Source organism: Arachis stenosperma, chromosome 1 (assembly GCF_014773155.1).
Source record: "Arachis stenosperma cultivar V10309 chromosome 1, arast.V10309.gnm1.PFL2, whole genome shotgun sequence".
Lineage (NCBI taxonomy): Eukaryota > Viridiplantae > Streptophyta > Magnoliopsida > Fabales > Fabaceae > Arachis > Arachis stenosperma.
Window position 1 is genome coordinate 124,462,187 of NC_080377.1, and position 124,524 is coordinate 124,586,710.

At 33.2% G+C, this 124,524-nt stretch overlaps 8 protein-coding genes, 1 long non-coding RNA gene and 1 other non-coding gene across 10 annotated transcripts; 4 read left to right on the forward strand and 6 right to left on the reverse strand.

Annotated features, from left to right (window-relative positions):
• The first annotated feature begins 59,936 nt into the window (after positions 1-59,936).
• Positions 59,937-62,928, forward strand: LOC130943299 (primary amine oxidase-like). The gene is made up of 5 exons (XM_057871115.1): positions 59,937-60,750; positions 60,837-61,218; positions 61,325-61,438; positions 61,916-62,454; positions 62,541-62,928. Exons 1-5 carry the CDS (start codon positions 59,957-59,959, stop codon positions 62,737-62,739), a joined length of 2,028 nt encoding a protein of 675 aa, XP_057727098.1. The 5' UTR covers positions 59,937-59,956; the 3' UTR covers positions 62,740-62,928.
• Positions 62,929-69,224: 6,296 nt separating this feature from the next.
• On the forward strand, positions 69,225-69,296 carry TRNAP-UGG (transfer RNA proline (anticodon UGG)). The gene has a single exon. It is a non-coding gene; the product is annotated as a tRNA-Pro (tRNA).
• Positions 69,297-69,472: 176 nt separating this feature from the next.
• On the reverse strand, positions 69,473-70,476 carry LOC130945254 (membrane protein PM19L). The gene is made up of 4 exons (XM_057873987.1): positions 70,320-70,476; positions 70,012-70,231; positions 69,881-69,926; positions 69,473-69,768 (listed from the first exon to the last, which is right to left on the reverse strand). The coding sequence occupies exons 1-4, from the start codon at positions 70,435-70,437 to the stop codon at positions 69,658-69,660; spliced, it is 495 nt and encodes a 164-aa protein (XP_057729970.1). The 5' UTR covers positions 70,438-70,476; the 3' UTR covers positions 69,473-69,657.
• Positions 70,477-71,002: 526 nt separating this feature from the next.
• Positions 71,003-73,902, reverse strand: LOC130967143 (glutamine synthetase leaf isozyme, chloroplastic-like). Its single transcript, XM_057891965.1, has 14 exons — positions 73,734-73,902; positions 73,329-73,585; positions 73,208-73,247; positions 73,017-73,120; positions 72,876-72,924; positions 72,687-72,793; positions 72,501-72,588; positions 72,261-72,389; positions 72,099-72,173; positions 71,876-71,929; positions 71,768-71,805; positions 71,529-71,688; positions 71,379-71,439; positions 71,003-71,227 (listed from the first exon to the last, which is right to left on the reverse strand). The coding sequence occupies exons 2-14, from the start codon at positions 73,580-73,582 to the stop codon at positions 71,082-71,084; spliced, it is 1,305 nt and encodes a 434-aa protein (XP_057747948.1). The 5' UTR covers positions 73,583-73,585; positions 73,734-73,902; the 3' UTR covers positions 71,003-71,081.
• Positions 73,903-76,387: 2,485 nt separating this feature from the next.
• On the forward strand, positions 76,388-82,946 carry LOC130970525 (uncharacterized). The gene is made up of 14 exons (XM_057896639.1): positions 76,388-76,706; positions 77,775-77,856; positions 78,555-78,658; positions 78,794-78,920; positions 79,017-79,111; positions 79,631-79,754; positions 79,860-79,940; positions 80,182-80,280; positions 80,874-81,032; positions 81,129-81,189; positions 81,289-81,359; positions 81,620-81,664; positions 81,932-82,105; positions 82,204-82,946. The coding sequence occupies exons 1-14, from the start codon at positions 76,669-76,671 to the stop codon at positions 82,759-82,761; spliced, it is 1,818 nt and encodes a 605-aa protein (XP_057752622.1). The 5' UTR covers positions 76,388-76,668; the 3' UTR covers positions 82,762-82,946.
• Positions 82,947-83,209: 263 nt separating this feature from the next.
• Positions 83,210-85,693, reverse strand: LOC130933823 (uncharacterized). Its single transcript, XM_057863432.1, has 2 exons — positions 83,726-85,693; positions 83,210-83,641 (listed from the first exon to the last, which is right to left on the reverse strand). The coding sequence occupies exons 1-2, from the start codon at positions 85,691-85,693 to the stop codon at positions 83,210-83,212; spliced, it is 2,400 nt and encodes a 799-aa protein (XP_057719415.1).
• Positions 85,694-87,280: 1,587 nt separating this feature from the next.
• On the reverse strand, positions 87,281-91,725 carry LOC130970533 (mitogen-activated protein kinase 15-like). The gene is made up of 10 exons (XM_057896651.1): positions 90,981-91,725; positions 90,314-90,722; positions 90,062-90,189; positions 89,912-89,971; positions 89,450-89,599; positions 89,210-89,365; positions 88,913-89,124; positions 88,547-88,648; positions 88,256-88,416; positions 87,281-88,063 (listed from the first exon to the last, which is right to left on the reverse strand). The coding sequence occupies exons 1-10, from the start codon at positions 91,002-91,004 to the stop codon at positions 87,780-87,782; spliced, it is 1,686 nt and encodes a 561-aa protein (XP_057752634.1). The 5' UTR covers positions 91,005-91,725; the 3' UTR covers positions 87,281-87,779.
• Positions 91,726-103,093: 11,368 nt separating this feature from the next.
• LOC130970949 (40S ribosomal protein S15a-1) lies at positions 103,094-104,336 on the reverse strand. Its single transcript, XM_057897078.1, has 4 exons — positions 104,258-104,336; positions 103,945-104,082; positions 103,668-103,828; positions 103,094-103,461 (listed from the first exon to the last, which is right to left on the reverse strand). Exons 2-4 carry the CDS (start codon positions 104,075-104,077, stop codon positions 103,363-103,365), a joined length of 393 nt encoding a protein of 130 aa, XP_057753061.1. The 5' UTR covers positions 104,078-104,082; positions 104,258-104,336; the 3' UTR covers positions 103,094-103,362.
• Positions 104,337-106,222: 1,886 nt separating this feature from the next.
• Positions 106,223-107,939, forward strand: LOC130954363 (uncharacterized). The gene is made up of 4 exons (XR_009076297.1): positions 106,223-106,568; positions 106,667-106,964; positions 107,091-107,337; positions 107,537-107,939. It is a non-coding gene; the product is annotated as an uncharacterized LOC130954363 (long non-coding RNA).
• Positions 107,940-108,315: 376 nt separating this feature from the next.
• On the reverse strand, positions 108,316-110,300 carry LOC130933830 (inositol transporter 4-like). Its single transcript, XM_057863442.1, has 3 exons — positions 109,761-110,300; positions 108,963-109,676; positions 108,316-108,874 (listed from the first exon to the last, which is right to left on the reverse strand). Exons 1-3 carry the CDS (start codon positions 110,298-110,300, stop codon positions 108,392-108,394), a joined length of 1,737 nt encoding a protein of 578 aa, XP_057719425.1. The 3' UTR covers positions 108,316-108,391.
• Positions 110,301-124,524: the final 14,224 nt, after the last annotated feature.

Sequence of the window (124,524 nt, forward strand, 5' to 3'; positions counted from 1 at the left end):
ATGGTTCTGTCTATACTTCTTTCTAGCAGTTCTGTTTGTATTTCTTTTTTACAGTTTCATCTCTGCTCCTTTTGACAGTTCTATCTGCGCTTTGTTCTAACAGTACTATATGCACTCGTTCTATCAGCTTCTGCAGTTTTTTCTTATTCCATTATTTTAAATAAGTTTCAAATTCAAGTTGTTAGGAAAATGTTAGAATATATTAAGATCAATTAACATTCACTAAATTATTTAGCGTATCTGAATATTTATTATAGGATATGATGTTTTTGTTATTTCATTTTTCTTAATATCTATAAATATCCTTATATATTGTATTATCTTATACAACTCGAATATATACAAATATTTTTTCTACAAGTCTTTGTTATCTTTTTTTAACAGTATCTTTCAGAAGTGTTTTTTCTCTTCCGAGCTTAGAAGTTACCTAAACAAAATTATAGAGAGTAGGTTGGAGACACGATATTGCCGTCATCCTCCTATTCCGAGTTCGTCATTCTCAATGGTGGGGGTGTTCTTGCAAAGACTCCAACGCTCAAGTTAGTATGGGTCACAAGAAAAACTAAGTTAGAGATCATACCTGAGTGCACGTATTTCGTATAGTGCATATATTATGAGGTTATGATGTTACAAGGTTCTCTTATGCGGGTTGCTCTTTTCATGAACTACTCTCATCATAAGACGCTTGATGTTTTATTGTGATTTTCCCTTCATATGATACTCTTAGGCTTATATATAGTCAATGCTGTAACATTCTCCTTTAATAGTAGAATGATGGTTACAATGTAATAGTTAACCTCGTAAAACTAAGTTATTGGGCATTAGAATGAGTTATGAAGAATTCGTATCCTCTTTGTAACATATTCTTTGGAATCCGAGAAAATCATCAAACCGGTTTCATTACAACAAACATGCTGAGTACCGTTGGATTTATCAATAGATTTAGCGTCGCGTGTTACTGTTGGATTTACAGGCGGAAATGAAAACTATTTTGTCGTGTCAAACTTTTATCGTCAGATTCGCTATTTCGATGGTAAAGTCGCTGGTAATAATTGAAGAGAAAATAGGAAACTTGGCGTGAATTAGTAACAGTCGGATTTACTGGCGGATAAATTCGACAGTAACTCAATTTAGTGTGACGCAGTGTTTTGGTCACCTGCAAAATGTTATCATCGGATTTATCGGCTAGTAAATCCGACGGTAACTAGCCCTAAAATTCAAAGCACGAACCATCTCCCCCTTAATTTCGAATCTCCCTCTCTCTCTCTACCTTCTCTTCTCCCACTCTCTCTCTCTCTCTCTCTCTCTCTCTCTCTCTCTTTAACTCTCTCCTTACCGCTTCGTCAGACCCGCCGCCGCCGGCAGCACTTTTGCAACCGCCTTTTGCCACCTCCTCTCCCCCTCACTGAGACCAACCCCTTCTTTCATTCTTTCCCCTTCAAAACCCAGCATCAGCTGCGAAACCTTCTCTCCCTCTCTATTCGTCAAAGCTTCCTCCAATGCCGTCAGAGCTTCCTATAGCACCGCCGCGGCGCTCCACCAGCAACGGCTATCGCTGGCACTACATATCCCTCCCCTGAGTTCTTCTTGCTCAATTTGAAGCTCAAGTTCCATTATCATTCTTTTTCTTTGTTTTAGTTAATTTAGAATTTAGTTATATGTTAATTTCTAGTTAGTAAGTAAAATTGGTTATCATTATTTTCTGGCGCTTAGAAGATTTAGATTCGGATTAGGATTTTTCTGATTAGAATTACTGTTAGTTTATATATAATTTTAATTTATTTGGACTGGATTGATTGATTTTCTATTGAATTTCAGCAATGTGTTGCTGATTGTTGTGTCGTTAATATTGATTTGTGTGAATTGATGTTGAAGGAATATTTGGTTGTACAATTTTTTGTTGTTTGATGATTTTTCATGCTAAGTACTCAATTATATGCTTCTATGTCTAATTTGTGTTTTAGTTGATAATTGGTATTATGGTCGAGTTAGATTTAATTTTGGGATTTAAATTGTTAAGATAGGTTATATTTAAAGTTTTAGGTTGTACACATTTACTATGTCAATGAAAGTGCATTATTTTTAGGATTATTATCATTCATATGTATAGTTATTGAAGAAATTATTTATTTTAAGGCAACAATTAACACTCATTTTGTAAATCTTGGTGAAATTTAACTTAATTCCCTATATTTTCAAATAAATGTATAATAATTAACGTTACATATAATAACAGTCTTTGAGATTTAAATATCAATATATATATTGTCCTTATAAATATATACAATAATAAAAACAAGTTCATATATTCTGTTGAAGATGTTGTGGATTTAACCAAGTTTTGACTGATGTTGTGGATTGAGATTAGTTGGATTTATGGAAGCTGTAAAGGTGGATATATGTCTAATTTTAAGGGAGGTAATGTTAAATTTTTTTTGAAATAATATAAATGTTGAAGGATTTGTGTTGTATATATACTTATTAGTGTTAATTGGTATTCTCTTTGCAGATATGACAACAGGTAGCAGAGGTGTCACGAATCAGTCTCGTGCATGGTTTTCACAGGTACCCCAGGGACTTCTTAGTCCTCGCCCTCTGCCCCGACTACTCCGTTGACCTTGTGACGTCACAGGCGGGTCCACCGAACCAACAGTTCATCATGGTCCCGAACCCCACTACGTGGTTCCTTCTGCAGTTTTGCCATCCCACCTCCAACTTCAGTGACAGAGACCGCGGTTGGTAATTTCCTCTAATGCGTCCTATCCAGATACTCCTCTACCACCGTCCGTCATACGGATGAGGATTTAGCATGATGACATGTAGGCTTGAGTACTAATTTAATATCTTTTATCCGCAATCTATTTTGAATTTGTTAAGTTTTATGTATTTTTATGTCTTTGCTAATCTTAAGTTTTTTATTGATAGGTTTGTACCAAACAATAATGCATGCACACAGGAGATCTTCAATGTGATTAAGTCCATGAATGACAACCCATGGCAGAGCTATACAAAGATCCCTGCTGAGACAAAATAGCGATGGTTTCAGAAGTGGACAGTAAGAACCCAATGTTGTTGATGAATGAACTATATTTTAACTATATTTTATTTCGACTAACTAATAATGTTGAATTACTTTGTGCAGGAGAAATTTATATGGGATAGGAAATATGATCTCTTGATCAAGAAGATCTATGACCACCAGATAGCTAGATGACTTCAACAGATGATACAGGACGTTTGTGAGGGGCGTGACCACCTCACGATTTGACTCCATTTAGATATTAAGAAAGAGCTAGACATTCATTTTAGTATTGATGAGAGGTTTAAACATTGCTGTCTGACGAACAAAACTAATAGGGCATCGTTGAGGTCATCGAAGTATACCGGTGGGTCGACGACTTTCATAAAGACGAAGAGTGGGATGGTATGTAGTTTGCTCATCTTTGTTAATTATTACTTGAATTAATTCTTTTTCGATTTATTTTATTAGTTGGTTTCAATATGTGCAGTCTAAGTCGTTGGAGCATGATGCGACATTGGCGGAGACCTTCAAGTATACTCATACATTGAAGGCTAATATGGAGAGATGAGTGGTACGTGACTCATTATGTGAGTTTTAATTAATTCTAAATTTGAAATGTATTCGGTTTAAAGTCAATTAACTGTCATCCTAATCACGTGTATTATACAGGAAGACTACAAGCAGAGATTGGAGACTGCGATCCAGCAATCTCAACCTAGTGGGGACGATCCTGGCTCTGATGTCTTAGACGTAGATCCTGCTAGAGTTTGGCACGAGACCACCTTTAAGCCCTACAAGAATCGCGTCTACGGGTGTGGTCGTTCTTTGCCAGCGGTGTAACACCCTAATATACAGATCCTTATGCTCGAGTCATAAGTCAACGATATTACAGTGGTACGACTCAAAGTAGAATATTAGTAAGTATGTGTGTGTGTGTGTGTATGTGTGTGTGTGTGTGTGTGTGTGTGTATACAGATCCTTATGCTCGAGTCATAAGTCAACGATATTATAGTGGTACGACTCAAGGTAGAATATTAGTAAGTATATATGTGTGTGTGTGTGTGTGTGTGTGTTTAAATGAAAGAATTAGTAAACAAAAGCCTGAAAAGAAATAAAATAAAATCGTGAACGCAAAACACTCCCGTATATAGATAACAGACGAAAGGTAAAACGCATTTCGGAAAAAGATAAGAATAAGATAAAGACAATGGCATTTCCTATCTCTCTCAAAGATACATTATCGCCTGTATAGGCAAATTACAAAATAAATATTTACGTACATCGTATTGAAGGTTTTTCAAAATAAACAGGAGAGATTCTAATAGTACAAAACATAGTCAAATAAACTTTACCGCCTTCCAGACGAATCTAGCTTACTGCTGAGCACCAGGACCTGCATCTAAAAAACAGAAAATATATACGGAATGAGAACCCCCGACCCATGGGTTCTCAGTATGGTAAAAGTGCCAAAATAAATACAATGTACTATAATATAAATTCACTAAGCATCTTAAACTTCTTATCTCGTCATATCCATCCTAAATTCTCACTAATCCATAAACTTGGCAACTATCATAGGGGATTCTAATTCTAACACAATTTCCTTCATACTTTCACTACCTTCCAACCGAGTAAATCAAGAACCAAACCATCCCTCAAGTAATTCAATTTTTATACAAACACAAACAATATAGACAAGTAATGCGCAAGTAAGGCAAGTAAGTCAATTAGCAAATAATCATGAAGCATGTACAATTAGGCAAACCAAAACAATTTAACAAACTCAAACAATTTAAACATATGCATATGATGTATGCCTATCCTATGACTGATAATATCATCTGTCAGTTATCAAGCCAACCCGACATGTCCAGTAGCTAACCCGGGAACAGTCTCTCTATTGCGCGTTAATACCATTAGAGGAGATTCGTACTCTGTCACCGTTAGAGGGTATCGGTGCCCTGTCATCCTTACAACCAGAGAAAAAATACAAGCATATTCACATCCAATATTTTCCATCATGATTCATTTACCACATTCATTCATTAACTCATATATGCATCTCCAGCATACTTGCCATATTTTCACACTTCCTCAATTAATCATAATTATTTAATCATCAATCATATTTCAGTAATAATTCTTCATCAACAAGGTACCTTTCTCACAGTCCTAAGTATACTTCACTACCTAAATTGTACCTACCAGGCTTTAAACAAGAGTAAAAAGGGTTTTAAAAGTTGGAGAAAAGCATTTAAAAACATAAAAATTCATATTTCATAAAAATAGGGATTGTGCGTACACACACCCCTGCCGTGTGTACGCATAGGTTTAAAAAAGGGTGGTCACGTACGCGACCCCTTATTCGCGTACACGAGTGTTCCAACCCAAATGAAATGCTCGCGTCGCGCGCAAGGCTTGCGTACGCGAGTTATGCAGAATAGGTAAAAGATGTTAAGTCCATAAATTCAGTTTTCTGCACCTAACTTCTGACGTCCATAACTTCCTTTACAAAACTTTGATTTACATAAAATGTATACCGTTTTAAAGCTTTCAAAATTATCTTGAATTTGAAATAGATTTCATTCAGTTCCAAAATTCGAGGCTCAAGTTATGAATCACCGAAGGTTATTAAAAACCAAGTTTTACCCAAAAGTTCAAAACCCCTATTTTTCAACATTTCATTCTTAAACCAAAGTTTCTCAACCTAAAACAACCCAATTTCCAACCAAAATCCTTCCATACCCTTATCACCCCTCTCTCAACATATCAATATCCAATTCGATCAATTTCAAACCAACAAATTCACAATTAACCAACATTATTCATAAATCAACAATCAATTATTATCATTATTCATAATCATTATCAAAACTTATCAATCATCAATGATTCACCACATGCTCATCATAGGCTCAACTTTCACATTCAATATCCTCATTAATCATCATCAAATCACCAATTATCAATCATCACTTACCGTCCTTACTTCTTTTCGGCCTCCAGCCCAAATTCACGGCCTCCGGCCTAATTCATCAATACAATATATCTATATATAATTCAACATATACTATCATCATCCAAATCCTCAATTTTACAATGCACCAAATATACAAAATCACACAACACATATCCAAATTATTATTCTCTATAACATGTCATCTATACACATCAATTCCAACCAAACATACACTTCAAACCTAATCATAGGGCATTTAACCTAGAAATTCTCATCACACTACACAGTACTTAAATGAAACTTAAACTGTATCTTAATGATGGAAGTTCACACCCAAATACATCATAACTAAAGCTTTCAAGGCTCTCAATCATCACCAATAAGCTTTAGCCACCAACACTTTGTTCCAAATGCTCTAAATACACCCAACACCACTTAGCCCATACAAAATAGGAATAGAATCCACTTAGAATTCATATTAGAGTATTCATAGAAATGAAGAGGACGAGGAGAGCGACGCATGGCCGTAAATGGCTCTTCAATCGGAGTTTCGAAGAGAAAGTTATGGAGATTTAAAGTTTCAAGGAGGGTTAGAGTTTCTCTCTTCTTCCCTCTCTTCTCTTCAACGTGAATCACACAAAAATGCGGATTGTGCCTACTAAATAACCTTAATAAAGCTATATATATGTTGGGTCTTGGGCCCACTTGGATTCGGTTCATTTGGTTTAGCCCGTTGGCCCAATTTTAGGCCAAAACATTTAAGATTAGCATTTTAATGTGCGCTTTAATTACTTTTACCACCACAACAATAAATATTTAACTTTCTAACCTTTCTAAGTCATAATTAATTTTCTCAACTGCAGTATCGGATAGATCTCAACCGGTACTGTCAATCAAATTTTCAGTGCGTGTTTTTACGCATAAAAATATGTTTTCCGACCTAAAAAATTCACTGAATCCAAATATCATATTTAATCATCAAATTCCGATTGGTAAATTTTCTAACCATATTCGCTCATATTTAATTTATTTAACTAATTATGGTTTAACCGAATTTTACAAGTGGCCTCTGCACCTCTACATTGGTGGCTTCATCAAGCTCACACAGGAGTTTCACCAACAAGCTCAACAATCTGAGGAGAGGTACAACGAGCTTCTTGCACGCGTGGGAGACACCGTTGCCATCAAGGCAGAGCTGACAGAAAAGCTGGAGAGATACCAAATGGCGGTGTACAACGAGCAAATACGTGCTTGAGGCAGTGGCACTAGTGGTAGGGCACTGACATCAGCACCTAGTTCGTCGCCTCAGCATGGGGGAAGATGACGACGACGATTACCGAAATTTGTAGGGTTTAGGGATTTAATTTATTTTATATCTATTTCATTGTATTTTACTTCTTTCACTTTTTATTATATTCAAACTATTGATATTTAATAAAATCATTATTTAATTTTTACTATACTTATCTCGTTTACAATGTAAACGAGATAGGACACAATGTGAAAATATGTAAATACTCACCAAAACACGTATATGCGTAATCACAATATTTATTTTATTTATTTAAAAAAATTTCACTAATTTTGTAAAAAAATATTAATTTGACTACTAATAGTGTACTAGTTGTGCCAAAAAAAATTGAATTCCGTTGAATTTATCGACGAAATAATCCAACGGTAAATGTGCGCCACAAAATATAAGAGTAATTACCCAAATTAGTCCCCAAGAATTTTAGAATCAGACATTTTAGTTCCTAAGAAAAATTAATACACAGATCAATCCCTAAGGTTTTACTCCGGCAGACAAATCAGTTCTCAGTTTATTTTTCGGCAGAGCAATTACCCAGATCAGTCTCCAAAGATTTTAAAAACGGACATTTTAGTCCCCGAAAAAAACTAATGCACAAATCAATTTCCAACGTTTCTCTCTATTAGACATAATAGTCCTCCGTCCAAAAATAAAATAAAATAAAATTATTATTATTAATTGCACAATAATATTGTACTATATTTTTTAGACAAAAATAATGATAAATTTATTTATTAAATTCTTTATATATATATATATATATATATATATATATATAGATAGATAGATAGATAGATAGATAGATAGATAAATAGTCATTCAATAATAATAATAATAATAATAATAATAATAAAATTATTAGAGATTATCTTATAAAAAATTCAAGATTAAAATTATTTGATATTTTTGTATTTAATATAATCAAAAAATGTCTTATGTAAAAAAAATATATATTTGTATTAAAAAATATATATTAAAAGAAAATATTTTAATTTGGATTTATATTAAATATATATTTTTTAATACAAACATATTTTTTAAAATAGTGCATCTTTTGATTATATTAAATATAAAAATATCAAATGATTTTAACTTTGAATTTCTTGTAAAATAATTTCTATTATTATTATTTTTACACAATAATATTGTACCATAATTTTTGGTATTTTCTAGATAAAAATAATAATAAATTTATTCATTAGATTCTTTTATATATATATATATATATATATATATATATATATAGTCACCAATAATAATAATAATAATAATAATAATAATAAATAAAATTATTAGAGATTATTTTACAAGAAATTTAAGGTTAAAATTATTTGATATTTTTGTATTTAATATAATCAAAAGATGTATTATTTTAAAAAATATGTTTGTATAAAAAAATATATATTTAATATAAATTCAAATTAAAATATTTTTTTAATACAAATATATTTTTTTTACATAGCACATCTTTTAATTATATTAAATACAAAAGTATCAAATAGTTTTAATTTTAAATTTCTTATAGAATAATCTCTAATAATTTTATTATTATTATTATTATTATTATTATTATTATTATTGAGTGACTATATATATATATAAGAATCTAATGAATAAATTTATCATTATTTTTGTCCAAAAAAATACAAAAAATATAGTACAATATTATTGTACAATTAATAATAATAATAATTATTATTATTATTATTATTTTATTTTATTTTATTTTATTTTTGGACAGAGGATTGTTATGTCTAACAAAGAAAAACGTTGGGAATTGATTTGTACATTAATTTTTTTTGGGACTAAAATGTCCATTTTAAAAATTTTTAGGGACTGATCTGGATAATTACTTTGCCAAAAAATAAATTGGGGTCTGATTTGTCTGCGAGAATAAAACATTGGGATTGATCTGTGTATTAATTTTTTGAAAAGACTAAAATGTCCGATTTTAAAATCCTTAGGGACTAATTTGAATAATTACTCCAAAATATAATATGGCGCTAAAATTACCATAAAAAAAATTACCGGTAATTAACTGCTTATTTTTGTCGTATTAATTGTAAAATTTGACGCAAAATTTATTGGTAAATATTTTTCGACTCTATTTATACTGTGAAATATATTCTAACGATAAATCTGATAATATTCAATATATTTTTTAATATTTTTTAAAATTTCTTATACTATTAAATCTAATTTTTAGTATTGAGTTTATAAAAATATTCTAAAACAAATATATGTTCCAATAATAATTATTATGCAAGTGGAGTGTGCTTCTCCTGAACAAATTCACGTGAACGATTCAGGTTCTCATGTCAAGATCATAGCATTGAAGAATTATTATATGAGGAAGTGAGGCCTTAGCTTTATTTTGTGCGTGAAATAATGAGCAGTTGCTCTGCAACGATAAGATTTAGTCAGTTGGTACCATTTTTTTGGAGAGTTGTCAAATTAAATATATATTTTATATTTAATAAATAAAAAATATTATATATTTGTATTAGTAGTTTTTAAAATTAGAGATATCTTTAAAAATATCTAAAGAAGTAGTTTAAAATTAATTTATGCTTAAAAAATAAAAAATTTATATATATCTTTATATATTAATAAATATTTAAATTTGTTTCATATTTATATTTATTATAATTATTTTAAAATTTAAAAATTGTTTTGTTAAATTCAATTGTTGTTATTCAGTTACTTCAGCTTGTAAGTAGTTATTTTTAACTTAATTTACTAAACGTTCATAGGCACTACTATATGTGTTTTAAAAGTTATCCTTTAAAAAATAAATTTTGATAAGCTAATTTCAAATGTGAATTTGGGGTGAAAGAAAAGTATTGGATCGGAGCTCAAATAATGTAGGGTTTTGATGTGTGAAATAATGGTCCTACTGGCCTAAATTTATATCAAGAATGCATTTTTTTAAATTGAACTTTTTAGCAGAAGCTATTTTTAATTTGCTTTTTACTTTTTGTTAGATTTAATTTTAGCTAGGATTCAACTCTTTTAAAATTATATTGTTATTTTAGAGAAAAAAGATATATTATTAATCACTTATGAATTAAAATAGTAAAATTTATAAATAATAAATATTATAAATTTAAAAATAATTAAAGTATCACTAATAGTTATATCTTTAATACTCCATAAATTTCTATTGTACATATTGTATCAATATTTTATTGACTTTTCATACTTTTTTAAATACAATAAAAATTTATAAAATATTAAAAATATAACTATTAGTATTATCTTTTTTCATCAATCGGAGTGCGGATCCATTATAGGAATATATAGGCGAATTGTAGCACATGAATCAGCAAACCATACACGTACTCAAATTTATTTGAAACATAACTTTGTTATGTTGGACAATTTAACATGTTAATAGGATCCCCATTTTCCGGGGATATATATTTGAAGAGAGTTCAGTTATTATGTATGAATAACTTAAAAAAATTTGTTGTTATTAAATCAAATACTATATTTAATTTATATTTCTAATAAAATTATCAATGCAACTAGTATTCTTAGCAAATGGCCTGCTAACTAATAATTGAAATACAGCTGTGTTTCTTATAGTTATTTTCCTATTCAATGAATTGTGTGATCCCCGAGGAGATGATTTTTTGTTATTAAAAAATATAAATCAAAGATTGTATTTTTTGTTCTTTTCTAATCATCCCAAGGATTGTCTTTGAACTCATGATTCGCCATCTCATCCAAATCTACTAAACTATTCGGTGGATTATTACAATTATTTTGTGTACATTCACTAAGTCTTTAGAATAGTCCTTTAAATTTATGAATTTTATTATTTTATTCTATTAAATTTAAAATTTATTATATTAATTTTTAAGATTTAATTTTAAATATTATATTATTTTTTAGATTTTTTTAACATTGAATCGACAAATAAAATATTAAACTAACTCTAATTTATTATTCTAAATACAAAATTAAATAACGTCATTTTATTTTGTCATTTAAATAAGATAAAAAATATATATAATATATAATTTATTTTATCTTTTTTTATTTTTTAAAATAATTTTTTTTACATTATAAATCAACAAACATCATTATTTAGTTCTGTGTCTAGAATGACAAGTTAGAACTAATTATTTGATATTTTATTTATTGATTTAACACGGGAAAAAATTAAAAATTAATATAATATTAAAACTAGATATCGAACATTAATATAATAAATGTTAAATTTAAAAATATAAAATAATAAAAACGTGAATATCAGAAATCACAATAAAAATGTAGTCCTCCATGTTATTATTAATTAATAATGTCATGCCTATATAGTCTGATTTTAGTATGGTTACGTAAATAATATTTTGCGGAAAACCGAAGTCTCCAAGGCATGTGTATCATTATATGCGTTTTAAACTTTTAATAATATGCTGTAGACTGTAGTTTGATGTCTTATTCTGTCAATTGGCCAATATTTTTTTTGTTTCACAAAATTCTATTGATATTTATTTATATTAAGCTTTTTATTAAATACCAGTTATAACCACAATTTATAGAATTTTCAAATAATAATGGTTAGTAATTAACTAATATCATGTTAGTGAAAATTAGATACCTCCTCCATTTTTTCAAAGTAATGCTAATTTGACAAAACGCATAATTATTTTAAAAAATTGAACAGTAAATAGAGAGAACAGTAGAATAATTTTAATTTCAACACTTTAATAGGCTAAGGGATATAAGTTGATATATAATTAATTTAATAACAAAATTTTGTATAGAAAAATGAGAGTTACAATATTATGAAAAAAAGGAAAATTAAGATATTTTAAAAAGGGAAAGAGTATATTTTATATTTTTAATATAAGATGTATATATTATCTTCAAATAAGGGCAGGTTAATAATTTTTATTTTAAATTATCCTTGATTTTAGGTTTTAATTTTTTATACAATGAATGCATTTAGCATATGAACAAATAATTCAAAATAGAAGAATAATATATATCACTATTACTTATATGTCAATAAATTAGCACTATTATAAAATTATTATAAAATAACTAAATAAATAAGGAAGAGGTAATAAAATAAAATATAAATAAAATACTACTATTAATATTTAACAATACTATTATACTACTGTAAAGATAATATATTAATATTATATTAGTAGTATATAAAGAGATAAAGCAAAAAATTGATTTGTAGTGTAAGAAAGAGAAAGAGAGAGTATTTGTTTATTATTATTGTGTGTAAAGTCTCGTATCATACCTCCTATTTATACATGAATGGGGTCTTTATTTTCAACATGCATTTAATATTCATTCTCTCTTGAGAATGTGAGTTCCATATAGGAATGGGCATCCACGTCCCATTCTTATCACAACACTCCCCCTTAGATGCCCATTTAGAAATATGCCTCATTAAAACTTTACTAAAGAAAATCCAGTGGAAAAAACTTTATTGAAGGAAAAAGAATACAATATCCTTTGTGACGGGGACTGCCTCATTAAAAACCTTGTCAAGAAAAATCCAATGGAAAAAAATCTGACTAAGAAAAAAAGAGTACAGTCTCCCCCTCTTGTTAACATCATTTGATGTCTTGAAATCGACGCATCCCAATCTCATGTACCAATCTTGCAAAGGAGGATTTTGGGAGTGACTTTGTGAACAAATCTGCCAGATTGTCACTTGAGCGAATCTGTTGGACATCAATTGTCCCCTGATTTTGAAGATCATGAGTGAAAAAGAATTTGGGAGAAATATGCTTTGTTCTATCACCTTTAATGTATCCGCCTTTAAGTTGAGCAATGCATGCTGTATTATCTTCAAACAGGACAGTTGGAGCTATCTTATGATCAATTAGTCCACATGATGACAGGATATATTGGATTAAACTCCTAAGCCAAAATCATTCGCGACTTGCTTCATGAATCGCTAGTATTTCAGCATGATTAGAGGAGATTGCTGCTATCGTCTGTTTCGTGGACCTCCATGATATAGTTGTACCACCATATGTGAACAGGTATCCTGTTTGAGATCTCCCTTTGTGTGGATCAGACAAGTATCCGGCATCTGTATAGCCAACTAGTTGTGACTTGGATCCGTAGGGATAAAACAATCCCATATCAACCGTTCCATGAAGATATCGAAAGATCTGTTTGATTCCACTCCAATGTCTTCTGGTTGGAGAGGAACTATATCTTGCTAGTAAATTCACAGCAAATGATATATCGGGTCGTGTATTATTAGCAAGATACATTAACGCTCCAATGGCACTAAGATATGGTACTTCAGGACCAATGATATCTTCATTTTCTTCTTTAGGACGGAATTGATCCTTCTCCATATCCAAAGATCTTACGATCATTAGGGTACTCAAGGGATGTGACTTATCCATATAAAATCTCTTCAAGATCTTTTCTGTGTATATTGTTTGATGAATAAAGATCCCATTTTTATATGCTCGATCTGCAAGTCGAGACAAAATTTAGTTCTTCCAAGATCTTTCATCTCAAACTCTTCTTTTAGAGATTTTATAATTGTTGAAATCTCTTCCGGAGTCCCAATTATATTTAAATCATCAACGTACATAGCAATTATAATGAACCCAGATGTAGTTTTCTTTATGAAAACACATGGACAGATATCATCATTCTTGAATCCATTTTTGGCCAGATACTCAGTAAGACGATTATACCACATTTGTCCAGATTGCTTTAGACCATATAAAGATCTTTGCAATTTGACTGAGTATAACCCTTGCGAATATTCATTGGATGGTTTAGATATCTTTAGTCCTTCAGGGACTTTCATATAGATATCCCGATCTAATGAGCTGTATAAATAGGCTGTTACCACATCCATTAAATGCATATGCAGTTTATGATATGCAGATAAACTGACCAAATAACGCAATGTTATCGCATCCACTACAGGGGAATAGGTTTCTTCATAATCTATACCGGGCCTTTGTGAAAAATCTTGTGCCACAAGTCGGGCTTTATAGCGCACAACTTCATTTTTCTCATTTCGTTTTCTCACAAATACCCACTTATATCTAACAGATTTTACATCTTTTGGTGTACGGACTACAGGTCCAAAGACTTTACGTTTCGTAAGTGAGTCTAATTCAACCTTCAAGGCTTCTTTTCATTTTGGCCAATCATTCCTTTGTCGATATTCTTCGACTGATCTTGGCTCAAGATCCTTATTTTCATGCATGATATTCAATGCCACATTATATGCAAATATTTCATTGACAATTGTCTTATTTCAGTCCTATTTCTCTCCTGTAAAGACAAAATTTATCGAGATCTCGTCATTTTCACAATTTTCAAGTACCTGAACGTCTTCTGGCGTTAAAATTATATCAGAATTTTGGACAACTGCAGGTGTCTCTACTATGTCTTTTTCAACAGGAATATTATTTACCTCTTTTCTCTTTCGAGGATTTTTGTCTTTGGAACCGACAGGCCTGCCACGCTTTTGGCGTGAATTTACTTCAGTGGCTACTTGTCCTACTGGGACATCAATTCGAATTGGGGTATTTTCCTCTGGTATATAAGATTTAGTTATCCTCTTTGTATCGGAAACTGCATCAGGCAATTCATTTGCTATTTTTTGTAAATGTATAATCTTTTAAACTTCCAGTTCACATTGTCCTGATCGAGGATCTAAATGCATCAACGATGATGCATTCCAGTTAAGTTCCTTTTCAGGAAGCTTATTCTCTCCCCCTAATGTTAAAAATTTTGATTCATCAAAATGACAATCCGCAAACCAGGCTTTAAATACATCTCCAGTTTGTATTTCAAGATACCTCACTATAGAGGGAGAATCATATCCAACATATATCCCCAATTTTCTTTGGGGTTCCATTTTGGTGCGATTAGGTGGTACAATGGGAACATATATTGCACACCCAAATATTCTTAAATGGGAGACATTTGGCTGCTGGTCAAAAGCTAATTGCATAGGAGAGAACTGATGGTAACTCGTTGGCCTCAAACGAATAAGTGCTGCAACATGTAAAATAGCATGCCCCCAAACCGATATTGGGAGATTTGTTCTTATAAGTAAGGGTCTAGCAATTAATTGGAGGCGTTTAATAAGTGATTCTGCTAACCCATTTTGTGTGTGAACATGAGCTACTGGATGTTCAACACTTATACCATTAGCCATACAATAAGCATCAAAAGCTTGGGAAGTAAATTCACCAGCATTATCAAGACGAATTGCTTTGATTGGATTCTCTGAAAATTGTGCTTTTAATCGAATAATTTGAGCCAGTAATCTCGCAAACGCCAGGTTGCAAGAAGATAATAAGCACACATGTGACCATCTCGAAGATGCGTCTATTAGGACCATAAAATATCTAAAAGATCCACATGGTGGATGAATAGGTCCACATATATCACCTTGAATCCTTTTTAGGAATTCAGGGGATTCAAATCTAATCTTTACTGGTGATGGCCTTAAAATTAACTTTCCCTGAGAACATGCAACACAACAAAATTCACTAATTTTAAGAATCTTCTAGTTCTTTAGTGAATGTCCATGAGAGTTTTCAATAATTCTCCTCATCATAGTTGTTCCCGAAAGACTCAATCGGTCGTGCCAAGTTATGAAATCATTTGGGCTAGTAAACTTCTGATTTACAATGGCATATGATTCAATTGCACTAATCTTGGTATAATATAACCCAGATGAAAGTGAGGGTAATTTTTCTAATATAACTTTCTTATTTGAATCATGAGTTGTGATACATAAATACTCATGATTTTTCTCATTCATAGTCTCAATATGATATCCATTTCGCCGAATATCTTTAAAACTCAACAAGTTTCTTCGAGACTTGGTAGACAATAGTGCATTATTTATTATGAATTTTGTTCCTCCAGGAAACAAAATTATAGCTCTTCTGAAGCCTTCTATCACATTGCCTGAGCCAATAATAGTATTAACACATTCTTCTTTTGGCACCAGATGGGTAAAATATATATCATTTTTGAGAATAGTGTGCGAACTTGCACTATCCGCAAGGCATACATCTTCATTACATATCATTGCCATTCTCTTCAAAGACAAATAATAATAAAATAAGTAGCATGTACAGTTGAATTGAATACTTGATTGGAATTATTTTTCTAAGAAATACTGCACATAAAAATAATGTCATATACTAAAATTTTATTTTAAAACATGACACATTTAATGATTTCAGAAGTCATAAACATTAATATTTCATTATTTATATACATCATATTCGAAACTCAAATACAAAAAAAACTTAACAATAAGTACTTTACATTATTTATTTACATGGATACTTAACAGTCTCACATATTAAATTATTCCATCATTGATCAAATGACCAATATTTCCTTCAGGATCCTCAAAGAAATCAGATACATCATAATGAGTGGTGGGATTTTCAGCATCATTTGAAACGAAAGTCGATTCTTTTCCCTTGTCGTCCTTTTTCAAGGATGCCTGGTAAAGATCGACTAGGTGCCTTGGGGTACGGCAGGTACGTGACCAATGGCCCTTTCCACCACAACGAAAACACTTATCCTCTGTTAATTTATTCTGCCCGATATTTCTTTCTTTATCCCACTTCTAGTGAGATCCTCTCTTTTAATATAATTCCTTTTCCTTCCATAATTTTTCTTGTTATTAAAACCTTGCCATTTACCTCTTTTGAGGTAATTTGCTGCATTTACTTCAGGAAATGGGGCGGCGCCAGCTGGGCGCACTTCATGATTTTTCAATAGCAACTCATTGTTGCGTTTAGCAACAAGAAGGCAAGAAATTAACTCAGAATATTTTTTAAACTCTTTCTCTCGATACTGCTGCTGTAGGAGCACATTCGAGGCATGGAAGGTTGAGAAAGTTTTCTCCAACATATCATGATAAGTTATTTTTTTCCCACACAATTTCATTCGTGAGGTGATTTGAAACATTGCAGAATTATATTCATTTATAGATTTAAAATCTTGTAAACGCAAATTCATCCATTCATATCGGGCTTGAGGAAGTATTACCGTTTTCTGACGATTATACCTTTCTTCAAGGTCTTTCCAAAGATCTGCAGGATCTTTTAATGTGAGATATTCATTTTTCAGTCCCTTGTCAAGATGACAACGAAGAAAAATCATGGCTTTGGCTTTTATCCTTTTGGGATGCATTATTTTCAGCCTTAATGGTATCTCCAAGATCCATTGAATCAAGATGGATTTCAACATCTAATATCCATGATAAATAATTGTTTCCAGATATATCAAGAGCATTGAATTCAAGATGAGAGAGTTTTGACATAATAAAAAAAATTTACCTGAGACTTCTTAAAAATTTGATCAGAGCCTCGTGTTGATAACGTGTTGTAAAATAACTAAATAAATAAGGAAGAGGTAATAAAATAAAATATAAATAAAATACTACTATCAATATTTAGCAATACTATTATACTACTATAAAGATAATATATTAATATTATATTAGTAGTATATAAAGAGATAAAGCAAAGAATTGATTTGTAGTGTAAGAAAGAGAAAGAGAGAGTATTTGTTTATTATTGTTGTGTGTAAAGTCTCGTATCATACCCCTTATTTATACATGCATGGGGTCTTTATTTTCAACATGCATTTAATATTCATTCTCTCTTGAGAATGTGAGTTTCATATAGGAATGGGCATCCACGTCCCATTCTTATCACAACAGAAATAAATGTTTTAGTTTTGTATTTTTTCCCTTTTTAATGAAAATGTTGTGTAGTGGCGAAACTTGAAACAAAATTTTGGGGGGACAGATAGTGGATAATTGTCAAAATACTTTTGATATGGACCATATTCAAGATAAATTTGTCTAAATTTATCTCCCTGGTTTGGGTGATATTGCCAAATTTAATGCCGTTTTCTAGAATCTCGTTCCAAAAAATTAAGGTCAAACTTATCAGATATAACTTTTTAAACTTTTGAAGTTTGTATTTCACTTTCTTCGTGATTCATTAAAGTAAAAAAACTATCTACAGGTGTTGATATTGTAAAAATTATATGTTCTCCTTCTTAAATATTAGTCTTCCTCTTAAAAAATGCATCAATTCTTTGATTTTTCATTATTATTTTATAGGTTAAATTACACAATTAGTCCCTACACTTTTAGTGAAATTGCAAATTAGTCCCTATAGTTTAAAGTTTGTAATTGGGTCCCGAAAAAAATTAAAATTTGTAATTGAGTCCCTACCGTTCAAACACCGTTTGATTTAACGGAATATTCCTCAGCATATTCGCTATTTTAAACATGTGAGTTGCATGTGTTTAGCAGTAAGGACTAATTTGCAATTTTAGTAGAAGTATAGGGACCAACACTATAATTTAACTATTTAAAAATGACAAAAAAATCTCTAACCCACCCCCTCCCTAGCCCTCTCACTATCACTTCTCCATTCCCAAAATGAAGCACCTCCTTCGAAAGCTTCACATCGATGACGCCACCACCGCCACTCCCACCATCACCATCCACAATGTGCCGCCGCCGCCGCCGATTATTGCTCCCTCTACTTCTTTCGCTTCCTCTTCCGCTCTCCCCTCTCCCACTCCAATCGTCATGGATTCAATTCCAAACCCTAGCAGCAGCACCACCACCAGGCCATAGCTCTGATGCATCACAAGGATCCAAATTCCACTCACCATAGAACAAAATGCACCTACAGCTACTCCGCTAAGGAAACATAATGCTCCGGTTAGATCCGAGTCTATGAGTGGCAACATTCTAGAGTTGTTGAACATTTCTCAAGTATCTCGAGACATGTGCACAAACTCTTTGTTATAGGCTCCAATATGTACAAAACTTCATTGGTTCACAAACTTTGGAAGAACGTTTACCAGCACCATAACACAGGAAAACAGGATCTCATCTTCTCCTCCAAGCAGACTCATCGAGCGTCCACAACTGCTAAAGAGAGTGATGACCGGGATAAGGATTGAGCCAGTGGCGATACATCCAACAAAATGATTGATACTGTCACAAAGCGCCGCACAAGTATCCATGTGATTTCTAAGTATTTGCAGATATGTGACCCTTGAAATGGTGAGTTGTATTACATTTTTGAGTAACTGCATGGTCCATCCCAGGCTCAGCATAATCAGCAAGATGAAAATGAAAGCTAATTTGAATTTTTCTTGAAGGGCTGTAGCTCCACCGATCTCGGATACAAGAAAACATCAATAAAGGGTTCCAGTGAAAAAGGGAGGGGAAGAGGGAAAGAGAAAGGATAATGGAAGAAAAGGAAAAAGAAGAAATAGACATTATGGTAAATGTGTATTTTTTTTTACCGTAAACGTTATTGAAAATCTAATTACAAATTTTAATTTTTTTTAGGGACTCAATTACAAACTTTAAAATTATAGGGACCAATTTACAATTTCATTAAAAGTGTAGGGACTAACTGTGTAATTTAACTTATTTTATATAAAAATTTGAATGTATATCCTGTAAAATATGTAAAGAAGAATTAGAAAGACAAATATTAAAATTTATAATATTTATTGATTTTTTTATCAATTTATATAAATACAATAATATTAATACTTATTAAATAAACAGTAAAATATAAAATAATATTAAATTAAATAAATAAAAAATATCTAATTTTTTATATTTAAACTTAAAGATAGAGAAAGTGTTACTTATTGAATTTATTGGGTACTTTAAGTCATAATAAAATATTTAAGTTAATTGAACTATTTTTTATCTTTTAAAAAAGTATTACTAATTTTTTTATAAAAAATTTGGAGGAGCCATGACCCCTTATCTAAACTAAGCTCCGCTCTTGATGTTGTGCAAGACATTTCTCATATATATATATGATCTATTTTAATTCTAAATTAGGAACTGATTAAATCAACTTGTTTATCATTTTTCAATTGCTTGATGATATATAATTTTGTTTAGTAAAAACATTTAGTCATGCTAAAAATAAAATATGATAGCTAAGTGAATTTTTTTTTCTTTTACGTTAATAATAGCATAAAAGTTTTTTATTTGAATACTATTTTAAAATCATATGAATAACTTTCGTAAACAGGAAATACTCATAATTTTTAATTATTTTTATTTTAGTGAATGTGGTTGCTTAGTTTGAATTTAATTTTTTTTTCCATTGTCAACTACTTACGATATATTTGAGTACGAAATAATATTTAGATATCTTGCTGTTATGATAATTTTTAAAAGGTTAGAGTTAACGATATTTGTATAGTTTTTTGGAATATTTAAAAATATTTTAAATAATTTTGGAACATCTTAAAATATCTTAGAAGGTCTCGAAATATCTTAAAAAATTTTAAAAAACTATAAAAAATCATAGAGGATTCTAAAAAAGTGCATATGTATATAGAAGTATAAAGAGTACTCTAGAATAATTTAGAAATATTTAAAAAATTGTGGTAGAATAAATATTTGTAGTGAAGGTTCTGGACGATAAATCTAAACCATTAATTAGATTTAATTCTAACCGTCTATTGAGAAGGTAGATGGTTATAAATAAGGGTGGGAGTTAAAGTTTGGATGTAGGAGTTATTTGTAACAAACACTTAAGTAATAAAGTATTTTTTCTTCTAAAATTTTCTTTCTCTTGTGTTCTTAACTTTCTTACTAAATATTGAAGGTTAGACTAACTTGGTCTTAGTTCAAAAGGTTTAGTAAATCCATGTGTCGACATGATAGCATTAGAGTGTGTCTAAGACCGTAACATCGTGCTTTAAATGAATAATTGAATATTGATTCCCTACGGCTTTTATATTCTCCAACGACAGAATGCCAACTCAGAATATTCACATAACAACTCTCAAATGTTATCCCCAGCAATAATATTTGTGTAATGCGAATAAATTTTCATAATGATCTTTGAGATTGATAATAAGATTACTCAATTTGATTTTAGAAATTCCAATTTTACTATAGTGGCCTCCCAAATTAAGCTTCAGATGCCATAATAGTCCTTAAGCTCATTTTCAGTAATGATGACTCAGCTGCTCAGTGCTGATGTGGTTATTCTTGACTCCGCACTTTACACCTTTATCACCCTCCTCTCATTCTCCTCTCTTTCCACTGCACTCTTCTTCATTGGGATCTTCTTGTCAACCCTCTCCACTCTCCTCTCATCCTTAACTATTTTCATCACTCTTGCGACCTACGTTTTCCTACCTCTCATACACCCTCTCATCCCTCCCCTCTCTCCTCTGCTGCCATCACACTTCATCCCCAAAGTCTCACATATAGCCTCCACCTTTTGCCAGCTCATCCACAACTATGTTTAGGATTTCGATTTTAATTTTGATTCTCCATTTTCTTTCAATTGGGTTTGGTTGAAGTAATAATCGAGCCAATTTGAATTTATCTTTGTTGTAAAGAGGCATACTACTTATTCTCCCTTACAAAACGTAGTGAAGTGCCATATTGTCACTATTTTATTCTCCTTTCAATTTATTTTGGGTAATTAGACAATATTAATTTTTGTGTGAGTAGGTTTATGAAGAATGTATCGAAGTGAATGATTTAAGGAGGAAAATCACAGAAAGCAAAAGCAGTTCTTTCTCATGAATTCAATATTTTAACATTCTTCTTTGCCATGTTCAACTACCACTATTACCACCCTTTTCAAGACCTAAAAGACCATCCATACATCTACCAAGTCCATGCTTCCATCTTGGCAACAAGGCCTCGAGTAAGATCATCTGATTTTCTCCCGCTTCATTTTTTTTCTATCACTACTAGAAATAGGACTTTTTCGGACGAAAATTTCAAACGAAATTTATTCCGTCTGAATGACTTTTTCATTTCGGACAAATTTGAGACAAATGTTGAACAACTTTTAGTGGAGACATTGGAATAATATATTCTGTCCTAAATTTATCTAAATTTTGTCCCAAATTTTGGCGCCAAAATTTTTTTGGATGGCGCCAAAATTTTCATACATATTAGCAACATATTTTAGACAAAAACTATAATTCGTCTGTATTCCATCTGAATATGCGCAATAATTTCATACGGATTTGGGACGTATTTTGAAAAATATTAATTCTATCCCAAATTTGTCTATAATTAGTCTTAAATGCTTTTACTATAGCTTACCCTTCGAAGTAGCTAAAATTTTTTCCCATAAATTTGGGATGAAAATAACATAATTTGTAAATTCTATTTGAAAGTGCATCAGTTTTCAAACGAATTTCAAATGTTTATTGAAAAATTTTAACATTTAGTATAAAAATATTCTTCATATCTTAAATTAGTCTATTATTTTTTAATTTATTATTTTAATTATTTACATTATAATAATTCAAAATTTGAGATAAAGTGTATCTAAAAGAATCACATATATAAAAACTTAAAAATAAATTATATCAAATCTCTTAAAAAAATAATAAATAAGAATAAAAAAATTATGTAAAATAAAAAAATCATACACCTTTTACATATAAGATTAAGATATATTAAAAATTAAAAAAAATACAAATGAATACATCAAAGGCTTTTCGGCACCCAACCCTTCATCTTCATCACAGCTATGAAAACCCTCGCACCCAGCCCTCTCTCCGAGCCCTTCATCTTCATCACTGTTGAGAACTTTTATTACTGTTGAGAACTCTTGCACCCAGCCCTCTCTCCGATCCCTATCTTGCAGGCCTCTGTCGCAACCCTCGCACCCTAACTGCAAGCCTCCTCCTTAGATTCGCAACCTCGCACCCTCTCTCGCATCTCTCCGTCGGCACTGCTCCGTCGGTACTGCTATGTCGTCACTGCTCCGTCGACGCACCCTGCACCGGCGTGCCCTTTCTTAATCGGTGCTGTCTGTCGTAAACCTTAAACACCAAAGACATTGTTGCTTATCCCTCAATCAGCGCTCAACCGTCACTACCTATCCCTCAATCGACGCTCAACCCATACCATGAATAGTACAAGGTAACTATTTCTTCCCTCTGTTTTTCTGTTCTTATGATAAGGGCATTTATTTTGGTTTCCTGGCTATGAATCCATAGTTGTAAGAACCGGACCGGATCGGCCGGTTCGACCAAAAAATTGGTGAACTGGTCAAGTAGCAGAGTGATCCGGTTGAAATGTCTGACTGAAGAAGGAAAAGAACCAATGATAACCGGTTTGGACCAAACGGTTTTGATAAAATTGGTCAACCGGTGGTTTTAAATAACCGTCCGGTTCGTTTTACTACTTTAGATATTAAAAAAAACTAAATCCCTAATCTCTCAAGCCTCACCATGGTTCTAAAAATCAGACCGAATTGGCCGGTTGAACCGGTCCGACTGGAAACCGATGCTATAAACGGTTCGGTTCACCATTAAAAACCGTTCATAATAGAACCGGATAAAAATTGCTGAACCGACCGAGAACCGGTCGGTTGGACCGGACCGGTAACTGGCCGATTTGCTTAATACTACGTCGTTTGAGAGGAAAAAAATAAAAAATAAAATAGAAGAAAACGCGTTGTCTCTTCTCGTTCCTTTCTTACTTTCATTCGTTCCTGCACCAAAAAAAACAAAAGGGGAAAACCTACCTAGCCTCCACCACCGCCGAACTCAGTGACCCACTACCACCGTCCGCGGCCATTCGAGGAGTCTCTCTTTCTACTGTCGGCGTTATCCAAATCGAACCCCCGTTCTCTGTCTTCTTCCTTGCTTGGTGCCCATCCTCCATCAGATTCGTCCTGCTCGCAGTCGTCCTGTTGCCGTCGTCATCGCCTCGTCACCCTTTCGAAGGTCAGTGGCTTTGGTGTGCAGTTGTTCTTCGTTTTTCATTTTATTCTCTGACTCTCTGTTCAGAAATTAACAAATCATTGAATGATTATAGGGTTTTGTGTTTTTGTTCAAATTATTTATTTGCTCTGGCTTTGGTGTGCTGATGTGGGTTCTGGGTTCTGGGTTCTGGGTGTGCTGTTGTGTGTTTTGTGGCTCTGTTGTACTGTCGTGAATTCTGAGTTCTGGGTGTGCTGTTGTGTGTTTTGTGACTCTGCTATGCTGCTGCTGCTTGGTGTTTTTGTTGAAATCATTGAATGATTATTTGTTAAATTTTTTTAGTATGTTGTTAATGTGCTTTGAACTAGCCAGTTGCTGGGCATTGGATACCCATTTCGCATTATGTTGCCATGTCACATGCTTGTAATTACTTTATATTCAGTTAGGTCTCACAGTTTTAGTTAAGCATTACTTGCTTGGTCCAATAAGTATGTTCTCTGGTTTCCTAGAGCAAACAGTTTGTGAAATCTGCAAGAGAAGCAACACTTGCAGGATCAGCAACATCAAGCTGGTGAAAGAGCACAAAATCTGAGAGATATTTGAGTTTTCCCCCTTTTTTATTCTATTGGGGCTTGAGGCATGCTTCTGATTGCTGGAGAATAAATGATTTTAGGGCTTGATGGACCTGTTGTGCAGCTATCAAAAGATCCGACGATGAGCTTCCAATTTTCAGCACCTGGTTAGTGAAGGTTCTCTTGCTGGATCTGGGTACTCCTTGGCTTATCTGCTGTTGTAGGATTGGTCTTGTATGTTGTGCATCATAACCAAAATGAAGAAGCTGACAAATATCTTTCTAGAAAAATATTACTATGCATTTTCTCTGTTTGATAATTTGTTTGTTATGTTTTGTTGATGAGTTTTTAAAATTTTTAGAGTTTGATTATGACGAGGTTTGTGGTTGGTGCTTACATTCATTGTTAACTTGGTGGGTATTGTGTTATTGTTTCTTCATTTTGCATTCTAACGTCTGATAATTGAATTCATGATATTTTGGTTCCCTGGGTGAATATGTTCCTGTGTTGCAGATGTGAAAATGAAAGTTTAAATTTTGCCATATTAAATTTAGGAATATGTTAGGATCCAATATTTTTACCGAGAAAAAAAAACTCAGAGAATTGGCTTCTTGTGAATCTGTTCCTGTGTTGCAGATTGTGTCATGTGACAGAGCCTTGAGTAAATTGGTAACAGAGCAGAATGCCTTAGGATTAAATCAGATATATATTTATATTCAAGTACTGATATTGAGGTGGAAATCTAGATTTCTTCTGATTAGTTTTGCTGGTACCATTCTTATTGCTATATTATTTTTTGTTTTATACATGGATTTTCATTGAAGTTATTGTCTGGGTCCTATTAAGCGATTATTTCATGTAATAGCCTTAACTTGCGAGAACTTTATGGTGAAGTCTAGATATTTGTATGCTTTTTTATTTAATTTAGTTTTCAGGACATATTGAAGAAAGCTCAACTTCTTTCCCCTCGTGCTATGGTTGTTGATTCAATACAAACTCTTGATCCTATTAACACTGTTAGTAGTTTTCCTTCAACTCTATTAACACTTTTCTTTTTCTATCATTTGCCAATGTCTTTGAATTTAACATTTTATTTTGATTTATGTATTTTCTAGTGGTTAGAGTAAAATGTTAAGTTGAATGATGCTGAGCACAAGTTAAAAGATCAAGGACGTCAACTAAAGGTTCAACAGAAAAGAATTGGTTCTACTAAAAAGACAATTCATGTTTTGTATAAAAAGTTGAATCTCCCACTTCCTTCAACCTTGTCTGATCTTGCAGAAGATGAGCTTGGGACAAGCTTTAGTGATGATGAGGATGATAACATAAGTGATTGATGTCAGGAGTATATGTTTTTTTATTTAGATTAAGGAATTTTTAGGTGAATTAGTTAATACATTTTATTTTATTCATGATATTTGACCTTTTTAAAGGCTTTTTTGTTTTAGTTTAAGAACTTTTTTTCTTATTTAGTTTGATTACATTTATGGACAAAAGTATTTTAATAATAATTATTTTTTTAACTCTTTTATGGTAATTACCTTTTTCATGACTTTATTATGTGTTTATAATTTCGATGATGTAATATAAAAAATGATTATGATGGTCTTAATATAGAAAGCAAATCGAATACAATTTATTTTAATAAATATTTATATATTAAATAGCAAATTATTTTATATGAAAATTGTTTGAAATATTATATTAAATTTGTAGAAAATTTGAGCGAAAATAATTTTTTGTTTTGTATGAAATTTGTTTCAAATACGTAAATTCTTTTAAATTAAATTTGTCTAAAATTTGTTCGAAAAAAATTTGTTATATTTGACTAAATTCGTTAGAAATTTGTCTGAAATAAAATATATTTTTTGTTTGAAATTTGTCTAAATTGAAACATTTTTGCGTTTGAAATTTGTCTGAAATACATTGTCTTTATGTTGGCTAATCTGTCTGAAATTCGTCTAAAATACATCATAAAAGTTAGAAATCTAGTAGATAAATGCCTATTCAAAATCTGTCACAAAATCGTCTGAAAAAAATTTCGGACGAAATTTCAGACAAAATGTAAATTAGCAACAAGGCTTTTTGGGACAAAAAAATTTTGTCCCAATTTTGTTTGAAAGAAAAATTTTGTTTGTAATTTGTTCGAAATTTATTTCAATTTCGTCTCAAAATTCGTCCGAAAAAACCCTATTTCTAGTAGTGTATCTCTTTCACCGCCACTGCTTTATATTACACCGTCGATTTCAACCGCATCTTTAGTCATTCCCTTTTCTTCTAAAACTCCCTCATCGAAGTCCACACCAAAGAAAGTTATTTTGTTGACACCCTCTCGGATTTTATTCGCATGAAGACACATGGGTCTCTTCTCGATAGGTACACTTATTACCCTTCGATGATTAAGGCCTGTTCAAGCATGTCTAAGTCCTGGAAAAGAAAATTACTTCATGACTCGGCGTTAAGGTGTGGGAGAGGAGAGGAATTAGAGGGTGTAGGAGAGGCGGCAGATGATAGAGGAAGGTAGGTTGAAGGAGAGGGAGAGTTGAGGATGAGAGGATAGTGGAGAAGGATGACAAAAAGAGTTTGAACAAGAAGAGTGCAGTAGAGAGGGAGGAGAAGGAGAGAGAAGGGTGACAAAGGTGTAAAGTGTGGGGTTAACGATAGTTACATCAATATTGAACATAGTTTAGTCATCACCGAAAATGAGTTTAGGGACTACTATGATACTCGGAATTCAATCTGAGGGACCATTATAATAAAATTGGAATTTCAAAGACCAAATTGAGTAATCCTATCGATTTCAAGAACCATTATGAGAATTTATTTGCCGAAACTAAAATCTTACCTCGCTGTTTAATAATAACTAGTATACTACTTGTATGCGTATTCGACATGTATATTAAAATATAAAATATATATTAAAAATAAATTAAATTATAAATTTTTGGTATGTATATAATATTTGTGACATATATTTATTTGAATTTAAATACTAAATATTTTTAATATAAATTTTAGATCTTTACAAAATTTTATAAAAATATTTTTATTTTTAATTTTTATTAGAGATAATTAATCTAAATATTTTATTATTTAAAATAAATTAAATTATACCTTTAAAATGATCCATAATAAATAAGATAAATATCAATTCAAAAGTTAATTTTAAATTATATGTTCTTGTTATTTTTCTATAAATTGTTTATACTTTAAAATAATTTATTATATTAGACAATATTATTCACTGCTATTTTATGATATATATCCCTTAGCTTATTTTATTTATAGATAGAATTTGAAATAATCGATTAGAATTTCAAATTTTTGTTACACGTCTTTCTAAATTTCTACCCGCTACCTCTGCTCTAGTTTTAAACTCAAACCTTTGTTCTTATCCAAAATTGCTTCTACTTATTTTTCAACCTTGGACAAGCCACGATCTTCTTGTCAAAAATAATATTAACATGCACTCTGTGTTCATTATTTTACCTAGACCTATGGTTTAACTTTTGACCAATTATTGTAGTATAGTGGTTGTCTTCTTTTTCTTAGATCTTTTTACCGTAATAAATTAGTGTTTTAGTAGTCTATACTTGATAATTTTGAGTGTCACCAGGCTTCTTTCTCTTCTCTTTTTCTTTCAAATTGATGTTTTTATCTTGACGAATTACCATTTGAATAGTTTATACTTAATAGTTGAATGATTTAGGATTATTATTGACATCTTGAGTGAGGAGTTTTATGAACAAATAAACTCTCAAATGTCATAATAAACTGAGCGACACACTATAGATAAACAAACGTTATTTCTGCAGTCATCATTAAAATATGATATCCTTTAATTAATTAGGTTATTATTACTGTTAACTAATTATGATATTAGATAGTTCAATTAACTAGACTATCTCGAGAGAAGCTACACATATAATATTTGGAAATAAACTCTCTCTCTCTCTCTCTTTTTTTATCAAAAAAGGAAAATGCTAAATCAAGTAGAGCAACAAGCTAAACAAATAAGCAATAGGTCAACAATCAGTATAGCGGCATCATTTCTACTGTTTCTTTGTTATCTCAAATAGTAATTTTTTTAGGCGGTGTTTGTTTAGGTGCATAGAATGCTCAGACAGAGACACAAATTTAAAATTATATTTGATAAATAAAATATAAATAAAAATATTATATTTAAAAATATTAAATTAATATATTTTATGTTTATTTTGATAAAAATATAAAAATACTAATAAAAAATATATTTTATATTTTATTATTTTTATTAATTTTTTTAATTATATTTTTTATTATTATATTTTTTATTAATTTTTTTAAACAAAAAAATAAAAAATTTAAATTTTTTTAATTTATTCTAATTTATTATTAAATAAAATATAAAAATATTAATTTTTATATTTTTATTATTTATATTTTATTTTTAATATCTTATTTTATTCTATTCTCAAAATCAAACATAGTCTTAAATATTTTGTAAGGTCCAAAGTTGTTTAACATTATTAGCTATTGAATTACATTATTACACTTGTTGTTGTGATAAGAACGAACAACGTGGATGTCTATTCCCATGCAAAACTCACTTTTTCAAAGAATGAATGACATTAAATGTATGTTGAAATTAAGCTCCCAATATATGTATAAATAGAGGCCTTTGCCTCCAAGAGAAACATAAGCAAGTAATAATAAAATCAATTCTCTCTTTATGTTGCAATCAAATATTCTTCTCTTTATATTTCTACTACAATTCTTTCTCTTCTTTTATTTTATTAGTATTCTAAATTCTCTTTTCTATTACTCTTTACATATAATATTAATAGCAATATTAATCATCTTTATTATATTGAGATAATAACAATAAACATATGCAATTCTCTCTCTCTTTATTTTTAATACTTCTTTCTATCTTTGTATATATATACACATTACAACATATAATATTATTATATATATATAAATTATTATTGAGCTAATTATTTTAATACTAGAGTCTTCTATTTTATCTTTTATTTCACAACACGTTATCAGCACGAGACTCTGATCAAATTTTTAGGAAGACTCAGGTAACAAATTTTCATTATGTCGAAACTCTCTCATCTTGAATTCAATGCTCTTGATATATCTGGAAACAATTATTTATCATGGATACTAGATGTTGAAATCCATCTTGATTCAATGGATCTTGGAGATACCATTAAGGCTGAAAATAATGCATCCCAGAAGGATAAAGCCAAAGCCATGATTTTTCTTCGTCGTCATCTTGACGAGGGATTGAAAAATGAATATCTCACATTAAAAGATCCTGCAGATCTTTGGAAAGACCTTGAAGAAAGGTATAATCATCAGAAAACGGTGATACTTCCTCAAGCCCGATATGAATGGACGCATTTGCGTTTACAAGATTTTAAATCTATAAATGAATATAATTCTGCAATGTTTCGAATCACCTCACGAATGAAATTGTGTGGGGAAAAAATAACTGATCATGATATGTTGGAGAAAACTTTCTCAACCTTCCATGCCTCGAATGTGCTCCTGCAGCAGCAGTATCGAGAGAAAGGGTTTAAAAAATATTCTGAGTTAATTTCTTGCCTTCTTGTTGCCGAACGCAACAATGAGTTGTTATTGAAAAATCATGAAGCGCGTCCAGCTGGCACTGCCCCATTTCCTGAAGTAAATGCGGCAAATCATTACCCTAGAAGAGGTAAATGGCAAGCTTTTAATAACAAGAAAAATTATGGAAGGAAAAAGAATTATGTTCAAAAGAGAGGATCTCACCAGAAGTGGGATAAAGAAAGGAATATCGGGTAGAATAAATCAACCGAGGAGAAGTGTTTCTGCTGTTGTGGAAAGGGCCATTGGTCACGTACCTGTCGTACCCCAAGGCACCTAGTCGATCTTTACCAGGCATCTTTGAAAAAGAACGACAAAGGAAAGGAAACAAATTTTGTTTCAAATGATGCTGAGAACTCCACCACTCATTATGATGTATCTGATTTCTTTGAGGACCCTAAAGGAAATATTGGTCATTTGATCAATGATGGAATAGTTTAATATGTGGGATTGTGAAGTATCTATGTAAATAAATAATGTAAAGAACTTATTGTTAAGTTTTATTTTCTATGTATTTAAGTTTCAAATGTGATGTACATAAATAATGAAATATTAATGTTTATGAATTTTGAAATCAATAAATATGTCATGTTTTTAAAATAAAATTTTAGTATATGACATTATTTTATGTGCAGTATTTCTTAGAAAAATAATTCTGATCAAGTATTCAATTTATCTGTGCATACTACTCATTTTATTATTATTTGTTTTTGAAGAGAATGGCAAGGATATGTAATGAAGATGTATGCCTTGCGGATAGTGCAAGTTCGCACACTATTCTCAAAAGTGATATATATTTTACCCATCTTGTGCCAAAAAAGGAATATGTTAATACTATTATTGGCTCAGGCAATGTGATAGAAGGCTCCGGAAGAGCTGTAATTTTGTTTCCTGGAGGAACAAAATTTATAATAAATAATGCACTATTATCTACCAAGTCTCTAAGGAACTTGTTGAGTTTCAAAGATATTCGCCGAAATGGATATCATGTTGAGACGATGAATGAGGGAAATCATGAGTATTTATGTATCACAACTCATGATTCAAATAAGAAAGTTATATTAGAAAAATTACCCTCACTTTCATCTGGGTTGTATTATACCAAGATTGGTGCAATTGAATCACATGCCATTGTAAACCAGAAGTTTACTAACTCAAATGAGTTCATAACTTGGCACGACCGATTGGGTCATCTGGGAACAACCATGATGAGGAGAATTATTAAAAACTCTCATGGACATTCACTAAAAAACCAGAAGATTCTTAAAACTAGTGAATTTTGTTGTGCTGCATGTTCTCAAGGGAAGTTAATTTTAAGGCCATCACCAGTAAAGATTGGATTTGAGTCCCCTGAATTCCTAGAAAAGATTCAAGGTGATATATGTGGACCTATTCATCCACCATGTGGATCTTTTAGATATTTTATGGTCCTGATAGACGCATCTTCGAGATGGTCACATGTGTGCTTATTATCTTCTCGCAACCTGGCGTTTGCGAGATTACTGGCTCAAATTATTCGATTAAAAGCACAATTTCCAGAAAATCCAATTAAAGCAATTCGTCTTGATAATGCTGGTGAATTTACTTCCCAAGCTTTTGATGCTTATTGTATGGCTAATGGAATAAGTGTTGAACATCCAGTAGTTTATGTTCACACACAAAATAGGTTAGCAGAATCACTTATTAAGCGCCTCCAATTAATTGCTAGACCCTTACTTATGAGAACAAATCTCCCAACCTCGGTTTGGGGGCATGCTATTTTACATGCCGCAGCACTTATTCGTTTGAGGCCAACGAGTTATCATCAATTCTCTCCTATGCAATTAGCTTTTGGCCAGCAGCCAAATGTTTCCCATTTAAGAATATTTGGGTGTGCGATATATGTTCCCATTACACCACCTAATCGCACCAAAATGGGACCCCAAAGAAAATTGGGGTATATGTTGGATATGATTCTCCCTCTATAGTGAGGTATCTTGAGATACAAACTGGTGATGTGTTTAAAGCCTGATTTGCGGATTGTCATTTTGATGAATCAAAATTTTCAATATTAGGGGGAGAGAATAAACTTCCTGAAAAGGAACTTAATTGGAATGCATCATCGTTGATGCATTTAGATCCTCGATCAGGGCAATGTGAACTGGAATTTCAAAAGATTATACATTTGCAAAGAATAGCAAATGAATTGCCTGATGCATTTTCCGATACAAAGAGGATTACCAAATCTTATATACCAGCGAAAAATGCCTCAATTCGAATTGATGTCCTAGTAGGACAAATAGCCACTGAAGCAAATACACGCCAGAAGCGTGGCAGGCCTGTCGGTTCCAAAGACAAAAATCCTCGAAAGAGAAAAGAGGTAAATAATATTCCTGTTGAAAAAGACATAGTAGAGACACCTGCAGTTGTCCAAAATTCTGATATAACGCCAGAAGACGTTCAGGTACCTGAAAATTGTGAAAATGACGAGATTTCGATAAATTATGTCTTTACAGGAGAGAAATGGGACCGAAATAAGACAATTGTCAATGAAATATTTGCATATAATGTGGCATTAGATATCATGCATGAAAGTAAGGATCTTGAGCCAAGATCAGTTGAAGAATGTCGACAAAGAAATAATTGGCCAAAATGGGAAGCAGCCATGAAGGCTGAATTAGACTCATTTGCAAAACGTGAAGTCTTTGGACCTGTAGTCCGTACACCTGCAGATGTAAAACCTGTTGGATACAAATGGGTATTTGTGAGAAAACGAAATGAGAAAAATGAAGTTGTGCGCTATAAAGGCCGACTTGTGGCACAAGGTTTTTCACAAAGGCCCGGTATAGATTATGAAGAAACGTATTCCCCTGTAGTGGATGCGATAACATTGCGTTATTTGATCAGTTTATCTGCATATCATAAACTGCATATGCATTTAATGGATGTGGTAACAGCCTACTTATACAGCTCATTAGATCGGGATATCTATATGAAAGTCCCTGAAGGACTAAAGATATCTAAACCATCCAATGAATATTCGCAAGGGTTATACTCAGTCAAATTGCAAAGATCTTTATATGGTCTAAAGCAATCTGGACGAATGTGGTATAATCGTCTTACTGAGTATCTGACCAAAAATGGTTTCAAGAATGATGATATATGCCCGTGTGTTTTCATAAAGAAAACTGCTTCTGGATTCATTATAATTACTGTGTACGTTGATGATTTAAATATCATTGGGACTCTTGAAGAGATTCCAACAATTATAAAAACTCTAAAAGAAGAGTTTGAGATGAAAGATCTTGGAAGAACTAAATTTTGTCTCGGCCTGCAGATCGAGCATATAAAAAGTGGGATCTTTATTCATCAAACAACATACACAGAAAAGATCTTGAAGAGATTTTATATGGATAAGTCACATCCATTAAGTACTCCAATGATTGTAAGATCTTTAGATGTGAAAAAGGATCAATTCCGTCCTAAAGAAGAGAATGAAGATATCCTTGGTCCTGAAGTACCATATCTTAGTGCCATTGGAGCGCTAATGTATCTTGCTAATAATACGCGACCTGACATATCATTTGCTATGAATTTACTAGCAAGATATAGTTCCTCTCCAACCAGAAGACATTGGAGTGGAATCAAACTAATCTTTCGATATCTTCATGGGACGGTTGATATGGGATTGTTTTATCCCTATGGATCCAAGTCACAACTAGTTGGCTATGCAGATGCCAGATACTTGTCTGATCCACATAAAGGGAGATCTCAAACAGGATACCTGTTTACATATGGTGGAACAGCTATATCATGGAGGTCCACGAAACAGACGATTGCTGCAACATCCTCTAATCATGCCGAAATACTGGCAATTCATGAAGCTAGTCGCGAGTGTTTTTGGCTGAGGACTCTGATTCAATATATTCTGTCATCATGTGGACTGATTGATCATAAGATAGCTCCAACTGTCCTGTTTGAAGATAATACAGCATGCATTGCTCAACTTAAGGGTGGATACATCAAAGGTGATAGAACAAAGCATATTTCTCCTAAATTCTTCTTCACTCATGACCTTCAAAATCAAGGGACAATTGATGTCCAACAGATCCGTTCAAGTGACAATCTGGCAGATTTATTTACAAAGTCACTCCCAAAATCCTCCTTTGAAAGATTGGTACATAAGATTGGGATGCGCCGATTTCGAGACATTAAATGATGTCGGCAAGAGGGGGAGACTGTACTCTTTTTCCCTTGGTCAAGTTTTTTCCCATTGAATTTTTCTTGACAAGATTTTTAATGAGGCAGTCCCCATCACAAAGGATATTGTACTCTTTTTCCTTCACTAAGGTTTTTCCCACAGGGTTTTCCTTTAGTAAGGTTTTAATGAGGCAATAATCCTAAATGGGCATCCAAGGAGGAGTGTTGTGATAAGAACGAACAACGTGGATGCCCATTCCCATGCAAAACTCACTTTTTCAAAGAATGAATGACATTAAATGCATGTTGAAATTAAGCTCCCAATATATGTATAAATAGAGGCCTTTGCCTCCGAGAGAAACATAAGCAAGTAATAATAAAATCAATTCTCTCTTTATGTTGCAATCAAATATTCTTCTCTTTATATTTCTACTACAATTCTTTCTCTTCTTTTATTTTATTAGTATTCTAAATTCTCTTTTCTATTACTCTTTACATATAATATTAATAGCAATATTAATCATATTTATTATATTGAGATAGTAAAAATAAACATATGCAATTCTCTCTCTCTTTACTTTTAATACTTCTTTCTATCTTTGTATATATATACACATTACAACATATAATATTATTATATATATATAAATTATTATTGAGCTAATTATTTTAATACTAGAGTCTTCTATTTATACATCTTATATATATATATATATATATATATATATATATATATATATATATATATATATATATATATCTTTTATTTCACAACACTTGTCAAATAATCACACAAGTAATAAATAACGATGGTACAATTTTAATATCTTTCATATAGATCAGAGTACACACAGTTTCATATTTTGTTTTAGGGAATAATTGTTTTCAACTAACTTTATCAATTTTTAAATTTTAAATTTTTTAAATATAAATTATAATTTTAAATCTCAAATTATTAAAAAAATAATTTAAAAAATTGATGATTAATATTATTGGTTACTTAAAAATTGACTCCCTAATCCCTATATTTCTATACGCTATATTATTAATTAAGGACAATAAAATTATGAAAAAAGTATAATAAATTAATTTTCAAAATAGCTAATATTAATCAACTTTTTATTAAAAAATTATCTTGTTTGCCCCATTGTTTCTTGAGGACTTAGGATTAAAATTTGGATTTAGAAATTAATATTTAAAAAAAATCTGATATTGAGAGAAAAAAATTAAATTGACACCTTCTTTAAAGTTATTTCCACTTAAAAATTCTGTTAAAATCCTCAAATTCTATTCATTCTATTACTGACTTTATTAATTTCATCAAACTTATCGTGATGAAATACTTTCATTTTCTCCTTTCCTTCAACAAGAAGCAGTGTGGTCAGTGACATTGGCTAAATACAATAATGTTGACAATATATCATTTGGTGCACAATGCCAATTGATAGCAGGAGCTGCTTTGTTAGTAGAGTCAATTAGATTTGGTGTCAATTAATTTTCATTTTTTTCGTTTTGTTTTCCTTCAAAATGTGATTTCGTCAACAATATAATTGATGATTGCGAATCGAAAACTACATTCGTGGTCCACTGGTCCATACTTTCATTAAATGTAGAAAATGATGAGTCGGGTAACGATAAAAGAAAATAAAATATTTCTTATATTAAGTTAAAATCTAGTTAGATAATTTAATATGTTTAATAAAATTATTAAAATAATATATGTTTATATATTTTTTATTTTTATATAAAAATTATTTTAATAATCTTTACGTGAATAGTAAATTTTTTTAATATAGTGGACAATTGTTCTAATATTAAATCAATACAATTTAATAAATTAACTTAAAATATTTTTTAAAAAATATTTTACTTTGTCGGTCGATATTAAATTTCACTTTTACACTATAAAGGAAATTAATAAGCTTTGGTTGCGGCTGTCCATTAGTATTAACAATGAGGGACCCGAAAATTGAAGTAGTGGAGGTAAAAATATATTAAAATAAATTGTTAAAAATTTGATATTTATATTTTATTTTTATATATAATAAGAATATAAAAATTATAAGAGATAAGTCTCAATGTAGTTCTTGAAGTTGCATTCGAGCTTTATAGTAGTTTCTGAACTTAAAAGTTTCTCAGAGTCATCCCTAAATTTGCACTCCGGGACTCAAAGTGATCTTTCCGGCAATTTCAGCACACGTGGCACAACCGGAAAGCTTAGCTGTCAGCGTTGGTGACACGTGGGACTCACAGAAACGACGTCGTTTTGGCTGTGGCGCCAAAATGACATGAAACGATGTCGTTTCACGCTCACTACGTCCCTCCCTCAACGTTTCAATAACGTATTGTTTCCCTCCTCTCTAAACACGACACAACACAGAGTGAGGTTTCTTCTTCTCCCTCCTTCAATCTCCAATGGCGCATGTGCGACTGCATTAACCGCACCGATTTCAGTGGAAGACTTTGGCTCTGGAGCATCGCTGTTTTCCTCGCCTTCATACACATAGTTGGGAAGCCTGGTTTCTCTGAAAGAGGTAAGCCAAAAATAAAAAAAAAATGTGGTTCTTCTGTTTTTTGATATTGTTGTTAATCTAATATTCACAAAAGTTCAGGCCGTTTTTTTCGATTGTAATTGGTGGGTATGAACGCCTCTGTTCTGTTCTCTGTGCTAGGGTTTGATCACTACTGACTTTCGTAGTGGTTTGGCCAAGAAAATTGTAGAGTAGGAGTGTTTCTTGTGTTTTGATGATATGAAAACGTGTTCTTTATGTGTTAGGGTTTACTGCTCTTAGTGGAGGAGTTTCCAAACTGTTAATGTGTTTTTAGGAGAATGACTCTGATCAATGAATTTGTTAAACAGAGTTTACATGATCACAGTAGAAGTAAAGATATTTTGGGAGTTAAAATTTTTTGTAACTTTGATAATGGATTCTGAATTTGACTGATTAGTGAGAGTGATGATGAAAATTGTAGAAGAGAAAATTCATGAATGGTTTTAAATGATGATAAGCCATTATCTGAAGTTTAGCAGAAATGTGTTTCTATGCTTTATGTGCTTCATTTAACTATTTTTCTCTTCGAATACACAATTATGATACTGGTTAGCTTTACATAGAAGACTTTTGGGAACTTTTTTTTGCCAAAAATTTCCAATGACTACACTTTTTCGAATAGAAAAAAAAGGTCCAAATGTATATTGTTACTATTCTTGAATGTTTTGAAGGCGTGAGGAAGCATTGCCTATATTCAAGAGGAGACTCTTAGGTTCCTTACTAGAGTTTTCTGCTCAAGAATTGCTGGTTCAGGTACATTGGTTTTTGTCAATTATCTTCTTTTCAAACATTTTATGTAGTCACAATTATATCCTTTTGTCTTCTGATTCTATTTTCCTCATCAATCATTTTGGTTCCAAGTGTCCATGGTTATCTAAAAATAAATAGCTTCACTCATAGTTAAGCACACCTAGTTGGCGTTAGTGTTTAAAAATGGTTTCTGGGATACAAATATAGAGATAATGAGACACTAGTGATGGATACAAAGAGAAATGTATTTGTTAATAATTTTAACATTCGGGGATAAAACAGAAAAAACAAAATGTAAAAAAATTTTCATTTCAGTGTCCTGTCTCCACTATCTCCACTTGTTGGGAGAACGGAAAGATTTTATTGTCTTTAAATTTGTGTACCAGAGACAGATTCCAAACACTACATTAGAAATAAAATCTGTACATACACGAATAATTCCTAAACTGCTCTTAGTGAGAGTGATGATGAAATTGGTAGAAGAAGATTAGGACTGAATCAATGCTATGATATGAAGAAGATAACAGATGCCATTCAATGAGCTTTCATTAACTACTATTTACCATTATTATTTCTAGATGGTTTTTCTTGTTTCATCTCCACCTTCAGTGTTGTATATTATTTTATTGTTTTTTAACCTCTCTCTAGTTAGTGATTACTTTAGCTTTAAATTTGGCAGATTTTCTTTATTTCTGTATGCCTTTTTTTGTTGGTAGTTAGTTGTAATTATATATATATATATATATATATCCCTCAGTTGCCAAAAAAAAGATCTTGGTCTTGAGTTTTGTGGGGAACTACATAGAGAATGAAGTTTGGTGTCTGTCCTTGTGATTTATTTGTCAATTTGATTTATGGCACATATTTTTTTCACGTGGGGTGGAGGGTTTGACACCATAAAGTTATGATCTTGCTTTCATTATTTTACTTGATTTGTATGATCCACATTCTGGTGGATTCCAATGAGTTTTTCCAGCTAAAATTTGTTTATGATTATATTCTTGCAAGTAGGAGAACATTCAATGATTGTTAACCCATTCTTTTCGACATTATTAACATCAAGAATGGGGTCATAATCATGAGATACAAAGCAAAATTCTCAAATAGTTACAAGACACAATAAAAATAAGGAATAATAATATAATACAATACTCATTTTCAACCACACCTGCATACCATTTGAATGCTTCAACACCTATTGCATGCACGTTGAGTATAAGGTCCACTACAGTTCCCTGCATATATTTATTCCTGCCTTTCAAACTTCTTTCACCCATGCTACTAATAGTAGCATCATAAAAGCCCCTACTACCTTCTCATGTCCACATATAACACCTTTCATACCCGTTGAATCCAGATATTTTCTTCCTTCATCGCTTTCTTCTTCACACAGCCTCTGCCTCTGCTTCATGTTATTGGCTCTATTTTATTTTCGAACAAGTTTCTTTTTTTTCTTAAATAATTGCAGACAAATAATATCTATTGGTGTTGTGTAAAAAGATCATTAATATCAGAGCTTAACTGTAGTGTTTTTATTTAAATTTTATTTTTTAAAGGATACCATTTTTTCAAAAACCTCATGAAAATAAATGGAAATCACCCAAATATTAACAAGAAAACTATATTTTTCTCCAAAATATTTATAGCTTTGCGAGTGGATTCATATATATTTCGTCGTATTAATAAACAAAAAATATATCTCATTTTTATTTCTATTCACATATAGTCAAACATTTATGTTACACCAAATTTAATTTATATGAAAAATATGTTAAATAAATTGAATTTATAATATATAAATTTTTAATTCAATAATAAATTTTTTAAAACTAAAGTAATCAAATATAGAAAAAAAAGAAGCATTTGTTAGAATTTGTTTATCATACTCACATTTTAACTTAATTTACTAACTATGTTACATTTTTGGCTGATAGGTTCTACCCTCACTTGTTAGGCCGCCAAAGCTCCCTCTAAAAAGAAACTTAACCAAGCATTGTGAAAAACTAACTTCAGGAAGTAGCAATCCACCAGTAACCACCCCACCTACTGCTACCCCACCAGGAAGTAGTCATACAGCAAGAAATCCCCCACCTAACCCTATGTAAGGTGCAACACAGGAAACTGCTATAAGGCTTACAAATTTCATGAAGTTTGTGCCCAACCCTGGATTCAAGGCACCCGGACACAAAAAATGAAGATTAGGATGATTATGTTTAGGAAAAGCAGGCTGTTTTTTTGTATCTATTTTGCTGATGTTGTTTACAATGCCTAAAACATTGTTCCAGTGTTGAAAATTTTAGTATTTGAATTTTATCAGGTCAATATGTCAACAACTTTGATATACTTGGTGTTTTGCCTCTATAATGTCTTTTTTGAATCAAACATTACCAATATAAATTATGAATTATGACTTTATTGAATTGAGTTTTCTCAGCCTTTTGTTTATATCTTATCCTCTGTTACAGACTTAAGAGTAGTTCAAATCCTGTCCATTTCTATTTCATTGAAAAGAAGTCCAGGAACAAAACTATGCATATAATCAAACACTTTAATTTCCATTTCTTTCAAACAAAATGATAGGAACAAGTACATGAACAAGGAATGCATATAACATGCATGTCATTTGTTTTTTGCTAGATATAGTTGACCCTGCTGTCTATCCGGCTTTAATACAAGAACACCAATTACAATCAGCAGCATGAACACAAACATCAAAATTTTTCCCATTTTTAGAACCCTAATTTCAGCTTCTAATTTACCAAATTTTCAAGCCATCTTCATCTTCCATTCTTCATCATCAACTGAATGTCTTGTTCTATCATCACATGGCATGGCATCTTCCAAAACTTTATCAACCCACATAAACAATCCACACCATTTCTTACCCACAGTCTGCACATCAAAGAAAATTCAATCAGCAAAATTTATATCCATAAATACAGCAATCAACAACAATAATACTTACATTGTAGTTCGGGCAACCCAGGAACGGTCTCCCTGGATTAGAATCCGTCCCTGACCACCGCAGCACTGGTCTCGATCCGCAGGCACACCATTCTGGCAAACGAGTTTCTCTGTTTCTGTTCATTCTCCTCATGATGCTTCTAAACGATCGTGGGTTGTTTGAGCTCCCAGCTGCATTGCTCGTGCTAGCCATAACCTTCGGGCTTCAGAGAGGGAGAACAGAAGAACACAGCACCGACGAGGAGACAGCAGAGTGAACAATGTGGCCTTCAAAAAAGGGATTAGGGTTTTAACTTCACCTGAGGGACCAAATTGAGTCGGAAGAGTTTACTCTACCACATCAGCTAGCCATTGTGAGTCCCACGTGTCACCAATGCTGCCAGCTAAGCTTTCCGATTGTGCCACGTGTGCTGAAATTGCCGGAAGGACCACTTTGAGTCCCGGAGTGCAAGTTTGGGGATGACTCTGAGGAACTTTTAAGTTCAGGGACTACATTGAGGCTTATCTCAAATTATAAAGAGTTGGTACATAAATATTTTTTTATTATATATGATTTATAAAACAAATTTTGTTATTTCCAAGATTTGAAATAATTAGAATTATATATTATTAGAAAAAAATTAAACCTATATATATATATATATATATATATATATATATAATAATGAATGAATAGTTAACTTGCAATGAAATTTTTTTCTTTTTAAAATAATTAAATATGTTTTATATCTTTTTAAATTTAATTTTAATATATGAATTTAGATTTTCTAAAACAAAAAAAAATTGATAAAGTGATGATAATGTGAGAATTTAATTACTATTAATTTTATAATTTTAATAAAATATGTGTCTCTATTATTTTAATTTAAAAATAATTAATTTCTCATTTTATTATTTTACAAATTTTTTAATTTTAGAACGGATCTTAATCCTTGATATATTTTAAGTTTAAATATTTATATGCATTTATTTAATTATATACTGTTATGTAAATAAAATTTATTTGTTACATTTATTATTGTTGAGTTAAAAAATTAACTAAATTGATGAAGACAAATATTGATCTAATGGATTAAACACCCAATTAGCTTTTGATTGTTTTGAGTAATGTTGCGGCCAAACTTACAACAATAGTAGCCCAATGAGATAGAGTAATTGAAACAAAGATTGTTAGTGAATTCTCTAGCTAACAAAACCCAAAAATAATAAAGCAAAGAATTAAGTTGAGACAGATGAAACATATATCCAACTTAAGTCCAAGAAGCTTCTGCCAAGTTGAAGCTTCTCAAAGTTAACGTTCACATAATTTGAGAGAGAGAGAGAGAGTCGTTCTCTTTGTCATTTCACCAGAGAAGAAAGAAAGAGAAAGGTAAAACTCAAAAAGTAGTGTCTAATCACCCAAATCAAAGCAAGCTAAGCTAAGTCAGAGGATAAAGGTGATTTATTTTCATTTGCATGCAATTTACTTTCTTTAATCATTCTTCAAATCTCTGCAACTCCAATTTGGAATAAATGGAGAAAGTGTTATCTAATAATCACTATTGTGAATCAAAGGCTAAAATTATTTTTTGGGGACAAAGCACTTGCTCAAAGGTTCAGATTTGGGATTACCATTCAAACATTTTTCTTTGTTGATTTGAGGTCTTCGTTCAAGCAAAATGACCAGCTTTAAAATTCCTAATTTGGGGGTTAATTGAAGAAAGTGAAATGACACATTTGGGAAGCACACAGCTCGAAGAGTTGACTTAAAAGAGATCAATACAGCAACTAGGAAAGAGGTACAAAAGAAAAAAAATCTTCATTTTTCTGAAGGCAAGGAGAGAGAACTAAAATTTGAGTGTGTTTGAAGAGCTTCTCTGTGAAGATTTCATCAATTTTGGACAGTGTTTTCTAAGTTAAAGAAGCATTTCGCTAAGATGAAGAACTTAATCAAAGTCAGCTGAATCCGGTTCAACTTATAGTAATAGAGGCTGTTAATGCATCAATCTCCTTCATGTTTTACGGTTTATTTTTTATTTTCAATGTATATCTTTCTGTAATTTCTTGAGAGGTAAAAGGCTGAAACAGAGAATTCAGAAAAAGCCAATGAGTGACAAAAGATTGAGTGAAACACTTGAGAGAAAAGCCTAGAGTGATTTCAGATTTCTTTAGGTTGTTTCATATGTCTTGTGTCTTGTACCTGTGAAGGGCCCTTTTTAAGTTGGGTTAGCACTTAGAGTGAAGAGTTAGGTATTTAGATAACCAAGTCAAGTTAGATAAGAACTTGAGAAAGAAAGGATTGAGTTAATCCTAAGAAATTGGTGTATATAATACTTTAACTATAGTGAAAATTCCACCATTGTTGTGATGGAGATTGGATGTAGGTTGCATTGCACAAGGCAACTGAACCAGGATACATGCCTGGGTCATTTTTCTTCTCTTTCTTTAACTTCTGTTTTCTGATATTTATGAGACAACATGAAATTATCTCATAAAACTTCTGCTGCACAGTTCAAATAGTTTTTATCTGTAGCTTTGATATTAAAGGCTTAATTCATTAAAGTAAAAGAATGCCATAGATTCAACCCCCTTCTCTAAGTCTTCTACAACCTTCAATTGGTATCAGGAGCCAATCTCAAGAATCAAGCTTCACCGCTTGGAGCAAAGGTCCAATAGCGAACAACTTGGGCACAACCACAGTTGCCTATACTTTAACAAAAGGTCGTAAAAAATGAGGCATTCCTTCTTCAACGGGAAGAACTATGCCTACTAGAAAGAAAATATGCGAATCTTCATCCAATCCATTGACTACAACATATGGAAGATTTTTGTGAGCAGCCCCAAGATTCCAACAAAGACAATATTGATGGAGTACTCCAAAAGAGAAAACTAAATGGAATGATGATGACAAAAAGAAAGTAGAGTTGAATGCTAAATCCATTAACCTTCTACACTATGCTATCAACTTTGAGGATTGATATGTTACGAAAAGAGTATGAGATGTTCAACATGAAGGATAGAGAAAGTATTGATGAAATGTTTGAGAGATTCTCAATCATAATAAACAGCCTTAATGCTATGAGTTTATCACACACAGAATAAACACTAGTGAGAAAAGCCCTTAGAAGCCTCATCACAAAAGAATGGAAAACAAAGACCAATGTCCTAGCCAAAAGTAACAACCTAAGTCCCATAACATATGATGAGCTGAGAGGGAAATTTTTTACCTATGAAACCACACACACAGACCAAGACTAAAAAAAGGGGAATAGCCCTTAAGTCATAAGTCGAATCAAAAGAGAGTGAGTCTAGTGACAGTTTTTCAGATGATGAACTTGTATTTTTTCCTAAGAGACTTAGAAGGCTAATGAGAAACAAAGGCAAGTACAAGGGCTCAAGCTCAAAAGAGTACAAGAAGGATATCAGCAAAGTGATTTACCACAACTGCAAGGAGGCTGGACATCTCAAATACAACTGTTCGAAAACTCAAGAAGGAAGACAAAGGAAATAAAGAAAAGAAAAGAGTGCTCATGGCATCTTGGGAGGATCTTGAAAATGATTCAGATGAGAAAGAAGACTCTGAATGTGAAGCTCAAATATGCTTCATGGCTGGTGAAGATCAACTTGATGAGGTAAATTACTATGACCTATCCATAGATGACTTACATGTTATCATAGATGATCTCACCCTCAATTCTGAAAAATTGCTAAACAAATACAATAAATGCAAATCTAAAAAAGAAATGTTGAAAGCTGAAAATGATTTTTTGAAAGAAAAGGTGAAGCAAACCGAATGTGCTTTGGATATTATTGAAGAAAATAGATTGCTAAAATCTGAACTTGAGAAACTAAAAGGAAAGCACATTATGGATCCTTTTTAAGAGCTTATTGCTGAAAATGAATTATTAAAAGATTGAATAATGATTTAGCAAAATTTGCTCAAAGTTTTAGCAACTTGGACAAATTACTTGCAAACTAAAGACCATTGTTTGAAAAATCTGGTTTAGGATATGTGACAAAAGATAATGCAATTTTTGATAGTTCTTCTACAAAGTTCATGGCCTCTTCCTCGAAAACAAAGTCTATCATCAACAAATCTGATTTGGGACATGTTCCCACCTATGAAGACGAATTTGAAAAACCCTATCCTGATGAAACTGCATCATCTTCAAGAACCAAAGCTATATCAAACAAGTCAAGTCTGGGCTATGTCTCAAATAATGAGGTTGCTTGCAAAATTTCACAGTTTCTTAAAAGAACCTCTTATTCAAGAAGTCCATATGGTTTCAAAAATTCTGATTTGAATGGTTTTGTAAAAAGAAACAAAAATAACGAAAATGAGTTTGTCAAGAGAAATGGTCATTCCTCAAAAATCAGAAAACCTCAACCTTTTAATCATTTCTAGCTTCAAATTTTAAATTGACTTCAGTAACATGCTTTAGGAAATCGTTTTCTTAATTGTAAGAAAGCTGGTCACTCTTACTTACAATGCTTCATTGAAAAAAGAAAAGTAGGAAACCAAACTTACAATGTTGTTTGTGACTTTAATGCACTTGAGCAATCAAGATGGATTAACTTCAAAGGATCCAAATTAATTTGGATACCTAAGATTACTTGGGATTTTATGCAGATTTGCCTAGCATCCAAGAAGAAAAAAGATATGTGGTACTTGGATAGTGGATACTCTAGGCACATGATTGGAAGGTCAACTTTCTTCATCAAACTCAACAAGTATGATGGAGGTTTTATGACCTTTGGAGATGATGAAAAAGGTAAAATTGTTGCTGTTGGAAAAGTAGGTAACAATCATTCTACTTTCATTGATAATATCTTTTTGGTTAATGGTTTGAGGCATAATCTTTTGAGCATAAGTCAATTGTGTGATTTGGGTTATTTGGTGATATTCAAAAGATTGGAATGCTGTGTTGTGAGTAAAAAGACCAATGATGTATTGTTTGTTGCTAAGCATTGTGATAATGTGTATGGACTTACTCTTGATGAACTAAAGGATCAACATGTAGCTTGTTTTCATTCTAAAGAATTTGAAAAGTGGCTATGGCACAAAAGATTGTACCATGCTAGCATGTTTCAAATTAACAAGCTTGTCAAGAAAGTATTAGTAAGAGGTCTTTTTTTGAGAAAATTTGACAAAGGCATCACTTGTGATGCTTGTCAAATCGAAAAACAAACAAAGAGTTCATTTAAATCAAAGAAAGACATCTCTACTAAAAGACCACTTGAATTGCTACATATTGATTTATTTGGTCCAACAAGAACTCAAAGCTTAGGTGATAAACATTATGGTTTGGTAATTGTGGATGACTACACTAGGTTTGGTTGGGTTTTATTTCTTGCACACAAAAATGAAGCTTTTTCGGTTTTTGAGATTTTTAGCAAGAAAATTCAAAATAAAAAGGATTTAAAGATTGCCTCAATAAGAAGTGATCATGGAACTGAATTTGAAAATAATTTATTTGAATCCTTTTGTGAAAAATTTGGAATATCACACAATTTCTCTTGTCCAAGAACACCGCAACAAAACGGTGTTGTTGAAAGAAGAAACAGAAGCATTCAAGAAATGACAAAAGCTATGCTTTGTGAAAGCAATGTTCCAAAACTCCTTTGGGCTGAAGCTGTTAACACGGCTTGCCACATTTTGAATAGAACAATCATAAGAAAATTCTTGAAGAAAATTCCCTATGAACTTTGGAAGGGTCACCCACCAAACTTGAATTACTTACATATCTTTGGATGCAAATGTTTTGTCTTAAATAACAAAGAAAATCTAGAAAAATTTGATCCAAAGGCATATAAATGTTTATTTGTAGGATATTTCACAACTAGCAAAGCCAATAGAGTTTATCATCAAGATGCTAGAATTATAGAGGAGTCCATACATGTTATCTTTTGTGACACTAACTTGGTTCAAAGTATCTTGGAAGATTGTGATGCAGAAAATCAAGTTCAGGGCAAAGAAGGAGAATCCAAAAATCAAGAGAAAGAAATTTCTGGGCCATCTGAATCTGATAAAGCTGCTGCAGGAGATTCTGCAGGAGACAATTCTATTTTGTCTCATGAATCTGGCAAATTTCCTGACAATACAACTTTTTTGGATCCTACAGTGACCGAAACTACTCCTAAGTCTACAAGACCCCGTGAGTGGAGATTCTTAAAGAATTATCCACAGGAATTTGTCATTAGGAATGTTTCTCAAGGTGTCAAGACACGTTCCTCCACAAGAAAAGTAAATGAAGAAAAAAATTTGGCTTTTCTCTCTCAAATTGAGCCTTAAAACATACATGAAGCTCTTAATGGCCCTTCGTGGGTAAAGGTTATGGAGGAAGAGCTTGGTGAATTTGAAAAGAACCAAGTTTGGACACTTGTTCCAAAGTCAATTGGAAAGAAAGTGACTGGCACCAAGTGGATATTTAGGAACAAATTAGGAGAAGATGGTAGCATTGCTAGAAACAAAGCAAGACTAGTGGTGCAAGGATATGATCAAGAGGAAGGGATAGACTTTGATGAATCCTTTGCCCCTGTTGCCCGAATGGAAGCCATAAGACTTCTTCTAGCCTATGCTGCTCATTGTGGTTTCAAATTGTATCAAATAGATGTGAAATGTGCATTTCTAAATGGCGTAATTGATAGAGAAGTGTGTGTGATACAGCCACCTGGTTTTGAAGATAAGAAATTTCCTAATCATGTCTTCAAACTCTCAAAAACCCTTTATGGGTTGAGACAAGCTCCTAGGGCTTGGTATGAAAGACTTAGCTCGTTTCTTTTGAAAAGTGGATTTCAAAGAGGCACAACTAACACTACTCTATTTATTAAAAATTATAATGATTCTTTCATTTTAGTCCAAATTTATGTTGATGATATTATTTTTAGATTAGCAATAAGACCATTTATACTGAATTTAGAAAACTCATGACAAGTGAATTTGACATGAGTATGATGGGTGAACTTAATTTTTTTCTCGGGCTTCAAATTAAGCAAACTAAAAATGACATTTTTATTCATCAAAAGAAGTGTGCCAAAGAACTAGTTAAGAAATTTGGTATGAAAAATGCCAAACCCATGGGAACTCCCATACACCCTAACTCAAAGTTAGAAAATGGTGAAACTGAGAAAGATGTTGATGAGACTAGGTATAGAGAAATGATTGGATCTCTTATGTACCTAACTTCCTCTAGACTCGACATTGTACAAAGTATTGGAATGTGTTCAAGATTCCAATCAAAACTAAAAGAATCACATCTTTCAGCAGTTAAAAAAATTATTAGATATGTTCATGGCACATCCAATTTTGGTTTTATGGTATCCTAAGATTGATGAATTTTTTGCAATTGGTAATTGTGATGCAGACTTTGCTGGAGATAGAGTGGATAGAAAGAGTACATCAGGCATATGCTGCTTTCTTGAGAAGTCTCTAAATGTCTGGTCAAGTAAGAAGCAGTCCACAGTAGCATTGTCCACTACAAAGGCTGAGTATATCGGTGCTTCTTCATGTTGCTCTCAGCTTATTTGGTTGAAAACCCAACTTGCTGATTATAAATTAAATGCTAAAAATATTCCCTTGCTATGTGACAATATGAGTGCCATAAATATTTCCAAAAATCCAGTCTTGCACTCTAGAACTAAACATATTGAGGTGAGATTTCACTCAATAAGAGAATATGTTCAAAAAGAGAATATTAGCATTCAATTTGTTAAATCAGAAGATCAATTAGTAGATATTTTTACCAAACCTCTAGCTGAAGACAGATTTTGCAAGCTTACGACTAATCTAGGGATTTTAAGTCATGATTCATTATTTGCGTATTGCTGATGTATTTGTTGAAGTTTTTGTCTCTCAGGTGTGGATGAGACAATTCTGGGCAAATAAAGAACCATCTCTCTGAACATCACTCTCTGGGCTCATTTGCACGATCTGAAACTTCTTGGCCAACCCTTCAGTTCAGAGTTACGTTGGTCTAATATGTATCCTTAAACACTCCCATCTCTGAGCCCAATGAGTGTTACATTATCCATGTGATATTTTGTGTTTTGTCTTTTAGTGAAAAAGTTTCTTTTAAATTTGCTTTGTTTTATTTATTTATTTTTCGTTTCTTCCCTACTACCATTAATGCTTTGTTTCATTCGAAACCAGTGTTCACACCAATGAGAAAGAAAACTATGATTCAAAAAAGTCCAAGGGCAAAAATTCTCAAACCCCAGAGAAACCTAGACCCTCTACTCGCTTCAAAGATGAGACCTTCACACCTTCTCCATCTCCTCCTACCTCTCCTCCTCGTACAGACCCAATGGCGCGAACGAAAAACCCTTCAAAGGTTCCTTCTTCCTCCAAGCCGACGGCACCTCCTACCGCTCCTTCCAAGCCAAGCATCTCGAAAGGAAAGCGCCTTGCTGCTGAGGAACCTGCGCTTGAACCAACATGACCTAAAACTAGGTCTGCTCTTTCTTGTCCTCAAAGAGTTAACCCTCGCATCTCTCTCAAATCAGTTAAAGAGCCCTCCATTGATCCTTTTTCACACAAATCACACTTTATGACCTCCCACTCAAACTACAACCCTCTCCGTTTTCACTCAGCCATGAACAGTGATTTCTATGAATTGCTCATCGTACCATATGTCCCACCTTCTTGGTTGATTTACCAAATTTGAAAAAGAAAGGCTTTGTTTATGCTGAAAAATTTTGAATTTCTGGACTGGAATGATATTTTTAAAATAAAAAACCAGTTTATCCAATCTTAGTCAAAGAATTTTATGCAAATATGACCTATCATGAGGGCAGCATCCACTCCTATGTCAAAGGTCAAGACCTTATTTTGAACAATGAAACCATCAGTGATTCTTTGAAATACACTGATGTTAGTACTTGTGCATACACCTCGGGTAAGTGAGATGAAGGAATAGGTATTTCTTATAATGATGCTCTGGCCTATGTGTGTAAACGCATCTCTTTGATTGATGGAATCACTCTAACTCACAAAGTCCTTGATTACAATCGTGCTTAGTTGTATCGCATCGTGAACCATATCATTCTTCCTCAAAGTGGCTCATATCAAACGGTGTCTTTCTGTGATACTCTGGTTTTGTATGCTATTCTAACAAAAACTAAAATTTCTTTTGCTTACTTAATGGTAAGGTATATGTTTGATTGTGTTAGAAGTGAGAAAGATAAATCTCTTCCTTATGGTATGTTCTTAACTTGTATTATTTAGCATTTTGGTGTTGATTTGTCAAATGAGAATATGAAAATAGACATTCGTATTTAAAAGGAGGTGGTTCAGTGAAACAGCAGAAAAAGGGACCAACTCGAATTGAAAGGGTGGTTCTTGATTATGATGATGATGACTATGAACCAGAAGAATCCTCTCCTCCATCTACCTCTGGGACTTATACTTTCACTGGACACAAATCACTCTTATATGGAGTAGTGAAAGATGTAGTTCAAGAATTTGTCTCTTAATCCAACTATCTAATTGCAATGAGCAAAGAACAGAGAAAACTTGCTGCGAAGCATGAAACTTCTTCAGAAAGTCCAGAGATAGAGTGGCAGTTTTTATGAAGTTCATTGACAATCTCCAAGAGGATTGAACCATGGCTACTGACCTTGAAGATCCTGTTGATTCTGATGAGGAGGATGGTTCGGATGCCTAAGGATGCCTCCTCCATTGCTACTATCTATGTTGTTTTATTTTGATAATTGTCTCATAGAACTATTGAATTTTGTGTTTAAACTTTCTATTAGTCTCGGATGACAGTAAACAGATTAACAACTGTTAGTTTTGCTTTTACTTTTCTAATTATCTGTACTATTTCTTAACTGTTTGCTGCAGGTTTGAAAGTTGGTTGCATTTCCTCTCTTGACATGTTTGATGTTTGTTGTTGCTCATTTTCGTTCTTGCTGTTTTTGGTACATTTTTTTTGGCTCTGTTTCATGAGCAGTTGCAATTGTTTGAAAATCTTGCTGAATGCTTCATCCATGGACAACAAATTGTATATAGTATATTGTTGTGTTTCCTATATGAATATGTAAACAGCAAAGAAAAGAAGAGCACAAATTCAAGGGGAGCAACTCTTGAAAAGGAAAGGGAGAGCAATTCAAAAGCAAGTGACATCACCTAAAGGGAAGTACTTTAATCTTATTGAATTAAATCTCTTTGATCAATTTCATAACTATATTTGTCATCAAAGGGGAGATTGTTAAGTTAAGAAATTAACTAACTCAATTGATGATGACAAACATTGATTTAATAGGTTAAATACCCAATTAGCTTTTAATTGTTTTGAGTAATATTGCAGGCCAAACTTACAAGAACAGCAGCCCAATGAATAGAGTAATTGAAACAAAGATTGTTAGTGAGTTCTCTAGCTAACAAAGTCCAAAAATAATAAAGCAAAAAATTCAGCTGGGCTAGATGGAACATATATCCAACCCAAGTCCAAGAAGCCTCCACCAAGTTGAAGCTTTCCAAAAGCCAACGTTCACATAATTTGCTTCAGTCAAAATCAAAAAGAAGAGAGAGAGAGAGGTAAAACTCAAAAGGTAGTGTTTAATCACGCAAATCAAAGCAAGCTAAGCTAAATCAGAGGATAAAGGTGATTTATTTTCATTTGCATGCAATTTACTTTCTTTACTCCTTCTCTAAATATCTGCAAATCCAATTTGGGATAAATAGAGAAAATATTCTTTGATAATCACTGCTGTGAATCAAAGGCTAAAATTGTTTCTTGGGGACAAAGCACTTGCTCAAGGGTTCATATTTGGATTACCATTGAAGCATTTTTCTTTGTTGATCTGAGGTCTTCGGTCAAGCAAAATGACTAGCTTTGAAATTCCTAATTTGGGGGTTAATTGAAGAAAATGAAATGACAAACCTGGGAAGCACACAACTCGAAGAGTTGACTCAGAAGAGATTAATACAGCAACTTGGAAAGATGTGCAAAAGAAAAAAATCTTCATTTTTCTTAAGGCAATGAGAGAGAACCAGAACTTGAGTGTGTTTGAAGAGCTTCTCTATGAAGAGTTCATCAATTTTGGACAGTGTTTTCTAAGTTAAAGAAGCATTCCGCCAAGATGAAGAACTTAATCAAAGTCAGCTGAATTCGGTTTAACTTATAGCAACAGAGGCTATTAATGCATCAATCTTCTTCATGTTTTACAGTTTGTATTTCACTTTCAATGTATATCTTTTCTGTAATTTCTTGAGAGGTAAAAAGCTGAAGAGAGAATTCAGAAAAAGCCAATGAGTGACACAAGGTTGAGTGAAACACTTGAGAAAAAAGCCTAGAGTGATTTCAGATTTCTTTAGGTTGTTTCGTATGTCTTGTGTCTTGTTCCTGTGAGGTGCCCTTTCTAAGTTGGGTTAGCACTTAGAGTGAAGAGTTAGATATTAACATAACCAAGTCAAGTTAGATAAGAACTTGAGAGAGAAAGGATTGAGTGAATCCTAAGAAATTGGTGTATGTAATACTTTAATTATAGTGAAAATTCCACCACTGTTGTGGTGGAGACTGGATGTATGTTGCATTGCATAAGGCAACCAAACCAGGATACATGCCTGTGTCATTTTTCTTCTCTTTCTCTAAGTTCTATTTTTTTTATATTTATGAGACAAAATAAAATTGTGTCATAAAATTTTTGCTGCACAGTTCAAACAGTTTTTATCTGTAATTTTGATATTAAAGGCTTAATTCATTAAAGCAAAAGAAGGCCATAGATTCAACCCACCTTCTCTAAACTTTCTATAACCTTTAATCATCATACAAATGATCATAAAAAAAATCGAATGTGATTCATAATATATATAAAAAAAATTTAAATTTATATTATTAATATATCGAAATTTAATACTATATATGTTTTTAAACAATTATTCTACTATTAACTACTTCCAACTAAATTCATTTGTTATAATATTTATGGGATAAATTTTTTTTAACCAAAACAGTTGTTACAAATAAAATTATTTAGGAGTTAAAATAAAAAATATTATATAATTCTAAAATAAAGACATTTTTTATCTCAATTATTTTTTTAAGACAAAAAATACTAATAATTTTATTTATGATTAAAAAACTAAGCCTTACTTTGGTAATTAATTAATCAGTTAGCTTCAAAAAAATATCACTACTTATTACTTTTTTATTGAGTCGATTTACGTATTTAATTTTAGTTTTATTATTAAAATTAAATTTAAAAGATAAATAGTATTACATGTTAAATTTAATAATATTTTTTAACATAAACCTCAAAAAGATATTTTGTAATTTATAACAAAAATACTATTTATCCTTTAACAATATTATCCATTCATCTGGCCTTTGATTTTAATTTATTAATTATAATAGTTTTTAATAGATTTATATTTTAAATTTATAAGAAAATAGAATATATTATGTAATATTTTTTTCACCAACTGATATTGTTATATTTTTTTTCTCTCTTCATTCAAAAAATAATTACTTTTATTCCTTTCATTTGTTCATTTTTTTTAACTACTAGTATTTTTTGCCATCTTCATCATAAAAAATAAGATAATGAGACACTAAAATCATTTAAAACGTGTTTTAAAACATGATTTTGTTTTTGATGTATTTATAATTAATTTTGTATACAATTATATTATTTATATCTGTTGTAGATATTTAATATAGTATTTTAAATATGTTCTCAAGACCATCTAAAATAATAAAAAAATAAGTATAATATTTTTTAAATACTATCATTTGTTCACACAAATCTTGCATAAAAATGTCCAGAAATACAAACACATTTACAATTAAATAAATAATATAAACACATCTAAAATTAGTATTGACACATCCAAATTATATTAATATTATAAATTTTAGATTAAACAGAGTAGTGAAAAAAAAATATCAACACAAATACATTTTAAAAAAAAATACCACAAAAATATCTAACATTATACATAAATTAAAAAGAGTGAATCTTTTATTAAATAGAAAAAAAGAGATGGGATCAGAGATTAAGAACTCTAATAACACAAAATTTGAAGGAGGTAACAAATTTCAAATCAAATAGAGTAGTAAAAAAGAAATTTACCAATACAAACAAATAAAAAAAACTCGAAACACATTTAAAGTTATGCATATATTAGTAAGATATAATCTTTTACAAAATCAGAAAAGCGAAGGAATAGGAGATAAAGAACTCTACTAATCTAAAAATGTATAGAATGTAATGTTTTACGAGATGAAAAGTCATAGCGAAGAGAAGCAGAGAAGGTGAAAAGGAAGAAAAGTGCATTGTTGAAATGCATTTTTGGCACAAAGAAAATGGTGAAAAGAAAGTCTGTACTAATAAGAAGTTGATGAATGATGCAGTAAAGATGACAAGCGCGCTAACAGAAGAGCACAGCGCGGAGAATCGGAAAAACGTGATACGAACAAGGAGTGCAACGATAGAAACTCATTTCAAGTGATGCAACTGCTAGATTTTATGAGATTTTATAGATATTTAAAGATTTATTTTAGGATGTTTTAGTATTTAGGAGGATTAAAACGAATTTGAAGGTTTTAAAATTGGATTTTAGGATTTTAATTTTACTTAAACCTTTTTTGAATTTAATTTATATTTTAAATTAAAAAAATCTATTTGATTGTATGTGTAAAAATTAATATAATAAAAGAAAGGCACTAAATAATAGTTTAAAAAATATCTAATTGAATTGATTTATTACCAGCAACAAAAATATTATGACAATAAAAACAAATGTATATCTACTTCTTTTATTATTTTATTTTATTTGTTTCAAAATCTTGTGGGGGCAAATGCCCCCTTCCCCAATACATGGTCCGTGCCTGACTATTAGCAAAGTCTATTTTTCCTTTCTTTTGGCAGTTGGCTGAACAAGATAGGGATACATATTTAATTATTAAATTATATATATTGTTAAAAAATTATAAGAAATGAAATTTTAGTTAATTAATATTAATTAATTTTTAATTAAAAAATTATTTTTTAAAAAATTTAAAATATAAAATTTATAATTTAAAAATAAAATTAATAATTTAAAATTTAAGAAGATAAAAAATATAAAAAATAAACTTTCATTTTATTAGTATTTAACAACTTTTTTTTTAATTTTAAAAATTTTTATTTTTTTTAATTTAAGATTTATAATTTATAATTTAGAGTTTAGGATTAAAATAGTATGATTTAGGATGTGAGAGATATATATTATTTATGTATGTATCTCTTTTATTTTATCAGCTGAATAAATTTTTAAAAGAAATAATTTTATGATATATTATCAAAGTTTATATGACCAAAAATTTAAATTTTGATTTTTATTGAATTTAAAAGAAAGAATTTAAATATAAGACATAAAAAAATTATGTAAAAGAATTCAAACACATCAACTTAAGAATAGTCTCTTATTTGAAAGAATATGTTAGAGATATAAGAACATTGTATGTATATTTTTTATTAGTTTAAATTAAAAAAAAGTAATATTATGACATAAGATATAAAATTTAAGATAAATAAAATAATTTTAAAAAATTAACTAATGTTGACTGGAAAAATAAACTCTTTTCTAATATTATTCTTTGAGACAAAACTATTTTGAAATATGATTTCATTTTAGATGTGTTCATAATTTATTTGTGTTTAAGTATATTATTTTGTATGTATTGTAGATATTTGATGTAATATTTTAAATATATTCTCAAGACCCATTCAAAATAACAAAAAATAAATATAACGCTTTCAAAACACATTTAAAATTTATCTTTTGTTCACTCAATCTTGCATGAAAATGTTCAGAAATAACATCCACAATTAAATGAATAATATAAACACATTCAATATTAAGTATTGACACATGTAAATTATATTATTATTACAAACTCCAAATCAAACAGAATAATATAAAAACAATATCAACACAAATACATCTTAAAAAAATACTACAAAAACATCCAACATGTATAGATTAGAAAGATTAAACTTTTTACTAAACAAAAAAAAGGAATGAGAGACTAAGAACTCTAATAACACAAAATTTGAAGAAGGTAACAAATTTCAAATCAAACAGAGTAATTCAAACGAAAATTATCAATACATACACATTAAAAAAAATTGAAACACATCCAAAATTAAACATATATATTAAAAAAGATAACATCTTTTAATTTACAAAATAAAAAAAATGAAAGAATAGAAGATAAAAAGCTCTACTAACCTAAAAAACGTTAAGAATGTGACATTTTACGAGAAGGAAAATGACGTAAAGAAGGCGAACAAGAAAAATAGTGTATTATTGAGATGCATTTTCAGTGCAAAAGAAGCGAAAAGAGAAAGATCATGTTAATAAGAAGTTGACGGAGGATACAGTGAAGATGAGAAGTGCGCTGACAGAGAAGTGCGGCGCAGAGCAGGAGCACAAAGCAGGTGAGGAGCGCGATGACCGGAAGAGGAGCGCCACGACGGAGACTCGTTTTAAACGATGTAGCTGCTAGGTTTTATGGGATCGATTTTATGGATATTTAGGAGTTTGTTTTGACATTTTAGAATGTTTTAGTATTTAGAAGGATTAAAATTGATTTGGTGGTCTTAAAATTGAATTTTAAGATTTTAATTTTAGTTAAACTGTATTTTAAATTTAAAAAATATTAAATTTTTTTGAATTTGTTTATTTTATTTTTTTAAATTAATATAATAAAATACCGATTAAAAAAATAATTTTAAAAAATACTTAATTGAGTTGATTTATTACTAGTAACAAAAATATTATGACAATAAAGACAGGTGTATCTACTTTTATTATTGTTATTTTTCTTTCAAAATCTTGTGGGCGCAACTGCGCAAGTGCCCCCTTCCACAATACATGGTCCCATTGGTCCATGCCTGAGCATTAGCAAAGTCTGTTTCGATATTTTCTTTCTTTTCGCAGTTGGCTCAACATATGATAGTGATATACATTTAATTGTTAAATTATATATGCTGTTAAAAAAATTATAAGAAATGAAATTTTAATTAATTAACATTAATTAATTTTTAATTAAAAATTATTTTTTAGAAGATTTAGAATTTAAAAATAAAATTAATAATTTAGAATTTAAGATAAAAAAATATAAGGAATAAACTTTCATTTATTAATATTAGTCTATGATGCACGGATACTTACACGGACACGGGACACACACGAATTTTAAAATTTTATAAGACACAGGGACACGGCATATATATAGAATATAAAGTATTTTTTAGATAAATTACAATAAATTTTTTATATTTTATTACTGTTAAAATATAAAATAATTTTTTAACTATTTTTAATGTGTTTTTTTAACTATATAAAAGTATCCAAAATATTTTTTGTTTTAATAAATAATAATATATATCATTTCAACGATATATGTTAAGAATAAGATTGGACATGCGGGCACGTGATGGTATTTAGATGTGTCTAAATGTGTCTGGAAAAGATATTTTTATTTTTTATCAAGACACGGTTGGACACGGCCGACACGTGTATCGAACGAGTGTCGATAAGTGTCGTGTCCGAAATGTGTCCGACACGCGGACAAGCAACTCAACGAAGTGTCCGTGCTTCATAGATATTAGTCAATTTGTTTCTTTAATTCTAAATTTTTTTTTTGAGAATTTAATATTTATAAATTAGAGTTTAGGATTAACAGTGTATGATTTAAGATGTGAGATATATATTGTTTATGTATATAAGAAAAGTAATTTTATGATATATTATCAAAGTTTATATAATCAAAAAATCTAGAATTTGATTCTTATTGAATTAAAAAAAATTAAGCATAAGACAAATAAAAAAAAATTATGTAAAAGAATTCAAACACACCTAAAAATCTCTTGTTAGCGAGAGTAAATAAGAAATATAATAATAATTCATATATATTTTTTATTAATTTAAACTTTTAGAATAAGTAATATTATGATATAAGATATAAATTTAAGATAAATAAAATAATTTTAAAAAATTAACTAATGTTGATTGAAAAAATAAACTCTTTTCTAATATTATTTTTTAAGATAAATAAAATAATTTAAAAAAAGGTTGATATTGTCAAAAAATTATTGACATCCTAACGAACTCATGTTATTTTACATGGCATTTATATTGATTCAATCTTGATTAAAATAAAATACAACAAAAACAAATTCATTAGACAGAAAATGAGAGATGCTTACAGGTACAAATAATTTAATTTCTTGTTCAAAATTGATCTGATAATTCGATTATATTAGCTGTGAACTCGATGGGTAATGGAAATCCAATTAAATCCGATCTTAATTGGTTCAGATATTGATTATGGATCACAAAATTCAAACTAATTTGATTCACGTCGATTAGTTTAATATTAATTAAAAAATAAATAAAATTTAATAATATATATACAAATTTATCTCTTAATCCTAAAATCTTTTAAATTATGATAGTTATTTACTTATTTAAGTTTAAATCGATGATGTGTTATTTTTTTAGTATTATTATTACATATTTATAATATTTAGATGATTTTTTATTTTTCTTTTACATTTTTTTAAATTTTATTTTCAACCCAGTGCCCATTATCTAAATCGATTTAATACGAATTTAATCTGTTTAGATTGGCTCGAAACTAATTACTAAAAATTACAAATTCAAACCAATTAAAATTTAATCGATTTGATTCTCATTTCTCTCCAAATTTAAACCACGACCTGTGAAAAAAAAAAAAAAGTCGAAACGCGAAGGAATATGCGAATCACCATTCACCAGCATAAATTCTTACATCACAGACTCACAAGTTGTTAACCTAGGAGCACAATAATTAGTTAAAATAAAAAAACATTATAAACATTTTTTTATTTGTCAATCAATGAAAAAAAAATGAACTAAATGTTAAGGGAAAGAGATTACTGGTTCTAAAATTTTCCTTTAACATTAACGTACCACGTGATCTCGAATATAGAAACAAAATTTTATTATTGGCATTCAAAAATATTAATCTGGAATTATTTGAGAACTAAGATGCGCGAATCAAGTTGCTTGTTGCTTAAATGACCATTTAATCAAGTCAATTATAAGCAACTGTTTGCTTGAAGCCTTGAAGCGTGACCTTAAATTCCCATTGGCCGCTGGGCTGAAACTTGAGAACTTCTCTTACTCATGCGATTATTGCATGAAAATTAGAAAAAAAAAAAAGATGTTTAGGATACTAGTAATATCTTTTGTACAAATAAATTATATATTTAATCCAACCGGTTACTGTTTTATATATTTTTGTTATTACAGGACAATGCTATCTAGCTAATAAAATTTATTAATTTTAATTAATATATAAACAATAAAAATGTTTTTATATATAATATCCTAAGAATATAATATTTTCTAAATTTTAAATAATAAATTTAAAATTTTAATAATATAAAAATAAAGTATTTACTGATATTGATAAAAGGTATTATCCTAACATTTTTCATTACTATATAATAAATCATGGATCAAATTTAAGGCGAGAATTAGACTTAATAATAATAATAATAATAATAATAATAATAATAATAATAATAATAATAATAATACATCTTCCTAATTATATTATTATTAGCATTGTATTCTTCAATCTCCTTTTATTAATCATTATCACATTTTGTCAAGATGCTTCTGATCTAGATACTATTTTAGAAAAATACACATTTTGAAAAGGTATATATACAAATAGCTAGCAAGCTCCAAAAAGATAAAGTAACCTATCAATACTCAATGAAGAATTATAATATTATTTAAGGCCAGGACAAACATAAACTAACAGTCTATAAGACATAATACTATAGTATAATAATAAAAGGATATGACAGCAAGGAGAACGTGTATATAATCTTAGGGGCTCTCTTCATGAGTTTCACAATGCGAAAATAAATAATGATAATAAGAAGATCTGTGTATCTTTATTGATCGTAGAGAATATATATATAAAAGGAGAATGTTAGGGAGATAATAATTTTATTGAATAATATAAATAATTATCAATTAAATAAAAATATATTATATTTTTAAATTAATATTTTAAATTTTAATATTAAAATAACTATCTGTACATTAGTAAAATGAATATTTGATATATCTATTATTTATATTGTTTAATATTTTCGTTGTTCACCTATATTTTTTCTATATAAAAATATTATTTCTAATATAATTGGTTCAAATTATTGGCAATAAAATAATAAAAATCAAAGGCAGAAGGGGTATATAAGTGGTTTAGGGGAAGCTTTCATTCCACAAACACAGCTAGGGTTTGAGCTATTCAATCAAACATGGCTTCCAGCAAGAAGCTCATTCTCCTCTTAGTGTTGGCCTTCCTCTCCTTCGAAGCAGTGGTATCAGCAGTAGTGACACCACTGCAATTCCCACACCCACTTGACCCTCTAACCAAAGAAGAAATAACTACAGTCCAAACCATAGTCCGAACCAAGTACCCAACCTCCAAGAACAGCCTTACCTTCCACTACATTGGCCTTGATGACCCTGACAAAACTTCTGTTCTCACATGGGAACACTCGATGCCTGGAGCCATAACCATCCCTCGCAAATCCTTCGCGATTGTCATTATCAACGGTGAGACCCACGAGATCCTTATTGATCTGACGCCGAAGATCATCCTCTCCGACAAGATTCACACTGGCCATGGCTTCCCAACGCTGAGCGTTGAGGAGCAGACTGCCGCCATACTGCTTCCGCTGAGTCACGAGCCCTTCAAAGAGTCGATCAAGAAGAGAGGACTCAACCTCTCTGAGGTGGTCTGCTCTACCTTCACCGTCGGATGGTACGGCGAGGCCAACAGCAAGAGATCCCTCAGGGTCGATTGCTTCATGAAGGAAACCACCGTCAACATATATGTCCGCCCTATCAGCGAGCTCTATATACTCGTTGACCTTGACCTCATGAAGATCGTTGAGTACCATGACAGAGCCACTCGCCCTGTTCCCACCGCCGACAACACCGATTATCGCTTCTCTAACCAGCAACCACCCTTCGGTCCCAAGCAACACAGCCTTGCCTCTCATCAACCTCAAGGTCCTGGCTTCCAGATCAAGGGTCACTCTATTAGGTATTCATTTTCTCATTACATATTGCACTCTAAACCTAACTAATAGTCATCAACATATTAATGGATTCTCTAATATGAATTCTCAGCTGGGCGAACTGGAAGTTCCACATAGGATTTGATTCACGAGCGGGAGTAGTGTTGTCGCTGGCATCGATCTACGATTTGGAGAAGCACAAGTCAAGGAGAGTGATGTACAGAGGGTTCATCTCAGAGCTGTTTGTGCCCTACCAAGACCCATCGGAGGATTGGTACTTCAAGACATTCTTCGACGCCGGCGAGTTTGGGTTCGGACTGTCAACAGTGTCCATGCAGCCCAACCGTGACTGCCCTTCTCATGCTCAGTTCTTGGATGTGTTCGTGCACACAAATGACGGCAGCCCAAGCTTGTTGAAGAACGCTATCTGTGTTTTTGAACAATACGGCGACATCATGTGGCGTCACACTGAAACTGGCATCCCTAATGAAACAGTATGTAATTTAATTAAATTTTTTATGATAACCGTGCAAGCTTGGGCTGTTAATTAATATCTATAGGAAATTAATTAACTTTAAAAACATTTGTGTTTAACATCAGATCCTAGAATCCAGGAGTGAGGTGAACTTGATTGTAAGAAGCGTGGTCACTGTGGGTAACTACGACAACATCATTGATTGGCAGTTCAAAGCCAGTGGCTCCATCAAACCTGCGGTATGTGTCTCATTTCATGCTCAGATTAATTATTATCAGTTTATCACTTTCTTTATTAATGGTCATTTTTAACATGTACCACATGAGTCATATTAAAAATTTTTTTAATAAAAAGAATTTGCATGGGCATTTGCATCACGTGGTTTTCTTGCAGACCCCAAGAAAAGTTCAGTCCGCATGATAGCTGCTCATATTAGAAATACACCTTAAATAAAGGGATTAAGCCGTACAAAACTCAAAAGTAGAGATTTAAAATTGGTTTCTTTTTTCTTTTTAAATATATTACTGGTTGTTAGATCACATGATTTAATATTAGATGAAGACAAAAAAAAAAATTTTACAGCCTTTTGGCTTTTTTTTTTTTTCCATTTTTTTTGGGCAACCCTTTTTGGTATATTCAAGTTAAGAAACACCACTCACTTAACATAATATGAACTTTTTGTAAGCTCTAATTAGTTATATTGTTAATGTTTGCAGATCGCACTGTCGGGTATATTGGAAATCAAGCCAGTGGAGGCTAAGCACAAGAGCGAGATTAAGATAGACGAACACGGAACACTGGTGTCAGCAAACAGCGTGGGAATATACCACGACCACTTCTACATTTACCATCTTGACCTTGACATCGACGGCGTGGAGAACTCTTTTGAGCAGACCAGCTTGAAGACGGTTAGAGTAACAGACGGAAGCTCCAAGAGAAAGAGTTATTGGACCGTTGAGACCAAAACTGCCAACACCGAATCGGACGGCAAGATCACCATCGGTATGGCCCCTGCTGAGCTGGCAGTTGTGAACCCTAACAAGAAGACGGCAGTCGGAAATGACGTGGGGTACCGTCTGATTCCGGGAACGACAGCTCATCCCCTTCTGACGGAGGATGACTACCCACAAATCAGAGGCGCTTTCACAAACCACAATGTTTGGGTCACTCCCTACAACATATCCCAGAAGTGGGCCGGTGGACTCTACGTTGACCAGAGCCGCGGAGAGGACACCTTGGCTGTTTGGACCCAACAGTATATAAGCCTTTTCATTATCATTTTATTCTTAATTTCTCATTATGAATCGATAATCTTACTCCTACTCTGTTCTTTAATTGCAGGAATAGAAATATTAAGAACACGGACATTGTGTTGTGGCACGTAGTGGGAATTCATCACGTTCCGGCTCAAGAAGACTTCCCAATAATGCCATTGTTGAGCACTGGATTTGAGTTGAGGCCAACCAATTTCTTTGAGAGGAATCCGGTTCTTAAGACCCTCTCTCCCAACGATCTTACATGGCCTGGCTGCCCCAAGTAGATGAACAAGCACACGCCAATTGAAGACCTCAATTACCCTGCTGTATACATATATTTATTTTGTTGTAATTGAGATGTCGTTTTATTATATTGTATTCTCCCACTTGCCAGTATTGCTTATTCAATGAAAATCTGAATAATTTATTGGCTTATTCAATGAAAATCTGAATAATTTATTGGCTTATTGCAAGTTTAATTTGCAACCTCTTGTACTTGCTTATCATCATTTAATTTGCTCACATATCCTTCGTGTTTTTTCTTCCCCAGAATTAGTTAGCAACTATATCTTCGTTCTAACTTTATTATAAAAACTAACAGTGGATTTGGAAGAGGAGGAAAAGAAGAAAGGAAGAAGAAAAACCTACGCGAATTTGGAAGAAGAAGAAGAAGAAAGTCGAAGAAGAGGAGGAGAAAGGGAAGGAGAAGGGAAAAAAAGAAAGAGTGCGTAATTTGAAAAGTTGTTATATAACAACTTAGATAAATTTAGATAAATACTTTGTTTGGATACAGTTTTTTATTTATTATTTTTATCTTAAATTATATTTTTTAAATTTTAATTCTAAATCTTAATTACTATAATACTATAATAAACTTTAAATTTTCCCAAAATAAAAAATAAAAATATAATTTTATAATAAAAATTAATTAATATTAATTGATTAAAATTTTTTTAAAAAAAAAGTTGCTATTAGACCTAGAATATATCTATTGGCACCTTTATATATGCCATTGATTAAAAGTAGGTATTTACTTTGGTAGGACAAAAAATTTATAGATACCATACAATAAAAATATGAAACAATTAAAATTGGAAATGTGAATTATATTTTTCACATTAATAATTATTTTTTTTAAATACATATTATATCAATAATTTTATTAAATTATCTTTATATTTTAATAAAATTAAAAAATAAATTTTATTTAATTTTTATAAAAAGAATTAAATATTTTTTTGATATTGAATAAAAACAATTCTAATTTTTTAAATTTAATCAAAATTCAATTAACTTTAGTTTTATAATTTTAAATTTAAATTAATTTAAAAAATCAAAATCAAAATACATTTCATTATTCATAATTGATTCCACCGTCACCGTTGTGTCCCTCTGGAAGATTATTCTCCCCGGTGTCACCAAGGCAGCATTGGCAGCAGCTCTCGTGATGTTGATGGAGCCGCCATGTGTCTCTTGAATTTGGCCCACAATATTGAAGCTTTGAAGGTGTTGATGGTCACGGCGATCAAAAGATTCGATTTTTGTAACGACGTTGGAACCATCGCGATGATCGAAGGGAAGATATGACAGGAGATTGTTGAAGCTGAAAGGAGAGACGGAAAAAACGATCAAAAGCGTCCTCTAGGGTTTGAATCTCAAATTTTTCGAAAAAGTCTACAGGTCAGCATGTAATCAGTAGAAAAAAATTGAACTATTAGAAAAAATTTCATACCAATCTCACACTATTAAAATTATTATTGATGTTTAGTTGACGGCTACAAATCACAAAAATTGCTGGCTCCTAACACTTCTTTTTTCATTATTCATAATTGAACCAGAATAATAAAATATATTTTAATTTTGATTTTTAAATTGATTCAGATTTAAAATTATAAAATTAAAGTTAATTGAATTTTGATTAAATTAAAAAAATTAAAATTGTTTTTGTCCAATACTTAGAAAAGAATATTTAAGCCTTTTTATAAAAATTAAATAAAATTTATTTTTTAATTTAATTAAAATATAAGGATAATTTAGTAAAATCATTGATATGATATGTATTTAAAAAAAGAAAAAATAATTATTGATGTGGAAAATATAATTCATATGTCGTGTTTTAATTTGTCCACATTTTTATTATATCGATACGTATAAATTTAGAACAATGCTAGGGGGTCAGTAATTTTTGTGATTGTTAGTCATCAACTAGCCATTAATGATGATTTGATGGTGTGAAATTGGTGTGGGATTTCATCCAATGACTCATCTTCCTCTGCTGGTTACATGCTGGCCAAAATTCAATAAAACTACTGCCCCCTAAACTTTTCCATAAATTTATTGTCGTACCGAAACAAACACTTCTTTAAGTGGAGGTATGATTGATAGTTTCTGTCACTTCAATTAACAACAATGCTTTATGGGAATTTCTGAAAGCAAATTCTAGATTGGATCTTCCCCATCTATATTGATTCGTCTTTCGCTTATAGAAATTTTGGAAGGTAATCCAGTCCCGTGATTCCAACTTGCCATTGTCTTTATTAGAAAAGGTAAATGAAATCTGAAAGGTCGCTGTATGAGACTCCATACATATTTCTTTGAACACTAACATAAGAAGATAAGGAATTGGTAATCACCCACACTCAGTTAAAAACATAAAATTCAAGGTGAAAATTCAGCTGGCGTTTAAAACATAAAAATTCAATTTCACATGAAAAATGACTGGCATGTGAAGATTGCAAGATAGGCTCACTACATAGAAAGAAGAAGAGTGTTAAGGAAGGAACACATTTTGTTCTCTGTCTCCGCGTATATATAGAGCAGTTACCTATTCTGCATTTAAGTGCACCAAAATTACTATACACTACTACTGATACTAAATAAAGACTAGAGCATAATGAAGAAGAATAACAAGCTGTTTTTTCTTTGATCTGTTTCAAGTGTGTCTCCAAATCATGGCTCTCTCTAATCTCCACATCCAAGGGTGTATGTGGATCGGATCGGATATGGTTGAAAATTTGATCCGATATGCAAATTTCCATCGAATCGGATCGGATATGATATTCATATTTTTTTGTGCCAGATCCGATCCGATTTGCACATCGGATTGGATATCAAGTATATCCGTATGATTGAACATTCTCTTTTTAATCATATTTCTATGTAAAAGAAATTCAATAAAAATGTTTCTTTCACACTTTTAAACCTATTTATTCCTAAAATATTTTTAATTAATTTTTTTCTAAATAAAAAATAAAATAAAATAATATATGAATAATAACTACTAACTAAAACATACAAATAAGTAAATATAATACCAAATATATATATACCAAAGAAGACTAAATCAAAGAAAAGTACATTGGCCTTTAAGATTGATCTAGAGAAAGCTTATGACAGAGTTAACTGGAGGTTTTTAGCTCATACCCTTAAGAGCTTTGGTTTTCCTATTCCTACAATTAATTTGATTATAAATTGTGTCACTGCTTCCTCCTTATCTATTCTTTGGAATGAGAATCGTCTGAATGGCTTTACTCCTAGTCGAGGTCTTAGACAAGGAGACCCTATGTCACCCTATTTTTTTGTGTTGTGTATGGAGCGATTGGCATGCTTTATTACTCATCAGGTTGATTTGGGGTTATGAGAGCCGGTTGCTATTTTTAGAGGGGGACCAAGAATATCCCACTTAATATTTGCGAATGACTTGCTTCTATTCTGTAAAACTACAAAGAGACAAGTGCAAAATGTGATGTTGGTTTTCAGAGACTTTTTGCAAAGCATCTGGGATGGGGATTAATGTGGAGAAGTCTAAAGCGCTTCGCTCCAAGAATGTCTCTGCAACAAGGAAATGTTTTCACTGGGGTATCCTCTATCAGATTTGTCCAGGACTTGGGCAAGTATCTTGGAGTTACCCTTAGCCATTCTAGGGTGACCCGTTCAACTTTCAATGGTGTCTTGGATGAGATTCGAAGTAGGCTAGCAAGCTGGAAAGGAAGTTTACTCAATTGGGCTGGTAGACTTTGCTTGTTTAATTCTGTTGCAGTCGTTATTTCCACATACCAGATGCAGGTCTCTATTTTTCTCAAAGGAATCATTAGTAAATTGGAGTCTATGATGAGAAATTTTCTTTGGAAAGGACAAGTTGATGGAAGAAGATTGAATCTTGTTAGTTGGAAGGTACTAGTTACTCCAAAAAAATATAGAGGTTTGGGGATTAGAGATCCTTATTGTGTAAATATTGCTCTTCTTGAGAAGTTAGTTTGGACTTTTTTTCAAACAGCCAAACAAATTATGGGTCCAATTGTTGGATGCCAAATACCGATCATCTCTATATGACTGTTTTAGTTATCCTAAAAATAACGATCCTTCCTTTTGGAGGAGTCTTTGCAAGGCTTGGGAAGTGTTGAAGGATGGGTTTGCTTGGTGTATTGGAGATTTGAACTAGAATTTTTTGTTTTCTAGCTGGAGGAGAGAAGGACGATTATCTAATGAGATTGATTATATTCACATTTCTGATTTGAATCTCCGGATACAGGATATTTGGTCGGTTGGTAGGTGGCATTTGGATACTCTTTATTCTCCTTTATCTTAAAATCTAAAAGGTAATATTCTCAATCCAGATGAACAAGTAGGTCCAGAAGTGGGTTGGTATTGGTGTGGATCTGCTGCCAAAGTCTATGACTCACGCAATGGTTACTTGTGGTTGTGTAAGAAGCTGTTTAATTGGGAGGAGTGGGAGAGTTGGCTTTGGCTTTGGCTTTGGCGTCAGTTTGTTCCGGAAAAGCACAAGTTTTTGGCTTCGTTGTGTCTTAAGGAGGCTCTTTCTACTGCAAGTTTTCGCTTTGGAAGAGGGATGTCGTCATCGGATAGGTGTCCAAGATGTCTTTCTAGCCAGGAATCAATTTTACATTGTATTCGGGATTGTCCAAAAGCTCAGCTTGTCTGGCATAGATTGGATATTTCTTGTCATCCTTTGGATTTGAAGAACTTATTCTTATATCATAGCAGAGAGCATCCGCTCAAGTTCTTTTCGGGATTTTGGTGGATATGGCGAGTAAGGAATAATGACATCTTTAATCCTCATGAAACTTGGCCTCCGAAAAAGGTGATTTGTCTAGCATTAACTTCGGAAAAGGAGTTTAGGAATATTTTTGAATTACAACGTATGTCCATTCCCTTTACTCTAAATGGTTTTTGGAATCCCCTATCCGTTGGTACTTTTAAGATTAATTGTGATGCTAGTTATTTTGGTTCGGGTGATAGTGTTGGTTTTGCTTGTGTTATTAGAGATTGTAATGGGAGTTGGCAAAGAGGATGTTTGGGAATGATTGAGAGTAATAGTATTTTTCAAGGAAAATTATTTGCTATTTGGAGAGGATATCTCTTAGCTTGGATGTGGGTCAACGATATGTTATTTGTGAGACAAATTGTGTGGAAGCATTTAATCTTGTTACTCAAGATGATTTTGGGTTTATTGATCTATTGGTACTCAAAATAAGATATATTATGCATTGGAATTGGCATGTTGACTTTCGTTTAATTATGAGAGATGCAAACACGGTGGCATATACTATGGTAAGAATGGCGATGAAGTTACAACTTTCACATGTGGAGCTTCCTTCACTTTGGGAGTAGTTTAAAAGTAATCTTAAACGGAACTTTCCCTCTATTTAAGCAGTTTCTTTATTTTGTTTGTTTTGTTTTTTTTGTTTTGTTTATTTCAGTTACAATATATATACTTTTTTTAATTATTATTCTGTAAATCCGCGGATCCGATTCGATCCGATCAAACTGTGAATCGCATAAGATCTGTAATTTTCGGATCAAATGCAAATATTTACTGCCAATTTGTGAATACGATCCTATCCATCACCACACCCACCCAGTTTGCTATATCACATTTTGAGTTAGCAGCCGAATGCACCAACAGAATTATTTTTCTATAATCTTCTTCTAATGAATCTCTATCCATCCATAGACTTAGATGCATTGCTTCATGATCACTCTGCGTCAACAACAACAATAACGCTTACTTTTCCACTTCCCTTATCATATCCTCAAATTCCAATTATCAATTCTTGTAGAGGGTTTCTTCTACTTTGGGATCTTGGTTCAGATATCTACCTGTGGAATCCATCCACAGGTGTTCACAAGAAGCTACCTCTGTCACTTATTGCTTCAAACATAAATGGGGATGTTTGGCCATATCTCTATGGTTTTGGTTATGACTCATCAATTGATGATTAATTGGTGGTTCTAGAATCTTGTGATGTAAATACAGATGACGTGGCAGCACATGTTGAGCTTTTATCTCTTAGAGCGAATTCATGGAACAATCTTGAGGGTACTCATATATACTCACTTTCTTTATATGAATTGTTCTGATGACGCGAGAATGGGAACGGTCTTCAACGGGGCTATTAATTGGTCGGCCTTTCGCCATGACGTGAACATGAATGTGATTGTTGCCTTTGATCTAGCGGAAAGGACCATCTCGGAGGTGCCTGTGCTAATTGATTTTGAAACTGACTTCAACTTCTCTGAATTATGGGTGCATGGAGAATCTCTGTGGTAGTGCTGGATTGGTGAAATGCAATGTGAAAGAACACAAGACAGAAGGGTTCGCTTATGCAGCGGTGTATACAGAATCTCTACTTTCCTTGCTTACTGATGATATTGACAACAATAATTAGTTTGTGAAATATATTCAGCAACTTATTCGATATTTCTTAAGGTTTGTCCATATATTAAAATGAGAAGGCCATTTGCATGCGGGCATTTGGTCTAGTGGTATGATTCTCGCTTTGGGTGCGAGAGGTCCCGAGTTCGATTCTCGGAATGCCCCAATTTCTATTTTATTGTCACACTTTTAATTACTTGTAACCAAATTGAAAGAGCATCCTTATGCTTTTCCACTACGATCTACGAATGCTTTTACTTTTTCGAATTTTACATAATTACAATTTTACATGACAAGTAAAACAAGCGAATTCACAAAAACCTCGTACTTCTAATAATTAATACAAATGATGCATTTACATATGCTTGGTGAAATAAAAAAAAAAAAAAACAATATGAGTATTAACATTAAGATATTGAAATAAACAAAACAAAACAACTTCAGATAAAAGTACAAAGAGAATCACGCATTCATATATGACATAAAGAATTCATATATGGCACCAGGCCACCAGTGAATCTGAAACTCATACTCTTCCATCTCTATATGAAATGATTTCTGAGACTCCAACATGGATAACACCCGTGTTTAGCAGTTGGGTTCCACTTACAATTATGGTGATTATTTCCAAGGTACGCTGAGAAACAAAAAGAAGAAAAAAAGTGATTAACTTTATGGACACCTAAATGTTTGACACTTTTTCCCAATGATTGAAATTATTATATCAGAATCCAGAAAATAAAGGTTACCAGGTTTGAGTCTGTCCATCCAAGTTGAATCTCTTTGCATGCAAATCTGCAAGAAAAGAAAAGAAGCATTTAGTCAGCAATGTTTATGAACAATTCAATTAGAAATATGAAAGCAGAGAAGGGTGACCAACCCCATTGCTAGTAAAGTAAGTGCCCATGTTGTCATTGAGGACATGGCTGCTGCATACAAGTTTGAAGCATTCCATTTGGAAATGTTGTGCAATCCAGTGAGTGAGGTTGTGAACCCCACAACGCCGGCAATGAGAGCGAAGATTATGAAGAAACCAGTCGCCATGTTTCCCATTGGGAAGTATATCGGAAACAGGTGTGCCGGAGTGGACAGAACAGATGCTGCAAATTAAAGCAAGATCAAAACCACATGATTTTGTCTCTAGTTTGTTTTTTGCTTTCATCATCTCATAAAGTAAACCAAATTTACCTGTTTCACGTGTTCTTTGAATCGCATGATTCACTGCCCATGAAGCAATCACAAGCACAATGAAGTACAGAACAAGATTCAGTACCGAGAGGAGGAGAGCTGCTGATTTGGAAGCCATGGCGCGCCTCAAAGCTCACAAACTGAAAATCAAACTCTGTAATTGCTATGTTCTTGTCTAGCTTGGGAGGTCAACATATATACAAGGAGGTAGTCCAGTTGCATGGTTCTTCTTTGCTGTCACCAATTAAAAAGAACTTTCTTCAATGCAAAGAAATGGCTCGTATTCTTTGATCAATATATGGTTTTCCTCCCTAAGAGGAAAGGAACTTTTTCATATATTTTAACTTAATATCCCAATGAGCATAACTAATTTTGCAGCATAGAAGGGAAAAGAAACCATGTCTATACAAATCATCATTTCATCATATTGGTTTGTGCTTAGTGACAGCACAAAGCAAATGCCGCAAAATTGAACCTTTTCTTGCCAGAATTTTCTAAAGTTACATATAACATGCCGCGTGCACAATAGTTATAGATTCATAAGCTTATTTGTTAAGCCATCCTTTAAAAGTGTAAAACATCTTTTACATTATCATTCATAAGATTTTTAAGATAGTACAAACATGAGGCTAGTTTATAATTAGTAGAAGGTTTTGATACAAACAGGACTAATAAGGTTTTGATACTCCAGCTTCATGCTTGATTTATTCCTAGACAATTTTGGGTCGATGCGAAAAGGCGATGGCATCACGAAACAAAGATTTATTTTAGACCTTTAAGGCTCGTGTTCTGAGCTGCAAGAGCTTCAGCCTCAAGAGTAGGTTCCCATAATATGGAAGTTTCTGCCAGTAATGCTGTCACAACATATGGATCCATGTTTGAAGCCGGGCGCCGGTCCTCCATGTAACCTATGATGACCAAGAAAATGTAAATGGTAAATATATGACCTTGCTATTACATTGCTTCTTTTGAAAAATCTTTGGAATAAGATTAAGAATTCAAAACGTTTCCACTATTCATCATTCAGTTAGACTTATCAAACACCTGCACTAATCCTACCTTTCCCATTCTTCTCTGTGTCTCTTCCAACACGGATTGAACAACCACGGTTAGCCACCCCCTGCAAGTTCAATATTTTTAGTACAGTTCATCACAGTTTCAATCTTCAATCAGAATAGGCATTCATGATTTTGATGCATAGTTACATACCCAAGAAAAAGTATCAATGTTGGTTGTTTCATGCTTTCCTGTCAACCTTCTCTCATTTCCTTCTCCATATGCACTAATGTGTTCCTTGTGACGAAGCGATAGGTTGATGATCGCCTTCTTTATTACCTCATAACCATCATCTTCTCTCATGCTCTTGGTACTATAATGCAAAAGATAGTTCATCAACTTACTTATTCAGGATAGCTATGATGATTAATGATAAAAGCAAGTCCAAAAACCTGAAATTGGTGTGGCATCCTGCACCATTCCAGTCACCCTACAGGGGAAAAATAAAATTCCTTAGCATATCTATAAAGATGGCATAGTTATTGTAGTTGAAATGATACCTCTATTGGTTTTGGATCAAATGAGAGCACAACCCCAGCTTGTTCAGTGATTCTCTGTTATAATACAGAAGAAGTTACATAACAAGAACAACAAGTCATACACAGAATCCAAAGTCCATAAGACATGAAACAGAACCAGAAATCTGTAGTGTAAAGAATTAAGTTGTCTTAGCATATCTATAACTGATTATTTTAGAAGCCAGATATAATAAATTACAATTACCTCAAGGATGTACCTTGAGCACCAAATATGATCAGCAGCTTCAATACCTACACAAGGGCCAACTTGATACTCCCACTGCAATGTTCATGGAAATGATACTGTGAAAAACCGAGTTCTTGTATTTATAACCTCTAAACAGAATCCTAATGTTGAGATCAGAACCTGCCCAGGCATAACCTCTCCATTGGTGCCACTGATATTAATTCCAGCATACAAGCAAGCCTTGTAATGAGCATCTGCTATGTCGCGCCCAAACGACTTATCTGCCCCAGTACCACAATAATAAGGGCCCTAACATATGAAGGCATATTTAAGTATTTAGCTAGTTACTCATCATGAACCTCACAAATTCATGTGAATTGTGAATGATATCTGAACAGAAAATACCAGCATTGATATTACCTGTGGACCAGGATAGCCTCCTAGTGGCCAACCTAAAGGCCATTTTACATTCTTTTGAAGTAAGGTGTACTCTTGCTCTATTCCGAACCTTAGAACAATCAGTGTAGAATATAGCATCAGATTGTTATAGTTATATTTGTGAGTCTGCATTTTAAAAAGACATGGAGAAGGGCTTATAATAGATACCATGGAACTTCAGCTACAACCTTGGGATGACTAAAGATCTCTGCTGCTCCGTGTCGCTTGTTTGTAGGGATAGGTTCACCTTCTTGTGTGTATGAATCACAGATAACCTTCACAAACCATATCAAAACCAATCAACATGCCATTTCCATCAGATTTCTTAGATATATATAAGTCCATAAGAGATCTTACCAAGATATTATCACCACCCCGGAAAGGATCTTTGAAAATTGCTTGAGGACTAAACAAATTAAGAAACTAAAATTAACCTTTAAGCCTGTAACTCCAATAGTATATAGCAAAAGTAATGGAAATATTAGTTTGAATTCTTACTACAGGTATACTTCACTATCTACACCTGTTGTTTGTCCAGTGCTAGATCCATCATAGTTCCACTTAGGGATCTCAGAGGGATGTTCAACAGGACTAGGAATTGTCTGAGAAGATAAAGAAAAATTGGATTGCTCATGAACAACAATGGACTGCATAAATCAAATGCCAAATAATGGTTGTGAATCACATACCCTTGATTTACTCCTCATATCAATTCCTGTCCCTCCAATCCTGTTTTATATAACATAGAGGTTTGGATTACTCAGTATAGAAACAAAAACCTGGAGAAGTGAAATAGTTCATACTTCATACCAAATGTACTCAGCAATTATTTTATTGGTGTATGGAGTGATGTCCAAGTTAAGTAGATTCTCAAGCCGGTTGATGGTACTGTTTTCCGATTTGATCGCCAGCACCTGAAACTTATTAGAGCTGGTGGGTGCACCTTTCTTGTTTTGTCTCAACAATAAAGAACTCATTTTTGAGGTAGTGGGGGTTGTATAGGTAGAGTAGATTTCTGCTATTTTCATCTTCCATTGTGTAGAGGGTGCCAAAATCTGTGCCATGTTCTGTTTTGCAATAAGTAGAAAGATAAAATAAGGTTATAAGAGAGTTGAGATTCATGTAAATAATTATTAAAAAAAAAATAAAAGCCATGGATAGATGGGCATGCATGCAATTCGGACCCAACATGCATGCATGTTCCTTAATCCTTACCAGTGTGTCAAGCAAGAAGAGGAAACTGTACTACATGTACTTGCTAGATTTCTAATGCCAGCATCCAAGAAGAAACTCATCAAGAAATGTGTGTGAAAATGGATATATATTCGAAACCAAAGATCTTGAATTGGTTTTGGTTTAGAATGGCACCCTGTTTTGGGTGGTGTGTGTCAGTGTCACAGACATGAGCCAGGAGGAACTTTAAGAGTGTGACTGCATGGAAGCCTCGTGTAAAACAAGCCTCAACTTCAAATTTATTTTGGATTCTGAACATGCATGTATTGTTTTTTGTATCTTGTATTTTGGGATAGGGATGACAATAGGGCTGCTATTTTTAACACCTACATATGTCTCGAATATTAATTGTTTTTTATTTTGTTGGTATTTTATTTATTAAAAATATTATTTGTATATTAAAATTAATTATTAATGTATTTATAAATACATATATTGTTTGATTTATTTTTAATATATGTTTATATTTTAATATATATTTTTTATTAATAATTGATTTTAATATATATCTAATTTTATTATTTTTTATGATATCTTTTTTTAAATATAATTTATGATTTATAAAAATAAAATATAAAATATTAAAAAATCATGTAAGTTTTAATTATAATTAAAATTATTATGTGATAATTTAGAAATTAATCTTAAATATTTAATTGTATATATTCGAGATGAATACGTTGGTATAATTACTTTGTTGATTCTTATAGTTTCATTGAATTTTCATTTAGGTCTTTGTATTGTTTTCTTTTCGATTGAATTCTTATCCCATATAAGATTTTGTAATTAAATTTCTGTCGTGACAAAAATATTAGAATTAATGAAATATTTCATTAAACAAAATGAATATACTTAATACTTGATTGAGTATTTTGTATAATTTAACAAAATATTATGTTAATTTTTAACATTTTTGTTATAATAAAAACTTAATTATAATGTGATATGACATAAAGATCTAATAAAAAAATATAAAAAATTAATTAAAATTTTAATAAAACTATAAAAACAAGGAAAAGTATATGGAACCAACTAATAATCAGCCAATAATAGAACAACATAATTAATTTTATTAATTTATAATTTAATTTGTTTTTTAAATTCAAAATATGAGGGAAGATACGCTAGTAATAGGAGAGAATCATGGAACAGATGCTTTGATCATTAATTAATTGGGTCCATATAATTAATTATGTTTTATTAATGCGTAACACATGAAACATATAAATCATATCCAAAACCATCCAATTTATAAGAAAAAGAAACATCCATGTGCCTGTCAGTAACAACATCCGATTAAATAAGTTGGCTGATTCTTGACTTATATAGAGTTGGTTCCTAGCATTGTTGAACAAACAAATAGAATAATTAAACCTAAATACATTGCAAGTACATGATGAAACAATTACTATTCATACATGTCTCATATCCAAACAATTATTATAGGGTATTATTAGTATCCGACCAAAATTCAATCAACAATTTTGCCAACCCTGTGTAGGAAAAGAAAATAAGGGGTAGAGGTGGGAAGATACAATAACAATGTGGGGTCAGAAACGAAAAGAATGCAAAATAGGGGTGCTTTTCTAATATTGCAAAACTCAACAAGGGTCAAGGGATACTTTTTGTAATTATTAGTTTTCAAATATGAGCTGAAAAGGCTGGGAGGAGCTGCACCCAAGACATGACAATTACTGGTCGGACTGACAAACCTGTGGTCCGTATGGTGCTTTTATTATTATGCCCTCGAATGTTTATTATGTTCTATTCCTATTTACTATAAATTGGTCATGCATGTGGGACATTCGTAATTAATTACCATCACAATGATTTTACTTTCTAGAGAGCAATGTTATGCAACAGTGCGAGGATGCTGCTATTACCTAGTATAATCAATTTTGTCTCGTTGATCTCAAACCCAAAAATGCAAGTAGCTTGTGTGGTTCGTTTCTCAGGAATAGGATTCTTGAATGGTAGGTATCACTGAATAACACACCATCGTCACATCAACTTTAGTAATAACAAAGGTCTCTGGCCAAAATATTTAACTCTCAATTCTAGTTACTTATTTTATATATAAATAATTACAAATTTAACTAAATAAATTTTAAATTTTATTTTACTATACTTTATATAAATAATTATTTATTTCTTATTTTAAATTTTTTAAAACTTAGTAGAATTTAATCAATGAATTATAATTAAAATGACATAATCTCTCTATACTCATCTAAAAGTGAAGATGGGACGTGTGAGGGCGGTCCACTCCGTCGCGAACACAAGCGCCACCACCACCATTGTCCACTTGCACGTTGCAAGAGCCACCTCAGACTCAGACACTGACCACCAACCGGGTCACGACGAACCACCCCTCGTTGGCACCAACCCATTGGCGTTATCAATTATCATTTTCCCTTTCCTGTTCCTTTTATTCACCGTGTTTAGAAACAATTAATACAATCATTAGTTTAACAATCATTTTTTCCTTAAAATATATAACTATTTGAATTTAAAAAATGTATAAAATAACATAATTTGTCCTTGCGTTAATAATTTCATTTAATTATTGGGAAACTTGAAAAGATACATGTGTTAGAAAAAGATTAGAAAATATTAACGACGTGCAAGCAAGATTTTGAGGAAAGTTCAACAACAAAACACAACACACAAGAGAGACCCACGAAAACAAAAAGACGCTCTTTCTCTCTCTGTTTTTTTCTCTCTTTCTTTTACTTATTTGTCTGAAAAAAGCTTCATACCACCTTCACCGTCTCCTTGTTCCACTTCTCTCACGCTCTCTCCCGTTACCCACTTCGATTTTAACTTCCATTTATTTTTCTAATTTCCCTATCGATATGTGTTGAAGGCAAATTTGCTTATAGGACTTAAAGATATCATCTTGATCCAATTCTAATCCATGGAGCAGCTTGTCAACTTCATCATCCGGCCACCAAGGTATCAAATTTTCTATTTGCTTCTCTCACCATCTCTCTTTTCGGACACCCCTTTCAATCAAAATATTCTCTTTCTTCTAAATTCCCCAGATTCGGACACCAACGTATGTGTGCTTTATGCTTATGCTTATGCTTCGTATTGTTCTGCTGGAATAACACGGAATTCAATTTGAAGTTTTGATTTTTTTTTTTGTTTAGTCTTTCCAAATCCCCAGTTCAGCTAGGTCTAATTTAATCTTTAGTTGAATTGTGAATCCTTTAGGCTCTTCTTTTTTCAATAGGGAGGAACCAGAGCAGATTTTAGTAGATTCAAAACCTGATTTCCTCTGCATCTTCATAGAAATCATATTGTTTGTGGGTGCTATGCTATCACATCATATTTACTTTTGTTTGCTGTCTCTTTTCTTTTGGGAATTTGAGATCTATTTTTAAGCTGCCTTGGGGAACTTCTTACTTCTTAGTTTCCTGATTTTTCAGGTATTAGTTTTTCACTTTCCTTTTAAAATATATAAATAACAATAATAAAAAAGAATCTCTTACACACTATTATTTTGTGCTAGTGATCTATTCTTCTGTTGTGGATAACTAGATCATGCAATTTTATAAGTCCTGCTCCCATTTAGACAATCTTATGAGGCATGCCGTTTCTTCCTTTTGTGAATGAATATCTGAAATTTATTCACCATCTGATTTGTTTTTACCCAGTATTCAATTTCTTATTGCTTTCAATTTTATGAAAGTGAGATCTATAGTTTTATATAATGGATAATGGAATAATCTGTAAAAAGCAGATCCTAAATTTTGATAACTCTAGTCTTTAGGTATTTGTCGTTTTATCTCTAATTGGTTGAGTATTATATTGGTATAAATGGAGACATTGGGTTAAAGAAAAGGCTTTTCCAGGCCATAATGCTAAGACATGTCCTCTTGAGATGTTGGCCTTGTGACCGAATTATGCATATTATGCACTTGTCTTCTGTATAATTTTCAGAAAGCTGTATTGACTTGTATTACTTGGGTGCTTCCCTTGCTAATTTGCTCTATTTTCATTTTCATTGACGTGGTGCAGAGCTGAATATGATCCTAAGAGCGACTTATTGGATCAAGAGTTCATGCTAAGAGGGAAATGGTATCAACGGAAGGATGTAGAGGTAAACATAAAAAAGTAGATTTTATAATTTCAGTAAAGCTTTTTAATGTTAGCTATGTGAGAATGTAAATCTGTTTCTTCTTCTGTGTAATTCCCCATGAACATAAAAAGTCGTGGCAAAAGACTGAATTATTAGGCAGCCAATTGTTGGCTTAAATGAGGATCATGAACCTATAAACTTAGTCCAGAGCTAATAAATTTCAGCGTAGATTGGATATTATAACTTGTAAGACATTAGGACTTGTAGATATATGCTTGAACATGATAGTTATTGTGGAGTTATGGCTTTATGCTAAAAGATATACAGTTTTGTAACTTGCTTTTTCATCTCTTGAAATTATATTTGGATGCCACACAGTGTTCCTTACCTAGAATGTCAGCATGAAACAATTACGTAGTTATTAAGTTTTAAAAAATTAAGTTATAGTAGGATGACACAAATGCTCACATTTAAATTCCAATAGAAGATTTTTTTTTGTTGGATTTATCTTTAAAATGACTGGTGATCCATTTTGTGTACAATACTTCTAGTTAATTTTCTTATCCTTTCTACTTTTTTATTCCAGTTCAACTGAGAACTTCTCTTGTTGATTTTACTCCACTCCCCCCCCCCCCAAAAAAAAAAACAATTAAACCGTAGTCTGTTTTGTTCATATTGGCAACCTGTCATCTTGTCATGTAATATTTGATATTCTGCAGATAAAAAATAGTCGAGGTGATGTTCTTAAATGCAGTCATTATGTGCCTATAATCAGTCCAGAAGGAAAGCCTCTGCCATGTGTAATATATTGCCATGGAAACAGGTGACTCTGGGGATTTTTTTAATTCACGGCCAATTTGACATTAGAGAATGACCCATGGAACATTGTTTTCCAATTGATGTTGCTTAGTTTTTAATTATATATAATCATACTGACTGGTTGACATCTTCATGACAGTGGATGTAGGGCTGATGCAAGTGAAGCTGCTATAATTTTACTTCCTTCAAATATTACAGTTTTTGCTCTGGATTTCTCAGGGTCTGGACTTTCTGGAGGGGAGCATGTCACTCTGGGGTGGAATGAAGTAAGTGCTTGCCCAACTTCCTTCTAAAAGATATTATATCTACCTGTATCATTATTGACATAGTGTTGTTACTGTATCATTGTTGACTTTTCTCAGAAGGATGATCTGAAGGCTGTGGTCAACTATCTGCGAGAGGATGGAAATGTGTCTTTGATTGGCTTGTGGGGTCGCTCAATGGGAGCAGTAACTAGGTAGGCTTTTATCATTCACTTTCTACCTTCGACCTTTTTCTTTGGAAGGAGGGGTAGAAATGGCTTGCTAAGCAACAATGGGTTTGTAGGGGAAAAAAACTTGGGTTTGGTTCACAGTTAATGCATTGTCATAATTAGTTGCCATCGAAGAGATCTCATTAATTTGTTAAATACTTCCTCCATTAAGATTTTGTGGTTATTTGTGAGGAACTAAGGATCATATGAAACGTAAAGGAAGGGATTACAGTCCATTATATGGTGGCTGAAATGGCTTGTGAAAGAGGGTGTTTCCATCATTGTGATTCTTGAGAAGTAGATTTTTGTATATCTGTAGCACTAAGGATTTCATATTATTCATGAGCAGAAATTATTTTAGGTAATTTTATTTGTTGAATTGAAAACTCATGTATGTTTTTGTTCCAATGTGAATAATTTTTTTCTCCTTGTTAAGTGCATGTAATGGTTCAACTTATCATTTTGACCGGTATATCATGCCATTAATTATGTGACTCTCTTCAGCCTTATGTATGGAGCTGAGGATCCGTCAATTGCAGGGATGGTTTTAGATAGTCCATTCTCTGATTTGGTTGATTTGATGATGGAACTTGTAGATACATATAAAGTTCGTCTTCCAAAGTTCACTGTGAGTATATATAGTTGTTTTTATACTTATAACTAATGCTGAATCATAATTTTGTAACAGCTTTACTATTGTTAAGCTGATTTTGTTTGATTTCTAATGTTATAGGTAAAGTTTGCAATCCAGTACATGCGAAGAGCAATTCAAAAGAAGGCAAAATTTGACATAACGGACCTAAATACCATTAAGGTTATTTCTCCTTTGTTAGTACTAGTGTTTTAACGATCTATCCTTTTATTACTGATAAATTTGTGCTGAATTTCTTTTAAAGTGATGTGGTTTTTTGTACATTTATTGGGTTTTACTCTGAATTGAGATGGGAAATTTATTGGAGACATTTGGGGAAAACTAATAAAACTATATTTCTTTTGGTTTTACACATTATTTATGTTCTCCATCATATTCATTCATTATTTGTTTTGCATTACAGGTGGCAAAATCTTGTTTTGTTCCTGCTTTATTGGGGCATGCCATTGACGATGACTTTATACACCCCCATCACTCAGATAGAATATTTGAGGCTTACATGGTGAGTGTGCCACTAGATGGGTTAGGCCTTTAGGTAGCATTTGTTTTCAGAAACTGGGACTTAGACTAGGGATTGAGACTCAGTATTGTGTTTGGTGGTTAAAGACTGGAACTAAAATTTCAGTCTCAGGATTCAAAACCCCTCCAGAAAGTGGAGACACAGGGAACTGAAATTTTTTGGGACGGAAACTGAAACTTTAATAACATTTCTTCTCAAAAATTCCTTCATTTAACTTTTCAAATTCCAAATCCACTTCTCAATTTCCATATTTATCTTAAATTAAACATAATACTAAAACATAACTCTGTCCAGTATATTTTATACCAAACACAATACAAAGACTTAATTTAGTCTCAATCTCAATCTCTGTCCTCCAGTCTTAGTCTCTCAGTCTCCGTCTCCCTTCCAAACGCAATTTTAGTGTTTAGAGCATGCTTGATGCTTTTGGAGTTGTAAAATATGCCTTCTAGATATGGATTCCCTATCATGTAATAATCTTTATATAGAATTCATTTGCCTTAGTTTTATCTTACTGGATTGTTTTCTTGCCCTGCCATTTTGATCTCTATAACATGGGTGCCTATGCACTGCAGGGAGACAAAAACATAATTAAATTTGAGGGAGATCACAATTCACCACGTCCTCAGTTTTACTTTGATTCCATAAACATCTTTTTTCACAATGTTTTGCAACCTCCAGAGGATGAGGTTGGGGAATCATTTTATGACAATGTAAATGATTACTTCGGTAAGGTAAAATCAGCAATGCATCTCCTCGGTACTATTTTTTATCAAATTGCAGTGTTCTGTTGCCAAGTCTTTGAAAATTGATTGTGTGTTTACATTCAGGATGTTTGGAGATCTCTTCATGAAGTAGGCTACAGCAATGAATCATCTTCTATGAACAAAGGTACTTCTCTGTACATATTTTCTCTTAAATATTGCTCCTGTACTAATTAACTTCTTTTTGAGCAAATCTCTTAACTTTTTTTTTTTGTGCGAGTTGCAGAACCATCTTCAAGCAGTACGATAGATGCCATTAGGCAAGTCCGTTCAAGACGACCGATGAGTAGGATGGAGGTTTGTATTTATTAGCTGACTTAGTTTATTGTCTGAACAGCATTCCAACACAATGGCTGAGCAAAATATTCTTTTGCCGCAGAGTACTATGTGATGAATGTTAAACTTTGATAGGCGCATAGCGAAAACATTAAGTGTTTTTTGTGTAATTTGCTAAAATCCTTTGTATTATTATACATGTGAAAATATGGTTGTTTGTGCTATGTGGCTTTTATAGTGTTTTTTTTTAAGTGATATATTTTGTACGATTTTTTTTCCAGGTTCCCTCTGATATTATTTCAAAAGATGAACATTGTGATCATGAGGTATCTCTATTTTCTTCCTTATCCTTTCTTCTGTTGTATGCATTGTAACACGAACAGTAGGCCAAGTATTGCTGTGATACATTTGAAATGCAGGATTCAATTCTTAATAATGATAGATTGTGTTGAATATTGTAGTAACTCAATCATCTATGTGTATGTGTATGTGGAATGCCCTTCTTTATCCTTGATAATATGTAGAGTGAAGAGGGCATCAATATAGATATTAATCGAGAACCTTACATATTGTATGATATTCTTGCAAATCAGGAAGAGAAGGGTGGTGATCTCTCCCCATCATCCTCATCGATGATAAGCTTTGAACTATCTAATGGTAATTCCTATGGTCCCCAAGTTCCGGCCGCATTGGACGATGATCAGTTTGTGGAATATCCACTTGAAGACCTTGCAGGCTTTCCATCTAGTGCAGAGGAGGAAGAAAGAGTGAGTTAACTCGACGGCTTTGTCTAAACACCGATTGACATAAATGCAGAGATTAATTATTGGTTTTTATTCATTATTGACTTGTCCATACTATTCAGATGTTCATGGAAGCTGTGATCCAGTCACTGAAGGACATGGAAGTGAAAAAGCCAGAGACAGAACAAGCACCAGCAGCCAATAATGTTGGCACCGCATCTTCAGAGCCATCAGATAAAGACGACTCGCATCTTTCTTTGCAGGAGGTTTCTAGATCAAAGGAGACAGAACCCTCTCTAGACAAACCCAGCACAGATTCGAAATCTAAAATGGTCTTCACCTCATCTGAAGATTGTCTATCAATGAAAGCCGAGTCAAATCCCAGTTCAGCGAACCATTCTCAAAGTTTGGCGTCTGTAGGATCAGGTATTTCACTAGAGGTAGCACCAACGCCGCCACAACCAGCACCGGACATTCCATCAGTCAGTGAGTCCAGCAATGCAAATGCCAGTGGTTCCTCTCAAAGTGATAGTTCTACAAGTGTACAAAGTTCATCAGACACTGATGTATCACATAACACCAAAGCCACAGTAACTGTTGTTAAGAATCCAGCGGCCGGCCATGTGATGGACGGCCTAATGCGTCGATGGGATCTTTTCCGAAATAGTAACAACCGATAAGATGTTACCTTCCCTACATATGGTTGGTTATACATTGTTTTGTAACTAAGAAATCATAGTTTGTAACATGTTTGACCAAAAAGAAATAGGTTGCCCGTGTGTAAAGTTAGCATGTTTAGAATTCTCATTTATCAAATCACCTAATATTCTTTGTCGGTGGAAATTTTCATATTTTGTTCTGTTTCTCTTGCTTTTCTTTTCTTTTTTCCGCTCTGGAACTTATTGTCTTCAATTTTAGTATTTTTATATATAGTTATTTATAAAGTGTATACAAAAAAGATGTATATGGGTGTTGTAACTAGTTCATATAATCATATTCATCAACTGCAGTTAATGTGAAGAGACTACGTAACGTGTAGACCAAGCTACCATTTTGTTATTTGTTCTTTTGATTCAAGTCAATTAATTACATGTATAAAATGATTGGAGAGTAGTGTGTTTTGATCTTTTAACTAAGTTCCAGTTGTAGCAGTTTCAGTGCTGTTTCTACGAGTGATTGAACTGATAGATTGTGCCTATTGTGTCCAACAGTGCCAGAGAATACTTTGAAGCTTTCAAGCTCTGATGTAGTTTCCAGTACCCTCTCCAACACCTCCTCCATTCCCAGATCCTTGTACGTCTTTATGTTTTCTGATTTATCTTTCATCATCCAAATGGCTAGCTCTATCACGAACCTCCTCATTCTTGGCACCTTTGTTTCTGGACATTCGTATCTCTTGAGAATCTTGATCAACTTCTTTGCGAGTTCACTCTCCGTTATTCCGGCTTCCTCTGAAACGATCCTCAATTCGTCACAACTCAGGTATCTTAAAACATTTGTTGCTAGTCCAATCATTACTTCTTGAATCTTGTTTTCTTCCCACATTATCGCCTTGAGTATCTGCTCAGTGACGAAAGATTTAGTTACAAAATTTGGTAAAGATAGAAACACAAAAGTGAACTGTAATAGCAGAATAACACTTACTACTGGAGCTGCAGCTTTTATTCCCTTCAGCTGGTTGTAGCACTCTGAATCACTGTATGTGCATAAATTTCCTAGGATTCTTGCCGCGTTGACGCGAAGTAATGGATCTTCCAATGCTTCAATAAGCCTTTGAAACACTTTCAATTTCAAAATTCGATGACAGTTACTCCTGCTTTCTAGTGCCAGCATTGCTAGGGCCTCACCAGCAATGATCCTTACATGCTTATGTCTTTCTGAAATGCTGCCATTGAAAAATATGTTAAACAATTCCTTAAGCACTCCACCTGTGCCTCCAATCCTCTCAGTTGCTTCCTCTTCCAATGCCAAACTTGTTAGAATTTCTATGCTCAGTTTCTGAAGCGGGGGATGCTTCTCTCCATGCCTTAAGATATCTCTAATATTGCTGATTGTGAAAACTATCTCTGAAATCTCGAGGCGGAGATGCTTCCCGGTGGTGCCTATTGTGCTGGCTAGCATCTTCACCAGCTGCAGAGATCTCTTCACTGTTAGGATTTGTGATGGAGCAACATTTTCATTCTTCAGCAACCATTCTTGGGCGTGTGTGAAATCTATGATCTTTGGGAGAAGGCCTCTTGTGTTTCCAATCTTTCCACAGTTGTCATGATCACGTGCTAGCTTCTTCAGTATGAGTAGTCCTAAATGGTTGAATGTCCAAAACCTGTAATTCTGATGATCAAACATGAGTTTCTTTTCGCCAATCTCATCTGCCGCGGGAATATGATTCCTATTGGTTTGAAGCAGAGATGAAATTGATTCCATAGCTCCCGGTATCCCGGCTATTCGGACCGAATTCTGTTTCTTTCCTGCGAGTTTGGACAAAATCTCTGCGGCTGAGAGCCTAGTTTCTTCTTCATTGTGATCTGTCCAATTCAGCATCTCAACTAGCCTCCCCACCATAGATATGTCAGTCCCAATCTTTTGCAGTGTATCATCCGAAAAGCGCTGGCTGATCGAAAATTGCCGCAGAATTCTTGCTCCAATTAACTGTTCATCAGGTGAATGTGAAGCCAATAAATCCATAGAAAAACTAACCATGTCCATATTCAGTCCATCAAAAATGCAACCATTGACACACCTCGAGTATGCATCATAGAAGAATCTTGTAATGGAAGGCAATTCAAATTGCCCCAACTCACACTCCATGTTAACCTTTTCCAACAATTTGCAGTAACCAACTTGCCACTCCCAATAAGCTTTCTCCATTAAAAACACCAAAGCTTCTGCCAAAGCCAATGCATAGAAGATAGTGAGAGCGGATTGCCGGTTTCTCTCTTGAGAATGTACCTTCGATATTGCTACATAATCATGCTTGATGAGCTTTATCAGTGACAGAACCACACAAGCTGTTGCAGAGAGAATCTGAAGCCAGTATAGGATCCTACTGACATGCCTTGAGATGAAGAACCACTTGGTATATGGAAGAAGAGGAACATCTGAAGTGATCCACATCCTAGTTTGTGTTCTTGGTGTACCACTACTCGCACTGGTCTCATTTGTATCTTTCTTGAAACTGTTGCTTGTAGAATCAGTGATGGACCATGTAGCATGGTGCTGCCACTCAAGCTCATGACTCCTGCTGAAGATTCTAGTCCCTTCCACCAAGAGTATTATGGTAATGAACCAGAAATCTGTTTTGTCCAAGGTTATTGCAAAACCGCCGAGGAGGACAACAGTTGCCCAAATAAAACCAAGAGTTCCCAGACCTGTTGCTGCTTTCTCCAGCACTGCTAGCTGCAGAGCAAAGAGGGTGAGGCTCTTCTCCGGTGCTCGAACGGGGGCATTGCTTGTTGGGGAGACAGAGTTGGAAGTAGTGCTGCTAAGGCCGTGGCCAAGAGGCTCGAATATTGTGATGTCTAGGCTGCATGTGTGGCTTAAATTTTGGAGTTCATCACCTTTTAGATTAATGCTTCCATTTGCATCTCCTTCCATAGAATGCTTATGATCCATGGCAATAGTATATATGTAATGAATTAAGTTTGAGCTTTGAAGACAATATGTAACGATGAGGTTAAAACTGAAAGTTGGGTTATTCCTATATATAGAAGAATGAATGAGAAATGAAAGTTTAGGGGAAGAGGCACGCGTTTTATGTGGCTGTGACATACATGTTGGGAGAAGAGTAACGTCAATTTTCCTAAGAAGTTGGTTTATGCTTTTGCAGTACACATACCTACTAATACTACTAATTTGTTAATTAACTTGTTCCATCTCTTTAGGCTATGCAGAAACTAGTTTCTTGTTTGAATGAAGCTGCGTGTAGTTCCTACTAAGTAACCCTCTATTTTTCAAGTTCTTATTATTATCCCCATCCCATATAAACAAATATATAACTATGTTTGTGAACCATTCAAAACTTGGATAATGCTGCTGCCAAGACATGTGAATTGTTTAGCTTTATGGAACAAGAATGGAAATTTGGCAAGAGATGAAATATGTACATGACTGTTTATTTACGTTTCTTCTAATCCATACACCATTGACTTTGTTAAAATATAAAAGAAATTGGTATATGAGCTTACATAAATAAATGACACCTAACATAAACAAGATGTGTTGGTCTAATGGTTAGCTCACTAGTCCGCTTAAGCAAGTGTTGGGGGTTCGGATTCCACATTGTGCATGCAGCAATCAAGTGGCTAGCGGCAAATTTTTAAACGGAACTCCGATCCGTGACGGATTAGTCCTTGAACTGCCGGGTTGGGAGATACTATGGGAAACAAAAAAAAATGACACCTAACATCCTTGTATTGAACAAGGAGTGATAACTTATTGCCATTACTATGATCATATTATTGACCGGCAAAACATTACTCTAATACCTGTTTCTTTGCACCACAATCTTAAAGTAACTACTAAATAAGCATTTTACTCTTTCTTGCATTTGTAGAACTTACTTGTGTCTATTCTTTTAAAGAAAACCGATCTAATGTGCACGCCTAGCAATTTATTGACATAGTTTATGTATTAGACACAAAGAATGAGGTTGTCCTCTGGGATTGGGATGGGACCACTGTATCTTAGAAGTTCCTGTGCACGCCACATATATATACACTTTTTGGTGATTGATTTTGAGTAATACACTAATACTTGAGGATACAAGGTGGTTCAATATTTCCTCAAGTGTTCCTCTGATGCGTGGGCAGAAGAAATAGAAATGGATAAGGAGGACTTTACAATATTAATTGCAATTAATTAAAAAAAAATCAATTTTTGTCTACTTTGAACGAGTGCGTGCAACAATGCATGCCCTTACAAAGTATAAACAGCATGAGAATTTATAACTTCTTTATCTGTGAATCCCACAAACTTGATTTAAGTATGATTAAGCTTTTACTTTCTTACTTAAGAAGAATTTAGTGTGCAGCAATCTTAAGTATGATTAAACTTTCACTTTCTCACTTTAAGAGAGTTTGAATACTTCCTAAAAGTCTTAAGCTAAAGCTAACTTGGTTTTAACCAAATTGGGTAGTACTAATTCTAATAAACCGCGCAACAAGTGGTAGTGGACAATTATGGTGATTAAGCATTTCCAAGTTCGATTAGTTTTTATGACCATTCATTCAGCCTATAGAGAGAACAAATAGAAGACATGACAAGGGAGAACGATTATTCTGACCAAAAGCAGGAAAGTTAAACGGCTAAAATATATCATTGTTACGATGCCCAAAATTTCAGGGCTAATACACTTTATAATTTATATATCTATTCAATAGAGAACACCACAAATTTGTGGGCAGCAACTGCACTGCTTCCATTTCATGCTTCGTATTCTCTTTTATTAATCAAGTGTAGAGCAACAAATTCATCATATAGAAACCCCCCTTCCAAACCTCATATTGGTGAAGCATCGTGCTTTAAGATCTGAGAAAACTTCTCCCAGTGATTTTACCTCCCAGATTCAGTTCAAGGTTTTGCCAATCAAACCTTTTGTTCAATCAAGATGATTGATCTTGGTTCAGGAATGGGACAAGAACCGGGATATCAGCTCGCATGGCATAAGGCAGTGGTTGGCCACAAATTACTCGTAAAACCTCTACCAATGACCACCAGCTCCACCTTGAGCGGCTGCAACTTTTCGTGCCATGTATTGAGGCTTCGGTTGAAGTCCGTTAGAACCTTCAATACCATTGTCTTCTGGCCTTTCGGTTTTACAGCTCGGGTTTCTTCTAGGATATGAACAGCTAGAAGCAGCATATTGTGTCGATACAGGTGGATTTCTAACCATCCTCCGCTGAGCAGCCTCTGCTGTCACTGCTACCCCACAGTTGTTGTAATTCAACGCCGAACCAGCAACTCTCCCAGACCGGGCAGCTATGCCTGGAGTGAATCATGGAAGCGAATTTCAAATACTCAATAGAAGAATCCATTAATAAATTTCATATCCAAACACAAGAAATGTTAACGAAGAACAAATAATGCCTGCTGCTATGCATGTAAGAGAAGCAATAAAGAAGAAAGTGTAGGAAGATGTAGAAAAAGACAAATGAATGCTAAAAGCTGGCATCCCACCTTGAATATTTTGAGGAGCATGTAAAGGAGGCTTGGTCAACGGCATAACACCATTCCTATCTATGGCTGGCTTCTCACTTTCTCTTATGCTACACTTTGAGAGATCTTCTGCAACCTCAGATACATTCGGTTTCGACTTATCTGAATATAGTACACATGGCCTGCACTTACAGACTTTAATCACTATGGCTGATAATACAGATGCAGATAAATGGATATCTTGACAACAAAAAGGAATAGTAGTCAAAGAAGGAAGTCGATTTTCCAGAAATATAACACTGATTACAATACCTGGGTAATGATGCATGTGGCCTTTCAGGTGGAGTAACGGTTCCACCTTTTCCGTAATGCTCCTCGAGATATGCAAATTGCTTCTTGAAGTGGTCAACAGCACTAATCATAGGAAAAAGAAGGAGAAAAACAATCAAGGGCTGATCGGGAATTCTGACAGACATACAAATTTTCAAGCAAAGCATATCATGAAATTGCAGTATAAGTTGCATTGTAACAAATAAAAAACATAGTCCAAGTTTTCAAAAGGATTTATTAACAACATAAACACCAAGTATTCAAAGGAATGCTTAAGTTTTTGGAAGACATATTCAAACCATGCTAAGAAAACGAAAGTGTAACACATTAGTCAGGTTTGGAAAATACCTCGGATACATGAAACCTGTTGGCTCTGCTCCCTCTAGATGTTCCTTTAACATTTTTGGATGGTACTCCAAAGCCTCTCGGTATATGAGTTCTCGTACATCTTCCTTTGTTATCCTGCGTCTCTCAAATTCAAATTCCATCTTGGTAACTGGCTGAGCAGAAGGCTCTCTCTCAACCTTGGCCAAGCCTTTGAAATATGGATCAGCTAGAGCCTAAAAATATTATACACAGTATTGCCTATTAAAACCAACCAAGTATGATGGTGAAAAGTGAACTGTAGATGGGTGGAAATTCAACCTCATCAGCAGTAGGTCGATCCTTAGGCTCAAATGCCAGCATTCTTTCTAACAAACGAAGGGCAAGGGGGTCTGCATTAGGAAACTTCTGGGAGAAAGGAACTGGCTTCTTCCTACGCATGCTGCTCAAGTATCTCCGAGCTTTTTCGTTCCTTACCTGTTGATATACTACGGTGGTTATATTACATAATAACATAAAGAACAGAAAAGTACTAAAAGCATGATAAATCAAACAACACACCCTAGCTATGGCTTCATGAGATGGTGTCCCGAGAAAATCAGTCATGAGGTCCAATTGATGGACAACATTCTTCCCAGGGAAAAGAGGTTTTCCAGTTAATAGTTCTGCAAAAATGCAGCCAATGCTCCATATGTCTATTGCTGGTGTATACTGAAAGACAAAATTCATATTCACATACATCAATCAAATGAAGGATAATCATCATTTCACAGAGATGTGCAACCTACTATTTTAATTGAGCAGTAGAAAGTAAATATTACAAAAACAATATACATTTCTGGAAAGGGGGAAAAATGCTAGTAGAATATTTTTAAAAAAATTATTCATAATTGTAGAGAACACTGAAGACGAACATATTTCTGTCAAAATTGTTTGAGAAAAAATATTCAAGGGGAAATGTCAGAAAAAGCGATCAATTTTTAATGATCGATTGTAGATAAAAGGTGATAATAGATATTACACCTTGGAGAAAAAGGATCCGCACAACTCAGGAGCTCTATACCACCTTGTAGCAACATAATCCTGAAAGGCAAACAAATTTGCATTAGCATTATGACAAGAGAAGGAGACATGTTTTAAGGTGATTATTTCGGGAGAAAGAGAATTTCTTACAGTCCAGAATATAGCAGTTGGTGTATCGTTGAAAGCCACTCTAGCAAGACCAAAGTCACAAATCTTCAATTTGCAGTCGGCATTTGCTAAAATGTTTTTCGGCTTTAGATCTCGGTGAAAAACATTTGCTGAAAATCCATGAAGAAGTTTAAAATCAGCCAAAAATGTTCGTATAATTTAGCAACTGTTTTAAAAAATAAACCTTAATTCTGAAATGCTGCATTAGGAAATCTGTGTGTGTGCAAGTATAACCTGTGTGTATATACTTCAAGCCTCGAAGAAGCTGATAAAGAAAAAACTGGTAATGTTCTCGAGTCAAATCATCATTTGCTTTGATGACCTGATGTAAATCAGATTCCATTAGTTCAAAAACAACATATATATCCTTGAATTCCCTTCTAGAAGGAGGTAACAAAATATGCTTAATCTCCACAATATCAGGATGGCGTAAGAGTCTAAGAAGCTTGATCTCCCGAAGAATGCGAGTAGCATCAGAGACATGTTCAAATATATCATTTATCTTCTTTATTGCAACCTTTTCTCCAGTGTGTGTATCATATGCAGAGCAAACAACACCATAACTTCCTTTGCCAATTACTTCCTCTATTTTGTATCTACTCCCTTCACCATACTCTGTAAAGAAATCTACATCTACAGAGGACTGCATAAATACAAAACAATAAACTTGGTGAACAACTGAACATCCTAAACCAAAAAACAAAATCCTTATGTTTCAAATATCCAAGGCATATATTAACTCAGGAACACAGAACAAGGTTTCATACATTTTGGATTATGGTCAGGGAAGCACAGACATAGACATAAACATAATTTCCTCTGCATCAGACATGGCGAGAAGTCCACAACGAAATCAAAATAGAAACAGATTGAAACAAATGAAGACAATGAGAAACCTTACCTTTTTTCTATGATCATGCATCATCTTTGAAGCCAAGCATAAAACCAGTCAATGATTTAAGCTAAAAGATAAATTCAGATCACTGTACTCCACTTCTACTCCGAAAATCAAGGGATCAAAAGGGGCTGATCAAAGTGCCACCAACAAGAAAGAGAAATAGACAAAGGAGAGAACTTTTCAATTCAAAGTTGAAGACAGCCGAATATGAGAACAGACCCAACAAAGTTTGGCACTTTGGCGGCTAAAAAGACAAGTGCAATTGAAACAAATGAACATAAAAGTGTGGAAACAAGAACAAGATAAACCAAGACAATTTGGCGGTAGTACCAAAAATGTAGCTGAAAATGCCAATGTTACAGATCACGTGGAAGAACCATTTTTTTGTTGTAAGCAATTTAGCTGAGAATCAGCAGAGAGGAAGAAAAAAATTGAAGGATCTATCAACTGTGGCGATGATCACTAACACCGCTTAAAGGAATGAATAAAACAAAATATAATAATACAAAAGAGGCACAGAAAAAAGCGAAATGCTTGGAATTTCGGAGCAGATTAAGATTCGATTTTCTTGTGCTGCAGAAAGTGGAAAAGTTGAAGAAGAACACTACAGAGATTGAAACGAACAATTGGGACTGAAGAAAAACTAAAAAATCGAACTTTCGAATCAGAGAGAGAGAAAGAGAAAGAGAAAGAGACCGTGTACTTGAAGCTGAAGAAGGCTCTATGGTGTTTGAGTTCTGAAACAGAGAGAGAGACACATAAAGCGAATGAAAATGAAAAATATATATTAATAAATAAATAAATTACGAAAATTTAGTTCGATTTTAAAATGGCAGGTATTGTAAAATGACATTTTTACCCACCTGATAGTCAAATTTCATAAATTCTTTTTTGTTTCCCTTTATTGGGGGTAATTAAAACTGGTCTTGGATAAGGTTGTGGGTGTGAATGTGTGGTGTTATGTGGCACAGAATGGAGTCAATGCAAAGTTACTATAACAATTGGATCTTAGTACATTACTCATTTCTGTTTTGTGATTTAATTTCTACTAATAAAGGAAGCACAGGAGAAGAAGACAATCCAAAATTGTGAAAAAGCAATTGGGGAATTGAAACTGCATTACTACTTTTTGTTTTTTCAAGTGCTTTTTTATCGTGCTATTCACTATACATAAATAAAGATAGATAATCGGAAATAAAGGTATCATATTGCATCAATACTAACCTCCACCAAAATATTGATTAAATAAAGTGATTAATTTTATTGCTTAAAAGTATAAAAATTTTATATTACTATTTAATTATATTTATATATTTAGATTATTTATTTAAATAATAAATTTTAAAAATTAATTTTTTATTAATATAATAATATACGATTAAATATTTATATAAAATATTTTATATTATAATAGTGTATAAAAAGAAATCTTTAAATTAAAATGAGAAGGTTTCTTTGTCATGTGCAAATGTGCAATCTTGTTTAGAACTTTATATTTTTTTTTTTAGAAAAGTATAGAAAGATAATAAAAATACTAAACGATATGAATAATGGATATGTCATATGTTTAATTTAAAAAATATGCAGATAATTATGTTGATTCTTAATTAGATGGTTATTTTTTTTAATTCGATTTACTCATGCACAGTTAATAATGGCTGAATGTTCAATTCATTAGGTGTGCGAATGATTATCTTAATGTTAGGGTTTATGAGGTAATTTGGGGTGGAGTATTTTTTATTTTATTGGATCATTTTTAGAGTTTATGGTTCACATTATTCACAAAAGTCATTATCTATCTATCAAAATTATTTTTTTTTTGTTTATTTACTCTGTTAATTTCTATAGTTTTACGAAATTTTGAATTAGTTTCTATATTTTTTCTAATTAGATTCTTACACCAAATTTTTTTTAATTAAGTCCCTCTTTGCAATAATTGACTTAATTGTATAAGAATCCAACTAAAAAAAATTAGTGTAGGAACCTAAATAAAAAAAATATAAAAATTTAATTAAAAAATTAATTAATATAAAAATTAATTAAAACAAAAAGTATAAAAACCAATAAAATAATTAAATTTTTTTTAAGATTGCTTAGAACTTTATGTTGAGATCGTTTATATAGGTTTTCTTCCTCTTCTCTATTATAGTTTAGTTTATTTTTTATTTGATTAATTTGTAACGGGACACAAAGATGGATCAAGGTTAAGTTCCGTTTTGGCTATGGATAATTCTAATATAATTGGGGGGTCGGTGTACTGATCTGCAACAACGAAAGCAAAAACAGAGAAATGAATAACAAAGGATAGGGACAAGAATATACGGCACAAAAATAAAAGGAACAAGTTACGAGAAAATTATTTTTCTTTTACCTGTTAGGAGATGAATATTTGTATTTTATATAAAATTGATAGCCAAATATATTAAATATGTATTTAATTAATTAAATAATAATTTAGTTAAATATATTAAATTATATAATTATTTCTAATTAATATATGAAGATAATTATAGGTTAGTTTTTATAGACCAGATTTTCTGTGAGTAAACTATGCGTATACAATTAAGCCGTTGTTTAAGCTAGAAAATCCAACTGAGAAAGTTGAAGAAGTGAAACTAATAGTAATTTTTTAGTTAAAATGGCATGTGCGTCATATGGATTGGGAAAAGGCTAATTTTTTTTTATATTGTATAAATATATGTGTAATACATTGTTATGGGAATATTAGGTGTTTTTTTTTATATGGTGTTTTATTCAAATCGGACAGTCCGATTTATTTGAAGAAAAAAGTAAACTACAAATCGAAGGGTCCGATTTGTTTGATAAAAAAAAAACTACAAATCGCATGGTCCGTTTTGTATTTTTTATTTTTTTTATTTTTTAAAATAGAAATCGGACGGTCCGATTTCAACATTAAAAATTTTTTTGTTTTCGAAATCACAAATCGGACCGTCCGATTTGTGATTGTTTGGAAAAAAAATAAAAGAACTCGGTGCCTCCGATTTGTAGCTCCCATATTAAAGTTAAACACTTCTTTTCTCACATCATTGGAAAATACACCCTTCTCCCTCCCACACAAAAAAACAAAAAGTGTTGGGAAAACCGGTGTATGAAACAATCATTTATATTACAATATTGGATAATATTTTATACTTCAAAATAATTAATAAATACATAACAATTATAATAAAATCATTTAAACGCTTTTTATATTTTTATTTATTTAGCTTAAACTAATTATACTTTTTTTTATGAGTTTCCAAAACTGTCATGATACTCCACGCGCTTTCTTAATGATTTGTCATTTGAATGTGTGTTAAACACTAAACAGAAAGAAAACAGCTTAATAGCTTACAGCTAGAGAACAGACTCAACAGAGTAGTTAAAGGGCCCACCAATGTCTAAATCTCTAACCACATAGCCACACGCGTCTTGCAACTGTAGTGCGTGTCTTAAACATGCCTCATCAACGCGTCCTATCCAATCCTTCTTCTTTGATAATAGGAAGAAGGGACAAAAGTACACCTGAAAGTTCATACGCTGGATAGTAATACACTTGAATCGTTTAATGAGTCACGCGTGCACAGTAATTATACACTTCCGCGGACAAAATCACCATTCCGGCCATCAACGTGTGGCGTGGTTAGTTTGAATGGACAAGTGGCTCTATTTTATCCTTGCTGGCACGTTCACAGGGCACGTTCACAGTGAGTGACCTGGGCATTTAGTGCCAACTCAAAAAAATTAATTTATTTTAATGATTAATTAGGCAAAATTAAGGGTGAAACCCTAACATCTTCTTTCTCTTCCACCCCTTCATTGATTCACACCAAAAGCTTGAAACTTTGATTGATAGTGTACCTCAATTTCTCTTACAGGGCTGAATCCACATTTTCAACCTCCAATTCTCTCACACCATCACCTTCTTTTTCTTCTTCTTCCACCGCCACCACTTCAAAAAAATAGAACAACAAAGAAAAAGAAAAATCCATCAAGATCCAACACTTCCATTACAGTGACCTTGAAGCTGCCACCAATGGCTTCTCAGAGCGCAAGCTCCTCGGCAAAGGAAGCCATGGTTATGTCTATAAAGCTGTAATGGTTTCTTCTTCTTCCTTTGCATCTGCACCAGAGTTCATCATCAGCAACAACGAGGTTGATAACGAGATTGATATCTTGTCCAAAATCCAGAGCAATAACAGCAAGCTTCCAAATTGGGGAAGAAGGGTTCGTTTGGCATTGCAAACTGCAGAGAAAATTGATACCCTTCATTCATCAACACCACTTGTGATCTACAGAAATCAACAAATGTTCTGATTGATAGAAACTTCAATGCAAGGTTAGGTGATCAATAATGCCCAAAAACTCAATCCTAAACAAATGCCCACAACCATATTCTTAATACACTTTATTTCACCCTTAATCATATTAACTGTCTTTTGTAACTGTTGCACATCTTCTTTCAATTCGATGGCACACTCTGTAAGCTCATTCATCTTCTGGTATGATTGTTTCAATGGCCTTTCTTCAGATACAACCTTTGTCCCCACATTTCTTGTTTTTCCTTCTACTTCGTCCAGCCAAACAAAATACTCACAAGGATCTGTCTGGATTTCACTCTATTCCAGACTTGAGTACCACAGCTTCAATTCTGTGCAAATACTTGCCATTGTTGTACTCAAACTTCTTCTTCTTCTTCTTGTTCTTCAACAACGAAGATCCGTCACCAACAGCGCTGCCATAATTTAGGGATAAAGAGCTCGATTTTTTCTAGAGTGAGCCCATATTCTTAGTTATTGGTTAAGGTGTTAGGGTTTCAACACATAGCATCTTCTTTCTGAAGATAAAAGAGAAGGAAGGGTTTATTTTAATTAATCATTAAAATAAATTGTAATTTCTGAGTTGGCACTAAATGCCCAGGTCACTCACTGTGAACGTGCCAGCAAGGATAAAATAGAGCCACCTGTCCACTCAAACTAACCACGCCACACGCTGATGGCCGGAATGGTAATTTTGTCCACCGGAGTGTATAATTACTGTGCACGCGTGACTCATTAAACGATTCAAGTGTATTACTGTCCAGCGTATGAATTTTCAGGTGTACTTTTGTCCCTTCTTCCTATTAAGGGATTTTTTATTTTAATAAATAAAATAAATATAATATTTACCAAAATAAATATTTTTACGAAAATTTATCGATTTAAATTCTCTTACAATATTTTGTTTACAGTGTAAACGAGATATGGCACGTCAGTGTGATACGTATATATCTCGTTTACAGTGTAAACGAGATATGCGCAATGTCATCTTTGTTTACACAGTAAATGAGATATGACCCGTCCACGTCTATATATAGAAGTCGTTTACAACTTAGTTCTGGGCCCCAATTTGACTTTGTCAACATCTTTCTCATTATACCTTTGACTAAAGTGGTGATGGCACGCCAAGTGGGGAATGACAGAGACATCAACAGACTGAACGAGACGACACATTACGCCGAGGCGGCCGACTTCGAGGTTAGTTTCGTTATAGGTTGTTAAATTTAAGGACGTGGCCATTGTTAGGGTAGTCATGAAGATCTGGAACGTAGTTATATGAGTTAGGAGTTAGGTTTGTAGGCTGAATTTAGAACTCTATTCGCTTGTGCTAGGTTGATATGACATAATTATTAGTTTGGAACTCTGTAATATTTATTCTATGTTGTTAGTATTTATAACTCTGTAGTTAAGATTTGCCTATTTACGAATATGTAATGTAGAGACGTGTGTAGGCAAGAAAGTTGAAATATTGTATTCGTAAGGCTAAATTTTTTTTTTTCATGCTTCAGAGGCCTCGCCTCCTACTGCCCCAACGAGTGAGTCATACTTTACCTCCACCAGATGCCAACGTCCCATATCTGCCTGAGGCCGGATTCGGCAACATGGTGCTCCTCAGGATTTAACTTTTGACAATTTCCTAATTTCGGCACTAATAGAGCGATGGCGTCCAGAGACGCACATGTTTCATCTCCCGTGGGGTGAAGTCACTATCACCTTGCAGGACGTGGCGTATCACCTAGGCCTACGCGCACACGGTAACCCCGTCGGGGGCTGCCTCCCTGACTCTGGTAGGTGATACCATACAGAGACGTGGGCGTTGGTGGAGCAACTCCTCGGTGCCAGGCCTCCCATGGCAATATGTTGTTGTATGTTGCTGTTTCCGTCTAGCGCCACCGCAATAAGCACACTCCACCGTACTTGCCATATAGACGCATGCGTCTACAGATACAAACGGCTTGCAATGCTTGAAGGCCTCGACATATGACGGAAAAGCTTAAAATACTTTGTCGAACATGCAGCAGTCGCACCCCATGAGGTGTCTTTCGTAGTACAGTTTGACGCGTAGGTCACATATGATGCCGGAGAAACAGCTCTGCAGTGCCCGAAGCAATTTTGGCACCTTGTTGTATGATTCTTTTCAATCACCGTAGATTCGTGCAATTGCCTTCTATTTTGCCATCCACACCTTTCTGTATGAGGGTTTGAAGTGACAGCTTGCCTGGACTACACCTTGCAAGACCAGGATAGTGACAGAGGGGTTGGATTGAATCAAGGGTAATATGACTTTGCAGATGCGACTGCTATCTAACTGACGATGGTCTTGAGACATGGTGGGTGCTAGACAGCTGTGTGGTCCACCAAACCTCCGAACCTCCCTAATCACAACAAAAAAATTATTCTTACACTATATCTCTAACCAAAATAACATATCATACAAAACTACTCAAATTCACAATTAAACGTGAACTTACCAATATCCGAGATTCTGACGAAGGGCCACACGGATGCTCCATTGATACCCACTGTCGGCTTGACGGCACTGCACATGGTACTTTAACCGGTCGGACTCGATCACCCGGTACTCAGCACTCCTACGAATATTGTAGTTCTTCACACCTTGAATCACCGCCTCTCGGCTTTTGAACCTGTATCTGACCTGAAACTCTACACCGCCGTTTAGGTTGTAATCCACTCCACAGGTGTCAAAAATTGGGATCCTCTCATACATGGCGTCCAGATCTAGACTGTGGTAGTCACTTGGCACAGCCGATAGCGCCGAAATCGGGTGAGGTGGAGGCAGCACATGGCGCGGCACAGCCTCTGTAGGTGTCTCCGGCACAAACTCATCCTCATCGCCACCATCGAAAGACTCACTGTCCGCATTGTCTGCCACGTAATCCTCGTCTAACTCTTCCTCACCCTTCTTTGCCTCATGCTCCGGAATCGTGACATGAATGGACGATTGTGCGAGAGGTCGGTCGTCATGCACATAGGTTTCGTGTACGGAACCCCCACTACCACCGTGACCCACCTTGGCGGACAGCTCCATTACCTGTTCACACATGATCCTCCCATGAATGTCGAACATCAGTCGCACATGCTCGTCCCCGTGAAGTCGGAATAATCGAAACCGGAAGACTCCATTTCCCATGGGTGCCAGCAACCTATACCCCACCCTACCTACCTCCCTCGCTTGTGTATCCCCGAGCTTGCTCAATATCAAACTCTTCAAATCCGACAACGTCTCCACACGCTGAGTGCAAAATAATATCGGATACTGACACTCAAATGTCACCCGTTGTCGCCATTTCTCATACGACAATCGGGATAAACAAGCACAATTGTGAATAGATTGTTACTGGCCATTCACCTTTGTTTTTGAGAGAAAAATGAGACAGAGAAATGATATGAAATGTGTGTGAAAAATATCAAGAGTTACACATCCTTTTATAGATGTTGAATATTTGTCTTTTATTATCTCGTTTACAGTGTAAATGAGATCACATTTTCACCTATCTCTTTTACAGTGTATACTTTTCGTTTACACTGTAAACGAGATATATACGTGTCACCCTACCTTGCCAAATCTCGTTTACAATATAAACGAGATGTGGTAAGAAAATTTAAATCGGTAAATACTCGTAAAAATATTTATTTTGTTAAATATTATATTTATTTTATTTATTAAAATAAAAAATACATGAAGTAAGTACACTTTTTTTTTATTTGTTGTGTCGACGGATAATAATTATTAACACTCATCCAACACGTTTTTTTTTGTATTTTATAATGTCTTAATAAAAAATAAAAAATAAAAAATAATAATTCAAATAGGTCTCAAAAAAATTATAATTTATTCCCAAAAATATTTAATTAGAATTTTAGGCTTGATTTTTTCATAATACATCAAATATGTCCTCAGTCCAGTTTGAACCGATTAAAACTAATGACAACGTCTTACGTGTCAGTTAACTTGCTGACGTATCACGCGCATGACAGTTTGGTCCCTGGCTACGTGGACAAAATGACGTTGTATCATATAAGAACAGAACGACATCGTTTCGAAGTGGACAAGTTAATCCCTAGTCTGGAAGCCAAAACAGCAAAACGACATCGTTTTGAAGGAAAGACCAACTCTTTCAACGAGAAGCCCATCATGACAGTGAAAAAGACGAAAATTACGATAGAGATCTTAGTCCTAAAGGGGTGGTTGGCGTCAAGTTTATTTTCCACCCGAGTGGAGATTGCGAACCCTAAAGAGGAAGAGAGCACGTAGATAAAGGAAGTGGGTTGAATGAGCACGTGGGGTGGTGGAGACCAGAGAATCAGGCACATCTGACGAGGGCAAGGAGAATGGAGAGGTTACAGGTGACGGAGGCAGCGACAACACCAGCAACGCAAAGGCAAACACACATGACGAGGATGTAGTTGAAAGGGAGGTGGAGGAGCATGCCAACGAAGGAGGCTTGTGTGAGAGAGTGGGTGATGTTCTGTGCGCAAAGATATATATGGATTGGGTGGAGGAATGAGTTTGTTACGAGATTCGAGAGAGAGAAAATGAGATAGGTGCGTGCCATGGTGGCAATGTCAAGGTGCTGGTGGAGGGAGCGGAGGATGGCGAAGATGTTGAGTCAGAGGAGGGAGATCAGTAGGGAAGAGAAGAGGAGGAAGATGATGTAGCGATGGAGTGTTGGCCACTCTAGGGACTAATTTGTCCACTTCGAAAAGGCCAGGGACCAAATTGTCCTACGAGTGACACGTCTCACTTAACCGGACACGTCAGCAAGTTAACTGACACGTAGGACGTCACCGTTAGTCTTAACCGGTTTAAACTGGGTTGGGAACGTATCTGGCATATAATGAAAAGAGTCGGGCCCAAAATCCTCGTTAAATTTTTTTTGGGGACAAATCTGTCATATCGTGAATTCTTTAGAACCTATTTGGGGTATACTCAAAAATAAAAAAATTCTTCTCCGGATACACTTGGACATATAACTAAATACCATCACATGTCAGCGTATCCAAGCGTATCCAATTTTATTCTTAACATATATTTTTGAAATGAGTTTAGAAATAATATATATTATTAATTATTAAAACAAAAAATATATTAAATACTTTATATAATTGAAAAAATATTAAAAATAATTAGAAAATTAATTTATATTTTAATATCAATAAAATATCAAGATATCATTATAATTTATCTATAAAATACTTTATATTTTATATATATGTCATGTTTTCGTATCTTACAAAAATTTTAAATCCGTATATCTATATATCTCATATCATATCGTGTTCCGTATTCGTATCAGTGTCCGTATATCATAATTAATAATTGACCACACACTTCAATAATATGAAATATTATTGTAAAGATGTAATATATGTATTGTTAGTGTAAGAAATTTGTACGCAATCATCTAATAATCTATTATCATATATGCAAAATTCTAAAAGCTTTATAGATACAATCATCTAATTATTATAACTTTATATAATGCATGCTATGTTGTTAATGGTAGGTTACTTGCTTTCTATCTTTTAGCTTTTGGGGTCGTATTATGGTGGGTCTCTTTTACTTGGCCGTCGAAGCATGTAATGGTAGGTTTCATTTTCTTTTTCTTCCACCTTAATTGGTTTTGATAGATCTCAGGTTTAGTCTATTGGTTTATTCAAATTATATTATCATATTAGTCTAAATAATTGACTTCTGATGGGTCCCCCTCTGATTTGGATCTTTATGTTATTAATCATTCTCAAACCAAAATTAAAAGGATTGTAACATGTGTTCAACTGATGGACTTCAATTATTTTGTCTAGTCTTTGTTCATCTTCCATAAATGAAGGTGAAATGTATTTAAATCTCATTATAGATCAAATAATACTTCACTGTTACTGTGTTGTGTTGGTTAATCAGGCAATAATTCATGGTATCATATTGTTTTTCTTGTATGAAGACAAATATGTCAGTCACTATTTTCAACTAGTACCGCATGCTTGCATCTCTCTCACAGTAAGTTTATAACCAAATTTATATTATTTTATTTTTTACTAAAAATCGATTTCTCTTGCTAATTATATAATATAGTGGGCCAAGACAATTCTTGGTAATAGATAACTGAAAGACGGTTATAGTACTTCAATCATCAGCTATATAATATTGTTCTAAATGATTGATCTAGTTTTTTTAGTTGAAATAGCTTAAAAAATGTTTACATTGAGGTCTCTCATTAAATTATGTATGTTCCATTTCAATCTTGTTTACCTTACTAGGAACCTCATGAATTCGTGTTGATTACAATTTTATATTTTCTTGTAGAAATGTATGATATTAATTATCATAACAAGGTTAGAATTATTTATGCAGCATACCATTATGAATTAGTCCCCACACATGCTAAAATTCTTGTATTTGTTTCCTTTATTGACGATGACAACCACACACTTGCATGTGTATTCATTTTCAACCGAACATTAAGATGATCGCTGTCCCGTGCACTATGAAAACTATACTTCTTTAAGTTCCCACCTTGGAGGAAATATTATAACTGCAGGTTTTATTCAAGGCTAGGCTAGAAGAAAATAAAGGGTAATGAGCCCAAAGTTGAAACTTCAAACCACAAATTTTGTTTCATCTGTTTGTTGTCTTTGTACAAAGCCAAACTACATTGTCAAGACAGCATATTTGAGCTGTGGATGCAATACCAACAATTTTTTTTCCCCCATAGACAAATAGTGGTGGACAAATTCTCACGTGACGCTTTCCAACCATCCTTATTTTTCTCCTTCTTTCAAGATATTAAGAAAGCGGTTTTGTATATTATCTTCTTTTTCAATTGAAAGCTATATACATATGGGTGGCTGCAATGCAAGAGCTAAACCACCTTTTTAATTAAGAATCCAACGTTACATCCATTCACCATTCATCCACATTCATATACAGGTAACGAACGGAATGGATTGGTTCAAAATTAAAAGGATATATATACAAGGATGCAAAGTTTAATTACGACCATGAGATAGAAGAACAAAATTGAATATACTCAAGACCGTAGAGTTTAATCTTGTTCTTGTTCATACATGAGAGGACGAGTTTAATCTATTTGAGCATGAGTTGATTCTATTTTCTTTGTTTCAAATAATTCTTGTTCGACAAATTTGGTTACAATTTTAATTTCCAGTCTTACAAATTTGACGCTAAGAAAATCTCCCACCCGTACTAAACCAATTCGGTCTAATTAGATTAGTAGTATTCAAAATAGCTCAAAGTCCATAAGGGAACGTTTTGGTTTTAAAGACAATGGACATGCTAATAAATATCCGTTGTTTGTTGAGACACATTTTTGATGGAATCGGTACACAAATAACACTCAAAATACATGTATTTAGTGTTCCTTCAAAATGTTTAAACAAAGACACAATCAATTGGAAATAATTTTGTACACTTTTATCCTTTATTAATTTTTACACAATTAATTTTTACACTTTTATTCCTTGTCAATATTTTAAACTTTTATCCCTTATCAATTTTTTATATTTTTTATCCTTTATTAATTTTTACAAAATATGGATTTTTTCTAATTTTATTGTATCTTATTCAATGTTTTACCAAACACAATACATATACACTAATAATTTGTGTCTGTCTTTAATGTCTATATCTCCGTCTAAAGATATAAACCAAACGCGGCCTAAAAGAACAGCCTTGGGAAAAGTAGACATAGATTAATCGATTATGGCATTTAAACATCAATTTCTTTTCTGAAAACCACAAAACCACTCACTTGAGAATTCATGCAAAATATCAAAACATCGCTAATGCTCCCATTTTGTAATCCAAGTCTTCAAAGTTTAAAACATAAAACAATCCTGGAGTACATTTTGGTATAAGAAAAATAATGATAAAGAAGCCATATTAAGCAAACAAAGTGCACTCGAAAAACACCTCTTGCTATCATACTACCATGAAAGTAAAAGAATATCATCCACTCCAACCGGTGAGAACCTCATCTCAAAATTGAAATTCGGGGCAACAGTTTATCAAAAACAAAAATACTCGCCTAGTAGAAAAACCCAAGAACTTTACCACCAGCATTCTTTCTCCTGGCCTCTTCGTGATCCATGATGCCGGCAGAGGTAGTCAACACAATATATCCAAACTGTACAAATTGAGGGATCAATTTCAGAAGTTATGCAAACAACATGCATTCAATAGAATGGAGTAATGGGTCTCATAAGGTTCAATGATACAAAGTTTTAACCTACTACCTAAGCAACCCAAGTTTTGACTAATCTAGTTCACACATTCATAAGTCTTGTACAATATCACAATATGCAAACACAAAACTATGGAAACATTGCTGACCTGTCTTGAGGGTAGGAGTCTAGCAGTCCAACTTTCGATCTCTTTAACGCCGACATCGAATCGGGGACTGATTACACCACACTTGTTAAGCCTGCCGTTCAATTCAACTACGATTTTGCCAGCCCTATGGTCATCAACATACTCAAATTCTCCAATGTAACCTACATCAATTAACTAATTAATTAATTACAAAGCACAGAACAATAAGATTTACCAAAATGTCACACAGTACAACACAATTAAGAAAGGGACAGATTAAAGAGTGTATCAAAGTTACCGTGCTTCTGCATGACAAGAAGGAACTTGATAATGACTTTGGAGGATGGCCTAATCATAACTTGGCGCTTCCCTCTTTTCTCAGCATTGTACATGCTCTTCAGAGCATCGTTCAAAACACTAACCCTAACCATATTCGCTGAACCACACACACAATTAAATAAATCAATCAATTAAGAATTGAGCATCAATTGATAGGTTAGAAACCAATTACATGTTCCCTATATATTATAAGAAATAATTAGAAAGGAAGAACTAAGCAAGCAACAAGGAGGATCGTGAATACAAAGGGAAGGGAAAGATCTAACTCTTACCAACAGAAAGAGAAGCTTCGGGGGTTTGCGCAGCTGCAGAAAGCTTCTCCCTTTGTGAGGAGAAGAATACGCAAATAAAGAGGCTTAGGGTTTAGAACAACGGCACCTGGGAATGGACCTTTATTTCTCACCCACTGGGCCCAAACACCTTCTCCTAACATGGGCTTTTTTCTTTAATTTCACCCTTTAGCATTCTCCATAAAGGAAAAAAAATTAAAGGGTGGAAAAATTGAGCTCTCCAACAAACTTAAATTGGTTGAGTGGTTAGTTTATTCGTCCATTTAAACAAGTGTCAGGAGTTTAAATTTTACCTTGTGTATAATGTAACTCATTGATCAGTGACAAACCTTTAAATGGAGTTCAGACCCTACATGAATTACCGAAGTGATTGTACAACCAGAGGAATAAAAAAGAGTCAAAAAAAAATTTTGAAAAAGATTTATAAAGTGGACGAGATTGAAGGGGAGATTATTCAAAATTATGTATACCGAAAGTTTATTCAGGATTATTATGACAAAAGGAAAATTCACATTTATTATAATAATAAGGCACAAGAATAATTTAATTTGTTGCTAGATATTTATTTCAATTGAATAATTACTTAATTCAAATATTTTTAAAATATGAGGTGGTAATAACTAATAAATCGTAAATTAAGACTTATAAAATTATACATGTATACCGGGATAGGAGACATAGAATAGCCAACTCCTCTCATTTTCACTACACTTTATACATTTTTTCTTAAATCATATCAGATTGTGTAGGCGAGGAATACCCTATCTGTCAATAATGTAATAAAAAAGAAGTACAATTTTAATTATTATAAAATAAATAAAAAGAAAAATTCATGTGCAAGATAAAAAGTAATGTGAAAAAAAATGGTCTGTACAAGGATTTAAATTTCGGGCCAGGTCACACTTCACGATTCGGCCATAACATTGTGATTCTGCCGTGTGCACTAAAATAATTATCTGAGATCTTAATTATATTAATTACATTTTTTATGTCGACAAAAATTTATCAAGTGACTCATCACAATGATAGAGACTAATGTGATGTAATTCTACTAAACTTTTGGATATAACTGGCCCAATTAAAATTTGGTAACTATTTTAAAATATGCACCCAATTTTAAAAGTTATTTAGCCATTAATTTAGTACTTTCTAAATCACTTAATTTGAACTAAATTTTAATATTACAAAAAATAGTATATACTCAACTATATATAAGTCCTTAAAAAATTTTAGGCTTTTCGTTTTTAAGAAAAATTTATTATTACATTAAGATTTTTAAACTTTATAAAAATAAGATATATAAGTTTATCTTTGTCAAACTTATTTTTACTTGGACATTAAGTCTTAAAAGTGTAACAAAAAAAATCTATATATCTGTTTTGTTTATAAAATTTAAGAACCTTAACGTAATTTTCTTTTAGAACGAAAATGTCCTATCCAAAGCACCATGCTTTCGTGATCAATGAATCTATCATCATATCTTGGGATATACTTATTAATTTACATCTTATGTACATACATTTGCATCGATTTTATGCGCTTTAATTGCACTCTTCACTTTTCAACAACTAAAGTACAAGTCGTTTACATGTAAGAACCTCTTTTGACGATGCTCACCCGCATATCTCACAGGAAGCTTTGGACCTCCGCCCGCCGGGTTCTCCTCCCAGCTCTCTGCTCTGCTGCCCTCACTTCTCTCACTCTCACACCTTCTCTTCTTCTGCCTTTACTCTTCGTTCTACAGCTTATGCTTATTTTGATGTGAGTTTCACCATCTGGGGTTATTTCAATCGTCATGCCAACTTGTTTATTTTCTTCTTTCGCAGATGCTCAGTTGCTTCACCTTTTATTTGATCAAGAATCACATTAATTTTTGTTATGTTTATGCTATTTGTTAATTCTTACTGCCATTACTAGCTAGCTAGGTTGATCAATTGTTTCCCCTTCTATTTTTGCACTAAATAGTCACACCAATTTCGCTCTTAGACTTTGATACAGTTAATTTATGAGGTGTTGTTGTGATGTTGCCCATTACTTATAGTTATAATTGGTGGCTGCATAATAATTAAAAGTAATAAAAGTTGATATATTTTTGGAAGCCTTTCTATGTGAATTGGAGTGAGTTTGAGTGTTTATTTCATCATATTCGTTCAATTTTCTGCATTGGAAGAGGCATTGCTTTTCTACTCAACCTGCACTAGAACTTCCGGCCGGTAAGATCGTGGATGTGCCGTTGGCACAAACTGGTGAAGGTATTGCAGAATGTGAACTTCTCAAATGGCATGTCCAAGAGGTGATTGTATTCCTACATTGCTCTATTTGTCAGCGACTGTTGGTGATTCAGAAACTACAAAGTCACTTGATTCTGATCAAATATTTCAAATAATGCAGAGCTACTAGATTCTGATCTTGAAAAAGGGAAACGTGCTGCAGTGTTATGAACACCTGCTGTAAGGAGTCTTGCAAAGCAACATGGTATAGACATAAATGAAGTATGTGGAACTGGAAAAGATGGAAGGGTATTGAAAGAAGATGTGCTCAATTTTACTGCTAAGAAGGGAATAATTAGAAATGTATCTGCTGCTTTGCATGCTGATAATGTAGAGAAGCCTCAAGGAGCAGAAGGATAGAGTATGACACCTCACACCTGGTATAAATCACCATCAGAGGATAGGATACTTCCCCTAAGGTAAAAGCATCCATATGAATCTGAACCCCTTTTCTTCGTGTCTTTCTTACGAGACAATGATACATGTCAACCTTGAATGTTGCAATAGCTTGGAAGTTAATTATTTTCTTCTCTATTCTCTTTTAGGGGATACCAAAGAGCAATGTAAAATCAATGTCTCTGGCTGCCAAGGTCCCACATTTCCATTATGTAGATGAGATAAACTGCAATGCTCTAGTGGAGCTTAAAACAGCGTTTCAGAAAAACAATCCTTATTCAGATGTCAAGCACACTTTTCTGCCAATATTAGTCAAATCATTGTCAATGGCCCTCACCAAGTACCCCTCTTTGAATAGTTGCTTCAAAGAGGATTCAATGGAGGTCATATTCAAAGGTCTGTCTCTTAAACATTACAGGCTGAACTCTCGATATGTCTTGCTAGCCTTCTTTGAAGGTTGAATATGTTTAAATTTTGGTAGATTCAATGTTTTTCTGGTTATAGTTGGTTGATATGTGGTGTCTGTCAATTCAATAGTTTATTTGAGGCATTAGCCGTCAATTTGGATCTGACAAGATGGGTTTACTTGCTATAGGTTCACACAACATTGGAGTTGCCATGGCTACTCCAAATGGTCTAGTTGTACTAAACATAAAGAATGTCCGGTCTCTTTCAATCTTGCAGGTTAGTTTTCAATCTTATGATTGCTTTATGCACACATTGTTATTTCGATGAAAGTGCATGTCATCAGTTAGAGAGGTCTGAAAGATAAATATGATTCATAATTTGAACTGCTTGAACAACATATATTTTAGTTCTTGACTTACCATTTTTCTCTTTCGCTGGACTGGTGGTATTGGACTCAGCTCTGGAATGGAGACTTGAGAGAAAAAAAATAATTTATGAAAATTTTAACCTAATTCTCTAAAATATATTAATTATGTGCTTAATTAGAAATTTTTAATTAAAAATAAATGATTTGAACATTCTAATGTATATATGAGAAAATTTTATTTTATCTAAAAAAATTATATTCTCTTTTTGTATTATCACTTTTTAATCTAATAGTAAAAATAAATAGAATAAATAAGAGGTTGAATTCTTTATATATTTGTAATTTTTGTGTGAAATACAAAAATATTTGACTATTTTAATATTTTGCATTGTTATGGTGGCAGTATAATTCCTCACTAACGTATTGTAAAAAAAAATTATGTAAAAATAATGTTTTATGATTTTTTTTAATTATGAAAAAGCAGAACATACAATGATGCTAATACACAATTTAGATTATTTTCGAGGAATCCATCCCTAAAAAAAAAAGCTAAAAGTGTAGAGAAAACAAAAATAAAAGTATGCATACAATGTGCCTCTTTTCTTATTTAATGTGTTGCATACAAATCGACATACATGGAGAACGAGAACTAACAGCTTCATCATATCATATTATTTATTTACTAGCACTTGCTTTCTCTTCATCTGTCTTTGGATTGGTGCAATTGCAAGGGTTGAAACCTTTCTGAAGCAACTTCTCAACCTCTTCAAACTGAAGCCCTTTGGTCTCTGGTACCAATAGATAGATGGCAATGAGCCCAATTGTGGAAAACCCAGCAAAGAGGAGGAATGTTCCTGCAGCCCCAAGTGCATGGATGAGTGACAAGAATGTCAAACTCACTATGAGATTAGCACACCAGTTTGAAACTGCTGCTATGCCTCCACAAATTCCCCTGAATCTCAACGGATAAATCTCTGAGTTCAAAACCCAAGGCACTGATCCCATTCCAGGAGAGTAGGCTAGGATATATAGTCCCAACACTATAACTGCAAGCACTCCAATTTTGCTTGGGCATCCATCAGAAAACCACACGCGCTTTTGCTCACCGCACACCGCTTTGACTTCCTTTGTTTCCGCCAGGCATGCTCCCGGAAGATGCTACATCATGTTTATTGATTATGTTAGATTAGATTAGACTAATACATAGATATAGATAAGTTGAAAGAGATGGAAGTGATGAACTTACATTGCCCCCAGTGCTGGCACAGAAGGCACATTCAGCTTTCAAACATTTCATGCAGTTCCATGAAGAGACATTAGGGGCATCAAGATAAGCCTGGCATGTAGCGTTAGCACCGAAGCTGAGGGTGTCAACATTGTCAATTGGAGGAGCGGTGGTAGCTGCCTGATAAAAAACTTCGGTGAGAGTGAGGAGGCAAATGATTATTGCAATAAGGGATAGGAGCATGAGCTTTCTCCTTCCATATTTATCGATGCAAAGCATGCTGAGGATAGATCCAACGGCGTTGAGACCAGATGTGACGAGGGAGAGTGCAAGTGCGGTAGATTTTGATGCAATGCCGGCAAACTGAACAATGGTTGGGCTGTAATACATGACGGTGTTGATGCCAACGAATTGTTGAGCGACTTGAGCAGTCACGCCTGCATACAATCCTCTTCGAACAGCAACGTTGCTGAAAGCAGCCTTCATTTTCTCTCCAAGAGTTTGACCGATCAACCCTTCCTCTTGCTTCTCTTGTTCTATGGCTTCTCTCATTGCTTTTATCTCCCCTTCAATCTCGTCTGCTCTGTAAATCTTTTTCAGGATTTTCCTTGACTCATTTTCTTTTCCCTGGTTGTACAACCACCTCGGTGACTCAGGAAGGGTCAGCATTAAAACGAACTGAACAACTGCCGGAAGTCCGGCCACCCCAAGCATCCAACGCCACGTTCCAGGAGTCTGTATATTATGTTAAATAGTTTAGTCAAATATGTTAAATTATCTAATCTTTTTTAGTTATTATCCGAGTAGGTATATATATACCTTGGTGAATGCGAGGTTGATAAGGTAGGAGAGGAACTGGCCAAAGGTGATGAGGAGACCATTGATACAAACGAGAGCTCCTCTAATGGCAGCTGGAGAGGCTTCTGAGATATAGAGAGGGGAAGTCATGGAAGCTATGCCAACTCCAAAACCAACCAAAATTCTTCCAACGACGAGGACCCAAGGAGTAGGGGCAATAGCCATGATTATTGCGCCAAGAAAGAAAACAATATCAGCCCCCAAGATAGAGGTCTTACGGCCGAGCATGTCGTTCATCCATCCACCAAGTGCAGCACCAATGATGGCTCCCGCTACAGCCATACTTACAATGACTTCCTGCAACCATAATTTCTTATCAACTTCTACAAAGTCTTCGCGAATGTAAAGTAAGGCTCCTGAGATAACACCAGTATCGTAGCCGAAGAGGAGACCTCCAATTCCGGCCGATAGAGCAAGACGCATGATGTAAGGCGAACTGGTTGCTCTTTTCCAGAATTCCGTGAACTCTTGCTTACTCGCTGCCTCTGGCCCTCCTTCCATTTTTACTGATCACCTTATTAATTTAATGTCAACTCTATTGATGATTTCTATCTTACCTCTACCACTTGCACTCCACGCTGAAAATATTATTATTCCATCAATCATTGTTTATTTATGCATGTAATTAATCTCATGCATTTCATAACATCATGCAGACTTTCAATTATAAAGTAAAATTTGATCTTAACGATAATTAATCAATAATATATATTCTTTCTTAACACCTTATCAGAAAGGTAATTATTATTGTTCCTAATTAACCATGTAGAGTTGTGATCAGCAACACAAAAACAATTAGGAATATATCCTATCATATCATTATTATTTATTCATATATAAAGGAAAGAACAATCCAAAAAAGAATTGAGATAAATTAAACAGATAAAATATGTTACGTACTTGTATTATAGAGAAAGTTGAGAGAAAATAAACTTTATTATGGAAATCACAGCACTCTAATGTTAAACTTTTACAAAAAATTTCTCAGATCAGTTGTGTGGTATTATGCTTCCTTTATTGTTTTGTATTATTGGTTTAAACTCTGTATTTTTTCTCCTTTATATATAAATCTTTCACATTAATGACAGCTAATATATTCATATCTTTAACAAACAAGACACCAAAATTTGCCTTTATTATATTCAATCATGTCTTATTGTCTTAACGGTATATTAGTTCTCTTAATCCTATCCAATTCTTGTTTTGTCTTGTTTTTTGTTTTTTGTTTTTTTTTTTGTTAAAATTGATATGTTTTTTCATGTATCTTATCTATTTATAATCTAAGTAAAACTAAGTTTGCTAACAAAATAATAAAATAAAATAAAAAATAAGAATAAAATAACTACTTTTTTAAACCAATATATAAAAGTCAAACCCTTCAAGTTATGTAATTTTATTATTACTTTATTCGAAAAGACAAATGAAATTGTGCTGGTGATACACTTTTAAGGAGACAAATATCACTTTAATATTTTGAAAATTTCAACATTTTATTATATTCAAAATGTATTCTCCCATCTCTAACCAATAGTAAGAGTTAATTAATCAATTCGAAACATGTTTTGGAGTGAATATTTATTTGTTGAGGAGTTCAAAAAAAAATTAGTTTGTACTAAATTTTAATTTAGTCTCTAATATTTTTTAAGATAAATTATTAGTTTTTAATAAAAAAAATTGATAGAGGGTAATAATATATATACCCCAGAAATTGTCGAATATGATAATATGTTCTAAAGAGGTTATGCCCCGAGTAACCATGTTAAAGGAGGGAATATGAAAGAGAAAAGAAGGGTAAAATGCTATTCCAATTAGCATCATATTAAATATATCACTCCCTTGTGTTTTTATCTTTTACCTTCATTTGTTACATCTCAATATTTTTTAGATCCTCATTTTTATGTATATATGTAACAAACAAAAATATGTATAGATGTATACCGAAAGTCACCACAACAGTCCCATATATAGATGTATGTACCAATAATTTCTTATATATTTATAGTTTTTTGAGGTCATATTATATATTCTCACCACACAACTTATCTGAGAGACCTTCTGTGACTCCTTCCACCTGCATAAGATCGATCTCAATTACACGAATTAGAGAGATACAATGAAAGTTTAACATTAGAGTGGTGTGGTTTCCATAACAAAGCTCATTTTTTCTCTATTTTTTTCTGTAGTACAAGTATGTAAGGGTTCATGGAATTCTGGAAAAGAACAACCAGTTCGCCCTACATCATGTGCCTTACTCTATCTGTCGAAATTGGAGGTCTTCTCTTTGGCTATGACACTGGTGTTATCTCAAGAGACTTGCTTTATATTCACGAAAATTTTGTAGAAGTTGATAAGAAATTATGGTTACAGGAAGTCATTGTAAGTATGACCGTAACGGAAGCCATTGTTGGTGGTGCAGTTGGTGAATGGATGAATGATAGGCTTGGCCGTAAGACCGCTATCTTGGGGGACTGATATTGTTTTCTTTCTTGGCACAATAGTCATGGCTATTGCCCAAACTCCTTGGGTCCTCATCGTTGGAAGAATTTTGGTTGGTTTTGAAATTGGTATAGCTTCCATGAGACTTTCCCTCTCTACATCTTAGAAGCCTCTCCAACTGCCATTAGAAGAGCTCTCGTTTGTATCAATGGTCTCCTCATCACCTTTAACCAATTCCTTTCCTACTTTATTAACCTCGCATTCACCAAGGTATATCTGCTTAGATAATAACTAATAAGAACTGTTATATAATTTAATGTATTTGACTAAACTATTTGAAATAATGTATCCACATCTTATCTATCTTGATAAACTTGTGCAGACTCCTGGAACGTGGCGTTGGATGCTTGGGGTGGCTGAACTTCTGGCAGTGGTTCAGATTAGTCATCAAACCCGAGACCTCTAGGTAAAAATGAAGAGACTATGTCATTTGAGTTAGAGTCCCGCTAGGGAGACAATGGGATAGCTATACAATATATACAATGAACAATTTATTTGCCCCAATTAAAGCTAAAATTAAAAATGGACCCATTTTTTTTAACTTACTATCACAAAATCCTTTAGTTTCACTTTAATCCTAACCATCTAATTCTAATTTCAAATTTCACCCAATACCTTCTTGGTGAACCGACGGCACCCCTCTCAACCCCACCGTCACCACCTCCGATAACCATCTCACTGCAGCGGCGCCAACTGACCCCGCACCTTCCTCAGCGCCTTGCACCCGCCGACTGCTCACCCTTCTGCGCGAGCATCTTCGGTCGCCGACAGCAGCAAGGACGGTCCCCCCTGGATGTTCTCCGTCGCGATACACGGGTGCAGTTCGCCGGCGGGCCTCAACGTCGGCTGGGTTGCGCCTCGCATGAGGCTGGGTCGCTGCTCGACTCGGCGCCAGTACCGGGACCCCTGTGTGTGCACCTGGCGGCCTCCATCCTCCGTCCAAGTCCGTTACGTCAACGTCATTGTTGTTGCGACCCACGAGTACCTTGCGTTGTCGGGAATGTACGGGAGGTTAGTGGGTAGATTTCCTAATGCGATTATAACTATTTGTGTTGCTGCTAGTTGTACTTGCAATGAATCTGCCAAGCTGTTTGATTTTTCATAAGGAAAAACTTCATTGTTGCAATTTCAAGGGACTGGAACATGTAGAATAAGTTACTGTTGTATTTGTTTGCTGTTGATTTTATGTTGGCGCGCAAAGTTATTCAAAAGTTTGGTTTAAATAGTGTAGTATTGTTCGTTCGTTGTGTAGACCTTTACATGTAACCTGACGTAAATTAATTGACCATTGTTGTTTACATGACACTATTTGGATACTATTTGGATGGTTACTTTAGTATGTTCTTGGATGGTTGGTGTATATTATAAGGACTGATATTTTGTGTTACAAAGTTTTAGCATGTTTGAAGCCCGTGTCATTTGACACGTTTCTACATTATAAATAACTAAGCTTGGTATCTGATTAGTTTTAATTTTTTTTTCTTCCAATAACTGTAAACGTGAATAGGATCATCATGTTGAGCTTTGGACTGAATAAGTGAATCAATTAAATATAAGTTTGCTGTTCTGTTTGGTGATAATTGAATTTAAACAAGTTGCCTTAAATATTAGATGTATGGTTGCTTTTGGATTGGCTAATAATTCATTTTAATCATGAGGTTATACCATACAAATCGGATGGTTAGTTTAAGCAGGGTTTGGAAGGTTATTTTTCATCAGAGTGACCCCTCAGTATAATTTTCTATAGGACTGAACTACACTTAAATCTTTTAAAATTAAAAATAATATTAATATGCAAAATACCAACTTGTTTAATTTTTTGGAACATTAACCATTGATTTACTTGAAGAAGTTCAAGTTAGATATTTACTATCGCATATATGACTTACTTTAATTTTATTATGAACATATTACATAAAGAAATTAATTTTCTTATATGTGATGTTTAATTAGTTTATTTATATATAGAACATATATATAAGATGCTAGATGTGAAGGGATCAAATTTTGTACTAAAAGAAAGGACAAGACATGGGTCCAGAATATTTTTTAATAAAGTCTTTTAATCCAGAAAAATTATGTTAAAACTAATCCAAATCAAACAAACATCTAAATTACAATGCAAATAACCATCGACTTACCTAGTAAAATGAACATCCGGTCTATTTTAGTTTTTCTTTTAATTTTTTGTTTATTTCAACACAATAAGGTAATAAATTATACAACAAATGGTATACTCAAAATAATCATCCACTTTAGAATGAAAATAATCATCTACAATCATAGTAAAATGAACATCTCCTTTAGTGACTCACAAAGAACAGAACAGCAATTATCGGAAGCTTTCCATTGAGAACCTAAATGGAGAAATCATGGTGTTGAATGGACAAGCTTCTGAAAGCTGCTTGAATGGATCCAAAGAAGATCATCAGGGCTGTGCTTGAGTATTGACATGGGAACCTCTTGCTTATGCTTAACTGTACTATGTACCAAGATGACCAAAACAGTGTTCCAAGAATCAAAGTCACAACACCAATGGTCCATCTTCCACTACTACTACTTGTTCCTGTCTTTTCTATAGAAGTTGCAGAAGCATAGTTAAACAAGGGCTTTCCTTTATAGAGTGTCAACAACAATGCACCCCCTATGCACACCAATGTCCCAAGAATCTTTGCTCTCCCACTCTTGCACTTGATGTTCACACTCTCTAACCTGTAGTACAATGAAAGAATCAACATACAATGATTATTCAATAATATATACAAAGAAGTGAAGGTGACTGCATGATAGATTAAAGAAAACAAAGATAATATAACAAATATAATTATGTGTAATTAAGGTGACGTGTGCATATGTATATACCCAAATGGTAATGCTATAATGAAAAATATACCAAATAATTAATAACATCTGAATTTTTAATCAAATTGGTGTTTTGATAAAAAAAATCACAAACAAGTGCATAACAAAATTCAAGCTCAAACATCATTAGAAATCACATAAAACTGCACAATTGTAAATTATAATGCCTCATGAGAATAGAATTTAAGTCAAATGCTAGCCATACATAAGAATTAAACAAAAAGATTTCTTTTAGGCATTTCATCGAACATATGGTGTGCATCATGTGTAAACAGAGCATTAAGTTCAATGAAAGCAGCAATTAACCCATAAAATTCAGCCAGCAAACACATTCAATCTAGCAACAGATATTAACTAGTCCTAAGCCTAATCTATATGAAGAAACCATAATTAAAAGCAATGAAATAAATAAAATAGAAAGAACCGAGGACAAGGAAAGGGATGGAACCTGTGTTGATGGAGGAGAGAAAGAAGAACGGGGGCAGTGATGGTGTCGCAGCGGCACAGAACTTAGCCGCTGCTGGGTTGCACCGGGGTGTTGCTCGCCGGAGCTGGCAGGCACGAACAGGGGCGTGGGTCAGCGAACACGGCAGGGAGAAATGGGGAACAAGGAAAGAAAGAGAAGAGAGAGAGGGTGGGCGCCGGCGGTGGGCGGTGGACTGTGTTGGGCGGTGGACTGGGCGATCCGAGAGGGCGGTGGAAATAGAACAACGAGACGCAGTGCTTGCCGGTGACCTATGCTGTGCGGTTGAAACAGATGCAGACGGCAGTTCGTTGTTAACGGAGGTCACACCGTCTTGAAAGAGGGATTCGTACGTTTGATTCTAGAAATGAGGGTAATTCTAATTTAATTCAAATTTTAAATTAGAAAAAATTTAAAATTAAATAATGACCCATAATTTAATTTTAATTACAATTAAATTTCATTGTATGCATTGTACAATAAGACTATTGTCTCCTCATATTTTTCCTTTGAGTTATAATTCGTTGGCGCAGAAGCGTCACTGTTGATGATGTGGTTGACTAATTATACTATTGTAGTGGTTAGTTATGGCTAAACTGATGTGGCTAATTGTTATTAGTATAGTGGGCCATTTTTGGTAAATAACATCCTTGCCCAATTTGTAACCCAAAATCAGAAGGAAAATAACCAATTAAAGAAAAAGAAAAAGAATTCCAAGACCAATATGGAGTAAGCTAAGGGGTGAGATGAAAAATTAAAGGGGGATCAGTGTTGCCAACAGAGAAGAGGAACTCTAATAATAATAATAATAATAATAATTCACACCCGTCACATTTTCTTTCTCCGTATGTTCTCGTAATTACCATATAATCTCTAAACTAATTTTTTAAAACAAAAATACAGTTTTACCATATTATCATGCACAATTACCACTATAATAATAATATAACTAGTCATATTCATGAGAAAAAAAATGTAACGGATGACATAAAAAAGAACTCATATATTTATCAATTAAAATTAAAATATAATTCCAACATACTTTTTTTTAATTTCAAATCATAATTTGAACTTTAGACCTACATACTAAAAGAATAATTAAATTAAATTTTATGATTAGTGTTATATATAAATTTGGTTTATATTTTTTTATAAATAAATTCAAATCCAAACTCAAATATTAGAATATCAATACTTCATAATTCACCACATCCAATATTATACAAAAAAGTCCAACACACTAATCATCATTAATAAGTATAACATCCCAATGCATTATTCAATAGTAATTATAACATCTCAATAACCTAAATTAATTAAAGAATCCAACCCAAGTTTGCACAGATGAATAAAAGTTTATGTCTTTTAATTAATTTTTTTTTGGATTTGGTACTTATTAAAAAATGAAAATGGAATTTACTTAGTTAGGAGGATTGCCTATTTTATCTTTACAGTATTTGAAAAATTAATCATTAAACTTTCAATTTAATGAATATTTTGGTAAAAACAAAAAAAAATTAACTAAGGAGAGAGGAATTGTGAACTGTCGGTCTCTTTTGCAGCCCACACGCGTCAATTCTCAATGCCACCACGTGCTTTCATCATATGAAGAATTAACTTTGGTTCATCGCCAGAGTATTAATTAGCCTTATGTTTTTCGGCAAACTTTGGGTGCCTATAAGTTTGGGTCAAAATGGTCGAATTTATTTTTTTATCGTAAGTTTTAAATATTTAAACAATTTAACTATATATTTAAGGATTTTTTATTATTATATTTAAGTAACTTTACCCAAATTCAATAAAAATTATTTTTATTATATCAGCGTGTATATATATAATATATATATATATACATACACGTTTCAATAACGTAATATATCATTTTTTGTTTTTGTCTCTTTTTTTTTTGTTTTTTTTTCTCCTATTTTTCTTTTAAATTCATGTACGTAGGTTTTTCTTTTTTTTCCTCTCCTCCTCCTCTTCCTTCTCCTTTATTATCGTTATCATCAACAATACTAATATTTTGCTAACATTTTTATTGGTTCTAATTTTTTCTAGTGCCATCATTAAATAATTTCGGTTCATTTTTTAGTTTATTTCGGTTCATGTGTGAATTAATTGAAGTTAACTTGATGCTGCTGATAAGTATTGACCAAATTTTTTATTCTTTAAGTAATTTCGGTTTATTTCTTAGTTTAATTGAGATTTATTTAAATTCAGAAATAAATTGTATGTGTTTTGTTAATGATTGAGTCTTCTTAACTACTTGTTCAAAACTGAACTAATTTTAGTTCATTTGTGAGTTAATTGAGGTTCATCTGATGTTGTTGATAAGTATTAACCAAATTTTTTATTCCTTAAGTAATTTCGGTTCATTTTTTAGTTTATTTGAGGTTCATTTAGATCCAGAAATGAATTCAATGTGTTTGTGTTAATTGAACTTCACTTGATATGTTTGTGTTAATTGAACTTCACATGCTGCTAATAAGTATTAACTAAATTTTTTAGCAAAGAAGAATGAAATTATTCATTATTACTTTGTTCAATTGCATTAGATTCCACTTTATTCAATTCAATTAGTTCAGATTTAAACAAACAGTAAAAAAATTCAATCATCAACAAAAACACATCAAATTCATTTTTGGATCCAAATGAACATCAATTAAACTAAGAAATAAACCGAAATTACTTAAGAAATAAAAAATTGGCCAATATTTATAAGCAGCATCAAGTGAATCTCAATTAACACACAAATGAACCGAAATAAATTAAGAAATGGACCAAAATTATTTAATGATGACAACAGAAAAAATTTGAATTAATAAAGATGTTTGCAAAATGTTAGTGTTATTAGCGATGACAATAACGAAAAAGGAAAAGAAAAAAAAGAAGACGCAAGAAGAAGAACCTGTGTGAGTAAATTTGGAAGAAGAGGAGGAGGAGGGGGAGAAGAAGAAAAAGAAGAAAGAGGAGGAGAAGAGAAGAAAACAAAGAAAGAGAAGGAAATGAAGAAGGAGAAAGAAAAGGAGGCGCGTGATTTAAAAAGTTATAATAACTTGATTAGACTTGGTTAAATATTTTACTTGAATATAATGCTTTATTGATATTTAAATTACGTAAATATATATAGACATCATAACATGCACTATGTTTTTTTTAGTAATAATAGTTTTTTTTTGGGAAAAAAAAAAACGCGGCTAGAGTTCAAACAAAAGAAAATTAGAGATGAACAAGACACTTTTTTTGAATCATCGTTAAGTAAAGAAATAGACATGAAGTCCCAATCCGGACCAATCTGTTCGGGTAAGGTTGTCTACTTGATCTGCTGTGAGTAGGGTAGGGTGCGGTGCGAGTTTGTCTGCGGGTAGGGTAGAGTACGGGTTCAGGGTATGTTATATAATATATATGTAAAGGTTATGTATGTAGCAAGGTTCAGAAAATTGGTTCGAATCGGTCGGTCGAACCGGTTGAATTGTGAACCGTGAAGAAAGACGATTCGAACAAACAGCAAAACCGCAAAATCCAAACACCGGAGTCGGGCCGTTGAACCGGTCGATCGAACCGAACCGTGACCCGACCAGTTTTTTGAATGCGCGTCCAAACGTTGTCGTTTCAATCTCTCTCGGTAACTCCATATGTCCAGAATCCCAGATCCAGCCTCCAGTTTGCCCTAACTCCATCCTCCCAATCTCATCGTCCCTCACCTCCGTCCCTCACCTCCATTCAGCACTTCAACCACCGCCTCGTGCCGCCGCCGTCGCGACAGGGCTTGCTCGCTTTCCCTCCATTGCTCAACAGCCATTGCAAGCTTCCTCCCCTTCCATCGCGCAACCACCCTGGGAAACGTCGAAGCCTCCGTCGCGCAGCCACGCTGCCATTGTCCCCAGATCTGTTGGTCACTCGGTTCAAAGGTGCTCCACCACTGCTCCTTATCTTGGTCACTCGGCGTCTCTGTCAGTCTGTCTTCCTCTTGCATGCTCTGTTGAAGGCGTCTTCGAACTTCCAAGTAATTTTTTGAACTGTGAACTGAAGGCGTTTTGGTCACTCTGCTCCTTGTCTCTGTCCCTCGTTACAATGATTGTTTGATTGAATAACGGTTGTATGTCTCTGTCTCCCTAATGAGTATGATTTAATAATTATTTGAATCTATGGAGCTCTGTGAACTGAAATCACTGAAGTCTGATATACTGATAATCTGATATAGTGATACTGAACTGTGAAGTGTAAAGGCTGTGAAGCTCTGTGAAGTGTGAACTGAACTGTGAACTTTGTTTAATAATTGTTGTTTACTGAACTGATTTTTGTTTTACTAAATTGAATTTTGTTATTTGTTGAATAATTGTGAATAATTTTAAATAATTTTGGATGTTGATTATTGTGATTTGTGAACTTGAGATTATTGTTAAGTTGTTATGTTGTTCTTGACCTTTTGATAATTTGTTAATTTTATAAATTGTTCTTGCTATGGTTTGCTGTTCTTGATTTGATAAATTGTTCATGTTATTAATGTTGATTTGATAAATTATTCATGTTGTTGATCTTAATTTGATAAATTGTTCATGATGTTGATCTTAATTAATTGTTCTTGTTATTAGGAAGAGAATGGAATTGAGGTATATCAATTTACAGGTAGCTATAAATTGAAAAGAGGACACTCACTGGGCAGAGCTCCTTTGTTACTTCATTAAATATTTTTTTGGGGTTTCTGATGCAACACCTGAGATTAAGAATTGAATGGAAGATGAGCAATATTGACTTTCTTTTCGTTTGTTTGTTTGAATATGAATTCAAGATTCTATAAAATTAACTTTTACTAGAAATCCTACAGCTTGCTCAATATGTTTCAGTTCCTCCTAGGCTGAGCCAACATACTGTGCATGACAGATTCAGGTTATGATATAAATATGGAATAGAATGAATAGTCTCAAATGGTTGATTGGTGCTCACCTTATCAGTGGCCTCAATACACTATCTTTCTAATTCACCCAATCCTGCCTTTACATACTCTCTATTGCTAAATGAACAACACTTATGACGCAACAGAAGACTGGCAGTGATCAAATTAAATACATCAAAATGTTAGTATTCTCTATGCAGCAATTTGACATTTAATATGAAGATGGTGAATAATTGAATGGTTTGTGATTGATTATTTATTTATTTTTTTGTTATTTGACTTTTGTGTTTGTATTTGGATGAGATTATAATATCATGGTTGATGTAATACTTTTAATTTGGATAACATTTTAAAGATTATATTAGTCTATAATTATATTTTTGTGTGTTTATTTATATTTTATTTATTATTTTTTTATAAAACAGTTTTTTCGGTTCAACCACGGTCAGTGAACCAGTAACTAGAACGGTTTGATGACCGATTCGTTTTTAAGAACCTTGGTATGTAGTGAAGAAAGTGAGTGTTAAACTCACAATCTTCCTCTTATAAAAACGTAAAATAACCACTAAACTAGTTGATGATTATATTATTTGTAATTTTATGTTAGATTTTTTTAATATTTTATTATCTTTAATTTTAATTTGAACTTAATTTTTTATTTTCTATTTTATTAATATGTATAAAATTTAGAACATTTAAATTTTATATTTTTGCTAAAAAAAATTTTATTTTTTTATGGATAGGATCGGATAGGATAGGGTTTAAAATTTTAGGGTGCAGGTAGGGTTAAGGTTGAGAAATTCTCAACCCATAAATAAGATAGAATAGAATTTTATAAAAGTTTTCTACCCGCGAGTAAAATTAGGGTAGAATCCAAATCATATCCTAACCTACCCATTATCAGCCCTAATTATCTGTTCATTATGTAAAATTTTTGATAAATCTACTATATTCGAACTTTCCAATCACAAGTTAGTTTTAAATGGAGAAAGATAAAGTGTATCAACATATCATTCAAGTCAATAGTGGTTGCGTGAGTATCTATTATATATAAAGAGTTGAGTATTATTTTAATTTTTTAATATTTATATTAAATTTTAATTTGATTTATAATATTTTAAATATTTTATTTTTATCTCCAAACGTTTTTAATGAATATTATTTTACAATCAAAAAGTTTTAATATGGAGGTTGAAGGATCGCCAATGTTTGTATTATTCAGCAAGCTTAAACAATGTAGACACAATTTGGTGGCATGGCAGAAAAATTCGTCTACTAATTCAAAGAAAAATATTGCTGAATTGAACTCAAAGCTGAATGCAGAGAAGGATAAAGGTGCAGGGGCTGACACTACAATGATTCGGGTCTTAGAGGCAAAACTAGAAGATGAATATGAGAGGGAGAAAAGATTCTGGAAAGAAAAAGCCAAGGTGCAGTGGTTGCAGTGGGGTGATAAGAACACAAAATTCTTTCATGTCAAAGTCCGTATGCGGAGCAGGAAAAACAAGTTGCACATGCTGGAAAGTGATTCGGGTAAGGTTGGTACTAATCCAGAACAAATAGCTAGTATTGCGCAGTAATATTTTGAAAATTTATTTACTACTTATAAACCAAAGGAACCGATTGAGAAGCTGGAGGGGTTGACTAGAAGGGTAGATAACAATACCAATCGAAGGCTAACTAGACCAGTCTCGGATCAAGAAATCAAAGATGCAGTTTTTTCTATTAATCCTCTCGCTGCACCTGGAGATGATGGATTCACTGCAAAATTCTATCAGTTTTTCTGGGACACTATTAAAAGGGATGTTCTTAATGCTGTTCATAGCTTCTTTGAGGGAGGAAAGATGCTCAGAGCCTTCAATCATACACACATATGCTTAATTCCTAAAGACCCCAACATTAGAAAAATGAACCAGGTGAGGCCAATCAGTCTTAGTACTGTTTTTTATAAAATTATCTCTAAAATTCTTGTGCATAGATTACAACATACTATGAACAGAATTATTAGCGATAATCAAAGTGCGTTTATAAAGGGCGGCTCATTAGTGATAATGTATTGATTGCTCACGAATTTATGCACTTCTTGAAGAATAAGAGGTTTGGGGATGAACAACTAGCGCTGAAAGTAGATATGAGCAAAGCCTATGACCGGGTTGAATGAAAATTCGTTTGGCTATTATGGAGAAATTGGGTTTTTGTAGAAGGTGGGTGGAGTGGATGAAGGAATGTGTAATGACCGTTTACTACTCTGTTGCTGTGGAAGGACAACCTCATGGTTATTTTAAGCCATGTAGGGGATTGCGACAAGGCGACTCCCTTTTCCCATATCTATTCTTATTCTGTGCAGAAGGACTCTCCCATCTGCTCCACAGAGAAGAACAGAGGAATGAGTTTACCGGAATTCGTTTGAACTACAGATGTCCTTACATTACTCATCTATTCTTTGCAGATGACTCAATTATATTCGTTAAGGAAACACCCCAAGTATGTGCTAACATAGCCAAGATCCTACAATCTTATAGTGAGGTGAGTGGACAAGTGGTTAATCTACAAAAGTCATCCTTATTTTTCAGCAAAAATACCAATCCTGAAACTCGAGAGACTTTATCTGATATTCTCAACATTCCCCATGTTGGGAACCAAGATAAATGGGTCTGCCCTCAGTGATACAGAGATCGAAGAAAGCAACCTTCAATTATATTAAGGATCGGGTGGCGAAGAAATTACAGCACTGGAAAAAATCCCTCTTATCAGCCAGTGGTAGAGAAACATTGATAAAAGCCGTAGCCACTGCCATTCCGATATATACGTTGGGGTGTTTCAAGCTGCCTGAGACTCTTATTGAGGAAATGCAGCGTATGATAATGAGATTCTGGTGGGGACAAAAGAAGAATGAAAGAAGACAACACTAAATTGGTTGGGATATAATCTGTAAACCTCATACTCAAGGGGGATTGAATTTCAAGGATTTAAAAGCCTTTAATCTAGCTATGCTAGGAAAACAAGGCTGGAGAATCATTTCTCGACCTCACTCTCTATTGAGCAAAGTTCTAAAAAGCAGATACTTTAAATACACTTCCTTTCTAAGGGCAGAGACAGGCTACAATCCGTCATGGGGTGGCACAGTATTTTGGAAGGGCGAAAAATTCTCGAAGAAGGCTGTCTATGGAGGATAGGAGGAGGTGAAAAAGTCAGGGTCTTTGAGGATAGATGGTTAAAATAGGTGGATCCTACCTCAATTCACAACAATACTACTGCCAACAACCAAATTGAATGGGTCTCACAGCTAATAGATCATAACAAACAATGGCGAAGAGACATTATAGAAGCAACATTTCAACTAGACATTGCACATATTATTCTACAAACTCTAATAAACGAAGGGGAAGATTTGCTAACCTGGCCAGCAGAGTGAAATGGATAGTACTCTGTTCAATCTGGTTACACCTATGCCTTTAGAATGCTCCACGATCCACCAGAACTGCTACCTGAAATTTGTCAGCAGAAACAAATGTGGCGAGCTCTTTGGAGGATCCAATGCCCTCCTAAAGTAAAAAATTTCCTCTGGCGTGCTCTTAACAATGGTCTTCCAGTGCGATGGAATTTGAACCACCAATTCCCAACAGTTCTGCCACAATGCCCTAGATGCCCAAATCCTTCAGAATCGGTGACCCACTGCTTGGCCTCTTGCTCTTACTCAAGACAGATATGGTGTTTGGCAAATATCCAACCATCAGAAATGACTGGAGATGACGACATATTCTGGAAATGGTGGGTGCATGTAAGTGGAAGGATGATGGGAGAAGATGGAGGAAACAGAAAAATAGCAAAGATGGCTTTCACCCTCTGGCAAATATGAAAAGTGCGTAATATGAAGATCTTCGAAGATAAGAGCTTCTCACCTTTTGAAGTTTTCTCCATAGCAGATAACTATTGAGTTCTTAGTCTCGGTTGTTTTAAAAATAAGTTAAGTGGGAATACCTTAGTAAAGTAATTGGGAATACCCT

Excerpts from the sequence above, each read along its gene's own strand:
- LOC130943299 (XM_057871115.1), top strand. The coding sequence starts at position 59,957 with ATGGCTTCCAGCAAGAAGCTCATTCTCCTCTTAGTGTTGGCCTTCCTC. Across the intron at positions 61,439-61,915 it reads GTGGCTCCATCAAACCTGCG|ATCGCACTGTCGGGTATATT; the intron begins GTATGTGTCTCA and ends TAATGTTTGCAG. Across the intron at positions 62,455-62,540 it reads TTGGCTGTTTGGACCCAACA|GAATAGAAATATTAAGAACA; the intron begins GTATATAAGCCT and ends CTTTAATTGCAG.
- LOC130970533 (XM_057896651.1), bottom strand. The coding sequence starts at position 91,004 with ATGATGCATGATCATAGAAAAAAG. Across the intron at positions 90,723-90,980 it reads TGCATGATCATAGAAAAAAG|TCCTCTGTAGATGTAGATTT; the intron begins GTAAGGTTTCTC and ends GTATTTATGCAG. Across the intron at positions 89,366-89,449 it reads CTCATGAAGCCATAGCTAGG|GTAAGGAACGAAAAAGCTCG; the intron begins GTGTGTTGTTTG and ends GTATATCAACAG.
- LOC130933823 (XM_057863432.1), bottom strand. The coding sequence starts at position 85,693 with ATGGATCATAAGCATTCTATGGAAGGAGATGCAAATGGAAGCATTAAT. Across the intron at positions 83,642-83,725 it reads TAAAAGCTGCAGCTCCAGTA|ATACTCAAGGCGATAATGTG; the intron begins GTAAGTGTTATT and ends GTCACTGAGCAG.
- LOC130970949 (XM_057897078.1), bottom strand. The coding sequence starts at position 104,077 with ATGGTTAGGGTTAGTGTTTTGAACGATGCTCTGAAGAGCATGTACAAT. Across the intron at positions 103,829-103,944 it reads TCTTGTCATGCAGAAGCACG|GTTACATTGGAGAATTTGAG; the intron begins GTAACTTTGATA and ends TAATTGATGTAG. Across the intron at positions 103,462-103,667 it reads GACTCCTACCCTCAAGACAG|TTTGGATATATTGTGTTGAC; the intron begins GTCAGCAATGTT and ends CAATTTGTACAG.
- LOC130945254 (XM_057873987.1), bottom strand. The coding sequence starts at position 70,437 with ATGGCTTCCAAATCAGCAGCTCTCCTCCTCTCGGTACTGAATCTTGTT. Across the intron at positions 70,232-70,319 it reads TCAAAGAACACGTGAAACAG|CATCTGTTCTGTCCACTCCG; the intron begins GTAAATTTGGTT and ends TTTAATTTGCAG. Across the intron at positions 69,927-70,011 it reads CTTACTTTACTAGCAATGGG|ATTTGCATGCAAAGAGATTC; the intron begins GTTGGTCACCCT and ends CTTTTCTTGCAG.
- LOC130933830 (XM_057863442.1), bottom strand. The coding sequence starts at position 110,300 with ATGGAAGGAGGGCCAGAGGCAGCGAGTAAGCAAGAGTTCACGGAATTC. Across the intron at positions 109,677-109,760 it reads TCAACCTCGCATTCACCAAG|ACTCCTGGAACGTGGCGTTG; the intron begins GTATATATATAC and ends CATAATATACAG. Across the intron at positions 108,875-108,962 it reads GTGCCAGCACTGGGGGCAAT|CATCTTCCGGGAGCATGCCT; the intron begins GTAAGTTCATCA and ends AACATGATGTAG.
- LOC130967143 (XM_057891965.1), bottom strand. The coding sequence starts at position 73,582 with ATGGCACAGATTTTGGCACCCTCTACACAATGGAAGATGAAAATAGCA. Across the intron at positions 71,806-71,875 it reads TTGATCCAAAACCAATAGAG|GGTGACTGGAATGGTGCAGG; the intron begins GTATCATTTCAA and ends TTTCCCCTGTAG. Across the intron at positions 71,689-71,767 it reads GGATGCCACACCAATTTCAG|TACCAAGAGCATGAGAGAAG; the intron begins GTTTTTGGACTT and ends TTTGCATTATAG.
- LOC130970525 (XM_057896639.1), top strand. The coding sequence starts at position 76,669 with ATGGAGCAGCTTGTCAACTTCATCATCCGGCCACCAAG. Across the intron at positions 78,921-79,016 it reads TCACTCTGGGGTGGAATGAA|AAGGATGATCTGAAGGCTGT; the intron begins GTAAGTGCTTGC and ends GACTTTTCTCAG. Across the intron at positions 80,281-80,873 it reads GAATATTTGAGGCTTACATG|GGAGACAAAAACATAATTAA; the intron begins GTGAGTGTGCCA and ends TATGCACTGCAG.